Source organism: Daucus carota, chromosome 7, assembly GCF_001625215.2.
Source record: "Daucus carota subsp. sativus chromosome 7, DH1 v3.0, whole genome shotgun sequence".
Lineage (NCBI taxonomy): Eukaryota > Viridiplantae > Streptophyta > Magnoliopsida > Apiales > Apiaceae > Daucus > Daucus carota.
The window spans coordinates 26,660,368-26,788,823 of NC_030387.2; the positions used below are offsets into that span (position 1 = coordinate 26,660,368).

The 128,456-nt window shown below is 34.9% G+C and overlaps 15 protein-coding genes across 22 annotated transcripts; 7 read left to right on the forward strand and 8 right to left on the reverse strand.

Annotated features, from left to right (window-relative positions):
• Positions 1–6,485: 6,485 nt before the first annotated feature.
• Positions 6,486–8,478, reverse strand: LOC108195595 (S-adenosylmethionine synthase 2). The gene is made up of 2 exons (XM_017362575.2): positions 8,328–8,478; positions 6,486–7,796 (listed from the first exon to the last, which is right to left on the reverse strand). The coding sequence occupies exons 1-2, from the start codon at positions 8,428–8,430 to the stop codon at positions 6,622–6,624; spliced, it is 1,278 nt and encodes a 425-aa protein (XP_017218064.2). The 5' UTR covers positions 8,431–8,478; the 3' UTR covers positions 6,486–6,621.
• Positions 8,479–12,196: 3,718 nt separating this feature from the next.
• On the reverse strand, positions 12,197–19,672 carry LOC108193385 (chromo domain-containing protein LHP1). Its single transcript, XM_017360004.2, has 6 exons — positions 19,362–19,672; positions 19,201–19,226; positions 18,901–18,987; positions 17,655–18,779; positions 12,639–12,699; positions 12,197–12,533 (listed from the first exon to the last, which is right to left on the reverse strand). Exons 1-6 carry the CDS (start codon positions 19,584–19,586, stop codon positions 12,453–12,455), a joined length of 1,605 nt encoding a protein of 534 aa, XP_017215493.1. The 5' UTR covers positions 19,587–19,672; the 3' UTR covers positions 12,197–12,452.
• Positions 19,673–25,734: 6,062 nt separating this feature from the next.
• LOC135147946 (uncharacterized) lies at positions 25,735–26,364 on the forward strand. The gene is made up of 2 exons (XM_064082015.1): positions 25,735–25,867; positions 25,985–26,364. The coding sequence occupies exons 1-2, from the start codon at positions 25,735–25,737 to the stop codon at positions 26,362–26,364; spliced, it is 513 nt and encodes a 170-aa protein (XP_063938085.1).
• Positions 26,365–27,871: 1,507 nt separating this feature from the next.
• On the reverse strand, positions 27,872–33,092 carry LOC108196736 (RNA polymerase sigma factor sigB). The gene is made up of 7 exons (XM_017364157.2): positions 32,824–33,092; positions 31,697–31,941; positions 30,410–30,958; positions 29,156–29,386; positions 28,843–28,983; positions 28,544–28,744; positions 27,872–28,452 (listed from the first exon to the last, which is right to left on the reverse strand). The coding sequence occupies exons 1-7, from the start codon at positions 32,903–32,905 to the stop codon at positions 28,171–28,173; spliced, it is 1,731 nt and encodes a 576-aa protein (XP_017219646.1). The 5' UTR covers positions 32,906–33,092; the 3' UTR covers positions 27,872–28,170.
• Positions 33,093–44,202: 11,110 nt separating this feature from the next.
• LOC108193623 (glycine-rich protein A3) lies at positions 44,203–46,646 on the forward strand. 3 transcript variants are annotated; one of them, XM_017360360.2, is made up of 3 exons: positions 44,203–44,361; positions 45,435–45,769; positions 46,124–46,646. In XM_017360360.2, the coding sequence occupies exons 2-3, from the start codon at positions 45,466–45,468 to the stop codon at positions 46,342–46,344; spliced, it is 525 nt and encodes a 174-aa protein (XP_017215849.1). In that variant the 5' UTR covers positions 44,203–44,361; positions 45,435–45,465; the 3' UTR covers positions 46,345–46,646. The 3 variants fall into 3 exon arrangements, with proteins under 3 accessions (XP_017215849.1, XP_017215848.1, XP_063937414.1); XM_017360359.2 differs by having other exon boundaries at positions 44,269–44,431; XM_064081344.1 differs by lacking the exon at positions 44,203–44,361 and adding an exon at positions 44,456–44,510.
• Positions 46,647–47,135: 489 nt separating this feature from the next.
• On the reverse strand, positions 47,136–49,027 carry LOC108194069 (pentatricopeptide repeat-containing protein At4g38150). 4 transcript variants are annotated; one of them, XM_017360970.2, is made up of 2 exons: positions 48,873–49,027; positions 47,136–48,362 (listed from the first exon to the last, which is right to left on the reverse strand). In XM_017360970.2, exon 2 carries the CDS (start codon positions 48,301–48,303, stop codon positions 47,293–47,295), a length of 1,011 nt encoding a protein of 336 aa, XP_017216459.1. In that variant the 5' UTR covers positions 48,304–48,362; positions 48,873–49,027; the 3' UTR covers positions 47,136–47,292. The 4 variants fall into 4 exon arrangements, with proteins under 4 accessions (XP_017216459.1, XP_017216457.1, XP_017216458.1 ...); XM_017360968.2 differs by having other exon boundaries at positions 47,136–48,366; positions 48,873–49,026; XM_017360969.2 differs by having other exon boundaries at positions 47,136–48,376; positions 48,873–49,016.
• Positions 49,028–49,932: 905 nt separating this feature from the next.
• LOC108193737 (AUGMIN subunit 7) lies at positions 49,933–55,318 on the forward strand. Its single transcript, XM_017360546.2, has 9 exons — positions 49,933–50,181; positions 50,291–50,376; positions 51,013–51,074; positions 52,126–52,217; positions 52,330–52,455; positions 53,342–53,432; positions 53,532–53,639; positions 53,864–53,962; positions 54,952–55,318. Exons 1-9 carry the CDS (start codon positions 50,045–50,047, stop codon positions 55,147–55,149), a joined length of 999 nt encoding a protein of 332 aa, XP_017216035.1. The 5' UTR covers positions 49,933–50,044; the 3' UTR covers positions 55,150–55,318.
• A 1,987-nt stretch (positions 55,319–57,305) lies between these two features.
• On the forward strand, positions 57,306–62,345 carry LOC108193316 (pentatricopeptide repeat-containing protein At4g02750-like). Of its 2 annotated transcripts, XM_017359921.2 has the most exons (4): positions 57,306–59,780; positions 59,894–60,041; positions 60,954–61,075; positions 61,975–62,345. In XM_017359921.2, the coding sequence occupies exon 1, from the start codon at positions 57,570–57,572 to the stop codon at positions 59,529–59,531; it is 1,962 nt and encodes a 653-aa protein (XP_017215410.1). In that variant the 5' UTR covers positions 57,306–57,569; the 3' UTR covers positions 59,532–59,780; positions 59,894–60,041; positions 60,954–61,075; positions 61,975–62,345. The 2 variants fall into 2 exon arrangements, with proteins under 2 accessions (XP_017215410.1, XP_017215409.1); XM_017359920.2 differs by lacking the exon at positions 60,954–61,075.
• A 6,207-nt stretch (positions 62,346–68,552) lies between these two features.
• Positions 68,553–69,605, reverse strand: LOC108194815 (uncharacterized). Its single transcript, XM_017361751.1, has one exon. It carries the CDS (start codon positions 69,603–69,605, stop codon positions 68,553–68,555), a length of 1,053 nt encoding a protein of 350 aa, XP_017217240.1.
• Positions 69,606–72,169: 2,564 nt separating this feature from the next.
• LOC108195531 (transcription factor bHLH91) lies at positions 72,170–74,999 on the forward strand. Its single transcript, XM_017362503.2, has 5 exons — positions 72,170–72,322; positions 72,483–73,194; positions 73,672–74,085; positions 74,180–74,288; positions 74,715–74,999. Exons 2-4 carry the CDS (start codon positions 72,499–72,501, stop codon positions 74,282–74,284), a joined length of 1,215 nt encoding a protein of 404 aa, XP_017217992.1. The 5' UTR covers positions 72,170–72,322; positions 72,483–72,498; the 3' UTR covers positions 74,285–74,288; positions 74,715–74,999.
• Positions 75,000–75,841: 842 nt separating this feature from the next.
• On the forward strand, positions 75,842–80,253 carry LOC135147755 (uncharacterized). 2 transcript variants are annotated; one of them, XM_064081092.1, is made up of 11 exons: positions 75,846–77,958; positions 78,044–78,154; positions 78,264–78,296; positions 78,513–78,684; positions 78,764–78,942; positions 79,024–79,160; positions 79,288–79,383; positions 79,463–79,532; positions 79,620–79,697; positions 79,786–79,900; positions 79,970–80,253. In XM_064081092.1, the coding sequence occupies exons 1-11, from the start codon at positions 75,898–75,900 to the stop codon at positions 80,032–80,034; spliced, it is 3,117 nt and encodes a 1,038-aa protein (XP_063937162.1). In that variant the 5' UTR covers positions 75,846–75,897; the 3' UTR covers positions 80,035–80,253. The 2 variants fall into 2 exon arrangements, with proteins under 2 accessions (XP_063937163.1, XP_063937162.1); XM_064081093.1 differs by lacking the exons at positions 79,463–79,532; positions 79,620–79,697; positions 79,786–79,900; positions 79,970–80,253 and having other exon boundaries at positions 75,842–77,958; positions 79,024–79,191.
• A 1,773-nt stretch (positions 80,254–82,026) lies between these two features.
• Positions 82,027–94,795, reverse strand: LOC108196296 (protein transport protein SEC23 C-like). The gene is made up of 12 exons (XM_064081094.1): positions 93,950–94,795; positions 93,166–93,339; positions 91,901–92,062; positions 91,672–91,814; positions 90,699–90,774; positions 89,061–89,236; positions 88,886–88,967; positions 88,180–88,257; positions 86,292–86,453; positions 85,933–86,196; positions 83,270–83,374; positions 82,027–82,402 (listed from the first exon to the last, which is right to left on the reverse strand). The coding sequence occupies exons 1-12, from the start codon at positions 94,676–94,678 to the stop codon at positions 82,259–82,261; spliced, it is 2,295 nt and encodes a 764-aa protein (XP_063937164.1). The 5' UTR covers positions 94,679–94,795; the 3' UTR covers positions 82,027–82,258.
• Positions 94,796–101,909: 7,114 nt separating this feature from the next.
• Positions 101,910–109,905, forward strand: LOC108196392 (uncharacterized). Its single transcript, XM_017363660.2, has 10 exons — positions 101,910–102,198; positions 103,585–103,972; positions 104,785–104,985; positions 105,750–105,977; positions 106,200–106,266; positions 106,354–106,476; positions 106,560–106,651; positions 107,419–107,604; positions 107,683–107,819; positions 109,364–109,905. The coding sequence occupies exons 1-10, from the start codon at positions 102,083–102,085 to the stop codon at positions 109,599–109,601; spliced, it is 1,776 nt and encodes a 591-aa protein (XP_017219149.1). The 5' UTR covers positions 101,910–102,082; the 3' UTR covers positions 109,602–109,905.
• A 260-nt stretch (positions 109,906–110,165) lies between these two features.
• On the reverse strand, positions 110,166–112,707 carry LOC108194817 (uric acid degradation bifunctional protein TTL). The gene is made up of 5 exons (XM_017361753.2): positions 112,525–112,707; positions 111,869–111,966; positions 111,639–111,696; positions 111,443–111,544; positions 110,166–110,728 (listed from the first exon to the last, which is right to left on the reverse strand). Exons 1-5 carry the CDS (start codon positions 112,657–112,659, stop codon positions 110,582–110,584), a joined length of 540 nt encoding a protein of 179 aa, XP_017217242.1. The 5' UTR covers positions 112,660–112,707; the 3' UTR covers positions 110,166–110,581.
• Positions 112,708–117,831: 5,124 nt separating this feature from the next.
• LOC108195493 (ethylene-responsive transcription factor ERF021) lies at positions 117,832–119,069 on the reverse strand. Its single transcript, XM_017362455.2, has one exon. The coding sequence runs from the start codon at positions 118,773–118,775 to the stop codon at positions 118,128–118,130; it is 648 nt and encodes a 215-aa protein (XP_017217944.1). The 5' UTR covers positions 118,776–119,069; the 3' UTR covers positions 117,832–118,127.
• Positions 119,070–128,456: the final 9,387 nt, after the last annotated feature.

Here is a 128,456-nt window from a genome sequence, read left to right on the forward strand (position 1 = left end):
TGAATTCGACTCAAATTCAAAAATTCCAATAAAATATGTACTTCGTGTTCGAATTCGAATCGGGTTAGATCTCTGTAGCTACGCGTAGCTACATCTTTAAACAAAATATTGCCAAACATATTTTAATAAGGGAAGATCTCTTATAAAATACCGGTATTTAAGTTTAACTTCACTCTAAAATACTCTAATCCTTGAAATGCTTGAAAAACCACAGCCAACCAATGAAGCAACAAAGCCAAAATTTCTGTCCCTTGATGAGATCGAGTCGGTTAAGAAGATGAGCATGCATGGTCTGAAAACAAAGTGGACCAGAACCATGAAATTGAAATTAGAAACCAGGGAATCTCTAGTAATGTGATTGCCTGCCTTGATATTTGTGTGTTTTAGGAAGAAGGGGACACTCTCTTGTCACATTTAACCCCGTCTCCATCTCATTAACTCCATGCCAAGCTTCATCATAATTGTTTTTGTCTCCAAGTTCCCCGTTTCTTAAACCTGTGAAACTCACTAGGTCCCCTTGCTAGGTTTGTCAACATAGGCAACAGAGTTACACACATGTGTGTGCAGTGCTGCGATTTATCAATAATTCTTACATATATTTAAACCGAGATGATTGGTTGGTAACTATGCGGCTCTCCTCACTATCTATATCCTCAAAGTCAGAGGGACGGATGTCTATACAACCACTCGTCCAATGCTTCCAAGTTCCAACTGATAGATCCCAACAACCCGAACGAATTCAATCAATTTCATCGCAAGGCCAGGAATTTTTATAATTTATAGAATAATTAATGTAAATTATTTTTCGGCAATGCAATCGTTTAGATGTCAAGCTTTGTTACTTTTAGACGGTTTTAGTTATGAGCAATTTTCTATAACAAAGTTTAAATTTTCTATAGAAAAATGAGAGTGAGAAAGTGGTTCAAAACTTGGCATGTTCGTATTGATGCTACTCACTCCGTCCCATTTATTTCATACACTTTTTTTTTTTTATGTTCCACTCAATTATATACTCCTTCCGTCCCGGTTATTTTTATACAGTTTCCTCTTTTGGACGTCCCATCATTTCTATTTCCTAAAATAGCAACTTTTAATAATGTAAAACACTATTACACCAACTACTCCATTCATTTTGAAATATAGGTCGTTTGACTTTTTTGCACGTAATTTTAAGTCTTTTGACCGCATACTTAAAATTATTGTTTTTGAAATTTTTTTGTTTTGTATAATAATATCAATCATATATTTTTATTCAAAAAAAGAAAATTTCGAAAATAATGACTTTTAGCATGCGATCAAAGGACTTAAAAGTACGTGCAGAAAAGTCAAACGACTTATATTTCAAAACAGAGGGAGTACTTTCTTCTACTATTTTCATTTTATAATACTAATATAAACACTATTACACCCACTACTTTCCTCCACTATCACAAACAAATCTATAATTAAATACAAATGGGTCCCGCCACTTTACCCACTTTTCATCTAATTTTACTCAATTTTTACACTTTTTCTTGGTCTCCGTGTCTACACCAAATGTATACTATAACCTATCGAGACGGAGGGAGTACATTTCAAAACAAAAAATCCACCCACCCACTACATCCAACTACTTTTCCAAATCTATCTACTATATATTAATGAGTCCCACTATTTTACCTACTTTTCTTTCTCTTTCTCCTTACTTTACATTAATTTATATATTTTTCTTAGGGGCTGGTATTGCATCATGACTTTTAATGACAAATTTTGGGAGGATGATTTTAATGGATTTTACGAACTTTTAATGAGTCTTGTTGACTTCTTAAGATTTCAAAAAAAATTATGACTCCTAAAACAATGACTTTTAAAAATTTTAACAGACTTTTTTTTACAAATTCATGACTTTCAAATCCTTTAATAGACTTTTATTAAAATCATAAATAACCTCTTTGAAACCTTTTGGACCTTTTACTATACCCTTTATAAATAGCCTGCACATAATTGTGACAATTGTTAAGAACTAATAAACCTGTCTACTGGTATATGAAATGTTGATACAACAGAAGCCTTCCCGTTAAAGATATTTAAGTTGTACTATTAACACAATCTCCGTGTCCAATCCATATATATATATATATGCATTTCAGAGGGATCAAGATGGAGTAATAATTTAGTGCACGTGTATGCATGCATGTATATAATTGACACCTACTTTCATATTTATGTTCGTCGAAGTAAAAGCTAGCTTGTGAATTTGTACTGCTACTTTGATGCTTACCGATATCATGCTTTTACCAGATACCTGTATATATAAAAGTGAAACGATACTACTAGTGACTTTCAAAAATGAATTGTCAACTTCTCTACGTTAAACACCGAGTTTTGAACTAATTTCTCGTTCTCATTAAACACACAGCTCCCAGGATTATGCTAGGAACATTAGAGCAAGTCCAAGAGTGCCCTAAAATCATGTCCTAAATCAAAATTTAAGGCATTTGAAGTAAAATGGAGCTCCAACAATGTCCTAGTGGTGCCTCAAAACACTAGGACATCTAACAGATGCCTTATTTTTGAGGCACAATCATAGATGCCCTAAATCATTTTTATCAATAAAATATTGGCTTGATCACATTCCAACACACCTCTCTTCTCTTTCCTTTTCACTTCCCTCCAACAATAATTCAAATATGCTATTATTTAAATAATAAGGCACAATAATAAGGCATATTGTTGGAGTTGTTATATTAAAATGATGTCCTAAATCACTAGGACATCATTTTTTATTATATATATAAGAGCATCTCCAATAAGCTCTTTAAACAAGCTCTTAAATGAAAAAATAGAGAGCATTAACAAAATGGAAGCTCCAATAGACTCTTAGAGGCTCTTCAAAACCTTAAGAGTCTATTCTCTCTCCTCTCTTTTAAGAGTCTCTCACTCACTCTTAAGTTATATTTTATTATAAAGTAATACAAGCATCCACTTTCTCTTTCCACTCTAGTATTGTAGTCCTATTCATTTAATAATAAAATATTGTTTAAGAGTGGATGTAAAGAGTGTTGTTGGAGATGAATATACATTAAATTGTTAAGAGTGAATATTTTATATTATATTTGAGGAATGACTTAAGAGACTATTGGAGATGCTCTAAGGCACTTTTTAAGACATTGTTGGACTTGCTCTTATATCGATATCAAGGTGAGCCAACTATTTTCTGCCGCAACTACAACCGGCGAAATAAAGTCTTTTCCTAAAAATCGGAAAGAAATAGATTAAAAGATCCATATTGTCATGCTCATAAACGACAACGGTTTCCCTTTCTACTATTCAAGGCTGATCGGAATTGTCTACACAATTTTCTACCGATGTCGGTAAGAAATGTATAAAACGGGTACGACTTATCACGTAGCAGTGAAAAAAGCAAAATGGCGTTAACTTGGAGGACTATATTTTATTGAAACATTAAAATCCGTGCCGCATCTTATTCTCTAATATATATTATTGGCCGGGACGGAGGGTGTACATTTTTTTTTTTTTCTTTTAACAATGATGATTAATTAATATAAAAAGTTAGTCTTAAATGCCGAGAGTTAATTAGCATTCTTAAACACCAGGTAGTTAATTTTAAGAACCTGATCCACATCTGACATAAATTTACCAGAAGATCCTCTCTGTTCTTGAATATACACCCGATCAAAAGAATTGTCACGTACGGCTTCAAAACAGAATCATGGACCTTGATGTTTTTCTTCTGAAAAACTGTAGGAAGAAAACAAGCAGCTTCTCACATGGTCATTTAATGTTCGTTTTCTACTATTCAAATATGTGAGGAAGACTTTACAACAGTGGCCCCTCGTCATCTGCAGCAAAGCAGCATGTTCATTGTTCCCGTAATCGGCCTTCACTCGTGTTTTATCATATGATTTATGATTACCAAACAACTACTTGTAAAGTATACATATACATACTCACATTACTTGCACAGATACTACTCCCTCCCTCGGTCCCCTTTGCCTGTTTGCACGTATTTTGATACTCTTACAAAATATATTTTTATAATTTTTTTAATATTTTATTTTTTGAATAAAAATTTAAATATTAAACTTTTTTTCAGAAAAAATATTTGAAAAATATATAATAGAACTATATTTTGAATGACTGTGGAAAAACGTGCCAAAAACTAATGTAAAAAAATGAGAAGGACAGGGGGTATGTAATTAAAATTTTTTGACATGTTTGGTTAGTGATTATTGAAACAACCGAGAAAATTAGAACCTCGAGCTTATGTATGGTTGTTTAAATTGATAATTTTACTATATGAAATGAGGAACCTCATGTATTTAAATTAATAACTTTATTATGAGAAATGAGAATTTCGTAAATCATTCTGTTTACATCACTTAAAATAATTCATTTACATACCTCTCCTTCCCTCCCTCCCTCTGAACACCTCCTTAATGCCTGTTATGAAATTTATAGAGGGGGAGTTTAGGTTAGGGCTGAGCAATATCGAACCGAATCGTGAAAATTCGGTCTGGTTCGATTCCAAATTTTCAAAAATTCGATTTTTTCGGTTTTTCGGTCCGAACCGAATTAATTTCGGTTGTTGAGGATACATCACATGGACAAAGGTGCAAGGCTGCAGCAAATTAAAAGAAGACTCCAGAATGTTCAGATGCAGACAAGTTGCCACCCTGAGTTAGTTAGTTAGTTAATCTGTTACAAAACAGAATATGCTGAGCATGATTCTGTTAGTTGTTGAGCATGATTCTGTTACATTCTGTTAGTGTATGTGAACTGTGAGCTGTAGTATAAGAAGACTGAAAGTAGCAAAGTTAGAGTCTGTAATTTTCATTTCTTCTATTCTCTCTGCAAGTGTTGAAACAATGGTTTAGTAATTCTTGTGTTCTCTTTAGTTCATTCTGTAAATACATTGCAAGTTTAGTGTTCTATATACACAAAGTTTGCAGATCAATATTTGTATACTTGAAATGAAGGAGTTGGCGTTACAAATACAAGAGCATACTTGTACTGCATTACTCATATATTGGCACATTATAAAGACATTTGCAGAAGTAGATACAAAAGGAGATGGAAGGATTGACCAGGAAGAGTGGAAAGCTTACGTAGTAAAAAACCCCTCGTTGCTAAAGAACATGACTCTTCCGTATTTGATGTAAGTCATATTTCTCTTTGATATGATGTTGATTTGTCCACTTGTTGGTAAGGAACTTGCACTACCTTATTTGATGCAAATGTGATTGTTGAAATCTACATGAAGTTTCTTTAGCATTACAGTTTCAAAGAGAATGAAACTAGACTCGGTGTTTCTCAAGTCTGTTGCTGTTCTATTTTTGACTAGCATAGTTCCCTTGCATGAGCAAGGACTAATAATTTAATATCATATATAGAATATTATATAGTTCAGTTAAAACAATTTATTGTTTAATCTGATCTGAAAAGTGATGTTTACTATTTATCAGGTGTCTTGGTACTTTCAACAATAATTTGTTGTTCATTGAATAGTAAGAAACATGCATTTATTCAGCCAAAAAAAAAAACCCATGCATTTTGGTTTCATCATCCAAACTTCGTTAAATTTGTATATTGTCGAGGAATGGAAATACCTGCCTGCAGATAGTTTTCAACCCGAGGTTGTTAGTCCTGCTTTAATGTTAGATACTTGGTCCTTTACTCTGTAGATTGGAAGCTCAACTGCTGGTTAATTTTTAAGTAGGTTTCTGTTCACTCAACATTTGAATCTACATTTGCTGAGAAAATCATAGTGCACTACTTGCATTTGCATTTGCTTTATGCTTATTGCTTTGCTATCATTTCCAGGGACATCACTCTAGGCTTTCCTAGTTTTGTAATCAACACGAAAGCTGAGGAAACAGACTTGTGAAGCTGAATATGCTTTGATAGGTGGTATAGAACTGTGGCCTTTTTAGTTGTATAAAAGCATAGCAGTACTCTAGAAACAAGCAGAACAAGGGGATGCAGCGGGTTAGAAAGACTGGACAGAACAGTATATTGATGCATTGTATGCTTTCAAGTGTCTGATATTCGACAAATGAAGAATGGAAATCCTGTCAATTCTTTATATTCTTCTCCAACTGGTGGTTGATCAGGTGTACCCAGATACCCGTACTTGTATTGAAAAATCTTAGCCTTGTTGTAGGGCACCAAATAATGTGGCAATGTAAATAGCCTTGTAAGCACTGAACAATTTGGCATCATACATTAAATGAAATCAAAATTTGTGTTTAATATTGTTACTGTGTAAACACTTATTTCTGATGATAATCAGTGTTACTGGGGCCTCTCTCATTATCCAAAGGCTGGTTCAGTTTAATATGGGTAAATATAAAATTTTCTTAATATTCGTAATTTTTCAAAAGAGGACAGACTAATATTTTTAAAAAGATGAAGTATAAGTTAAAAAAAATCATCTTTACCCAAAATGTGAAAAGAAACTAAATCTACTTGCAAATATAACTTCAAGAAACAAGAAATTTTTAATAGCAGAGTCAAAGAGGAGGTGGAATATCTTGTGTATGGAACTAATCTTCTTTATTCCTCTAACTAGGACAGCTACATTTTGGAAAAGATATTCATTTGCAGACCTGTGATTCAAACTCAGGTTTTAGGCTTCAGCATCTTTACAGTCTCCCAAGTGAAATCAGGGTCGTCGCGGCCAAAATGTCCATAAGCAGCAGTTTTTTGGTACCTGAAGTTGCCTCCTCTTGTGAGGTCTAGATGGATAGCAATCATTCCAGGCCTGAAGTCGAAGGCTTCCTTGATTAGACCCAAAATTTCAGTGTCTGTGATCTTCCCTGTCTTGTAAGTGTCCACATACACCGACAGTGGTTCAGCGACACCAATTGCATAAGAAACTTGCACAATGCAGCGACGTGCAAGCCCTGAAGCTACCACACTCTTTGCAGCCTGCCTGACAATGTAGGCACCGCTCCTGTCCACCTTAGTAGGATCCTTACCAGAAAAAGCACCTCCACCATGAGCACCCCATCCACCATATGTGTCAATTATAATCTTGCGACCAGTGAGTCCTGCATCACCATGAGGACCACCAATGACAAATCGACCTGAGGGGTTAAGGTGGAAAATTGTCTTGTCATCAAGATACTTAGCAGGAATAACAGGCTTGATCACATGCTCTTTCAGATCAGCAGCAATCTTCTCATTTGTCACACCCTCGTCATGTTGAGTTGAGATGAGAACAGTGTGCACTCTGAGGGGGACCATGGCACCATTATCATTCTTGTACTCAACAGTCACTTGAGTCTTCCCATCTGGCCGGAGCCATGGGCAAGTTTTGTTCTTTCTCACCTCTGTAAGCTTGGCTCCTAGCTTAGTAGCAAGAACATGAGTCAGAGGCATCAACTCCTTTGTTTCATCAGTGGCATAGCCGAACATGTGCCCTTGGTCTCCAGCTCCAATTTCCTCAGGCTTCTTTGTCAGATGACCATGAACACCCTGGGCAATGTCAGGGCTCTGTTGCTCAATGTTGACAAGAACCTTACACTTATCAGCATCCAGGCCAACATCAGCTGATGTAAAACCAATATTCCTGCAAGTGTCTCGAATAATCTTCTCATAATCTACTTTCGCCTTTGTTGTGATTTCACCAAAGACCATGACCATGTTCGTCTTTGTACATGTTTCACAAGCAACTTTGCTCTCTGGATCTTGCTGGAGGCAAGCATCAAGAATGGCATCTGAAACCTGATCACATATCTTGTCGGGGTGACCTTCATTCACTGATTCTGAGGTAAATAGGAAGGTCTCCATGTCTGAGATGAAACAAGTAAATCAGAGCTCTACTTTTAACACCATTTAGTTCAAAAGGTTGTAGGAACTTTACAATGTAAAGAATCTAGGCCAAATGAGTAATTTTTGTTCCCTTCAGTTTCTCTGGCATTATAAACAATTTTCTGAACACGAGCACGATTGGATATCCCGTAGTTGAGGGTTCTGTTGTCTTATGTTCTGGGTTCGACTCTAACTCATCTCGAGAATTGTTGAGAACAGATATTCAATTGTAAGGCTATAAGCCATATTTGTCAAAAATTATGCTCATTTTCATAACTAAAATAATCAATATTATCAAAGATCTAATTATCCACAGTTAATATACTTAATGATTATAGCAACATGCATGCAACATACATAAGCAAGAATTATTGGTCTATATTCAGGAAGACTATTTCATAAAAACTGAAAATCAAGAAAATAAAATGCATGTAACAACATGAATATCAAACAATAGTAATAAGGGTTATTCTAATTCATCAATCAAAGATAAAATTGCAGAAGGTACGTACCGTTTGAGATCTGGAAAATAATTAAGCAGAGATGGAATGAAAAAAAGTAAGAAAGATTAGGAATGAAATGGACCAAGTGTATAGATATAAAAGATATGTACATGCAGAAACAAATGAGTGGATGATCCGTGGGACTCGCTCTGCTGCTCAATCTACTTCGTTTTTTTAACTACCCAATTTTAGCTCGTCTCTCTCTTTCTTCCCCGAAAACGTCATTTTAAAATCATTTTATAATTAACATGAATTACTAGTTTTGCAAAATAATTGCGTTGGTGGGTGCCTCAGATGATATGTTTTCGATTTATGATGTTTTCGGAGTGTTGGCAATTTTGAGATGTCACAAATACTATATTCTGGCAAAATATATAATAAATTTTTAATATTTCTTCATCCTATCATGTTTTTTAGTTTTCTTTCGTTACTTGACACGTATTTAAGGAAATATATAGTTTATGTTTTATATCTCATTTAAAAAAAATCTTTTCAGCATAAAAATTAAACACTAAACTTTCATTCCAACGTAAAGAACCAAAGGTGACTACTGAATATTTCAAATTATAATATATTTTTTTTAATTTGAATCGAATACATCTAAATATGATGTCATAAATAAATTTTTTTAGAAATATATCAGTTGAATGTATTAAATCTCTTTAAAGTAATAACGTTGGGACCAATGAAAAAAATTACTTTATCGAGTTTATTACTTTATTGAGAGTAAAAATAAACTATTTATATTATGTTGGGACTAGAAAAAAAAATATTACTTTAGTGAGGATATTACTTTATCAATTATTATTTAATCGAGGTTGAACTGTACAATCTTTGAAGGGATCTTTTAGTAAGAGAATGCCATTATACGGGTGATTCTTATAAGATAACGTGGCTGTTTAGGTTAACTTAAAAAAAGTGACTTCTTGCTAAAATTGAAGAAGTGGAGGAGAAGTGAGAAATAAATAAGTTAATAAAGTGTTTTGAAAAGAAGCAGAAGCTCCGAGAGAAAAGCTAGATTTCTCAGCTTTTAAACGCTTTTACTTATTTACACAAACGGGTCAAGAAAAACAGAAGTCAGAAACAACTCCTCCTTCTCGTAAACATACATGCACTATATCTAAAATAGGTTCATCAAGATTTGGCGCCAAAGCCATTTAAAGCCCTTCACATCCCTGATGGCCTGACCAGTGACGGAACCAGAGGGGGCTAGGAGATGCTAGAGCCCCCTGAACTCGAAAAAATAGTGTATATTTTTTTTCCAGCCCCCCTAAGTTATTGAGATGTCAATATAATTTTTTTTAGCCCCCGCTATATTATAAATATCATAGAAAGACTTGCTTTCCAAATTTCAAGGTATGATATTTTGATTGATTCTTGGATAAATTGTTATTCTTTAATCTTTTCGTATCTGCTGTGATTTTGTGTAAAAAAATTGTTGATTGAGGGTTCCGGATTTATCAAGAATTAGAGTTTACATTTGTTCTTTTGAATTATGATGGTCACTTACTTGTTTTTAAAAAACTTTGCACATAATTACATTACTCTTCTTATATGTTAAAATGTGCATGGATCCTCTTCTAGCAGCTTGTATAATCTTAAGAAATGCTCCTGCACTCTAGATAAAAAGTATCGATCTGAAATGTTTCCGAACACGATTCCTCTTCGACCTGTATCACCAGGGATCACGTTCGAGTTCGCTGACTTTGGCGATCCACCTTTAACTTAAGCGATATAACAAAGGAAGATAACTTGACACTATCTTGATTGAAATTGTTTTTAGAAACGTACTTTAGTAAAAGAAATAAGAAAAGAAAGGAGCTGGGAAGATGATACAGATGAAAGAAAAGACACACGAGACATGCCTTTTTACAAAAAAAAAATTTAGATCCCCTTATAAATACGTATTAGAGATCCTTACCATTTATTAAGTAACCTTAAAATTCATTTTTTGATTAACTTACTTCTCTATTTTCGGGTAAAATAAATATTTTAATCATGATATCATAAGGAGACTATATATTGCTAGTGAAAAATCACTAAAAGAGATCAAAATATCGAACCGCGAACCGGATTCGCGGGTCATCGTACCCGATTCATAAGAACTAGCATTTTACGTACCCGATTGTCCGTACCTAGTACCCGAATGACCCGAGAACAACACTGTTTGAACCCCCCCTAAGTCTAAGTCCTGGTTCCGCTACTGGGCCTGACTATCCTTACGAAGCTCAGATGTTTGTTAAGATCATTTCTAACTATCAGAACGATCAATTGCAGTCTAACGAAATATAGCTTGATCTTCTCAAGAGCAGGTCTTAGAGCAAGTCCGTGGATGAGTCCAAGTCCGCTGGCAAACTGACTTTTCTGTAAGCCAACTCATCAAAAGGTGGGTTGTTTAAAAACTGGACAATAACTCCAATGCACAACTCAATACCCAACTAACGTTACATTCAAACAGATTCAAACATGTGAGCAAGTAAGTGAAACATATATAAAATCAAAAAGTAATATGAATGGAGCAGAGTTGGCCAGCCCACCTTTCCGGGTCTGGCCAACTTAATAACATTCCTACAGTGATAGTGATACAAATGGAAAGAAGGCAGACCACTTTTGTCCACATCAGCAGATTCAGGCCCACGCTGGACCTGCTCTTATACACAATACAATTTGAATTAAAACTAATCATCAATTAATACAAATTAATCATACGTATGTCACGTTATTTGGAACAAAATTTGGGATATGTAATAGTACACTTTTTAAATGAAAGAATGATTATCATTCTCTATAGAGAAAAAATAAAAGGAGAATCTTGTGCTCGTTTGGTTGCCTCTCCAATACTCAGGAATTTCAACTTCCTAAGAAGTAGCTATAGATGAAGTTGTTTGGTTGACAAAAGTAAGGGAAGAGCAACTTCCATGGAAGTATGAATACCCTGATTTGTAGGAAGTTATTAACCCACCCCACCCTTGGTCATTGGAAATTCCCATGATTTTAAATTGCACTGTAACAACCAAACAATGCAATCAAACAAGCACTTAACTTCTAAGAGCATCTCCAGCAGTGTCTTAGTGTCTTCCTTATAAATATTATAAAATATTGAATCCTAGTGATTTAGGACAAGATTTTGTATTTCAACTCCAACAATGATCCTTATAATTCATTCTTTATTATTATTATAATAATAAATTTGGAAAGAGATTGATAAAAGATGGAAGGAAGAGAGAGAAAATAAGTCACAATAAGAGAGAGAAATGATTTTTTTATTATAGAAATCAAATAAGGCATGGCTAGTGGTGCCTTATTAATAAGGCATGGAAGGAGGATCCTAGTGATTTAAGGCACCTCTAAGACACTGCTGGAGCACTAATTTATGTCACATTCCTTATAATTGGACTTAGGACATGAAATAGGGAAGCTGCTGGAGTTGCTCTAATTTTCTTTTGAAGTGGCATTTAATATATATTCCTTAAAATTATAACCGATAATCTCGTATAACTAATCTCTTGGTCATACTCCTAACATGAATGCTTCGTAAATTCGATCCTTATCCAAGGCAGCAGCCGGGGGATGCGAGTGTTCAATACCCTAAATCAAGTATACTCTGTTAATCGTTAATCTGAAAATGAGCTAAATACGAATTGCTTTTCCTATCTTCTGCATACTACCACCTTATCCTCCCAACACTAGTATACCTTTCTTTACCTTCTCTCATCACCACTGTAAGTTACCGGCTTCAACAGTTTTAATCTAAAAGCTACGAAGCTAGAAACATCCAAGTTGAGAATAATCCCGATCATAAAACAGATCCAACACGTTACTACAAAAAACAATGAAGCAGTAGCTTACCATAATGCATATTATTGACCATACTCAAGTGAGAGAAAAATAAAAGATTGAGATTTGCTAATTATATACTAGAAAGGTAATGGATGAGTTTAAATTGCCAAAGTAAATATAAAACAGATACGGCTACTGCTACTTCAGACCAAAATACTAGAAAGTATTCTTGTGTGTTCTAGAACCCGAACTTTCCACTATGTACCACATGTCCTCAATAAGGATTCACTATCAACTACACTAAAGCCTCAAACTACAAGATACATCTGCATTAGAAAAACTATGTTGTAATGATTAGAGCACACTGTCTCCCCCAGGTCTGGGTGGTCCTGTTGTAGCGTTGTAGTTCAAGTGTTGCTCATAGTAGTTTATCAGCTGGCAAGAAAATACAAAGGTATTATTATGCAGATCTTAATATAAAATATACGTCAAAAATTTAGCAAAACAAAGAGAAAGGAACAGAAGTAGAAATTTAATCACCAGAAGAGGATTGTGGGCCTTCAGGTACTTGTTGTCCACCATAACCTCTTTTCCGTCGGACCTGAATGCCAAATAACATGAAAGCAGTATATTAAACTGACAAAGTTTCCCACTTAACAATAAAGAGCACAAGTCAAAATCCAAAAACTTATTGTGAAATACTCTAGAGGTTGCCACAGAGCTAATTACTTATTACGGCAAAGCCAAACGACATTCATAATTGTCCTATAGCCAACCAACTTCCATCACAATTCACGAGCCTATTCCAGAGCTTGAACTACTAAATTGAAGAGATCACAAACAATTGCTAATTTTGTTCTTAAACTATAGTTTATCCTCGATCAACCATTTGCAACCAACATCTTCAAACAAATTCATTACTAACTATTAGCTTTCTCCCAAACAGCTACCTGGTAGGCTATAACTTGTGTATCAGTGTATGCGACTAATAGTGAAGCACCAGACAATCTGATTAGTTAAAAGACTTAATTACACTTCGTAACCCTTTGATTTTAGCTAACTGCAATTAACACCTAAAACTTTAAGTATATACATTTTGCAACCCTTATTTATTAAACCCGCCACATTTAGCACCCTCTCCGTTATCTTTTGCTGTTAACGTTAAATAATACAGGGGCAAAATGGTCCAAAGGTATTTCAACGACTATGTATCAGTTTATACCTATATATCATGTTTGTATGTATCTCCTTCAACATGAAAAACAGCAGAAACTCTAAAATCTTGTTAGTTCATGTTCATTTTGCTAGATTTTACCAGCATAGATTGAAAGCAACTGAAAATATAATACAGGATAGGAAGTAGTCTTGCACGAGGTCCGGATGAAATTTGTGATGCTGGGTTTTAAATCTGTGACAACAGACCTTCTGGTTTTACTTGTGTATTGACAAGAGAAGATTAGCTACAAGAATGGAGAGTACTGAAACAGAAAATATTCTTGGACAGTTTTGCCCTTGAATTATTTAACGTTAACTCCAAAAGATCACGAAGAGGGTGCTAAATGTGGCAGGTTTAATAAATAAGGGTTGCAAAATGTATACTCTTAAACTTTTAGGTGTAAAGTGTAATTAGCTAAAACCAAAGGGGTGCGAATCACAATTAAGTCTAGTTAAAAAACAAATTTATAACAATAAACAAAAGAAACACAACAGACAAATCTGAGTAGTAAATTACAACAAAGTAATCAATGAATTGGAACTCAGTTGAGACTAATATTCATAATCATAACAAATATATTAATCTACTTTAATGTTCAGTTCAAACCTGTGCAAGGAAAAATTACTTCCTACCAAGAACTCAAAAATAACCACTTGGTAACAGAAGAAAAGAAAAAAACTTTTAACAAATTATCATGCACACCACTTAAAAAAAGTAGCCAACAGACATGCAGACACTAGTCTTCTAAATTAACATGTACGCTACATCAACTTGTCACTGTAACTAGCCTTAGCTTACTTAGTTCTGCAGTTGTGCAGAGATGCCTATCGTTATATCGCTGATATATGGAGAATTCAAAATTTTGAAAAGAGAAAGTTGAAACAAACCAAGACAATTCTGCTGTCTGGAATGTGCTATGTAACATACAAGCACCATGGCAGGTGCACTTTCAATGAAGAGCTTAATGCTCCTATGCACCACATACTCCTTAAGCCAAGTGAGAATACAAAGGATTATTAATATGAAATTATGAATACAGGCACATTTTTGTAATCACAGAATTTGACCATCTAATTACAAATATGCCTCTAAATTACACTATATTCTTCAGCAAGTTATATGCATATCCCTCGCTAATTATTATGTCATTCACTTTTTTTCATATCAGCCATCAAAGAGCTATATCAATATGTTTGAATACATTCTTATATTCTTGATGCATGGAACACTTGCAATGTCTCCCTCAATCCATTAGAAGAGATCTACTAAGTGGAAATTATCCATATTTTGATTTCCCTTCTCTTCAGCTTTCCTTGTTAAATAACTTATGCATTTATCTATTTAGTAAAAACTCTGTTGACAAACAAGTAGTGTTCAAGACCACTCAACCATCCTCGATGAACCATTTACTAATTTCACGCTGTGATCCAAAGTTCTTGAGCAATAAGAACTTGCTTAGCTAAGCTCGACTCAAGCTCATGACCCAATCACAAGCACGAATTTTGTTCAATTATCATGATAGGTCAGACTCGAAGTCGTCAATTTCATGGCCGGCCAGGTAAAACTTGACTTGCTCAACTAGAACTCATACTCTACTAATTTAGCAAGTGCGCTAAGGTTAAACAAGAAATACAGTTCTCTTAGGTTATTAGCTCGACCTGACTTGTAATCAAATACCAGAAACTTGAATCAAGTTATAGGTCTATGTGCAGATGCCAGTGAGCTTGTTCTCACACCCTCTAAGCGAATTGTGCTCTCCGAATTGTTTTCTACAATATTCATATTATCTTCATCTGAATTATAGCTCTACTTTGACTGATTCCAGCTCACCTATTTTCACATCCTCAAAGGTATTTTGTTCTCCATATAGGTTTTTAAATCAATATCATCTAAACCTAACAATTGTGTCTTGTTTCTAGTGTTTATGTTGTGTACTTTACTGTATCCCACTGCAAACGTCAAAGCCATACATGAAACAAGCTAAATGTATTTGTGTCAAGTGCTACTTCATATGCATAACTTAAAAACAAATACTACAAATATAATAATATTAGTAAATAGCTCGTACAAGACTTCTTGATCTCAAAACATAATATAGAATCTAAAATTATAATATATTCATTTCATATACTTCCATGTCATGTACCCGAAGCAACAAGCCAATACCAACAATTAATTTTTCGTGTAATTTTGTGTCATGCATATTCTTGTTTTATGTAAAAAATTTACTCCCTCCGTCTCTCAAGACATGACTATAGTCCGACTAAAATTTATGTGTTTTATATAATTAGAAAAAAAAATTTTTTTATATAATTGGAAAAAATAAAAATATATATACCTTTGAAAACTTAATCTAGTCTATTCTAAAACTAGATTAGTTTCGGGCGAATGCCCGATTATAATATACTTTTTTATTTAATTTCAATAGAAATATTTATATATATATTAATGGTGTGTGTTATATTTATATGTTATGATAAGTACATTATTAGAATATATCAAATTTATAACTTCAATCATTATTACTTGAATAACATAATTTAATCTTACATAATTAATTAAATAATTTGATCTATATATAATACTAATTTGAATATGTTAAATAAAACTAAGGAACATACATATAAATATAAGATACAAATAACATAGTATACCACAATTTAAATAATATTAATTAAAAAGTATTATTTTTATAAATATAAAAATAAATTAATGAGCACTTCTATAAAATATATTGATAAAGATACTCCCTCTGTCCCCCTCAAAAGTTTACATTGGGGACGGGGGCTCGTCACGCATTTAAGGCTCTCATAAAATATAGTTTGATAAATTATTTTAAACTTTTTTTCCTTCTGAATAAAAGTTTAATGTTTAAATTTTTATACAGAACAAAAAGATTTTTTAAAAAAAGTTGTAAACTTATACTTTATATACACCTTAAAATGCGTGCCAAACAGCTAAAAAAACTGTAAAGAAATGAGAGGCACAAAGGGAATAATAAAATGAAAAATGAAATGATGAGAGTTAGTGGAGTTTATAGAAAAGAATGGAGAATGGAGAGAGAGAGAATTAGTGGAGTTTATAGAGAAGGAAGAGAAGAATTATTTAGTTGAGTCTATAATAAATGAGGTGAGAGAATTAGCTGAACGGGAGAATGAATTAATTGAATAGGTACACAAAGACAATTCAATACTCCTAACCCAATCTATCCCACCCTTGACAATTCCATTAGTGATAAAGAGCATATAAGAGCATTAAACTATTAAAATAAATTATCAAAAAGTTGCATCTTGGATTCCAAAATGAACTATATCAAAATTTGTATAGAATATATCTAATAAGTAGTTCCTACATTTTATTATCATAATATATAACCAATGAACAAAGCTATATCAATGGCTTACCAACTTCTCTAACTCTTAGAGTTATAATAAGATTATCTAATTAGTCCATGTTCTGCAAGTAAGGTAATAATAAGTTTTTTATTTTTATTTTCTATAAGCAGTTAACTGAATTCATTGTATCTATAGATCTCTTCAAATTCTATTATTTTCTAGTTTTACATCCTCATATATCTTTTATGATATACACCAGCGACTTGCAGGCCTACATTCAACAAACTTACAAATTAAAATCCCTAATTCATGTGTGTGGGTATCATATACATGCATGTGTGGGTATTTATGTATACATGTGTGTGAGCAGGGGCATGTGTGTGTGTAAAGACGCACAAAAAACGATTCAAATAACACCAAATTAAACGTAACAATCTTACAATAATGTGTGATACTGCATTTCAGTTACAAATATAATGACGACACAAATTTGAGTCATTCAAGCAAATTTACGGGCATAACATACATTTGGTTATTTTTTAGGTTCATGCACACAATGATACCTACATCGAACTTGCATCAACATGTTCCGGTGAAAACTAAGTCTAGGATAAGAAAAGAATAATCTACTTATTAATGTAATGTACACTCAAATAATTTTGCCCAAATATATTTTAATACTTTTGAGCCTAATCTTAGAAGCCACTTCTAAATCTAACGTATCTTAAAAATGACTTGGAGAGCTAGCTTTCCCTAGCTTTATAATGTTTTTTTTTATGTTCCTTTGCAATAATACTTGTTACAAATAGAAAAACTTGAAAGATCAACCAACCTTTTGTCTCCTAATTTCTTAAAAGTTGGTGCTTCTTGTAGTATATATAATACTGTCAGAATGTCAGACATGTGTAGGTGCTTCATAGTATATTCAAGACTCATAATAATAATTCTTATTGCACAAGTCTAAGCAAAAGAAGAAATTACTACCAATGGAGTTAAATAACCAACCTCTTGGCCATAAAGGTCACTAAGATGCCCGGTACAGATTCAGAAGATGCAAAGCTTATAGGTTTTATGATCTCAGTGATAGAAGACCCATCTGTGATGTCATCAATCTTACTCTGGCAAGCCAGATCATTACTCCTGTAAACAGAATTTTGATCCCGATTCTGTGTAACTATACCACCAGCTCGGGTGTTTTTTGTTGTAAGGTCTGGTGCAGCATAATTTGTTACACATGGGGAATGTTCTTGGTTAAACCGTTTTACGGAAGAAGGTTTTCTTTTTCTACTCCCCAAGCGCCCACCAGCTTGCACTACAGCTTCCCCATTAACCATTTGTTGTCCAGCTTCAACGCTATCACCTTGATCTACTCCCTCCCCATCGACCATTTGAATTTCATTGCCACAGTCACCAGCTTGAATTATGCCCTCTCCATCAAACATTTGATGGCCATTTTCAATGCCACCAGCTTGAACTATTCTTTCCTCGTCAACCCCTTGGTGTCCATTTTCAGTGCCACCAGCTTGAACTATTCCTTCCTTGTCAACCCCTTGATGTCCATTTTCAAGGCCAACACCTTGAGCTACACCCTCTCCGTCAACCTTTTGCTGTCCATTTTTCAAGTCACTATCTTTGACTACTCCTCCGTCAACCTTTTGATGTCCATTCTGAAATGCACTAGCTTTAACCTGTCCCTCCCCCTCCAAGTTTTGATGTCTATTTGCAAAGCAAAATTCTTCTGATGCCTCTGAATCCAGAACATCTACAGGCAACCTGCTCGAGCCCTCACTGGGAAATGGTGCATCCCTCAAGTCACCACGGTTGGCATCCATTTCATGATGATTTTCTTTTTCTTCAACTTGTGGAGGAACGACAACAGATCCATTTTCATTTCCTTGCTCCACTGCTTCATTATTGTTAAGATCTTCTATTTTTGACTTGCCACCATCCTCATGATTCTGATCATCAAGAGAAGGAATAACATAGTTTCCTTCATCGAACTTAACATTCCCAGCATCTTGGGCCCTCGAAGTAGACGCAACATTACCCTGTGGCTTCTTCTTAGCTTGAGGGACCAGACCAGTGGACCTTCGCTTCCGCTTACGTGATCTATGTTTCCCCGACAGCAAGCTTCAACATAAATCAATCAATACACAAATTAGCGTGAGAACTCAAAACATCAACCAAAGTCAAACAACTACTAATCCAACTACACTTTTCTATAACAGCATAAACAGCACAGAAATAATACCTATCTTCAAATGCCTCAATAACATCATAACATGCTGCAAGATTATCATAGGGCTCCCAAGTATTTGCGGTCTCCGGCCACCCCCGCCTTCCACAAACAGCACAAATCATAGAATCAAAACCAAACACATTACCAAAACACCACCCCCAAATGAACCATCATTACCACCATTCTCAAAAAAATACAACCCACAATACACATAAAAAAGATCAACAATTCCACAATATGCAAAAACAACAAAACTCCACAAACACAAAAAGAACACATAACAAACCGAAAGATACATCATAGTACACATACCATTTGATCAAGTACTGAACTTGGCCCTTTAGATAACCAGCATTAGTGATTTCCACAGCCACATGACATCAAAGAACACAAAAATTAGTACTACAAGTTACAAAGCAAAACAAAAAAAAAACCACAAACAAAACCATTAAAAAAACACAAAAAGCAAGCACCTTTCGAACCCTCTTTCGACGAACAGATTCAATTTCATAAAACCCTTCAGCTAATTTAGGCCTCAACCCCTCTTCTTCTCCACCCTCTTGTTGTATCTTCAAATCAGCAAATTGATCACGACCCTTTTCAACTTCTCCACCCTTTTCAATGGACCGATCATCTCCGGCGTGTTCTGGTGACAATCCGTTTTGCTCCGGCGGTGCATCGGTGGAGTCGCCGTTCATTTTTGTGTAAAGAATTCTACTGTGTCTCTCTCCGAGGAGTAAATATTACTTTGAAGTTGATTACAACTCTTTTTATGTTGTTTTACACAAACTTGAACTCCTATTTTTCCTTATTAGCCCTTATTTATTTATTCACTTTTCAGATGCTTATTAAATATTTATCTTCTAGGACCTTCTATATTTTTTTATACTTTTTTCCTTTTGTGTAGCAACTATCTAAGGTTTTCATGGCAAAAAAGAAAAAATGTGCAAGGAATTGTCTTAATTAAATTACCAAGTACAAGTGTATTAGAAAGTATTGTACATGTCTATTTCATAAATATATATGTTATTCATGTGAATTTGTTCTTATAAATTGAATTATTACTAAAAATTCAAACATGATTTTTATGATTATATTTCAAATCTTATGTGAATCATTCAGGGATTGAAAGATGAATTAGTCATGTGCACGTTTTATGAACAAAATACCATGGATATAAAATTTTCAAATTAATTATAAGAAACACCTAATATTAAAAATCATATTTTAGTTGTATGAATTATTTATCAAGTCAATAATCTAGTATATATATGTGTGTGTATATTATTAAATTTATTTTAAATAAATAAAACATAAAATAATACAATTAAGTAATATAAAAAGACTCATATTAACTCTAAATTTTTGATTTGCGCGGTATTATTCACAATAAACACTCAATTTAGGTTTTTGTTATGCAGGGCTTTTTTAGAGCGGGGCGGGATGGAAGTCTTTTAACCTAAATTCTTTTTGTAGGTTTTTTAAGTCCGCCTTCAAAACCTAAGACCAGGGTTGGATGTTTTAACTCTAAATTTTTAATGTGCAACAAATAAATTTTGACCCTAAATTTTCAAGGTGTAGAAAGTACAGTGTCATCCCTTAAAAAAATTGCAAGCACGACATTCTCACACAATATATGGTACTAATATTGCACTGTTGTACAACAACTGCATTTTAAGGACACAATACATTGTTGTTAGTTTGCAAAAACCGGCAAAACAAAAGACACAGATAGAATGTGATCAGTCGAGTGTTGATAGTTGCGGTGGTAAATATTGTGGTGGCCATTCTGCACATGCACCATCCAGTAGCCGTCATAGAAATCCTTGTTAACAGTTCTTGGCGGCCATTATTTTGTTGGCCAGACCAAAATAAATGTTATATACATAGTCAGGCACAGTGTCTCCCACCCCCTATTAATTTTATTTCAATTTTGTTATGATCATGTCATAAAATAGGTTTTAGATATTCTCTGTTTCTTATTTAAATGTGAAACGACATTGGTGCTCTAATACATATACATAACAATGGTGCTGATACCGCTGAGAATTGAAGGTGATAGTGATGTCTGGACTCTCATATATAGTTAGCATTTTGAAGATGACAAAATTGTTGCTCCCAAGCACCACAATGGTGCTGATAATTGCTACAAGGTAGGTGAAATGGAGTTGTAGGCGGAGATGCTGTTTATAATCGAATGTAGTAGTGATGATCACGTTCATGCCCTTTAAGGAACCCTGCTTGATTGCAAACAAATCGAGATAGTATTCTGTCTAAGACCAAGCTAGGAAGAGCTAGCAGACTCTTGGAAGTTGATCGGAATTAGAGCATCCCTGAAGTGGTTGATGGAATACCTGGCTAAGAAGCTTTAGGACAGTACACAGAATACCACAAAGCTACACACAATCCTGCTGGAATGAGAAGGTGTATATGAGGTTACTCAATATGATGAGTACTAACATTAAGATCTTTTTTATTGAACTTTTGGTAGGTAAAGATGTTTTAATGGTGTACTTCTTCAGGATGAAGTATATAGAGATTTTATTTATGGACCTAATTTATGTACCGGGATGATTCAATCAACATAAAACAAACAATTGCTTGGAGTAGAGAGTCCTGTTAACAAATGGACGCAACTAATTAATGGAATCACAGTTACACGTCCTGAAGATTCAGATGTTTGGTATTAATATGGTACGACAACTTTTGTGATCGGGCAAAACTAACTAATAGCTGTATAATAAATATATTAATAAATTATATAACTAGTTAAGATAACATTAGCTTAGAGAGTTATTTAGCGATGGCGATGCTAAGGCTATTCTGGTTACGTGTGAGCCTCAACGTCAAGTTGATGAAAGAATAGTATGAACACAGGATATAGAGAATGGCATAATCATTTTGCTGGTAACTCGAGGAGTATTCAATCAGGTGGATGGAGCGCATTAGACTCAGAAACAAGGGTGTGACTCTTCCCATCACTTGTCCAATGTGTAATGCTGATATTGAACACTTTGTTACATCTTTTTTTCGATTGTCCTTCTGCAAGCAGTTACTGTAGTGACTTCTGCAATCAGCTCCTCACAGATTCTTTGTTGAAATTTAGAGCTCTGGATGGTGACAGCAACAATCTCCTGGAGGTAGGGCACGTGATTGAGCGGTGCAAATTGTTGTTACAGGAACTCCTTACTGTGTGTGTTAAGGAAGCAAGCAACCAGGTGGCACATAGCTTAGCTAGAATGCTGTTTTTTAAATTACTTCATTGTTTTCTCGTCTGCTCCTAACTATTTGGCAGAGATTGTATCCAATGATTTATCCCATTAATGAAAGTCCTTTTGCTTTCAAAAAAGAAGATAACATTAGCTTAAATATAATATTACAAATACCTAAGATCTCGAATTGAAATTATATTCAAAAGAATAAAATATATTTTAAATAAATTATTATCATTCCTAAATATACAAAATAAAATAAAAATACTATAATCATATGTCAGGTCGAAAAAAAATTAGAATAATCATATATTAAAACTAAAAAGGAAATAAATATTTTTTTATAACATTAAGAGAACCATAATATAAATGATTAATATATATTTAAAAATAACTATAATACATTAGGAATGAGATATGGGGTGGTCTCTTGCGAGTTCAATTTCATACTATTTTTTTAAAAAAAAAATCTCTAAACAAAAATTTGACGTTTAAATTTTTATCCAAAAAAATAATTAAAAAATAATATGGAAAAAGGACCTCAAAATCAATATACTTATATAAAGGAGAAGCGGGGGGCGTGTAGGTGGCGCCTCTCACATCGCTCCGTTCTATTTTTCTAATTTTCTGGAATTTTTGGGTTCTATTTTTCTAATTTTCTGGAATTTTTGGATGAAAAATATCAAAAAATTAGAACTACCTTTTTTAGTTTCAGGTATATTATAAGCAAATTTCAGAATCTGATTTTGTTATAGATTATTTATGGAATAAAGTAGCTTGAAAGTTTTAATCTGATTTTGTTTCAGATTATTTAATTATGGGAAAGACAGATTATTTATGGAATATAATAGCTTGAAAATTTTAATCTGATTTTGTTCAGATTATTTAATTATGAGAAAGAGTAGCAAACAAGTCTCTCTACACCTATAAATACCCGTATAGATCATAGGGTTTTGGATCATCTAAACACAACCTCCTCTCTCAATACCACAAACCTACCTGATAGTTCTCTTACTCGATTTTTAAAGGAGAAGCGAGCGGCGTGTAGGTGGCGCCTCTCACATCGCTCCGTTCTATTTTTCTAATTTTCTGAAATTTTTGAATGAAAAATATCAAAAATTAGAAATACCTTATTCTTGCTCGATTTTTAACTCGGAGGTGTCGTTCTTCTGCAACGATAAGTGAAGACTCTTTATACGATAAAGGTTGTTGCAAGCAAATGTAGTTATAGACCGTTATATTGGAGTCGACAAATCTAAACACGAGAAAAGAATATAGTCTTGACATGATATTGATGGTTGATGTCAATAAATTAACTATTAGTGATGTATGTTTGTTGGTTATTCTTTTATAATATTTGTTTTGTTCATCGGACATGTTTGTTGTTGTTAATTTTTATATCATTTACTTTGTATACATGAAAAAATTATTCATGCATTATCTGTTTACTCCGTTCAAGCAACTTTTAAGAGGGTAGTTATATTTAAGTTAGATGTTTTTGTGCACAATCAATCCAAAAAAATTGGAGGAAGGTGACTATGTAAGAACATGATTACTTTTCAAAAAAAATAAATAAATTAAGATTCGTCATGCTTTAAATTGTTAATTACGTGTATAAATTTATTTTTATTTTTTCACCATGAATTATAGTCCAATTTTGCAATTTTATATATTAGTATTGATATTACATTAAAATTTTTATAATATAAATTTATTTTATTCTACAAATCTTAACTTTGAAACATTAATATACTTTTTATAAACAGTCATAAAATTATTTTATTCTACAAATATTAATATTGAATTATTAATATAATTTTTATAAACCGCCGCAACGCGCGGCTTCTCGACTAGAAAACATAAACGAGTGAATATTATTTATAATATGATTATCTATTATTTATGGTATGATTTACTAAAATAGGGTCAGAGATATATATTTTTTTAAAGAGGGTCAGAGATATTCTTATTACTTTATTAATTAATTAATAGAGGTTTGAAGAAGTGTTGCAGAAGGGAACATGTACTCCCTTTCTTATCTTTGCCTAACTGAAACATATACTCTATTTCGGGGGGCGTGTAGGTGGCGCCTCTCACATCGCTCCGTTCTATTTTTCTAATTTTCTGGAATTTTTGGGTTCTATTTTTCTAATTTTCTGGAATTTTTGGATGAAAAATATCAAAAAATTAGAACTACCTTTTTTAGTTTCAGGTATATTATAAGCAAATTTCAGAATCTGATTTTGTTATAGATTATTTATGGAATAAAGTAGCTTGAAAGTTTTAATCTGATTTTGTTTCAGATTATTTAATTATGGGAAAGACAGATTATTTATGGAATATAATAGCTTGAAAATTTTAATCTGATTTTGTTCAGATTATTTAATTATGAGAAAGAGTAGCAAACAAGTCTCTCTACACCTATAAATACCCGTATAGATCATAGGGTTTTGGATCATCTAAACACAACTCCTCTCTCAATACCACAAACCTACCTGATAGTTCTCTTACTCGATTTTTAAAGGAGAAGCGAGCGGCGTGTAGGTGGCGCCTCTCACATCGCTCCGTTCTATTTTTCTAATTTTCTGAAATTTTTGAATGAAAAATATCAAAAATTAGAAATACCTTATTCTTGCTCGATTTTTAACTCGGAGGTGTCGTTCTTCTGCAACGATAAGTGAAGACTCTTTATACGATAAAGGTTGTTGCAAGCAAATGTAGTTATAGACCGTTATATTGGAGTCGACAAATCTAAACACGAGAAAAGAATATAGTCTTGACATGATATTGATGGTTGATGTCAATAAATTAACTATTAGTGATGTATGTTTGTTGGTTATTCTTTTATAATATTTGTTTTGTTCATCGGACATGTTTGTTGTTGTTAATTTTTATATCATTTACTTTGTATACATGAAAAAATTATTCATGCATTATCTGTTTGCTCCGTTCAAGCAACTTTTAAGAGGGTAGTTATATTTAAGTTAGATGTTTTTGTGCACAATCAATCCAAAAAAATTGGAGGAAGGTGACTATGTAAGAACATGATTACTTTTCAAAAAAAATAAATAAATTAAGATTCGTCATGCTTTAAATTGTTAATTACGTGTATAAATTTATTTTTATTTTTTCACCATGAATTATAGTCCAATTTTGCAATTTTATATATTAGTATTGATATTACATTAAAATTTTTATAATATAAATTTATTTTATTCTACAAATCTTAACTTTGAAACATTAATATACTTTTTATAAACAGTCATAAAATTATTTTATTCTACAAATATTAATATTGAATCATTAATATAATTTTTATAAACCGCCGCAACGCGCGGCTTCTCGACTAGAAAACATAAACGAGTGAATATTATTTATAATATGATTATCTATTATTTATGGTATGATTTACTAAAATAGGGTCAGAGATATATATTTTTTTAAAGAGGGTCAGAGATATTCTTATTACTTTATTAATTAATTAATAGAGGTTTGAAGAAGTGTTGCAGAAGGGAACATGTACTCCCTTTCTTATCTTTGCCTAACTGAAACATATACTCTATTTCGACGCGGCATAATCTTCGCAGTTATTCTAGGTTAGTTTGTATTGTAAATTTAAGATACATCAGGTACAATGCGAGAAACTAATCTCAAATGTTTCAGTATGAGATCGTTATTAGTATTATTAGTGATTTTGCTCTTCTTACTGCAACTCCAAAATCTTAATGCATCACGTTATTATTCTTCACCAATGCTATCGAATCCAGGTACATGCACTATGCACACGTATAATATAATGATCTTTAATATAATGATCTTGTTTTTGTACTTTTATTTGTGTTAATCTTAATTGAATCTATTTGCATGCATTGATGTCTTTTTAGCATGGAACGAGGAACAAGTTTTACACAAGGGATTTGTGGTAAAACATGAAACACAAATACAAGAAAAGGATGTGGCGATAGTTAAAAAACCCGGTGGTGGTGGAGGTCGCGGCGGTGGTGGAGGAGGAGGTCGCGGTGGTGGTGGCGGAGGTATTCGTGGTGGCCGTAGAGGTGTTGGTGGAGGAGGTCGCGGTGGTGGTGGCGGAGGTATTCGTGGTGGCCGTAGAGGTGTTGGTGGAGGAGGTCGCGGTGGTGCCGGTTTTGTTGCCGGAGGTGTAGCGGGTAGCCACCACCATAACCATAGCGATGCGAGTTGCCGCGTTCCTCATAATTATTACAAGTTATTGACAACCACGGTTGCCATATTTTATTTATTTTAGTGTAGTCTAGCCAGTTAATTATAGACCGAGATGTGCATAAACTTATCGAGTCTTTATGATTTTCAATTCATTTGTATTCTACCAGGAAAATATTGTGATTCGAACATCTTTTGGCCTAAGTGTAGCCGGAATCAGGATTACTTATAATATTAACGGACCGTTTGGTTAACGTCATAGCTTAATCGTTATATTTTTTCATTAAATATTTGAATAAATTTAACGACAGCATATTTGATATCACTTATATCCATTTGAGTGAGTCGAGTGAGATCTCAATCTACTTATATTACTGAACGATTTTTAAGATGAATTTGATAATTTATCCTTATTTTATATTAGTAAAGGTAAATGATGACTGAGTTAACAAATTTGACACTAATCAAATATCAACTGTAAAATAATAAAAATAACTTGATTGAAAATGAAATAAATTATTAAATTATATGAAGCTGTGTGACCTCAATATACCGAACTTCAATTGGAGTGCTCGAATTTAGGAACTAGAAAATCAGAAGGCTAGGAGAATATTCGTGAGCAATTTTCTAACTAAAAAAAATTGATATCTTTTATTGTTGTTGTAATTTCATGTAAATATTATTAAAGTACTCCAAATTCATACAAACCATGCATAGTTTAAGATATTTAAGATAATATTGAGGATCATATTTTTGTCAGCACAGACTTCTATTCAGTTTCAAATTGATCAGTCAGCCGAAGCTTCGCGGCAACTCCGCTTTACTTTTTGTTACACGGAAAATGATTGGTGCACATAATTGTGTACAAAAACATGTACATAATGACATATGGCGGATTTTAATTGGATGCCCCCCGCATTTACACCAACCACCCCAATTAAAACCCACCACATCACTTACCACATCATTATGTACAAATTTTCTGTACACAATTATGTGCACCTAGGCCCTAGCACTACTCATACACACACATGCACGCACCTGACACCAATGCCAAGATATATTTATATTAGCCAATTAATTGGGTTTTTTTACAATCCTTGCTTCTTTTTCTTTTTATTGAAAACTTTATTTAGTTGCAAGAGAGATTTGATGTTACTCATGGGTATCTGTACTATCTATTCTTTCTGTTCCTTGGTTATGTGTGTCTGCATAAATTTCTACTTGTAGCTAATTTTGATTCATTCGTCTGTTTTGTTAAGAATAAATCAATAATCAATGATATCAATCATGCCAAAAGTGAAATTACAAGCTTTTGGTAAAAGCCAACCTTTAAACCATAACAAATATTCAGGGACGGATCTAGGATTGTTTTCTCGGGGGATCTAGGTTTGGCATTCAGTGTATTCAAGACTTATTTGTTTCTGCACACAAGATTCTGCATAACAGACATCCTGCAGGTCAAGTATGCAATGTTTATTGATTTATCTTTTCTGGAGCAATATCTAATGAAATTATGCAACTGTTAAGATACGGATTAGCAAGCTAGAAGCTGGAAAAAAACAAGTCTTTTTTTGAGGAAAATAACAAGATTTCGCTAAAAGCAACCTTTAACCATAATTGAACTGTAACATGTTGGTTGAGCATTAAGGTTTCCATGTACAGAATTTGACAGTGCTCTAATTCAAATATTTTTTGTTTCTATACACAAGATTCTACAATTCTGTTGAAAGTTAAAAAAAAAATGTGTAGATATATATATAATCGTGTGTTTGTTTCCATTCTGTGATCTGAAATACAGCCATGGAAGCCTCCACGTCGAAGGTAGGTTATTGGGATTTGAGTGTTCCTCTAGTATGATTTTTGATATACACAAGATATGGGTGGGAATTCATGCAAGCTGATATTGGTGCAAACGTTTTGTTCTTCTCTTATTCTTCAACTTTCTAAACGCACACAACTCAATTTGTCGTATTCTTTCTCTGCTTACCCCCATAAGTTCGCCAATCTCTTGCAATGTCTTCATCCTCCCATCATCTAGTCCAAAACGACATATAACCACTTGTTTCTCTCGTGGCTTCAGTGAGTTCAGTACCTTCTCGAGGTCCTGTCTCATAGATTGCTTGATTAATAACTCTTCCGACGTTTCTGCTTCAGGGTCTGCAGTTATTTCCTAGTAAGGAAGGATGAAAGAAAACAAGTTTAGCTGATGAGATTGGAAAAAGAATATCGTTGCAGCACCAGTGAAAATAGTTGGGACGCACAGAAGGTTTAAGATTTAGGCTGAACCCGATGTTCTGGTCAAGAGATCGTGGAGCTTTAGGTACTAGCAAGACAGCAGACAGTCTCCTCATAGAGAGTCCAGTTGCCTCTGCAATTTCTTCATTACTAGCTTTTCTTCCATTTGCATTGTACAGATTCTTTCTGGCTTCCTTCACCTTAAAGGTTGCATCAACCATGTGGAACTGTTGAACAAAAAATAAGAATTTCAAAGGTCAAACTGTCAAAAGTATATCAATAGAGCAGATAACAAACTAACTCAGTGATTCTTGTAATGTCTTACAGGTAAACGTATAGTTCTAGATTGATCAGAGAGAAACTTTCGAACTGATTGTTTTATCCACCAGTGAGCATAGGTTGAGAATTTAAACCCCTTTGAAGCATCAAACTTCTCTGCTCCTCTTACAAGCCCTCGACAACCTTCCTAAAGGTTTTAAGCAGGTTACCACGGGGATCAAATTAGTAAGAGAGAAAGACAAAAGAAACCACTTCAACAATTAAGTTCACTGGAATTACTTCCAGACAAAAATCAACAATGTACTTTCCATTATATGGACGGAAAAACATAAATGTAAATTTTCATAACAGGTTGGTACCTGAACAAGATCTTGGAAATTCATTCCAGTTCCGACATACTTTTTGGCAATTGAAACAACAAGCCGCACATTACTCATGATCATTTTATCCTTGCAGAAGGTTCCATAGTTTATTTGTCTCCTCAAGGTAGTTTGATCCACACCAGCTGCAAGAGCCCACTGCATGAAACTAGGCTCACCCCCATAACGTTCACTAAGCTCCTTGTAAATTTTTTCCAATCTTAACAGAACCTGTAATATGCGGAAGATAGGAGGATTAACTGCTTATGCAAATATATGCATAATACTTTAACTGTCATGCTAAACTAATTGGAAAGACATGACATCATCTCGAAGTCTGTATAAAAATGCAAATCTCCGACATTTATTCCTGACTTCATGCTTATAAGGTCATATTTTGTGTTTCGTCTCTAGTATATCATTCTATGAAAATGATTGCATTAAAATGAGACGAATACTCTTTTGCAGAAACTAATAAAAATAATTTGGCACAAAACCAAAAGAATAAGTAAAGTTTTGTAGCCCTATCATTTTCAACTAAAATCCACTTGGAACTAGAACTAGACAAGCTTAAAAAATTCGGAACAAGTGCAGATTCCTTGAGAAAGCTAGGTAAATGGGAGAGCAGATTCCTTGAGAAAGCTAGGTAAATGGGAGAAAAGTGTAGTTAACTCTTTATTGAGTTAAATACATTGAGACTATCATAAAAATTGCATCCATCTATTTAACCCAAACAGTGGTTTAATCATATATTCTTCATCTTTTACTTCATCAAAATCATAACCATTTAAAACTCGTAAAAAATGAGAGAATTCTATTTAAATACCTATTTTAATTACAGAGGGTGTAAAATATGTTGAGAGCACCTGGCTTCCTATAATTGTGGAATCACTGTATAGCATAAATATGAATGTAACTTTATTGATGGTGTCTGTCTTCTTGTTAAAGAGATGAACCGGGTAAAGATTGTAAATTTGGAATTTTGCTGCAGAACAAGCTAAAGAAACCAGCTCGCCACCTATCTAGATTTATTATGGCAATTCAGGAATTGCATCTGAAAAAATAGTTGAAATTTGGTAAGCATTTAATTCCTGTTTTTTAATATTTTCATGTTAAAAGAAATAAGGAAATCTGGAGAGCACTATATGAAAACAGCATTATCAGATTGCGATGTTGGTGGATCAACCGTGATAACTGATAAGAAAAAGTTATTGTCTTGAACAATGTATCAAAGTTTAAGGAGTTGAGATAAACCTGAATTCCTTTTGACAACTCACGTTCTTCAGTTGCAGTGAGAAGTATGGAAGAAGTACTTGTTTGTCTTAAATACCGCAGTGGGTCAGAGTGGTCTATCTCTCGTGAACCACGCCTTTTTTGGCTACTGGAACCAGATTTTACAGAAACTACAGTGGCTGAAGTATTCTTAGCTGCTCTTGCTCGTCTGGCTTTCCGTTGTGGTTGACGCCTCGATCTCACAGCTATACTTTTTACAAGTTCTGCCTGCAGAAGTTCTGCTTCTTCAGCTGTTGGCTCCACGACATCAGATACACACTCCGATTGAGCTACTTCTGACTCTCCTACTACCATCGTGTCTACTGTCTGTCTTAATTGAGGCTGAGGCCTTTCAGCTAAGGCCTTTATATATGATGTTGTTGAGTTTATATGGTTAACCATCATCACTGCATCTTTAGCAGTCTTTGCAGCTTCCCTTGCTAGAGCAACTGCTTCCAAAGCTGCAGCAGCTATAACAGCCTCTTTACTTGTAAGAGAAGTTTTTGTAGGCAAAGATGCTCCAAAAGATGCCTGTTCATATGTATAGATATATCTTATCCAGTACTTAACCATATGACTGAAGAGAAAGAAACCAAAAATAAAACGACGGAGATATGACTACATCATATTGTATTCTGGCCAGAAAATATTATCACAGCAGATAGCTTTATACATCAAGTTAAATTTTGGGAATCTATTAATCTTATTACTACTGGCAGACGTCAAACAGATTCTGCTTGTTGAAAGAAACCGTGACCATTGTGATCTAGTTTCTGTTTAAAATTATATAAGCCAATCAGATTATGCATTAGGATATAAGAAAAAAGCTTTCTTCTTCCCCTGATACAATAAAGAAAGTGGTGCTACACACACTCACATGCACGCGCACACATGAATGAACTTCTTAAAGGACGAGGTTATATAATACAACCCATGTTAAAGAACTTTGAGGCAACAGAGTAAACAAATTGTATGGCTTTTGGAATAATAATTTATAGACTAATGACGATTTGCTAATTGCATCCAAATAATATACTGGCAGCACTGTTTGTAAAAGATAAGGATGTTCTTCACTCTTAACAAAAGTTCGTAGTCATGCAGAGAAGATGAATAAAGTGGAGCTCTAATACTATAATTTCAGGACAAAAGAGATATGGAACAAAGGGGGCCAAGGGTCAAAGCCCTCTGTTTCCCTTTTCCTCTTCCTATCCCCCTGACCGAATCCGACTGAAAACAAGTTCAAAAATATAAATGTACAGAATAACTGACCTCGAGGGCAGGGTCTATATCACTAACGTATGTCCATGGCCTGTTTGTGGCGGCAAAATCAGAATGGATTCCTAAAGAAGCTAAGTGTAGCTTTTCCAGATCGAGCACTGCAGTTGATGTCGACGGTGACCATGGTCTGTTAGCTGCAACTGGATTTGAATGAGCTTCTAAAGATGGTATATCAAGTACCGTTGTTACTGTTGCTGAGCACTGTGCTCGAAAGTAGAAAGGCTCTCTGTCTTTTACTGGAAAACCACACAGAAATAAACAAGCAAAAAGGTCAATTATGGCTCCGGTGACTTGTTTAGGTTCTCAATACAATTTCAGGTTGAACAAACTTAAGATGCAATCTAAAGCAGGTTATCTCCAGCTCTATTAAACTCTCTCTCCTTTACCATTTATTCTTAATTGATTTAAGAGGGAGGGAAAGCATCAAATATATAAACACCGTAGACAAGCAAATTCCAAGTAGCAATCTTTATTCGTAGCCCAGGCTTCTAAAAAGAACAAAAACTTCTAGTTTTCTATCTACTTCAAGAAAAGGTTGCTCACCAAAAATTTCAAATTTAACTCTTTAATACAGTTTTTGCTAAAAAGCATTATGGCACATCGTATATTTGAACTGATCAGAAGCCATTCTTATTCCCAGTGTTCTTATATCACATTCCAAATCTTCTTGATAAAACTCCCTTCCCCTCCATCAAAGGCCTAATTCATCCCGTTTATTCAAATTCAGATTTTTATTTAATTTAGTTATACCCTTCAAAGGCCCTGCCACACTACTTGAACCTTATTTATCATATAAAACTTTTAAAATCTAAATCGCTTAATATGTGAATAACTAATCCATTTGCATGAGCTCAATGATAAACCCAATCTAATTGACTAAACCAAAATCACCAAACTTTAATCTTGAATTTCACCAAACATTTACACTAACGACCAGTGTTCTAAAAACCGGAATCGGGATTAATTGGTGAAGAATGATCAACAATGCATTCATTTCAAAACTCAGATGATCATTCCTTAACCATAATATCTACAAACACTCACAAAAAATCCAGTTTCACCAAAAAACATGCAAACAGCAAAAAGATAAACATGCGGAAACATAAACTTAAACTTACAAGGTTGAGTGGAAGTTTGGTGAAGAAGGGGTCTCAAGTGAATGGAAAATGAACACTTGAACTGTGGCAGCAGACAAGACATGTTCCTGCTATCTACACATATAGGATTATACAAGGGACATTCATGTATACAAGTATGTCTGGTAAGAATGTATGGAATCAGACCTTTGGGAGAGATTATGGTACCATATGTAATATAGAAGATGGGGAGAAATGAGACAGATGGATGATCAAGTGATATATAAATATGGATAAGAGATAGACAGAGATCGAGAGGTTTACAACCAGCCAGGCCGCCTTTTTTTTATAGGCTTAATTATACATTGGACCTTAAAGTATGATCATGTGTACACATAAACCCTTAAAAAAAAAAAAATTATACACATCAACCCTTGATGTATTGAATGTGTACATTCAGGCCCTTGCCTCTTCAAAAACACAATTGACCAGGACATCACAGCTAGGGTAATCTCGGCAGAAGCTAAATTGAGGGTCCCAAATTTCCAGCCCCATAATATTAGTATACATATACAATTAACTTATATGTAATTAACTTTATTTTTTTTATTTAAAATTAGTTTATTTAATAAAAATATAAAATTAAATTAAAATATTTCAGTAGATTAGGCTTTAAAATATTTAAAATATAAAATATTTCAAGTTTCAAATTCATTTAAAATAGAATAAAATTTATGTGGTGTATATTTTTTTTATTAAAAAAGCCATACGTTGAAATATTTCAGTAGATTAGGCTTTTACAGACCTACCCAACCCAAATAAACACATAATATTTAAGCTCCGATAGGGTTTCAAGATTACAGTATGTTTTGTTATCCAAGTAATGATATTTGTACAATTATCGTCATAATATGTATATGCCAAATTTTACTCCCAAGATTACCTTCAACTATGATGTCCTGGTCAACCGATTTATTAATTTTTTGAAGAGGCAAGGGCCAAAATATACATATTCAATATATCAAGGGTTGATGTGTATGCTTTTTTTCTTCAAGGATTAATGTGTATACATGATCATACTTCAAGGGCAAATGTATAATTAAGCCTTTTTTATATGGCCAACTAAACCACAGTGGGGCTAGGTTTTTAGTCGGAATAACATTATTATTATTGCTTCAATTCATTACCTTCCCCTTTATACTCTCGTTTCGGTTAATTGAATACCGAATTCAAATTAAAATAAATCAATTTAATTAATCATAATTTAATATTATGATCTTTTATACATTTAAGATTTTAATATTTTGATTTTTTTTCCCATTTTTGTGTAGTGACTTTTCGCATGGTGCTTTGTTGAATATTTTTATTTTTTATTATTTTATTAAACCAATCTGTTAATAAGTACTGAAAATAATAATTAAGAAATTTTAGTTTCAAAAAAAAATTTGAGAAATTTTATTTGCGGGCTGAGCATGCTTCATATGATTTGGGCTTATTTGTTTAAGTTTTATGTCAAGGGCGGGAAGTCTGATTAGTTAGGAAATTCTGTTAGTCGGTTACTGATAGTTCAAACAGTTAGGGGAGAGTGCAGACTAGAGAATAGCTATTAATACTGAGTTGGAGAGTTCATTGTATTCATTCTGTTTTCTCTTGTGAAACAGTTCTGTTCTTCCTCATTTCTTGTACTTTTCTGTGATCAATTTACGTTTATCGTTACAAGTGGTATCAGAGCGGTTCAAAGCTCACCTGTCATGGCGTCGACTACGCGTTCTCGCATATCTGAGGATCAGTGGAAAGATTTGGATAGCAGGCTCAATGAGATCAGTTCATGTCATCGTTTGATCAAAGCTAGCAGTAATTCAATGGAGAATAAGTTGATAGGAAGAATTGATCAATTGGTCTCGTTAGTAACAAAATGTGATGCTAAAATTGAGTCATATACTGAGAAAATGGATGATCGAATCAAGAATCATATGAATGGATTTCTTAAGAACAAAGGGTTAGAGAGAGTGGTTTCAAGAGATGGAGAGATGTTTGTGGATAGATCACCACTGTTACCTAATCCGGGAGAGAGAATGGGGGGTGGAGGATCAAATCACAAAGATGGTGAAAAATCTGGATCAAATGACAGAGGAGTAAAGGATAAGGGAAGCAGAGGAGGGTTGCAGCAGCCCAAGATTGAACTTACTTCATTTCAGGGGGAGGATCCAAGAAATTGGATTAGGAAGTGTAACAAATTCTTCACTCTTAATTTGGTAAGTGATATTCACAGAATTGATTATGTAGAAATGTTTCTTGATGGTAAGGCTGAGGTTTGGTTTCAGAGTTTTAAGTTGGGGATGGGAAATGTTTCTTGGGATGATTTTTGTGAAGCAATTACTAAGAGATTTGGGAAAAAAGGGGGTATAGATGAACAAGAGGAATTTAATAAGTTGATTCAGGCAGGATCTGTACTGGAGTATGTGGAAAAGTTTGAAGAGCTTAAATCTGTACTGATCTGTAGAAATCCATAATTAGATGAAAAATATTTCATCTCAAGTTTCATATCTGGATTAAAAGCTGAGTTGAAACCAATGGTACGTTTAATGAAACCAAAGAGTCTGTTGGATGCAATTGAGGTGGCTCAATATCAAGAACAGACCATTGAAGTAATGGTGAGAAAGCATGAGGTCAAGAAGACTATTAGCAACATCAATGTAAAATGGAATTCCAGTGAAAAGAAGGGAAATGCAAAGTTGACAGAAGAAAAGAAGGAGGGGAGTATTAAAGATAATTTCAAGAAGATCTCACCTGAAGAGTTTCAGTACAGAAAGAATAATCACCTGTGTTACAAGTGTGGGGAAAAGTTTAGTCAAGGGCATCAATGCAAAAACCAGCAGTATACATTTATGCTGTTAGAATAGGGAGAGAAAGATGAATTGGAAGAAATGATAGAGGAAGGAGGAGAGGGTACTGTGGCAGAGGTATCATTGAATGCCTTGTCAGAAAAAATGGCAAGGAAAACTATCACTCTGGAGGGAACTATTCAAGGCAATAGAGTACAGATGTTAACTGATACAGGTAGTTCTCTTAGTTTTATTGACAGTACTGTAGTAACAAGAATTGGTTTACTGAAGCAGGATTGCAGTCCAGTTACTGTCAAATTAGCAGATGGGAGGACTGTAGTCAGTTCTTTTTATGTTCCTAGAGTGAAGTGGAGAATTCAACAATATGAATTTGAATTTGATTTGAGGGTCATAGATATTGCTGGTTGGGACATGATTATAGGAGTGGATTGGTTGGAGCAGTTCAGTCCTATAATGTTTGATTTTAAGAAGCTATATCTGAAGTTAAATGCAGATTCAGAAAATGGAGATCAGATGTTGTTAAATGGAAGGGTGGAGTCAGCAACCATACAATTAGTTAGAGGGAAAGAATTGCAAGTGATGAATAAGAAACTGGCTCAACAGGCATTAAGGGAGAATGTGTGTGTTGCAGAAAATATCAAGGAGTATCCTGGAAAAATCAATGAGATATTACAGCAGTTTTCAAGAGTTTTTGAAGTACCAGTGGGACTACCTCCTAACAGGAATGTGGATCATGAAATACCATTATTAGAAGGATCAGTTCCATTCAAGATGAAACCATACAGATATCCACATTCACAGAAGACAGAGATTGAAGCTCAAGTGCAGCAAATGTTAGAGAGTGGAACCATCAGACCAAGCAACAGTCCATTTGCTTCTCCTGTGATTTTGGTAAGGAAAAAAGATGATACTTGGAGATTTTGTGTAGATTGCAGACATTTGAATAAACTCACAATTAAGGATAAATTTCCTATCCCAAATATTGATGAGTTACTAGATGAATTGCTGGGGCAAAATTATTTTCTAAGCTTAACTTAAGATCAGGATACCATCAAATACTGGTGAAGCCCACAGACACATTCAAAACTGCATTTCAGACCCATCATGGGCATTTTGAATTTGTGGTTATGCCATTTGGTTTAACTAATGCTCCTGCAACATTTCAAGGATTAATGAATCAAGTTTTTAAGCACATGTTGAGGAAATTTGTATTGGTTTTCTTTGATGATATACTGGTTTATAGTGCTAATTTGGAAGATCATGAAAAGCATTTAGCAACAGTATTGGCATTGTTACAAGAAAACCAGTTATATGCTAAAATGTCAAAATGTAGCTTTGCAGTAGATTCAGTGGAGAATTTGGGTCATTTAATTTCTGGAAATGGAGTTAGTATGGACCCTGCAAAAATAGACAGTATTGTGAAGTGGCCTATTCCAGATTCAGTCAAAACATTGAGGGGGTTTTTGGGATTATCTGGATATTACAGAAGGTTTATTAAAGGTTATGGAATTCTCACCAGACCTTTGACTGATTTGTTAAAAAAAGATAATTTTCAGTGGGGGCAAGAAGCTACAGAAGCATTCCAGACATTAAAAACAAAGTTGTGTGAGGCTCCAGTATTGGCAATGCCAGATTTTGAAGTCCTTTTTGTAGTAGAAACAGATGCTTGTGCCACAGGGATGGGAGCTGTGCTGATGCAAAAAGGAAGGCCTATTTCCTATTTGAGTAAAGCTTTTAACAAGAAAAATAAAGGGTGTTCAGTTTATGAAAAAGAGTTACTGGCTTTAGTACTTGCTGTCACCAAATGGAGACATTATCTGGTGGGGCATCACTTTGTCATCAAAACTGATCATCAGTCATTAAAGTATCTACTGGAACAGCCTTTGCATATTTCTTTGCAATACAGGTGGTTATCAAAGATGCTTGGTATGGACTATGAAATACAATACAAAAGAGGGAGTGAGAACATAGCAGCAGATGCACTATCCAGAGTAATAAGTGATCAGTCTGCAGAAGTTAATGTAGCTGCAATTTCTGAGGTCCAGCCTGTGTGGCTACAGCAGTTGGGGGAAAGTTATGAAGGGGATGAAGAGTGCCAGCAGTTGATGTCAAAGTTAGTATTAGCACCTGATGACAATTCAGAGTATCAGTTTGTCCAAGGGATATTAAAGAGGAAAAACAAAATCTATTTGGGAAAGGGAGGCAGTGTCAGGAGTAAAGTCATTGAAGCCTTACATAATTCTGCCTTGGGTGGTCATTCAGGACAAACAGCATGTTTACAGCGTATACAAATGTTATTTTACTGGCCAAAGATGAAACAAGATGTGGTGGAATGGATTAAAAAATGTGAGATCTGTCAGAGATACAAAAATGAGCATCTCATGTCTCCTGGACTACTGCAGCCACTACAAATTCCAAATAGTACATGGAGACATATTTCTATGGATTTTGTAGAGAAACTTCCAATATCAGAAGGGGCAGATACAATATTAGTGGTGATTGATTGACTTTCAAAATATGGACATTTCATTCCATTAAGTCATCCTTTCACAGCTGAAATGGTAGCTTCTATATTTTTGGATAACATCTTTAAGCTGCATGGATTGCCAGACACAATAGTATGTGACAGAGATAAGATATTTACCAGTGTGTTTTGGAAATCTTTGTTTGAGAAGCTGGGGGTTACATTGAATTTTACATCTGCATACCACCCCCAGAGTGATGGTCAGACTGAACGTTTAAACCAATGTTTGGAGGCATATCTCAGGTGTTTTTCTGGTGACAGGCCTGCTAGTTGGAAGAAGTTGTTGAGTTTAGCTGAGTATTGGTACAATACAAGCTTCCATGCTAGTTTGGGCATTACTCCATATAAAGCATTATATGGAACAAAACCAGTTCCTTTGAATCTGGGAACACTACAAGACATGATTATTCCAGCAGCTCAAGATTTATTGGTGCAAAGGGAGAGTGTTATGAAGCAATTGCAGGAAAATTTAGTGAAAGCACAGCAAAGAATGAAGTACTATGCTGATCAAAAGAGAACAGAAAGAGCATTCAAGCAAGGTGATTGGGTATTTCTCAAGTTGCAACCTTATAGGCAACAATCTGTAGTGGGGAGAATCTCTTTCAAATTATCAGCTAGGTTCTTTGGACCATTTCAAGTGGAGGAGAAGATAGGAGAAGTCGCTTACAAATTAAAGTTACCACCTCACTCGAAGATTCATCCAGTATTTCATGTGTCATTACTCAAGAAGTTTGTGGGAAACACTCCTATTACAGTGGGAGATTTACCAGATTATGATAAAGAGGAGGTGCTGATATTAGAACCTGAGAAAGTGATGCAAAGAAGACAGGTTGAAAGGGGAGGGAAGGATGTTAAGCAATGGTTGATTAAATGGAAGAATTTGGACAGTTCGGAAGCATCATGGGAGGATTGTAGTTTCATAAGAGTTCAGTTTCCTCAGTTTCAAGCTTGAGGACAAGCTTGGTTTTAAGGAAGGGCAAATGTCAAGGGCGGGAAGTCTGATTAGTTAGGAAATTCTGTTAGTCAGTTACTGGTAGTTCAAACAGTTAGGGGAGAGTGCAGACTAGAGAATAGCTATTAATACTGAGTTGGAGAGATGGGAGAGTAACTTTGGAGTTCATTGTATTCATTCTGTTTTCTCTTGTGAAACAGTTCTGTTCTTCCTCATTTCTTGTACTTTTCTGTGATCAATTTACGTTTATCGTTACATTTTATAGTCCAAACTTAATTATAGTCCATAAACGGCCCATTAACTCATTTAATTTTAAAACAAAGTAACGGTGTATCATGACATTAATCGTTCCATTAATTTAGGTGTTTGGTAACAGTTGCCTCAGTGAGTTAAGTAGTTTCTTTCTCATTTTCTTCTTCACCGGTGTCTCAAGCGTTCTTGAGGATTGTGTCGACTATCAGGTATTCTTTGGTCTTTAATCTGCTGTATTGTTTATAGCTCATTTCTGATTACTGATTTAGTGATTGTTTTTTGACCTAGTGATGGAGTCATCTGGTTTGGTACTTGAGAAATTTGTGAAGTTTGTCACAGAGCACGATGTCTTATCCGATGATATGGTTAGTTTTGTGTCTCATTCCGTTGTCTTTAGATCGCTAAGTTCTCTTTTCCCATGTATCATACCCATTTTTGACATGCATTTTATTTCTAGCGTCTTTCACTTCGTTTTCGTTTGAAAAATGGTGATCATCTTGGTGAGAAAATTTGTTTAAAGTTCGGAAATGGTTATTGTCTGGAAGTGACCTATAATAAGTTTTTGGGGAAATTGCTTGGTGTTAAAACAATATATGATGATCTTGACAAATGGGATTGTATTTGTAAGAAATATGAAAATAAGGACATGAGTTAAATGTAGAGTCAGACCAACAGTGATTATAGTACTTGAAGATCTTCAAATTGGGCCAAGATATATTTGTTGGCTATATTTGCCAAGAAAATTTTCATGAAATGCTAGCAAGCTGTGTTCATCTAGGCCTAACTGCAAACTCTAGCCGCAGTCTACAGTCATTTACACGTGGGTGACGCCTCTCTTTTACAGTCATTTATTTTTACATACTCCTATTTTGCATTAAACCATTTGAGTGAAACATGCAAATAAATTAGCATATAAGAATGTGTGTACAGAACAATCTAAAACCAACACAATTCAAATATCCACCGCTTCAAAGTCTTATCTCTGGTCTCACATAACTCTCGTTCTCTCTGAAACTTTTCTCCTTTCTCCTTTCTCCTTCTTAGTTACTCTTCTTATTCTTCTAATAGACAAACAAGAAACTTTTTCATCATTTTTTTCTCATGGACAAACAAGAAACTTTTTCATCATTTTATTCTCATGGATAAACAAGAAACTTTTTCATCATTTTCAAGGAGAAGACAAATCAGTGGTGGTGGCGGCGGTGAGAGCTGATAGCGGGCGCGGTGGTGATGGTTTTGGTTGGAGAAGGAACAGTGGTGGTTGCGGGCGCAGTGATGATGGTTTCGGTTGGAGAAGGAGCGGTGATAGCGGGTGCGGTAGTGATGGTTTTGGTTGGAGAAAAAATCATTTCGGAAGTGCTTAGAAAGATTCAGTGTGTTTTCAACTTTTGCATCGTTCTCAAGGAAGCCGGAGCCAGAGTCAGAACCGAAGTCGCACCGTATAGTGCAATTGAGTCCTTGTATTAGACATTTGTAGAAGGAGACATTAAGCTGCGGGCATTCAACAGAAAAATGGGGGAGGGAACATTATTCAGATATGAAATATGATAGAACAAGGGTCGACAACAAAGAAGGAATGTACTTATACAAAGTTTGATCATGCAGTTTTTCTGTTAAGATCTCTCCGTTTAAAAAAAATTGAAAAAAAATAAAAATATGATCAAAGAGCTGTACAAAGGGTTTCACAAAGGTAAATCTAAGTTAGCAGTAGTCACTGAGCTTCAAGCCTTGTTTAGGGGTAAACCTCATTTGAGACAGAAAGTGAGAATTGAATGAAATGAATATATGGTAAGTCTCTATTACTTCATTAACTTTGAGTGATCAACTAGTTTTTCAAATTAAAGAAGAGTATTAGATTTTGAGGAAAAACAACAAACTCCGTAAAAAATTACATAATTTGAAAATGAAAATTTTGTTTTATGTGTTAGCATTTTAATATTGATCATTCTGATCAAGATGGACATGGCTTATTTATGTTGTGCAACGATAAATAATTACCATTGAAGAATTTTCCAATGGTAAATATTTATGTTGTTCAACGGTAAATATAATTTTCCAGATTAAAGTATATAAAAACATAAACACGAACTAGGTTTGTCGGTTGAAGAATATATGGAGTAATCTCGATATTATTCGCCACTATGTTGCAGTGTGCTAGCCTAGGAAGTATTGATCAAAAACAATATTATACATTTGTTAGTAGTGGTGAACTTAACACTAAAAATTCATTTGATAGCACCACTATAACAAAGAAACTTAAATGCACCTCTTGATATGAATCAACCAATCCCTATCAAAGTAATTTGTCAATGTAACAGAACATTTATGCATCAGGAGTGAAATCTGATATACATTTGAGTGGGAAAATAGAAATTTGGTATATAAAGTTCCATCTAGAACAAATGTTAGAATTGATTTTTGTCATACACTGAAAGCTCCACGTACATTCTATTATCTAACCAAAGATATATGAAACATCTTATTAATTATATTGCAAAACATCTTCAATTTGGTTTTTATGAGAAAAAAGAAAATGCGGCCAATCAAAATTGCACAAACCAAAAAAGAAGGAAGAACCGAATGACGAAGGATTTCAAAGAGTGAGACGCTAAGGAAGATGAGAAAATTCGAAATTATATTGTTATATGTAGTTTCGTTGTTGTTTAAGGGTGCTTTAGTTTATTTTATTACTTAATTTCATTATTATTCTAGAATGTTATTGCTATAAGTTTTTTCTTCGACATGTTTTTATTCCTTGAGATGTTACTATAGTTTAGTTTAGTTACAACAAGCCACTAGTATTCAGGTGAAAATCTTAGTGAAAAAACTTTTATATATGCTCTACCTTGTATGATAAAATCTGGGAGCTAACTACGTGATGTTAAAATATAGGGGCATTCTACTTGATTTTATTATCAAAAATTTCAATGAATTAAAATTCCCTGTTAGTCTAGGCTCCAGGCCTCCAGCCGTCGGGTGTTGACTCCAAGTGTCACTATTTAACGGCAAAAGACCTCTATCGTCATTTTGTGAAAAAATGGCCCTAACTGTCATTTCAAAGCGCAACTTCGTTTTGTGTTTTCAGTTGAAAACGCAACTTCAAGTCGTTTTTCCCTCACAAAAATCAAAATGCAACTTTAAGTCATGTTTTGAAGTGACAGCCGGGGTCTTTTTTTTCCAGAAAATGGCATTGAGACCCATTTGGCTTAAAATAATGGCTTTTTGAACCTTTTATTCCAGCGGTCCAGGTCATTTAAGTTATTGAGCACTCTGATGATATTAACGCTCATGGTACCACAGAAGTATTCATAATACACATACATTGACATTTTACTAAGACGAACATCCTTGTTAGTTTTATTTGCTGTTATGAACTTCCTTTCCAATTTATTTTTGTTTATTTCTTGTAATGACTCTTTACGTTGTATCTACCAATGCCCGCCTTAAAATTTGAATCATCATTCTCGGACAAAGAATCAATTACATGCGAGATTGGCATGCATTTGTGCTAATTCTCGCGTCCTCTGTATTCCACAACTCATACCTGGCTACCTAGATAATCTAGAGCCTACAATTCCCATATAATGCTTTCCAATTAGTCAAGAAAGCACACAACATACATTAAAGCAAATAGTTGAAAAAGATACCAATTTATATACAAATTGTTTGTTTCAGATAACAAGACTACATGATTTGAAGTTGCAAGAACTTGTTACAAGCTTAAAATGGTAGGTAAAAAGTATTTCCTCAACACATACAACCTTAAAACTCAAGAATGCTTCATCACTTGATTCATAGTGTACATAAACTTAGACTTTACAATTCTACAACATATATCATGACATTCATACTTATAAATCAAATTGGAAACATAATGATCTCCAGGATACCGTGGTCAATTTGAAAAGAGTGTCGTGATAAATAGTGTGACAATTAGTGTTACTTGAAAAGAATGTCACAATAAATATTCCCTCGTCCCTATTTAGTTATCCACTTTGTAAAAAATAATTGTCCACAAATAATTGTTTCATTTGCAATTTCAAAGCATTTTTTAACACATTTTTCCTAAGTTACCCCTAGATTCCATGTTTCAATATTTGACTTTACAATTACTCCCACCAATCTATGCAATAATTATGGGCAAATATGGAAACAAATTTTATGATTTAATACTCCTTAATATATGTGTTTTTTTTTTTGCAAAGGTCTAGTGTGTGCCCATGACACATGCTAAGCACTAAAATTTAGATGTTTTTGATTGATGTGTTTGTTGTAAATGCATGGGGTCCACCATTATTAAGGAGTGTAAGTCGATCAAAACAAGAGAAATTTATCAAATTTTGTGCTTAATGTGTGCCCATGGCATACTATAGGAAAACCGTTTTTCCAAGTGGACAAATAAAAAGAGACAGAGGGAGTATTAAGGAGCATTAGAATATAAAATTTGTTTCCATGTTTGCTTATGTATTGATAGGTGGGAATAATTGTAAGTCAAACATTGAAACTTGAAATCTAGAGATAAGTTACGAAAATATGTTAAAAAATGTTTTGAAATTTCAAATGACACGATTATTTAGGGACAATTTTTTTTATAAAGCGGACAACTAGATAGAAATGGAAGGATTATGTGTGTTTTTTACAAAATAAATAACTAAAAAAAAATTCTGTAAAAAAAAACTAAAAAGAGACGGATGGTGTAACAAAGTGTCGTGCGAGATATTATAACCGGCACCTTAAAGAACAATCCCATTCAGAAAAATCTCGATCTGCTCTTGGCGTGTTCAACCATTTTCAATTTTTAATTAGCACCATAAATATAAAATAAGAATCAATTCATTTTCTAAAAGACAAAAAGGGGAGAAAGGGAATAAAAGCATATATATTGTACATGCAGGGAAAAAGAAAAGAAATTTACATCAACGCGTAATCAAACGTGTTATCCATACATTACCCTTATATCTACACATCTTCCACCTATATATACCAAATCTTTGACTTCTCTACAGGTAATTTCTGTTGCTTCTATCCTAATTCACATACATAGCTCTCAAGAACATCTTTAAGTTTCGTATTTAGGTAAGCCTTGTCTTTGTTCATGATCTGTATGCATATGTTTTGTTTGTTGTTTGTGATCTTGAAAAGGGGTTAATTTTATGTGGGTAATTATTATTTTTAATGTATGTGCTAGTATTAATCTTTTTTGGATTGATGGTTAATGGATTTTGTGATGTTTGGTTGGGTGTTGTTAGGGCTTAATACATGCAAGAATTTTATTTTTAGCATGCCCATCTTTTGTGATCCTTGTTCTTGAATTGATGTGATATTTATGTGGTTTTGGCTATTGTATCTGTATGGGATTAAGTAATTTTTAATTTTATGAAGATGGTAGAGCGGATTGTATGTTATCCGTGTTTGTGCAGATTTCTTGATGATGATCATCATTAAGGAATAAACAAAAAAAGGAATACGATTTGCTTATGTTTCTCGAGAATTTTTGATCTTGTTTGTGCCCAAAAAGGGGAAGATGTCTTGTAGATTTGCTATGGAGAGAATTTTTATTGTGTCGATGACCAAATGATTAGATCACAAGAACTTCTTTATAACTTTATTAGGAGGAACTAGTACTTACAATTCTGATAAATGATGCATGTTGGATTTCTGACTGGTTTGATAATAACTCAGATTCATATGTTTTGATATTGTTTTTGCTATGATAATAATGAACCATCAAGTTTTTTTAAGTATTCGCCTCCTCTGTATCAATTGTAAAATTGTAGATGCACTCTGCAGAGTTCACCTTCTGTTTAATGAAAACGAAAAAGGGCATGATAGTTTACCTTCTGTTAAAGCACAGTATATGTTTTGGTTGCATATACTAGCTCTGTATGTAATGCTAATTGTAGGAATTTTAACAAACCTTAAAATGAGACGTGGATGATGGAACCACTTGCCTTCTTATCCAGTTTTTCTCGATGTGTGTGTTATAATACATATTTAATTGAAAGTTCTTATCCCTATTTGCTACTACTATCTTATCTGAAACCTGTATCTTCCTTTGCTCACTCCCTCTTATTTGCAGCTTTTTGTAGTTGAACCTTGCGTTTAGCAGAATGGATGGTGGAGATCATCATAACAATGACAAAGACAAAGACAAGGGTCTGATGTCATCTCTTGCTGGATATGCTGCTGGACACTACGGACAGCATGGACACTACCCTCCCGGGGCTTACCCTCCTCCTGGGGCATACCCTCATCAAGGATATCCTCCTCAGGGATATCCACCTGCTGGATATCCTCCACAAGGATACCCACCTGCTGGTTACCCTCCTTCAGGTGGATATCCACCACACGGATATCCTCCAGCTGGATATCCGCCAGCAGGTTATCCTGCTCCATCAGCTTCACATCATACAGGTAGATCTGCAACACTTTTGAAATTTCTATTATTCCGTAGTTGATTCTATAATTTTTTTAATAAGTGCTTGTTTGATTTTTATCAAGACAATATGATTATCTTACTTTTTGTTGTAAACCGCCATCTTCACCTCATTGATCAAGTTAAATTAAACTAAAGTAGTTCTGTATCGTTATCTTTCATTTTACAATTTAAGGGAACATATGTTTCATTTGCTAGATACCGACCCTATTAATTGAAGCATGAAAAAGGGGCCAAGGGAGTATGCTTCAATGTTCATTAGCATTTGTCATTATCTATTATTTTGTTCTTGTTTTAGCTAAATAAAAATATATCATTCTTGACTTTTTCAGGACACGGAATGGGCATGGGTGGAATGTTAGCCGGAGGGGCCGCTGCTGCGGCTGCTGCTTATGGAGCTCATCATCTGACACATGGCCATATGGGGCATCATGGATATTATGGACATCACGGAAAGTTCAAGCATGGCAAATTTAAGCATGGGAAGTTTGGAAAGCGCTGGAAGGGTGGCCATGGAATGTTTGGAAAACACAAGCATAAGTTTTTCAAGTGATCAATGCCTTTAAAGTATCTCCTGTTTCTGGAACCAGCTTTGACTTCACTTCTATTCTCAGTTCCTTTTCATTTCTTTGCATATTAGTATTGCAGGATGAGGATCTTATTACTTTTGCTATAATAACAGCTTCTGACTGGTGTTGCCTATGTATAAAGTCTATATAACAGCTATTGACTGGTGTGCTTCTGTGTAAAATCTAGTACTTACGATAACAGCTTCTGACTGGTATTTGTGTTGACTGGTATTTGTGTGTGTATGTGAATTGAGTTTAAATTGAAAGGTTATGTTTTACACCCCAATGTCATATTGATGTTGTTTATTGTGTCATTCTTGACCTTTTCGGGAAACAGAATTTGCATGGGTAAAGTATATAGAGTAGTACTCCCTCCGTCCCATTTTAGTTGTCACATTTGGTTTTGTGCCGGTCAAATTGACTAAAGTTTGACTGGAATTTATTAATATTATATCAATTGACAAAATAAAAAAAATATGTCAACGGAAATAACTTTTAATCTACTTTAAGATGTAATTTTCAGTGTTTTAAAATAATGAGTGAGTGACTTATAATATTTGGTCAAAACTTAGTCAATTTGACCAACAAAAATAGAATTGTGACAACTAAAATGGGACGGAGGGAGTATTTACTAAGAACATCACTGGAAGGTCAAGCATAGGAAATTTGGAAAGCGCTTGAATGGCTTCAACTTTGCTTCTTCTGATATGTTAATATATACATATTAAAAACTGAGTTCTAACAGAGTTATAGCACAAATAACATTATTAGATCAAAAGGCTAAATAACTGATATAATTGAAATTATGCACTCTATTCATTACAGTTCAGTTCCAAACGTTGATTCTTTTGCAGCCAAGAACACAACCTGAGTAAACACAAAAGATTTTGAAACTAGAACTAAACATCTTTTGTAAAAACTGTAAAGAAGTACTAGCATGACTTCCCAAGTATTGCATCCCACACCAACTGAGAGAATGGGCCTTTCTTGTCAAGATATTCTCGAACAGCTTTATCCTCAAAGAAGAAACTTTTCTCTTTCAGCATTCTAATCATATTTTGGGCTTCTTCCAGGCCTTTCTCCAGACAAAAGCAATCCACTAAGCCTGTGAAGGTAGCAAGATTAGGAGAATGGCCTGCCTCGAGCATCTCTACAGAAAACTGAAGGGCATCGTCCAAGTTCTTTGTTTTAATAAGACCCTGAATTAAGACGCCATAAGTAATTGCATTTGGTGTAATTCCATTCCCCTGCATTTTTCTAAATATGCGCTTAGCGTCATCCAGTTTGTGAGCCTTGCAGAAACCTTCAATGACGGCAGTGTATATTATGACTTCAGGAATGGTACCCTTCTCGTGCATCAAACTAAACAGTTTCATAGCTTCCTGGACCAGCCCATCCTGGCAGAGGCCGTGAAGCATTGAGACTGCATTGGGGATGAGGCCAGTCTCCTTCATTTTCTTAAAAATTTCATCCGCATCTTCCGGTTGGGACAACTCCATTGCTTGATCATTGTTATTGGTTTCAATTTTTGGAGGACTTGTGTTTTCTACTTTATCAAACCCCAGCTTAAATTTCTCAAGAAAATCTAGGTTAGCAGCTTGAGGTTTACTAGGTTGCTGAGGGCTTCTGCTATTGAATGCATTTCCAGCTTTATTAGAATCCATTCTTGTAGGCCCAGTGCCGCCACGGCCTTGGTTGAAAGTGCCTTGGTCAGCACCACCACGGCCTTGGTTGAAAGTTTTTCGCTGGTGATTGGGTTTTTCTGACCTCAAGGGCCTGTTAGGTATGGGATCTGGAGGCATTCTTCTGCCCTCTTGATTTGTGCTACTACTTCTAGCACCATCCTTACTGTAATTGGGTACAAAATCGCCACCGCGTGTGCTAAAGGAGCGTGCTAGAGAATCCAGGATGAAAGACCTTTTTCTAACTCTGAACATCATCATCACTGTCTCTTGACTGAATCACACACCTAGCTGAGAATTACTCCACGAGTAGGTGTTTTCTGTCTGGACAATACTACAGCAATGTCAACAAGGATAAACAAAACAAAACAAGAAACGCAAAGCAACATGAAACATAGGATAACAATGTACATTGCATAACAAAACTCAACGAAACAAAATTATAGCATTCAAACGCGAATGGGAAGCGGTATATCTTACATACTGTTAATTCTCCCAATTCCGCAACGCCTGCATCACTATTACAGATAGATATCATCCATAGTATAATAACATTTAATGGTAACAAGTAACAACAAGCACAAATAGGTCAATGGGGACTTCCAACAAACATGTGGTGCGCATTATTCAAACATTTGCTTCCCTTCCAACAAAAAACACCCATTTTTCAAAAGGACTCTAACCATCATTACTAATAGTATTAATCATCATCCAAACACAATAAGTTCAAAAATTGATCAACCCCTGAATTGAGCAAAATAGCTACGTGTTTATGCATATATATACACCAAAAGTCCAACACAAGCAAAATGGATATACGAAATAATTACCTGAGTCTTAGAGGGAGAGCTCTAAAGAGTGTAATTCACGGCGCCACCGTTGCAAAAACTATAATCTTTGCAGGGGTTTAGAAGGGGTTTGAGCCTTGTTGAACGCATAAAATAAAATGTAATCTATCAGTATAATTCAAATTATACTTGCAGAATAATCATGGATCTTTTTTATAGTGTGATATTTATATTTTTTATAATTTAAATTAAATTATTTTTTAATTTTTTATCATAAACTTAATATTGACTTAACTATTAACAGTGTTGTAAAAATCGGGAATTGGACTTAGTCGGTGAAGGCACCGTCCAGCGATTAATCGGATAATCGAGGATTAATCAGAGTGATTAATCGAATCATTAATCGTAATCAATTTAATATTATTTTTTAAATTATATATATATTATAATTTAATTATATATAGTATAAAATTTATAGTCATATAAAATCAAAAGATTAATGATTTTTTATAACACAAAACATGGTTTTATATACATATACAATTCCAGTCATCTCATATATAAACTTGAATTTGATTAAATCTGCGAAAGAAGATATTGCAAATTTGTGTAATTAAAGTTTAGGAGATAATATTGAAAGAGTGAAAGGTAATAAAAACAACTTTAATTTTTATGTTTTGTCAAATCAGTGCCTTTTATTTTATTTAAAATTGAATTTTAAATTTTAAAATTTTTTACTTTTTATTTTTAAATTTTTTAAATTAACTGATTTTGACCGACTTTTTCCGATTAATCCCGATTTTTGACCGATTAATCCCGACTTTTGACCGATTAATCCCTATTTTGACCGATTTTCAGAAAAAATGATTTTTTTCACCACTTAACGCTTAATTGGGACGGCGACCGACCAAACAACGATTAATCGGCGATTAATCCCGCTTAATCGCCGACTTTTAGAACACTGACTATTAATTATATACTTTCTCGTAATAAATTCATCACTTAAAAAAATATATTATAATAATAACTTATATACAGAATTTTAATCTGAATTTCGAATTTGGTACCAGAGAATTTTGTCACTCCAGCTGAAAACTGAACAGCAATACCAATACATACAGATACAGATCTATTCGAAAATAAAGTCTTTGAACCTCAGTTCTCCTTCAAGAAAAAGAAAAAAAATCTTGAGCTCGACAAATCTGTAATCTGCAATGGCGGCGAAGCAAATGGAGGAGATACAGAAGAAGTTGGGGACGAAATTGAATTATCCAAGGGCTAATGCTCCAGCTCAGTCTCTTCTCTTCGCCGGCATGGAGCGTTACGCTCTTCTCGAGTGGCTTTTCTTCAAGTTTCTCACTCGCTCTCTCTCTACAATTCTATATATCATCTCTCTCTCTCTCTCTCTCTCTCTCTCTCTCTCTCGATCTCATTTTGTTTGCTTGTTATTTGAATTCCAGGCTTTTAGGTGATAAGTCTCCGTTCTCGCAGCAGAATTTACAAGGCGATGGAATGGATCGTGATGAAGAAACCTCCCGTATTCAGTGTATTACTCTCTCTCTCTCTCTCTCTTTCTCCGTTTTACTTGTTTGATTTTGATGGCTGTGTAAGTGTCGACGAATATTTGTGATTGGGAACATGAAATTTAAATTCCAAATGAATTTCAAGTTCTTAAACAAGCAATCAAAAATTGTATAGATTTTGATTAGATTGGAAGTCATTTTGTATGCAATTATTCAAAAGTGGTTATGATTTAGGACCCGATTGAGTTAGTTTCCTTGTCATATACCTGGCCCATCTTGAAAACATAGTTAGTAGTATTACAAATATATATGATTCTACTGACATATGCATATGCAATTCTTTTGTTAGCCTAGTTTTATCATTTGAATGTATCAAGGAGTCATATTCAGTGTAAAAAGTTACATTGAGTCCTTGTATAGTTGTATGTATGAATGTAGATACAAACTTATGTATGAGTAATCAAAATTTTCAATTTGGTATATATTACATGATTGATTTAAAAGAAAGAAGCTTTTAAATGAAATAGCCTCGGACTCATAAATAACTCATTTTAGTGCTCTCTTAAATTCCTAGACATGTCATCTCTTCCAGCTTATGATGTATATTTTTCTACTAGTCTAAATATATATGATACAATGTGTACACCTTGACTTCGCAGATTTGGCCGAGATCGCAAAGTTTTTGGGTATCACCTCTACAGTAGATACAGAAGCAATTCAAGTGAGTTTTGTTTTCTCCTTAAAATGATGCAAGTTCCCATGTGTGGGAATTCTTGATATGTGAATTTGATCTGTCAAATTGTAGTCAAGTTTCATGAAATTGTCCCCATGCTTTTACCATTCCAAGTTCTTATTGCTTTTGTGTTCTAGACAGTGTCCTATTATGTCTTATGCATTTTTACTCCTATTTTTGGATACTCATGTATTATACTTACTCATAACTACTTGTGGTTCAACGAAAGGCTATCTCTATGACTTGGCATGTGGGCCTCTAGGATGAAGACTGAGATAAAATGTACACTGTAATAGGATCCACATCATTAAACTTACTGTGTACATGTTATTCGGAGTTCCTTTTTAATTAATATCAGTGATTGTGTTAGCTGCTTCTAATTCTTTAAATGTACATTTCTTGGTGTTCTGTAAGTACATATTATACGACATGTACAATATATATATTGATAAGCCTGACGTGTTTCCTATTTATCGTAAGTATGAACCATGTAGTTCTATAGTCTTCTGATATGCTTTTTCTTGCTCAGTTTCTTCCATATGGAAGCACTTGTAGCACAAATCCTCCCTCCAGAAAATGATATATAGTACTGTATTGGTCAGAGAACATGTGCCAGGAGTATCTTAAATAAATTTTTCGAACAGAGTGACTGTATATCGTTTCAGTTTTGGTGACCTAATATTGAAAATATTTCTCAGTTAATCCATAAGAAAGATCCCTGTGCTAAGAGCATAAGAGTTAACATATGTTCTGTATACCAAAAGTATTGGAGTGCCTCTATATTCTTTCGGTGTAAGTAATAGAACATTGTTAGTACCTTAACCCCATATGGTAGCCATCAATATAATGAGGTCACGTATAGTTATAAATTTGTTGATCGTGACTAATTTGTAGATATCTATTGTTCATAGTGTTTTAAACACGTTATTTCTGACCTATCTACTGAGTGTTTCATTACTCGTAGTCATAATACATAGTATGAATTCTTGTTTCTTGAATGATGACTATAACGTATTGGGATATGAAATTTATGTCACAGGGGCGAGGGAGCTACGAAGATCGTACAGAAATGCTTCGCCTTATAGTGGATCTTGTTGAGGCTAGCATATATGCTGATAATCCTGACTGGAGGTTGATAGAATTTATATGTTCAATGAGTTTGCTCTACTAGGATAGAATATTTAGTTATCTTTCGAAAAATTTTAGCTAGCGTACTCCTCATCAGATCCTTTTATTGCTGTAGTGTTGATGAACAGGTAGCAAAGGACATACAATTAATAGATTCTATTGCTGAAAAACAAGCTCAAATATTCTCAGAAGAGTGCAAGTTGTTTCCTGCAGATGTGCAGATCCAGTCAATATATCCATTGTAAGAACTCTTGTTTGCTTGCTTTCTATTCATGCAATGGTTATATATGTCGCCAATGTAGCTTATATTAAATCAGTTGTGTTCCTCAAGGAAGTAAGGGGTAAGACTTGATCATCTATCTTGGACTCTAGATAACTTTTCCCTTTCATACCTGTCCGAATCTTGCTGAGTTACAGGTAGCCCATGACTGAGATCGTAAAATAAACTATTCTAAGAAAATTATTTGACCAAGAGAAACTTCGTCAACTTTATAAGTTAAATTTTAGTATCTATATTTTTATGAAGACTAGCTTATATTCTGTGCGAGGCACGAGTTTTAATATATGTTATCTAATTATCTTTATTTTAATTTATAATTTTTCATAGATTTTCTGAAATAATTAGGTCTTAAAGATGTGTTCAAATTAGGAATGATTTTTAAATAATAGGTCTTGGATATGTGTTTAAATTACAATACTTATATGTGTTGTAGTTGGAATAGGTTGTCAAAATAATTGGGCCCATACATATGGATTTCAGAATAAGTACGAGTGTAGGACATGACGCCCAACGCCCGTAATATTAATTAAGTACTGAAGCCCAAATACCCGCCGACTACCAATCTCTTAATGTTTCGTCTTTAATAATATAGTATAGATTTGCCTTTACTTTCAATCTGAGACCAACTGTAGGTGTCGGTTTGTTGTTTCTTTGACATATAAATGGAACTCCTGCTCTACAATTTTTTTTCCTATGGTATAACTTTTTTAAGTGGTCTCCAGTTATAGCTAACTGACTGGTCTATGTTCTGAAAGTATAAACTTTTAATTCACAACTTCCGCAAAGATTACTATATCTTTGTACCAGATACAGTAACTTTCTTTCCATTACCGAAGTTTATTTGCAGGCCAGATATATCTGATCTGGAGAAACAATTATCAGATCAGTCCAATAGGCTTTCAAGCCTCCAAGAGATGGTTGATGACTTGGCATCCAAGGTAGATCTGCTAAGTGCAGTTACCTTTGGCATTAACTTGTATTTATATCCCTCAAGTTGATATTTGAAAATATGTTTTTTCTTGTATTTTTGCATCTAGCACGAATATAATCCTGAGGAGGATTATGTGGAGGTGGAATTGAAATTGCGGAAGCATTTGGAATCTTTTCTGGAAACTGCAAAATCCTTCAACGTCATTTACACCAAGGTATTGTTGTTTTCCTTGGTCATTTTAACCATGTAATGAAAATGAATTGATATATTCTAGACGTGGTTTCAAATTTTAGTTAGAAAGTTAAATCTTGTGTTCACATGTACCTTACATCTTGAAGTAATCACCTTCTGCTAGAGCCTAGATCAGTTAAAACCGTGTATTACTTTGTATTATATGCTATATGATCTGTAACAAGTTTAGATGTGTGTTATTCATAGGAAATTCGTCCATGGACACACATGATGGAGGTTCCACAATTGCATGGATTTGGACCAGCTGCCAATCGGCTCTTGGAGGCATACAAGATGCTTCTGAAGGTAGAAACTTTATATTGTATATATATGCTAATATGCTTTCTATGCTTAAATAGCCAGATACAGATAGTTTACAGGGATTTTTTTTTTTTTTTGAAACTTGAGTTCAAAAAATAAAAAGGATGTGAGTATAATGTCATATAAAACCTATCAGCATATGCTCTAATTTCTCAATTTCATAAAGATTTGTTAGAGACTTAGAGGGCAGATTCTAAGCTATAAACTCAGATTTGGTTGCCTGACCCTGATATGTTGAATGTCACTTCCACCAACCTGTTTCACATTACTAAAGACATTGTAGAATCAGTAACTCTCCTGTTTAATTCTACTTTTCAGATTCACTGATGTTTCATGTTTACATTTAAAATCAGATGCTGAATTACGCTATATGGTATATCATTATGTTATTATGTCGCACACTGTGTTTATATCTTATATATATGCTACATGTAGCCCACTGCCCAACTTAGTTAATACTTCATATGAGCTTGGTAAGGTTATATTTAAATTTTGAATACTTTCATCAGATATCTTCTATCACTTTATTTTTATGGGGGTGTTTGGTTCATGGTTAATGAGCTCGGTAAACGGGAATCGGAACCTTAATCCCATAACAAGTGTTTGGATTAGTTATTTGGTGCCATGGAATGGGAACCCCAATCCTTTTAGGTGGTTAAATCATACCCTTCCCACCCCTTGGGTTACCATATCATTCCCATTCCCATACCCTCCATTCCCATTCCTGATTCCCATTCCCAACCTCAATCCAAACATCCCCTATGTTTGTGCACAACTCATGTTGCTCTTAATTAATCTTTGCACACCTTGTGTTGAAATATGGCCCTTAAATAAAATGCAGTGAACAACATTATACTATTTGAGTTCTTTATATGCATCTGTTTATCAACAGTACTATGATAATCTATGAATATGGACCCACGTTCAATTTCTAAACTATTACCATCCTGTTTGTCGTACTCTGCATTTTACAGTTCCTAGGTAACTTGAGGAACCTTCGAGACTCCCATGCAGCTGTAGCAGTCGGAGCATCCGAGACAGTTGGCGGAGAGCCAACATCTGTAACAAGGATTATCTCGGAGTGTGAAGCTGCTTTGACATACTTGAATCGTGATCTCAGCATACTCTCGGCCTCCATTGCCCGGGAACAAGGAGAGGAAACCACATATTGATCACAACTGTTGTTTAGTCCTCAGTAGCGCCATCCAGGGATATTCAAATTTTTTTAATTGCAGACTTTTGGGTTGATTGTAGAATAATTAACAGTAAACTGTTATTTTTGGTTTGATTGTATGATTAGCATTTTTTAAAATTGAATGTGCTATATTAAATTTTATATTACCCTTTGGTGCAAATAACGGAATTAGCAAACAAAGAGAGGGAAAACATAATATCCATAGGACAGCTTACTATTTCATTTACAACTTGAGATTGATACAATCGGGAACAATGATCTTCTCCTAAAAACTGAAGTGAATTTGTATTGTATCTAAAAACTGTAAGCCACGTGGCAGTAGATTTAGATCAGGTGTAAAAGAAGAGATCATCAGCCATGTACTGATCTTCCCTCCTGGACTCTTTCTTCACCTCATCGTTGCGCTTGGATTCTGAGATTACCTCTACCCTCATCAACGGCTCGGATTGATCTCCTTTTGAACCCCTCACCAAATCAGACGGTTGGGAAGGCGCCACGTCAGCTGCATTACTTTGATCTAGCTTTCTCCGTATACTCACCGGACAGAAAATATCTTCTCCTTCAACGGCGAGAAATACGGCACTGTCACCGCCGTCGGGAACTTCCGACAAGCAGCGGACAGCTGATTCATCAGGGGACGAAGCCAGTAACGGACTCTCGCCGGCATTTTCGTCGCCACTTGCAATCGGAGACGGCGATTGACTTGACTCTCTGCCGACATTTTCATCTTCAGGATAATAAATCGGCGTCGGAGAAGGAACTGATTCCGGAGATTCAACCAGAGATGCAAAGGATTCAGAATCTGGCGATTGAGCCTGCGAAATCGACGAAACTCCGGTCGAATCAGACGGAGAAGGACTGAACACATGAGCTTCGCTGCTAAAAGCAATCTCCGGCGGCGGAATAACAACGACGTCGTCTAAACTTCCCAAAATAGAGATGACTACAATCCAGCGATTATGATAAACCTCTGTGACATTGATCTCGACTCCATTAACCGTCACACGACCTTCATTCTCTCCCAACACAATCGACTTATTCGGACTCATCGTCTCCATCACAGTCCCGATCGGAATCCTAGAAATCTCCGTTAATCTCATTCGCTTCTTAATCACATGATGACTGAAATCGTAACGGAATCCGTTACTAACAGAAAACAGACTCGCATCCGGAACAGCGAACACCGTAACGCCGTTAAGTCTCATCAACTCCCGGCGTTTGATCGCCATGGCAGTACCTACAACAGTGAAGCCTCTACGTTTCAAAGCCCTAATTGAATGATCAAGAAAGATCCGATCCACGTGCGCTTTGATCCTGGCCGCCGGATGCTTGATTCCAGAACAGGTGGAAGCAGAGTTGGGATCGAGAACACCGTCGATCCCGTGGACGGTGAGATGATCGTCCACGTAGAGATCAGGTTGTCGGATCTTGACGGAGAGGCTCCGTTTCTTGTCAACGGCGATGGTGACATCTCCGTTACTCTTCTTGAACAGAAACAAACAGTTTTCTCCGGAGAGCGTCCGGAGCTCGGAGTTATCAGCAATGGACGAGAGATGCTGGTACGAGAGCGGCGCGTTGAGAGTGTGGTAGAGCAAGAGCGGCAAGGAGGCGCGTGGCGGAGCGTGGAGATAGGTCTTGGCGGCGAGGAGGATGGCGAAGTCGGGAGGAGCGAGAACAGTGCCGGTGGCGTTGAAGGAGGGGGAAAGGAGAGCGGAAGCGAAGAGAGAGTAGCCTCGGGGAGAGAGGAAGTTGGAGGCGGCGGTGGCGGAGGAGGTGGAAGGGGAAGAGGGGAGGGAAGAGGAGGAAGCAGCCCAGGTGAGGAAGATGGAGATGAGGAGAATTGGGAAGGAGAAAGTGAAGAGGTTGAAGAATGTGTGTGAGTTGTGATTCAGAACATGGAGAAAGCTTCTCGCCATTTTTTTGCAATGGCTCTCCCTTGTTTGTCAACGAGATGATATATGTACGTGCTTGTGAATGATGGTGGTTCAAGCAGAAGGAGGTTGTTTATAACAGATTTTGGCGGGAATCTGGATGAGAGAGAGTGAGTGAGGTAGAGAGATGAGGTTCTATTTTATTTTATTTTAATAAAAATTGAGTTAATTATGTTTTATAATTTTCAGTTTTGACCCAGACACACGAGTACTTATATTTCTTCATAATAATTTGTAAAATTTCATAATTTCTTATATATTTTAGTTTCATAAAAATGAATTAAAATGTTGAATATGTATAAAATTCACGATATTATAAAACTTTATAATCGAGACAAACCGGTCTCTCCGATCTAACATGGCCAAAGAGCTGAAGTTGGCCTTTCTGCATGTCAGCATTTCAGGCAAGCCGAAGTATGTAGGCATTGAAAACAGGTCTAAATTGAACTAGCTCTGGACTCTATTCATGATTATTACGCACGTAAAACACAAGTATAATTTGGTGACAACATTTATTAGAAACTGCTCTACTATAAATTCATTATATTATTCCAACACAAAGATTACTAGTTATTTCAGATGCGGTGATATTGATTCTGCAGTTCAATTGTTTGATAAATTACCCCACAAGAATCTTGTCACTTGGAATTGTATGATTTCTGGGTATGTCAAGAATGGAAAGGTTTCTGAGGCTCGGAAGGTGTTTGATATAATGCCTCACAGAAATGTTGTTTCTTGGACTGCAATGTTAACTGGGTATGTGAGGTTTGGGGATTTAGAAGAGGCGCGTAGCTTGTTTGATGCTATTGGTAGCAAGAATGTTGTGTGCTGGAATGCAATGTTATCGGGGTATGTAAGGTGTGGGAGGATGAGAGAAGCTAGAGAACTTTTTGATGCAATGCCGGTAAAGGTAAAGAATTGCGTAACGTGGGCTACTATGATTGAAGGGTGTTTCTATGAAGGGGTTGTGAGTGAGGCTGAGGTTTTGTTTGATTGTGTTCCTGAGAGAAGTGTTTTGGTGTGTAATGCTATGTTGGCTGGTTATGCTGAAAAAGGCGATGTTGATGCTGCTTATGAGTTATTTATTAGGATGCCTAAATGTGATGTAGCGTCGTGGACGAGTGTGATAAAGTGTTTCCTGAAAAAAGGGGAATTGGGAAGAGCACGGGGATTGTTTGATGATATGCCTAAAAAGGATATTGTGGTTTGGACAGTTATGATAAGGGGTTATTTGGATAATAATCTCATTGTAGAGGCTCGTAGATTATTTGACGACATGCCTTGTCGAGACGTTGTTACGTGGAACTGTATGATCAGTGGTTATGTACAGAATGACATGTTGAGTGATGCTCTCGAGTTGTTCAGGGACATGCCAGTGCGAAATATAGTGTCATGGAATTCTATACTGCAAGGTTATGTGCAACAAAATGATATAGTTCGGGCACAAAATTTCTTTGAGAAGATGCCTCAAAAAGATAGAACTTCATGGAATACAATGATTTCTGGAGATCAAAGTGAGGGAGCTTTTGTTCTTTATGTCCTGATGTTGCGAACTGGACTTCAGCCTGATCAAGGGACACTATCCAGTATAATGTCTGCCTGTGGCACATTTGCAGTACATGGTTTTGGAAGAGCAGTACACTCTTCTATAGTTAAGATTGGATATGAAACTGATTCTATGGTCACAAGTACAATAATATCAATGTATTCAAAATGCGGTCTTATAAATGATAGCGTTTCAGTGTTTGAGAGAATGGTAAATATGGATACAGTAGCCTGGAATGCGATTATTGTGGCACACGCATATGCTGGCTCAGCTATTGAAGCCCTGAATCTCTTTTGTCTCATGATTCAGTATGGACTCAAGCCAGATAATGTCACATTCCTTGGTGTTTTGGTTGCTTGTTCTCATTCAGGTATGGTTAATGAGGGCTTGAAGTACTTTGTGTCTATGGATAGAGACTGGAAGCTGATCCCAAAGGCAGAACATATTGCTTGCATGATTGATCTTCTTGGAAGATCTGGATATCTGTTTGAAGCTTATGAGCTAGTCAAACAGATACCTGTTGATGTCCCAACATACACCTGGGAAATATTATTAAGTTCCTGTAGAGTTCATAACAATTATGCACTAGCTGAACGTGTAATGCAGAAGCTTTCTTTTCTGAAACGTCCAAATACAGGAACAGGTGTACTTTTGTCAAATATTTATGCTGCAAGAGGGATGTGGAACGATACAGAAAACGTCAGAATTTCAATGGAACATGCTGGAATAAAGAAAGAATTAGCCTGCAGTTGGATTGAAATGAAAGGTCAGATTTATCGTTTTGTGTACAGGGACAAGTCTCATCCACAAATGGAGAACATGAAGTATGAATTGGAGTCTCTTGCAGTAATCATGAAGGAACCTAGCCTAAAAATCCACTGAGGAAGGCTAAAATTATATCTCCTTTGATTTGCACGGGATTAACATTTAAAGAAAGTAGCAATTCATCTAGACAAAAACCAGGAATGAATTGTATTTGAAACTTCCTAGTGAAATTTCCTGGAATTGTTTAATATGATCTATGAAAGTAACAGGATTGGCATTTTTGGAGAACCTTGTTTTGCCAATTGATTCTTGAAGAGCCTTGAACTAAACATGCAACAGTGCAGCATGACCTGAAAGAAATTGAGGGTAAATTTCGATTTTCTAAAGGAACACAAGATCATGTTAATTGTTAAGGATCTCAACATCTGAAATTGGCATGGCTTCGGATGGCTAACTTGTTTTTTATTTTCTAAGTGCAGTATGAAGATTGTTCTAGCGGGTGCCTGCATGACTTAAATTTAAAATGGTTTTGCATAAGCATCATGCAGTTTGACTGAGCGCCTTCGTGAAGTTATGTATGGCCACACTACTACATAATGAAGTTCCAACTGTATATATGGAGCAAAGGTAAACAAAGAACAACTTGAATACTTTCTAACTTGTATTTAGTTGCATATTTGCATGTTTTTCAATTTACATTATGAGGTGCTAGTTTAGAGTTGCATGACATATGTACATTACAGTGTACATGGCCTACTACTGCAGTATGTTCGTTTGGTGTGGTTACCTGCTAGTCTTAGCCTAGCTGATATCCCTTGTCCTTAGTTACCAAAGGTCGAAGGTACAGGCTCGAGTGGAGACACATGTTTAATTTACTATGTAACGATAGTCGAGATTCAGTTGACAGAAATCAAAGATGAGGGTTCAAGTGTCAATTAAGTCAAACTTAAGCTTCAATAAGCAATTAATGCTTTGATAACAAATGATTAATAGTCTAAATAAAATATTATGTTTTTAAGAAAATAAAAAAAGAAGGAAGAAATTATTAATAAGGACTGCAAAGTCAGCTTACAGTCTCAATGTTTAGAAAGTGTGAATGTCTCTCTTTCTTTTCTATCATATATTTTGCTTTAGGTCTTACATGTAATTTACTCTATCTTTCATTGACTATATTGGCGTTAGTATTTAGTTCAAAAGATGTAACTATTTAGTTTAAAAGATGTAACTGGTTTATGCCTAAATTCACTAGTCATGCACCTGACATATTTTAAGTCACAAGTTGGTGCACACTGCAATAACAATGCCTCATCTCAACTCATGCCCATCTTGGCCCAGTGCAGTCTGTACAACCGCACTGTGCCTGGAATAATACCATATCCATGGGCCAGTTTTTTTTATAATAGTATGAACCATTGCAATTTTCTTTTATACTAAAAATCTGTATTTTCTTACTCAAGCTAATTTTTGTACCTCTTTTTCAGCTTTTTTTTTTATAAATAATACTTCTACCTTTTATTTTCTCTTCTAATAAAGCATCAGTTTCTTTTTGCTTGCACTGGGCCTACAAATTCTTGGGAGACAACTTAACTGAATCAAGATGCTATAGTTAATAACAAGGCTTAGCACCCAGAACATGTCTAGATATCTCCTTTGCAACCAAGGTTAGACCTGCAAACTTTGAAGTTGTACATTCTTTTATGTCATAAGATTGTCAGTATAGCATCTACATGGTGTATTCATCTGACTCACCGAACTATTATGTAAGATATAGTCCAGCTTGGCAACCTTATAAATTATGTGATATGCTGTATTTCCAGTAATGCCAAATACAAAAAGTCCGACTCGACTTCCTTGCCTCCTGTACATTAGTCAAACTCAGGTGCATGAGTGCAAATGAGCTAGGTAAGTAGGTTGAAATTTTCAACAAATTATCCGACAATGGCATTATTAATGAACATGTTAGGCAATCCCAGGACCTTCGGGACTAGTATTACTGGATTATTCTGAGCAGACTCCAGTTTAGGAAGAGAACATGATTAACAATTTTCAGTTATAGCAATTAACACGTTAAGCAAGTCCTTATGATCTGTTTTAAACAAACTAGGCTTCTACGTGAGATACTGAGAGGGGACAAGTTTGTACAGCCAAGTTATATATATTTAGCTTCTCACTCAACTAACTGTTTATATACTTGCAGCTGTATGCATTCTCTATTCCTTTTTCTTTTTCTTTTTTGAATAAGTATGCATACACTATTCTTAAATATGTTGTTTTAATATGTTTTATTCAAATACCATGGTTCTTAGGAAATGCTTGTTTGCAAGTAAATATCACCTTGTTATATGTTCATTTTACGCCATCCTCTATTCTTTTGACTTGTTTCATACATTCTAACAGAAGAAAATTCTTTTATACTTGGTTAATTCATGTACTTCTCTACATTCTTAGCATATGGAAATGCAAAGTATAACTACATGCATTGTCAGTATTTTCTTCCATTGACTGGCAAATCAAAGTGTCAAAGTCTTGTTCACAGTTTGGTTCTTTTAATTAATTTCAGGGCAATTATGGTTGTGAACTGCGGAGTATGAACCCCTTATAAAAATATTTCATGAAGAAAGCCAATCTCTTCAACAAAGTGTTTTGTGCACGGTGAACCTTATATCTACGAAGTAGTTGCTTTGGGTTCAGCTCTTTATATGTTTTCCTTGCACACATTAGTAGTAAGTAGTGGTTGCGAGTTTATCTCTCCCATCAGCATGTATTTACACGTGGACATGCCTAGGCTCTAGTTATGATCAATGTACTAAGGCTGTATTAATTTGGATGGAATGGAATGGGGGGAATGAAATGAAATTTGTACTATAAATTAGGGATGATCGGAGAAAATATCTATAATTTTCATTTCTTCAATCAGTCCATTTCAAACTATTTGAATTAGAATCTAACTCACATGTTTTGGAATGAATGCTCATTCCACTTCTTCATCATGTTTCTCTTCAATCTTTATCTTAAAAAATTTAGACTCACCCATATTTAGTCACTATTGTCTCATACTTTCTTCTTTCTTTGTTAAACTTCTTTATCATTTTTCATTCTATTCTTTCCTCATTCCATTCCCTCCAAGGGAGCATAAATGTTTTTGTAAAGCTCCTTCGGCTGATTAAACTCGTCAAGTGTCCGTCCTTCAAGGAATATGTAGCGGAAGTCTCTACAATCAATTAGTTCCTTCCATAGAAACGATGTAGTAAATTGTCCCTCATTCGCATATAAACCTTGCTTTACAGCTCATAGTGAGAGCTTAGTGTATCAAGTTCCAGTGTTTCACCGCTGATAAACAAAACTCGAAGCTCAGAATTATATAGTTTCGTTGTCCAATTTCAAAATTATGAAACCATATATAGTAACTCATTTGGTTTCCAAGGTAGTTGTAGTAGATAGGTTGCGTCGAAAGAAAGGAGTTCTTAATGTTTTGTTAGGCAATAGGCGTGTTAATTAACATAATCAGTTGGTGTGCGTGAGATATTAAGCAACCAATTTAAATTGGTTGTTTTATAAAACCTTGAGTTGTTGGCTGTTGGGAAACACGCCTTGCATTGTCCAACCTCCACAAGGGAAACCAACACAAAGAATACCTGAGAAGGAGAGAGGTTGCACTTGTTCAACCAACAATAATCCTTTATTTACTTGACGTTTTTTAGTTTGTTACTTTCCTCGTCTAGTTTTCACATAAGTTTCCTTTTTAAAATGAGTTTTTCAAATTTTAAATTAATGTATGTAGTAAAATGTGGTATTTTATATTCTTATTTAAGTGTTTTCCGGAATCATTCCTATCATTTGTTATTAATCTTTTATTTGTAGAATTATTTTATCATTACTATAAGATGACCCACTGAACCCTTGCAGAGAAGTTGATTGTTACTTTATCGACAGACTGAGTTCTCTGAGTGTCGGAGATGCTCCGTCCATCGAAACTCTTGCTTAAATTGGATAACAACTTTCATATGTGAATAATATCAAAACATTCCATCTATAAAGAATATGTATAAAAACAATACACTCCGATGAAGGAAATTTTCATAAGGTTTTGTAAAAAAAAAAAAAAAAACATCTATTATCACATCATTGTATTTATTAAAATTTGAAACTTGAAGGGTTAAATATCAAAGTGGTCACTGAAGAGAAGGTCATATATCATTTTGCCCAGTAATCTTATCGGGGTCTCATTTCAATCATTAAAGTCATAATAAATATCAATTAAGTACCTCCAAATTTCAGTTCAAGGAGTAAAAATATTATTTATAGAGTTTGACACATTATCTTTGAATACTACCACAACCAAGTAAAAGGTTATGACTTCTACTATTTGTGATAATATATTTAGATTTTTTAAATTCTATTTACTATTTATTTTTTATTATAGTAGTACATTTTTTTTGTTTTAATTAAAAATAAATACTAAATAAAATTGATAAAATCTGAATATATTGTCATAAATGCTAGAAGTCATAACCTTTTAATTGGTTGTGGTAGTATTTAAAAATAATATGTCAAACTCTCTAAATAATATTTTTACTCCATGAACTAAAATTTGGAGGTACTTGATTGATATTTATTGTGACTTTAATAACTGAAATGAGACCCGTTAAAATTAATGAACAAAGTGATATATGATCTTCACTTCAGTGACCACTTTGATATTTAACCCTAAACTTGATCACATAGCCTCTATCATCATCTCATATGTTTAACAAATTTTACAAATTTTATAATTTATATAACTTTACCAACTGTTTTAATCAACAATGTTAGAGATATTCTCGGACTCAAAAAACTTGTCAGGGTTAAACGATAAATTCAGCTATATATATAAGTTATAGCACTTTTGACCTTCCATGATTCTTTTCAACTAATCAAAATAAAGTATTCTTTGTTGTAAATCTTGTAATATACACAACAATATAAAGTATAAAGATGATAGAAGAAGTAGAGAGAAAGTAGTTGTATTTCAGAATATTTCAGAATATAAATCATTTCAACTGAACCACCTATTTATAGAGGTTGGTTGGTGAATCTTCCTGACTAAGCTTTACAATACTTCTAGGTTAAGTATTACAAATCTTCTCGACTAAGTATCGTAAGTCTTCCTCGATAAGCTATGCGAGTCTTCCTTAGTAAGTATCGTAAGTCTTCCTCGATAAGCTGTACGAGTCTTCCTTAGTAAGTTTCGCCAGACTTACTTGATAAGCTCTGCGAGTCTTCTTGACTAAGCTTTTGACAATCACTTATTATATTATTTTATAACACTCCCCCTTGATTGTCAAATGCGAGTTATCATAGAGATTGACTGTCTCGTTAAAACCTTGCAAGGAAAAACCCAGTGGGATAAAAACCTTGTCGAAGGAAAAAGAGTACAGTCTCCCCCTGAATAAAATCACTCACATTTTAACATTCTGATCTAGCAGACTCCTTAATCTTCGCATACCCATATTACTTCGTAACTTCTCAAATGTTGATGTTGGTAATGACTTTGTAAGTATATCTGCCAGGTTATCGCATGAACGAACTTGTTGCACATCAATATCACCATTTTCTTGAAGCTCATGAGTATAGAAGAACTTTGGCAATATGTGTTTTGTTCGGTCTCCTTTAATATATCCTTCCTTCAGTTGTTTAATGCATGCTGAGTTGTCCTCGAATAAAACTGTAGGGCTGTTTGAAATACTTGATAATCCACATGATTCTCTAATATGTTGAATGACAGACCTTAGCCAAATACATTCTCTACTTGCTTCATGAATTGCTAGTAACTTTGCGTGGTTTGATGAAGTTGCAGCCATAGTCTGCTTTGTAGATTTCCAAGAGATAGCAGTACCACAATATGTAAATAGGTAACCTGTTTGTGATCGCCCAAAGTGAGGATCTGACATGTATCCAGCATCTGCATATCCAACTAGCTGTGATCTTGAATTGTTGGGGAAGAATAGCCCAAGATCAATTGTTCCACGTAAATATCTAAATATATGTTTGATCCCATCCCAATGCCTTTTAGTTGGGTTAGAACTAAATCTTGCCAACAGGTTCACAGCAAACGCAATATCAGGTCTCGTATTATTCGCAAGATACATAAGAGCTCCAATTGCACTAAGGTAGGGAATTTCAGGTCTGAGTGCATCTTCATCCTGTTTTCTAGGACGGAAGGGATCTTTTTCAACCTCAAGAGAACGAACAACCATTGGCGTGGTTAGTGGATGAGCTTTGTCCATGTAGAACCGATCAAGAATCTTTCCAGTGTAGTTTGATTGATGAACAAATATGCCTGAGGATAAGTGTTTCACTTGTATACCTAAACAAAATTTTGTCTTTCCAAGATCTTTCATTTCAAACTCATTTTTCAAATAGTTAGTAGCATTAGTAATATCTTCAGAAGTACCAACAATATTCAAATCATCCACATATACAGCAATAATAACAAAACCAGTTTGTGAACGTTTAATGAAAACACAAGGACATACCTGGTTATTGACATATCCATCATTCAATAGGTATTCACTAAGCCTGTTGTACCACATACGACCAGACTGTCTCAAACCATATAATGATCGTTGTAATTTAACAGAATATAAATGACGAGGCTTAGTGTCCTCTATTCTTAATCCTTCAGGGATTTTCATATAAATATCACTATCAAGTGATCCATATAGGTATGCTGTTACAACATCCATCAGACGTGTTTCCAGTTTTTCCATACAAGCCATACCTATTAGAAAACGAAAAGTAACTCCATCCATTACAGGAGAGTATGTTTCCTGGTAATCAAATCCAGGCCTTTGAGAGAATCCCTGGGCCACTAGCCGGGCTTTATATCTCACAATTTCATTTCTCTCATTTCGTTTTCGTACAAATACCCATCTGTTCCCAACTGGAACTACACCATCTGGTGTTCGGACTGCAGGTCCAAATACATTTCTCTTGCGCAATGATTGCAATTCTTCCTGGATTGCAATTTTCCATTTTGGCCAATCATCTCTTTGTCGACATTCTTCCACACTTTGTGGTTCAGGATCGGAATTCATAATAACATCAAATGCCACGGAAAAAGCATACACATCATCAATTTCAGTACTTTCACGATCCAGTAATTTTCCGTTATGTACATAACTCATTGAGATCTCATAATTCTCAGGTACCTTTGCTTCTATGGAAGCATTTGCCACTTCTGGGGCATGTGCCACTTCTGGGGCAATTTCCTCTTCAGGAGGATTTGTTACAGCCGCTTCAGGGGCTTGAACCTCTTTAGGAGGTAATACCACTTCTGGGGTATTTTCTAAAACTTTTGCCTCTTCCGGGGCAACTCTAATCAATTTCCGTTTTCGTGGTACAATATCTTTTGCACCAATAGGTCTACCACGCTTTTGGCGTGGTTTTGATTCACCAATCAATTCCTCTGAAATTGATTTATTACCAGGAATTTCAATCCTGGCCGGAGCATTAACAGCAGGTATATATGATTTCACAATATTTCTAGAATCATTAAAAGCATCTGGCATTTGATTAGCAATATTTTGCATATGTATAATTCTTTGAACCTCAGATTCACATTGTTTGGTACGTGGATCAATAGCATTTAATCCTGAGGCATTCCATGATATTTCTGAGTTCAATTTATGCAAAACTTTATCTCCCCCTAATGTAGGGAACATAGATTCATCAAAATGACAATCAGCATACCGAGCAGTAAAAACATCACCAGTTAATGGTTCCAGATACCTTATAATAGATGGGGAATCAAAACCAACATATATACCGATTCTCCTTTGAGGTCCCATTTTAGTTCTTTGTGGTGGTGATATAGGAACATATACAGCACAACCAAAAACTTTTAAATGAGAGATATTGGGTACTTGACCGTGAACTAATTCTTGAGGGGATTGTTTATGATAAGCAGAAGGTCTTATCCTAATTATACTTGCAGCATGAAGTATTGCATGACCCCAAACAGATATAGGTAGCCTCGCTCTTAGTAGTAAGGGACGAGCAATAAGTTGAAGTCTTTTGATTAGGGATTCTGCTAAACCATTTTGTGTATGTACGTGAGCTACCGGGTGTTCGACTGAGATTCCTACTGACATACAATAATCATTAAAGGTAGCAGATGTAAATTCAGCAGCATTATCTAGTCGGATTGATTTAATGGGATGATCAGGAAATTGAGCTCGCAGTTTAATTATTTGGGAAAGTAATTTGGCAAAGGCTGTATTACGGGTTGCAAGTAGACATACATGGGACCATCTAGTTGACGCATCAATTAAAACCATAAAGTACCTAAATGGGCCAGAAGATGGATGAATAGGCCCACAAATGTCACCTTGAATTCTTTCTAAGAATTTTGGGGACTCAGTTTGAAGCTTAACAGGGGATGGTCGGACAATCAGTTTTCCTAAAGAACATGCTGAACAAGGAAGTTCATCTCTGGGTATAACTCTTTGATTTTTAAGAGGGTGTCCTATAGAGTTTTCGATAATACGGCGCATCATAGATATTCCTGGATGACCAAGCCTTTCGTGCCAGAGGGAAAGTAGTTTTGGGTCTGTAACTTTGGGGACGTTGACACTATGGGTTTCAATAACTCTTATTCTTGTAACATATAATCCTGAAGAAACTGAGTGAAACTTTTCTAAGACCCTTTTATTGTCAACGGTGTTTGAGGTGATGAGAAGATATTCTTTTTCATTCTCATTAGTAGTTTCAACGTGAAACCCATTAAGACGAATATCTTTAAAACTCAGTAGATTTCTAGTTGACTTGCTAGAGTATAGAGCATCTTGTATATGTATATGTGTCTTATTTGGTAGAATAAAACTAGCTTCCCCAAAACCCTCTATTATATTTGATGTACCCGATACCGTCCAGACATGTGAATTGGTTTTAGTCAATTGTGAGAAGTATTTCTGACTCTGTAAAATAGTGTGTGTGGTTGCGCTGTCAACAATGCATGTATCTTCCATCTCTATACATATATAAATAAAAAACATCTTCATTAAAAACACAACGAGTACATAGGATAACAACATAAAACAAATACATAAAAACGAGTACATGAAGGAAATACATAAAGTAAGACAATACATATGAAGGCTAGTCGTCTAAACCATAATAAAGGTTAGCACCAGTATCTATTTCATTTGAGGTCTTGTTGACTGGTTCCTTAACTAGATTATAATTAGCAAAGTTTGTTTCCACTCTCTTTCCAGTATTCTTTTTGAATGACTCGTAGAGATCAACAAGATGTTTGGGTGTACGACAAGTACGTTGCCAGTGTCCCTCAGTTCCGCACCTATGACATATGTCTCGTTTCTCTCCTTCTTGGGGTGCCTTTCCTTTATTTGGCACTTCACGTTGGCACTTGTTGTAACCATCACGTTGCCACTTCTGGTGGCCAGAGTTGTAACCATCTCGTTGCCACTTCAGGTGACCAGAATGATATTGATTGCGAAACCGACCACGGAAATTTCCACGTCCACGGTTTCGTCCATAACCTCGTCCTCCTCTATGCCCTTTCCCACGTTCATTCTTCAGGAATGACGTGTTGTGTACTTCAGGTAACTGGGCAGAGCCTGTGGGACGTATCTGATGGTTTTTCAATAGCAACTCATTATTCTTTTCAGCCACAAGAAGGAGAGATATCAGCTCACCATATTTCTGAAAATTCCGCTCCCTATATTGTTGAGCTAGGATCATAGTGTTGGGGTGAAAGGTTGAGAGGGTCTTTTCAATCATTTCAGCATTGGTAATATTTTCACCACATAAAATTAATTTTGAGCTTATCTTGAAAAGAGCTGAATTATATTCAGCTACAGATTTAAAATCCTGTAGCCTCAAATTAATCCAGTCATATCGGGCGGATGGCAAGTGAACAAGTTTCTGGTGATCAAATCTATCTTTAAGATTATTCCAAAGGGTGAGTGGATTTTTGATAGTGAGGTATTCAGATTTTAGGTCTTCGTGGATGTGATGTCTAAGAAAGATAATTGCTTTCGCATTTTGTTCAACGGTTGGGATTTTTTCTGGGTCAATAGTATCTTTTAGGCCATTAGCACTAAGGTGTAATTCCGCATCAAGGACCCATGATAGATAATTATTTCCAGAGACATCCAAGGCAACGAACTCTAATTTTGCAAGATTCGTCATTCTGAATTTTCAACATAAATGTTTAATATATGATATAATAATATAACATGCTGGTGAACAAATAATTAATCATGTGTCACATAATAAAATTTGTAGTGCATATATTACAATTAAGCGACATGAATCTTTAACTTTAAACAATAATATACACATGCTCAAAAACTATAATAATAAAGGAGATGTTAATAACAAAACGAGATATAGTTCGAACGTACCTTCTTCGTCAAAATAGATTTTGGATAATAACTTGCACACCTTTATTGAAACAAAGCTCGGGCAGAGACTCGTGCTGATAACGTGTTGTAAATCTTGTAATATACACAACGATATAAAGTATAAAGATGATAGAAGAAGTAGAGAGAAAGTAGTTGTATTTCAGAATATTTCAGAATAGAAATCATTTCAACTGAACCACCTATTTATAGAGGTTGGTTGGTGAATCTTCCTGACTAAGCTTTACAATACTTCTAGGTTAAGTATTACAAATCTTCTCGACTAAGTATCGTAAGTCTTCCTCGATAAGCTATGCGAGTCTTCCTTAGTAAGTATCGTAAGTCTTCCTCGATAAGCTGTACGAGTCTTCCTTAGTAAGTTTCGCCAGACTTACTTGATAAGCTCTGCGAGTCTTCTTGACTAAGCTTTTGACAATCACTTATTATATTATTTTATAACATTCTTTATTTAGTTATATTTTTGTTAGTTTCTTTAAAGGCACAGATGAACATTTCATTGATTTTACTCTGAAACAAAGAGAAATGAAATGCCGATTTAATGACATAACATGGGTATATAAATGGAGACACCAAATTTTCATGATATAAATAGTTTCTGTTTCTAAATAAATATTATTAAATTTAGACATTTCAGTTGGTGCCTCAAATCTCACACACATCAGCAGTAGTACATACATTTTTACATTATTCTCTTGGTTATTATCGTTGAAGTACACCTGTACTCTACATAGGCTAACTTGGACCATATAATATACTCCACTCTTAATAGTATTAACTAACCAAATGAAGATTGTATTATGTACTTATGCAATAGAACATGCTAAAAATTCCAGATGCATGTCTGCATAACTGCTTAGTTGCTATTGTTCTTACCCCCTAATACCAAAACCTCCATTTCTAAAGTATCGAAAAATTTCTCTAAAAAACAATAGTTTATTCTCTGTGATAAAAAAATAATACTAGAGCAAGTCCAATGGTGAGCTATATCTTGTTCTATATCTATATTATAGCTCAAAATCAAAAAATTTCAACTCCAATGGTGTGCTAAACTTGGTGCTAAAATAGCATATTGCTATAGTTGGTGCTATATTTAGCACAAACTATAGCAATAGCTATAATTGCCACCTCATCAAAAAGTAAAAAAGTGGTGGGAAATGAATAATAAATAGATTTATATCTCAACCTATTCAAGTACATGAATGCACATATATTCATTTGGCACAAGATATAGCACCAACCATTGGAGTTGTGATATTATTTTAGCACCAAAAACCACTTTTTGGTGCTATATAATAGCAATAGCTACACTTATTTTTAGCTCACCATTGGACTTGCTCTAAGAGTTGATGGCAAGGAGCCAAGGACAATCCCATCCCACAAGACACTGTCAAAGTACTAGAAGTGGTCACCATTCTATAACCAAAAACATATCTGCTAGGTACTTTATAGCTACCCTTTAATACAGAAAATCCCTGTTAGTGAAAAAGGAAAGAATCAAGAACCAAAAAGAGGGGCTCCATCTTCTCATTTGTTTTTGAGGTACATAAATTTAAAGAAACAGAAAAAAAATTAGTGCTTAGAAGTTGAGAATAATGGGTTATTAACATGTGTATGTAGAGATTAGAGTAACATATATATGTACTTTCAGGTAGGTTTTAAGCTGAGAACTTGAGTAGGAAAAATAAAAATAAAGTGCAGAGTGCTAGTGTACCATGTACTAGAGATTTCAAGTGTTATGCAGTGAAACATCTGCCATTCCCTTTTTCATATGGCAGTTTTGCCTCCACAAATGATGAACTAATTTGTGACCTCTGCACTTTTGGCCATATGTTTATTGCAATTTACAGTCTTGTCATTTAGGTACTTCTTAACCATGTTACTTGTCCACAGTACTCATTACATTTGTGTACATATAAATATGATTATTAGAACAATTTACAATCATTGTATTACTAAACCTCAATAATATATCCTAATTAGGCATTTTAGTGGATATATAATTGTATAACTATATATGAATTCTTTAATTTTTTTAAGAGAATATGGACTATTTGGGAAATAGAACAGTTTGGGGAGCAAGAAAGAATGAAAGGGTGAGGGACCAAAATAGTGGGACAATGAAATCAAGGTGCAGCAAAATACTTGTACAAAAAATCAGAAAAAAATACTCAAGATTTTAACTTGTGGTCCCCTCAGATAGGAATCTCAGTAACAAACTTCCCCTTTGTGCCACAAAAATAAAATCATGCTCTGTTATAATATCCTCAGACCTCAGCTTTCAGACCCCCCTACCCCTACCCCCCCCCCCCCCCCCCCCCCCCCCCACTCCCCACCACCCTTCCCTCCCTTTATATCCATTTCCACTAACCATTCTCTCTCACTTGTTGTATTCATTTTTCTGATATTTGAAAGGGAAGTTGTTCAATCTTTTTCAAGACTTTCAACATACAAACCAGCAAATATATCACCTTACAATATCAAAAGGTCAGTTTTTCAATCATTCTGCTTTAAATGCTACAATACCATTTTATATTTATTGCATTTTTTGTCTCTATACTCATCTATCATAAACTGTTTCTTGATCATGTACAAAGTACTAACTCCTTTTTACCACTTTTGTCTCTTTGTTTTTTAACTGCTGCAGATACATAAAAACAAACATGATTTTGAACTCAGACCACACTAATGAATGCTTTGATCCAACTTCTATTCAAGATCAAACACTTGGTCAACAAATTGTTGTCCCAAATTTTAGTCCTCCTTTAACATATACCCAACAAGATGGCTTGAGTTTTGAGTACCAGAACCAAATGGGCTTAGAGATTGATAACCAAATGATTCAAGAAACTGGTTTGGCTAATTGGGATGTCACACAAAATCAAGATATGAACTTTACTCAAGAGTCCCAAATGCTCAATAATTTTAGTACTCATAACCAAAGTTTCGTAAACTCTGATTCTTATTTCTTGACACAAACTACTCCATGCACTCAGGCTAATGATATGCTTAGCTTTTCATCGATTTCGTTCACTAATCCAAGCCAGAAGTTTGGTTTTTCTGGAGATGTTGGTAATGTGTCTGGTTCAAACATCTTGTTTGACCCAATGAGTCATTTGAACCTTCCTCCTCAGACTCCTTTGTTTAGGGAGCTGTTTCATCAGTCTTTTCCAGGAACAAAGAGTGAGGGCAATGGAGAATTTGATGATGGGGTTTTCGAGTTTGGCAGCGAAATGAAATTCTTGGCTAAAGGAAAGGAAGCTAAGACAACCAAACATTTGGGGACTGAGAGGCAAAGAAGGGTTGATTTGGGTGGCAAGTACACTATTTTGAAGAATTTGATTCCGAGTCCCACCAAGGTATGACTAGCTTTACTACTTTGCATTTGATGATCATTGGGGTCTTTTGATAATTTGCAAGTGATTTTATACATGTATATACTTTCTTTATAATTACATGTTTTCGGGCTTTTCTGCTAGAATGTTCTTGGTTTCTTACACTTCATGTTTGTTAGTTAATACAATAAATCTATGTTTCTGAATATCTGCACATTGTATTTCTTTTCTCCTTATTTCCATGTCTCTGGTCCTTATTGGTTGCTGTTTGTGTGTAAGAAAGATGATTGCTATTCATATATCTTGCATTTGTGAAACATTATGGTCTTTATCTGAGAATCGAGAAGTGATGCATGTGTTTTTGCATTCTGATTAACTACATTTGAAAATTCTATTTTGTTGATTAAAGCAATAATTCTGTGTTTCGGAAATTCTGCACATTAATTTATTTTGCCTGTGGATTTTGGGATTGGTGGTAAATATAATGTGTGCAACACAAAGGGTGATAGAGCTTCAATTGTGGCTGATGGAATTAATTACATTAAAGAACTTCAAAGAACAGTGAATGAGCTAAAAGTTATGGTGGAGAAAAAGAGGTACCATAGGGACAGATTGAGAAGGCACAAGATTGAAGATGAATCTGGGCTGGAAGTGGAGAGTGGCAAGCCTAATGGTGAAATGGGCCAGGCTTTTAATGGGCCATCACTTAGGAGTTCATGGCTTCAGAGGAAATCCAAGAACATTGAGGTTGATGTGAGGATTATTGATGATGAAGTTACTATTAAACTGGTTCAACAAAAGAGGATTAACAGTTTGCTGGTTGTGTCGAAAGTTCTGGATGAGCTTCAGTTGGATCTTCAGCATGTTGCTGGTGGACTCATTGGTGATTTTTACAGTTTTCTGTTCAATTCAAAGGTAGTCAATAACATATTAATGTAATTAACTTATGTTAGTTTTCTGTCGTGTTGATCTTTTACATGGATGATCAAGGGTTTCACCTTATTTTCAGATATATGAAGGTTCCTCAGCATATGCAAGTGCAATAGCTAACAAGCTCATTGATGTTGTGGACAGGCAGTATGCAGCTGCCTCTCAAACGAGTAGCAGCTACTAGATAGGTAAGAGCTTGTAACTCTGTATATATTCTTCCAGAGTCTAGACTGATTAAAGAACTATGCACTGTGCATGTGACATTCTGAATCAGTTCCTAATGTTGTATTCCAGACTGATTGAATACCAATGCATGTAACACATCCTAAATTAGTCACTAATCTTAATCTCTCTCTCTCTCTCTCTCTCTCTCTCTCACCCTCTCTCTCTCCCCCCCTCCCTCCCTCCCTCCCTCCCTCTCTCTCACATACACACACAAATGCACACATTTTGTATATGCTGCAAGTTTATATCATTCTTTTTCCTGAAAAATTACATTGATTTGCTTCTGAATCTTAGCTACCTTAATCACCTGTGAATATAAGTAAATATAAATACTACCGAATGTGGAAGGAAGATTGTTGTTCAACTAATCTTTTTGCATTTCTATGTAGGATGCAATGGAGGCTCTGTAACGGCGATTGATGCTCAGCTAGCTACTGATAGAGAGCCTACTGATAGAGAGTTGATAAAGTGAATAGAAATGTAAATCATTTTCTTTCTTAGGCATAACGATGAGATCGGATTATTATGTTGTTTTAATCTGGATGTGTTATGCATACATCAGGTCTAGTTACTTGAACTTGTGATCTTCAACAATGTTTTAAACCCTATAATCACTAGTCATTGTTTTCTCAACATTTTAACAGTACAGGCTGTGATCATAAATGTTATCAGTTTCCTAGCTATATATAAATCTATTTCAGTAGAAATCATATTACTCTAGTCCCATAAATTGTTTTTTCACAACATTAACCTTGGTATTCTCCGGATTTACATTTTTAAATCAGTCTTGTTGGACACATATTAAAATCTCATGATTTATACGGCATCTTCTTAAAATACATTCGGTTTGTAAGTATGTTACCTTGATATTAAAACTACATAACAGATTGTACATATGATTCTGCAGCTCATTTAGGATGAGGGTGGCTATTTGTGTGAGGGAGAGACCTTCCTTCAGTTGAAGAGATACTATGCATCATATTTTATTCATTTATATATTCTGGATATTCAAAATAAAAGAAATAGGAATATTCAATACAACTAATAACATCACTATCACTAAAAGGCCCCTGTCAAAAAACTTTGGTTATGTCAAGAACAATGCAGAGTTAGATTCAATTACACACTCAGATATACGTGGAGAAAGATAGAAACGAAGCTGAGTGTTCTTTTTGTTGGTAAAATATGTCAAGTTGGTCATAATTACGGGTGGATTAGAGATTTTTAATTTCCCGCAAATTTTATGTTAAAAGAACGTCAGCTTGTTTCAAGAGGACAACCCTTGCTAGATCCGCCCCTGAACTTAAAATATGCATGTGGTGCAATCCGCGCTCCTGTTTGTGTGAAAGATTCATATCGCATTCTTCTGCTCCAACCTGCAACCAGAAACACTATTTAACCTGTTGAGACAAAGTACTGAATCTTCGCAATGAGATAAAGGGAGGCATTAATTATATTATTGCCTTGTGTAGCTGCTTGGTTTCTTCGTCGAAAATTGATGCTTTCAGCTAGTTTTTACCTAGGAATCAACTAAAAACCATAATGTTCATCGCCAATTCGTAGATAAGTCCCATGCCACCCCTTACTATATCTTTCCTCTTCCTCATCATCCTCGAAAAACTTTTTGCATTTTTTTGCTCTTCAATGCCTAGCCCGCCAATACCATGTTCCATATCTACTCCCGAAAGATGCATAAAACATCTCTCCCTGACGAGCCCTGAATTTATCGTGCTTGATCAGTCACCTCAGTCTAGCATAACCTCAGCTAAAGGAACCACTTGGTCCAAGAAAGCCACTGAATTCTCAGCAGGTAGGAAGTCGTCAGAGCTGACTGAAGCAAGCCTCGCTGAGATTAACAGAAGGAATGCCGTGGTGGTTAAGTGTTCTGCTAGTAGTAGTCCTTATTACAAAGGGCTCACAGATTTTACTCTGGACATCAATAAAGATAAAGTTCCAGCAAATGGAATCCATCATGCAGGTTCTCCGTTTAGCACATCAGCAGAAAACACAACTTGGTCCAAGAAAGGGAAGATCTTGGTGCGAAAAAAAAGGTCAGAGTTATCTGAAGAAAGCCTTCATGAATTTAACAGAAGGAACGTAGTTTCAGAGGAGAGAAGAAATTCTACTTCTAGTAGCCCTTACTACAAAGGGCTCACAGACTTTACTCTAGATATTAAAAAAGAAAAAGTTCAGGTACTCGAAACTCATGAGGAAGCTTCACTGGAAGTAGGTGTCACCAACAGATGCAAGAAGGACAAAAACTCTCCAAGAAAGATCAGTGACTTGGCTGGAGAGAGCTTCAAGGAAACTAATAAAGAAGATGCAGTTATGGAGGAAGAGAGGTACGACTCTAGTATCCCTCGCTATAAAGGACTCACTGATTTCACTACAGATATTATCAAGGAAAAGGTGCCAAGAAGTGAATACGACGAGGCAAACTGCATAACCTCTGAGAAAAGCATTCTCCCGATAGACCAGCCATCACAATCTAGCATCACACCAGAATGCAGTACCGGATCAAAGGAAGTTGTCACACCTTGTACAGAAAAGAAAACCTTGGAACTAAGCAAAGAAAGTAATTATGAGTATATCAAGGGAAATACAGTTCTACAGGAGAAGGATCACGCTGTCAGCAGTCCTTACGATAAAGGGATCACTGACTTTACTCTAGATATCAATAAAGGAGGAATACCAGCAATTGAAATCCACGAGGCAACTTCTGCTCTCACTAAGTTTGATTGTCTCCCATCTGACAGATCCTCAGAGCTCAGCGGCTCAAGCAGAGTATCTATCTGGTCCAAGAAAGCCGCCAGATTCTTTACAAGAAAGAAGGGCCCGTCAGATTTGACAGAAGAAGGCCTTGAGGAATTTAACAGAAGGAACGCAATTCTAGAGGAGAAGAGATATTTTACTAGTAGTCCTTATTATAGAGGATTAACTGACTTTTCCATAGATATTAATAAGGAAAAAGTTCCAGTCATCGAGATCCATGAAAGAGCTTCCGTTACCTCAAGCACCAGATCAAGTTTCGTTGTCAGGATGCAACAACTGGGTACTTTCTGTTTTTTCTTCAAAAACAAGGAAAAGAAAGATTTATTCTCTTCTTCCTCATCATCAAAATCACGAATGTGGAAGGACATGGATTCAGGAAAAGAAGCTAAAAGCAGCTCAACCAAAAGAAACACTGGTCATTATTCATCTAATGAGGGGAAGCCATTGAGGGAGAGAGAGTTACAAACAGATGCACCACAGGAGTTATTAACAACATCATGCCTACAACCTCCGCAACCACCACAAGTGTCAGAGCCCGCACAAACCTCAGAATCAAAGAAGACAAAAGCAACAAAAAGTGACATTGAGGAAAAAGAGAAGCCACTACAAGTATCAAAGCCAGCACAAAGATCAGAATCAGAAAAGCCAAATCCAACCAAACAAAGGGACCGTGAAGAAAAAAGGATGCCACCACAAGTATCAGGGCTAGCACGAACATCAGAAACAGTAATGTCAAATGCAACAGAACAAAGTGATACTGAGGAGAAAAGGAAGCTGTTCACGTGGGCGGACCACTATCGGCCTGATACTTTATCAGATTTTATATGCAATCGAGATACAGCCATGGAGCTCAAGTCTGCAGTAAGATAACCCCCTGTTGTAAATTCTGATATTTCTCCTGATTTATAACAAGACCTGCAGATAAATAGCTATATTAAACTTGCAGGCAAATTCAGAACAATGTAGCCACTGCATATTTGAGGGAAAACCAGGGGTGGGAAAGCGAACCATGATATGGGCTTTGCTCCGCGAAGCCTTTGGAGCTGACAAAGTACAGGTACAAGGATGTATAGGTTATCTAGTACCCCGAATATCGTTATTGCGTACATATATGTTGCAGCAGAATTCTTCTGTACCTAATACGGTTTCTTTGCAATATTTTACAGTTAAGAGAAGAGTGTAAGGAGTTCGGCCTGAAGGTAATCTGAACTCTGAAGTTAACATATTTAGTGGTGAACAACATACACAGGGTTTTTAAAACAAAACTTCGATTCCAATGTATAGAACAGGACTGTAGAAATTATGTGAGGTCGCGATCACGAGGGGAAGTATATGTTTCAGTGATAATCTTTGATCTTGGATGTATATTTCACAATAAAATTGCTTCAGCACTGACAAAGATACACTTGATACAGGGAGAAGCAATTAAAAGTATCCAGGTAAATGTGACAAAATCCTCTCAACATGTAGAAGTGAATCTTTCTGAGCTTAAAGGGTATGAAAAGCACGTCATAGTTGAACTTATGGAAGAGAAAAGTTCCAAACTAGCCAACAATGTCTCGCCATGCACTTTCGCAGACTGCAAGGGTAATTTTCCCCCTGACATAATTTGTGTAGTTTCATCTGTAATTTCATAATTATGTGTGTGTGTGTGTGTTTTGTGCAGCTATTATTCTCTACGAAGCAGACAAACTATCGACAGATGCCCTATTATACATCAGATGGCTATTAGAAAGGTATAGAGGATGTAACAAGGTCTTCTTTTGCTGCAATGATGTCGCGAAGCTCCATCCAATTAAGCCGCTGTGCAGAGTGGTGAAGCTCCTCCCACCTTCTAACGAAGAGGTGACAACTATCTAACTCTCGTCTGTAGTAAGCTACGTAGCAACTTCTAATTAACATACTAAAAGTTCCTCCTATTTCCAGATTGTGGAAGTTCTGAAGTTCATAGCAAAGAAAGAAGGCATTGAACTCTCAGATAAGCTGGCCGAGAAATTTGCTGACAACTCCAAGAATAATCTGAGACAAGCCATACGTTCATTTGAAGCAACATGGAGATCTAAGTAATACATATTCAGAAATATGCTGCTTAACGTAATACTATATATGTGACATGTAGATTATATAACAGCAGTCACTTCACCCTTTTATCCTATCTAAATATACCGATTTCCACAACAAATTATGCAGCTCAGAGTTGAAGGAAGATCAAGATATATTGACCGGATGGGAAGATGCTATAGCTAAGATTGCCAGTGACATACTGAAAGAGCAAAGTCCGCAGCAGTAAGTTCTCTCAACGCGGACCTCCGTTTTAGGCTTATCTTCTATAGTATCTAACATGTCATACTTCTGTTCTCTACAGGCTCTATGCTATCCGTGGAGAACTCCAGAGGCTCGTAGATCACAATGTATCACCTACGTTTATTTTCGAGGCAAGGGTCATCTAGTCCTATAGTTAGATTATGAATTTATCCTTTAGGGATTTATTGTTTTCATGATCAATGAAATCTATGGTGCAGACTTTGGTGGGAGAACTAAAGAGACACTTGGAGGAGTCATTACAGCTGCAAATCGACAAAATCTACCAGGAATACAACGTACAATCGATCACCCTACCCTATTTTATCACATTTCATCAATTGCAGGGAGCTCTAACATATACTCTTATTGGGTTGTCCTCACTAGGGGGATGCTTATGGCATCCATCGTAATGGTTTTTCTCGCAACGAAGCTAAGGGAGTGGCTGATAAACACAATGAGGAATTTAGAAGGACTGTTCAGCACTTTATGAAAATTGAAGGTATGCGTAATTGTGAAAGTTCACCTTGATTGTATTCCATAGTTTATGTAATTTGAGTTCACTCCCCAGAGTTCATCGCGAAATTCATGAGTTGGTACAAGAACGTGGACGTGAGTTTGAAGCTCGGGACGTGAAGCAATCGGCCGGGATTAAAGTTAAAGAGAAGCAGCTGATCCTGGGGATTACAAGTTAGAATAAAATGGCAAATATGCAGTTGCCACCAAGTTATACTTGTACAAGTGATGCAATTCCATAGTTTTGGATTCAGTGAACTATGCAATATCTTTGTAAATTAGTGAAAGCAAGTTTTACTATGAGTGTTCGTGAATAATAGATATGCCCTTGCCAAAATCCATCCAGTTCAGTGTTCACACGTTGAACCTTAACACTATAACAGCCTCCATCACAACAGTTGTAACGAGTTTAAGCACCAAAAGATCGCACAAGTATACAATCTCTTCTTACTAATCAATTTACATGCAACAAAATTACATGTCACAAAATAGAAGTAGAGCCGGTCAAACGAGCGGTTCGAGCCGTGCCGTGCCACTTCAACAGCGGGCCGTGCTCATTCTGCCCGCACACAGAACGAGCCGTGCCGTGCCACTTCAACAGCGGCCCGTGCTCATTCTGCCCGCACACAGAGCCGGCTCTGCTAAAAAGACGGGCTGTGACGTACCGGGCTCGTGTTGGGAAAAAGGAAACCTTAACCAACAGATGGGTTGACAGCGGGTTGGGCCGTGCCACGCCTCCCTTCTTCTGACCCTTTTCCCGAAGCATAAGCCTTTGTCAAAGAAGGGAATGTGTAGTAATCACGACAAACACCAACCCACAAAACCTTCACAAACAGCAGCAAAGCAACAAGTGGAAAGTGGGTCATCAGTCCAAGCATACCCACGGGCCATATAATTAAAGACTATAATATCTGGTTCAGGAATTTTGTCAAACATGTGGTGAGCAATGAGCATTAGTCCATTGTAGGAAAAATGACCACAGATCTCACAAAAATTTGGGAGTGTAAGAAAAATGACCACATATCTCACAAAATCTGGGAGTACCGCCTAGAATAACAAAATTGTGAAAAATAACCTCAAATATCAGTTATTAACTAGTGTATTCAATTTGGGATGAAAACGCTAGATCATATTGCGTTTTGTTGTTTTAACCCCGACAAAACGCTACATTACATGATGTATTACATGATGTAGCGTTCTCTTTGAATCCTAACATAACGCTACATAAAATTACATAAAATTGCGTTATGTTTTTTTAACCCTAATAGAACGTCGGTAGACGATGTAGCATTTTTGATGTATGTCACAAACGCTACACAATGTAGCGTTAATATATGATATTCCAGACCATTTTTTCGGATCGTTGAGGCATTAATGATGGATATAGTGACGATAGGGACCAACACCACCACCGTAGAGGCATTAGGTTTCAAAGTACATACTTTTATCAACTTGGGCAAGATTAGAATATCATTTTGGAGATGGGTTTTGATGGTTCAACACGGGCCATAGGAGATGGATTCTGATGGTTCAGCACGTGTCGTGCGCCTTGTGCCGGTTCGGCATGCTGGGGTGGGTCGTGCCATGCCAGTTCGACATGGTGGGCCTTGTCGGGCCATACCACCCCAAAAGTTAAACCTGTAACCAGATTGTGTGTAGCTATGTCCCATGCCGGGTTGAGCTCAGGCCGGTTAGGTCCAGGTTTGACCGGCCGTGCCGAGCCAAACCGCCCAACTGGCGGGGCTCTAAGTAGAAGTATCCCTATATGTTCTGATTTATCTTGATACCGTCTAATGTTTATACTTAGTTATACCCTACACGATAACAGGACACCAGAAAGATGAAGTTACTTATAGCAGAAACAATTTATAACCTAACATAACATAACAAAGAAAAGTGAAGGAAAAATATTATGTCAAGTTCGCCTGCATCATGTCTGAGACTATTAGCGGACTGGAATTTTTAATGTCTGCCAAATCCCCTGAACAGGCACCCTGTACATGTTCACAGCTTTTCCGAAATTATATTATAATACCGACTGACAAAAAGAGAAGTGGAACAGTGGACAGAGATGGACGAAAATAAAGGGCATATACAAAACTGCAAAAGATATGTTCGAGAAAATTGAACTCCATATTACGTAATTTACCACTTATGCAATCAATTGTATTATTAAGCTTTTAAATAAGCATTACATGATTATGTGAAAAACTAAACAACATTAAGTGGAGTCATGTGCATCAAATTACTGTACACGAATTTTTAAAGAGTAGATATTACAAAATTGGAGGTCTTTTTGTATTCTAATTTACTGCTAACCTCTAATAATTGTTTAGGACAAAACCTATTGAACTGCCAACCGCTGAAGATGGTCCAAAAATACCTCAAAGCTGACATCATCAGTGAAGATGACATCTCCTCCATGAACAGGAGGGCCATCAGAGTTGTATGTCGCAGAAGGATTTAATTTTGCTAATAGAAAACGAGCCTGAACAATTTCACATAAAAATTGTATAAGTCCTTGAATCAGAGCATTTTATGTATATTATAGTTCTTATTTCAGATGTCTGCATCTCAGACATGCCAAAGGGTTACGTTAATAAGAATGAAGAAGTCACACATGAAAGCGCAAGGAAAAAGAGACCAGTATAAAAGGGAACATTTATAAAGAGATAATGCTTTAGTGGAATCTTCGCAATTCAGTAATATCCATATCCAAAATGACTATTACAGAATTTTATCTGCAAAGATTGTAAGCCTTTGAAGGTTTTTAAAATTGGCACTCATTTTGCCATACTTAATCCTTTAAAATTATACATGGACTCTTTCATGACAATTTTATGCTAATATTTCAGGGAGTCATAGTCTCACTGGCTTATGCATTATTAATTTCTAAGAAATGAACAAATAAGTGAGTGGAATTACTTCCATGAGATAACTGATGGACCGCATATAACACATATATAGAGTTAACGTGTCAATAGTCTGATTTCAATATGAAACAATCACAGCCTTAGTGATTGGCCCACTCATATAGACAGATGTAAGTTTTAGTTTATAAACATGTAGTTTACAAAAATTACAAGAATTGGAAAGCACTAAAGCAGCAGACTATTAAACACGCTCCATAGGATTTTCTAAAGTTTTTTAAAGATAAATTTAACACTACTAAATTACTGATGAAGTACAAAACTGACAAATCATGTATCCACTCCATGCAAAGTAATTCAGTTATAATTACTTCCATGACACAATAAAGGGAATAAAGAAAAACAGAAAAAATATGCAGCCTTCTACATTGACATCATTTTCATTTAGTCAACTCTTTATTTCCTAGAGTGGATATATTACTGACCTGAGAGCCATGCTGATCACAAACAACTAAACGCGGTACTGGAAATCTTTCTTTTACTATCGCAGCAGCATCATCTGTAGGAGCTCGCAGCAACTGGGCGAATGCCTGCAAGGCAAGTAGATTTGCGAGTGATTTCTAGGTCGATAAAACTTAATACACTTGGTATCATTGAGAGAACTTTAAAACCAAATATCAAGGGTTGAAAATATCCCGACTTCGTAATAAATAGTTATTTACAACCTTTTCAAAAAATTTACTTGCAATTGTAGTAATAAATAGTTGGATGAAACAAAGTTGAGAAAAATGGAACTAAAATGGACACTAAATGCTAATCTGGATTGCATGGGCAAGTAGCCTTTGTCATATCAACCCAAGACCAACAATGGAGTTAATATGACGTGGAGAATGAATATTTTGTGGTCCTCAATCTGGAATTATACACTAGTACTAGCTAATATTTAAAAATTATAGTTAAGCTAGTAGCATGCACAGCCATGATTTGTGTGACATAATTAGCCTGTAGGTACCATGCTGGATATTAACAAAATTAATGATTACATTTACCTCCAGACTAAACTCATATTGTAAAGGAATCAGCCGAAGTTAGCAAAGAGTATAGCATACAAATATTGTATACAAAATGAAGCCCTGAACAGTACAAGGTGTACAAATACACAACGCAGTATAAATGCACAGTTTTAGACATTAAGTAGGTCAAAGAAGAACGACTCCTGTGAAATTTAAAATTAGTGACTCGGATTTTTGAATGACGGGGCCTCTTACAAAAATTGAAAGTTTCTCTTAAATAACCAGGGGCAAGGACAAACACCTGATAAAAGTTTAGGAAAGCTTTGGCACGTCAATTAACTACCCAGAACAGAGTGGACCGCGGAAGTGGGAATCGGATAGAAGTTTTTTTCCACAGCATTTGCGGTCATGTGGTTCGTGCTGACTAGTGTACAATTCTATGTAATTCAAAAGGTGAGGACGGGTCTCAGACACTACTGTACTGTTTAAGCTTGATTTGAGATGAAAATATGAGATTACTTATTTAGTGATTCTCTCACGCTCATATTTTTTCATCCTCACCTAGACTCCACAGGAATTTCCTATCTGATCCACGGAATCTATCCCTGTTCCTCGTTCTATACCTGCTACATAAACTAATTAAATTTACTATCACAGAATTGCACAATTTACTTGAAGACTGAAAAACTTAAGTGGTAGAGTTTCCAGCATTAACAATTATGTCACTTTTCTTCATCCTTGTTGCACTCATTTTTACCCTTGTCTAAATATACTCTCAATCTACTACCATACCATATACAATGCACGGCTTGAACTGAGGAAAAATAGAACTATATTTCACATTATTCTAGATTATTATTGCTTGTAAGCCACTCTCACAGAACCAAAATGGTCAAGGCTTGAAGGCAAGCAAAGGCTCTAACTAACTGCCTTGATACTAGGTGTCCAACAGGCGCATCAATGCTTTACACAGACAGAATCTTATTATTTTGCTCCTGGTACACAATCATAAAATACAATTATTCACCTGTATGGCTATATCGCTGATTCGCTGTCTAAAAGGTCACACACACACATACATATATATAGTAAGAAATATTTGCGAGTATAGAAAAAAATAAAAGCACCCTGACAAAAAAGCAAAAAAAAAAAAAATTGAAGGATTTATTTTGTAATGACCAAATGTAGATCAAAATATTTATAAAAAGAATATTATTCGTGAAACCAGAAACAAAATTTTGTAATTTAATTTATATAAAATCTGAATAAATATTTGTGAGTTCAAAAGAAAACGAGAGGTAAGAAAAGAATAAAAAATATTAGAAGACATTAAAAGAAAAAAAAGGATACCCAGAACCTAAACCCCTCACCTACACCTAAAGCTGTAAACGAACCGAACTGTTTGGTAAGTTCGCTCGGTTCGGTTCGTGTTCGTGTTCGAGTTCGGTAAGCTCGTCCGGTAAGCTTACCGAACACGAGTTCGAACAACATTTTCTGTCCGATAAGCTTAACGAACCGAACCGAACTTTTAGGGTGCTCGGTTCGTATTCGGTTCGTTAAGCTCGTGTTCGGTTCAAGTTCGAGAAGTTCGTGTTCGTTCGACAATAAATAAAAATATTTATAATATTATATTTAAATATAATATATAATAACCTAAATATTATTTAAAAATATACATTGTTCGCGAACTGTTCGTGTTAGGTTTGGTTCGACATGTTCGCGAACTGTTCGTGTTCGGTTCGGTTCGTTACCGAACCGAGTTCGGACATGAAATTTTGTTCGATAATATTTAAAAATATACATTGTTCGCGAACTGTTCGTGTTAGGTTTGGTTCGACATGTTCGCGAACTGTTCGTGTTCGGTTCGTTACCGAACCGAGTTCGGACATGAAATTTTGTTCGATAAAATTATCGAACATTGTTCGGTTCGTTAAGATTTTGTTCGAGTTCGATAAGAGTTCGTCCGAGTTCGGTTCGTTTACAGCTCTACCTACACCTAACCACTAAATCCAGGGTGTAGTGAATGCCTTCCCCAATTTTAGCATCTTATCAGCTATGCGGCACCTTCACTATACACAAAACTCATATGCTAAGAAAATCGGTCAAAAGTATGTGTATTAGTCAATATTTATTACCTCATGTTCTGGCTGGGTATGATAGCCAGCTTTTCTCCACTGAGCAATAGTAGAACCATGGAATACTACAACTGTAAAATAAGAATCTAATAGAAGAATCCTTTCGGCGGAAATTGAAGCCACGTCTAGAAGTGCTGCTTCTGGAGCACTTTGGAAAGAGTAGGAGATTAGTGAAGGTTGAATCATCACAACTGAGTTCGCAACATTTTCCCTGTTCAAGATCATTCTAAAATATGCTGTCTCATCTGGGCTGTTGTTGAAGACCTGGATATAGTATGAAAGTATTTAATTGTTTTTATCGTTGGCTAGGCTTGATACTACAGGAAAATAAAAGATGTTACATGTAAATTAAATTATACCTGAACAAACTGGGAACGACGTAAATGGAAAATGAACTGCGGAACTATCGAAAATCTTGTTGATAAGCTAAAAGAAGAAGGACTATCCTTTTGGTAATCCCCAAACCTAGAACACATGTGTATTAACGATTTATCCAGCCATCTTATAGGATCAAACTCAGCCTGCACATCAATAGTAACACCTGGTTATTATTAAGATGTACAAGTATTACAAAATAAAAAGAAATGCCATACCAAAATTGTTAAGACACTTTTTCAGAAGTCTGCTTCTTGAAAAAAAAACTTTATACAACACACAAGTATAAATCGATGTTTGTCGTTTAAAGATACAGATAGACTTATGCATGGCGTACACAAAGAGACAAATGTTACGGCAGCCTATTCAAACAGATTTTAATCTCAAAGTTTAAAACATATCTAACAATTAAGTACTCATGTCAAATGTCTCAATGCATCGTCAACAGAACAATACAGAAACAAGTGCAAGATATATAGTATAGAAGTATCTAGAAGATATACTAGCATTTCTATTTCCAAAAGTCAACTTGTCTCAAGTCATAAAATTTGTACTACTGAAACTTGTAAAAAATTCACGCCAGCAACGTTTGTCACTAATAATACTTTATACATTAAACTATAAATAATTGTCCAGCAACGTTTGTCACTAATAATACTTTATACATTAAACTATAAATAATTGTATTAAATAAAATCATTTAAAGAGACGCCAACTTTGATATCACCTGGATATGGAATATAGACAACTTGAAAAAGTATGTAATCCACTTTTAAATAGGAGGACCATATATCATATTAGATCTAAAAAAATATAACAAATAATAAAACAAAATTCAACAATCGGAGGCTGTTTCACATAAAAACAGAGGCAAGATCAAGCTAGCTAGACTGAAAGCAGAGCGAGTAAAATTATTAAAAGAGAAAAAAAAAGAAGTAAGCAACGTCATTTGCATGCATATACTCGATGTTATTTTCATAAAGTTAAACAAAATAAGATCGTAAGAATTTAAAATGGCGCAAGAAATATATGGCTCACAAGTTTATATGCCATTTGTCCAAAATTTTGCCTATCTATATCACTAAATGTTAATTCTTTGAACTTCAAAAAGTTGGCAATTGTTTGTTCTTTGTTGCTTACTCATATGAAAAAATTCGACCTTAATTCACCAACTTGGATTTTGTTATGGTAGTAATTTTCTCTTCAATCTCTCAAAGATATGTAACATAGGAACTCCACAATAGGTTGGTCGAAACGTCATATCTTTATCGATCATGATCTCAAGTCCTATAAATGGTAGTCTCGTAGATGGTATCTGTTTTGGTACTGCATTAATGGAGTTCTATTTATATGACTCATGACTCAGGGAAGTGATATGATTGGACAAACAAAAATGATATATGGTGAATCAAGGACATTTCTTACAAAACAGACAAGTTAGTGAAGAGAGCAAGAAATTAGCAATTCGCAAGTTTTACGTCTCTATGCTTTAAATGGTCTAGAACATACAAAATGTTTGTGGTGCTGCTTAAAAATAGGTTTCTTATCATATAGTCGGCAATAGGGGTGGCAGGGGAATGACAGCTTATCCTAGCATTTCTAATCTTCATTTTCAGATGTATGTGAAACATTATAGCATTTATTATCTGTTGAACCTAATGAAAAAATAGGACTTGTGATAAAGAATGAAACTGGATAACTTAATTTTGACTATATTGAAGAAATAGGGTCAAGGACTGAAGCAGCAAAGTATCAAACACCAGCAATAAATAGGGTTAAGGTTATACTTTTTTTTCAAAATATCAGAACATGATGAGCTTTCGCATAAATTCACATAGCACAAAGAGATGTTCAATAAAAAGTTTCTCCTACCTCAGTTTCCATTTTAAAAGAAACTTGGCGTGCAGTGACTACAGCAGCTGCTTCTTGGTCAAATCCAGCAATCAGATCCTACAATATACAAATCAATCTACATTTTGTCACTAAAGACTATGAAAATTCAATTAGTAACTTGAAACAGTAGGACTCACAAATAAAAACCAAGTTGTAACTAGGGAGTCATGGGAGTACTCTATTTAAAAATAGATATTGGCAGATCCATAAATTATTAATTGCACAAACCAGGTAACAATTATTACCTAAGAACATACAAGTTGGCATTGAGCATCACCCATTTTAGTTCCATATTAGAGAAAATAGAAGTTAATAATATCTGCACAAACCTATTCAATTTATTTTATTAAATTTAAATGAGAGAGTGTGCAAGCAGCCTGAATTTGAATTTTGAGGGATTAACTGAAAGAAAAGGGGGAAACTGTTGTTTCAGTATATTAATTACATATATATATATATATACACACACACACACGTGTTATGCCTGCATGCGTGTGACATACAGAAAAAACAGTAATGCCAAGAAGCAACAAAGAGTAAAGATGTTCACGTCAAAGGAACTCATCCCAGTGTGTGTCATCAACACACATTAAAGAAAAAGGCACATACTGTATTTATTTATCTGTAATAACATGACTACATATGTATATATACTATAAACTTTAAACAGTGTAGACAAGCTTGCCTGTATGCTTCCAGGTCCAGCAACCCATCTTCTGGAAAGAGTGGTAGCACGAAGTCTCATTTGTCCACTACTATGTTGATAACTGAGGGATATATTTGTTAAATGTATGAGATCTGCAAGTCAGCTGATTTATATAAAAAAAAAAAATTACCAACATAAGCTTAAGAACTCTTACTAAGTCAAAAATTGAAAATAAAATTGGTTGTTCGCTGACTGAGTAATAGCATCTGGGCTTTCCTTCTTCACAATCTCAAACATTAAACACAAAGAAGTGGACTTATCAAGGCCACACATCTTCCATGCCGTAGTATTCCCCTGACCGATAACTGTTTCGGAGCATAGAGGACCTTTCTGCACAGAAAAGTAATAAACATCATACCGGATCCAACATACAGCATGGGTCCTTAAGATGCATTGGGATTATTATAGGGAAATTAATAGACAAAGTACAGAAAGTATGTTTATTTTTCCTGCTTCCACATTATTTTTCTCACCACATTTTATAAATATATTTAATGTATATTATAGTTAATATCAACTTACATTGACCCGTGAATTTGTGTAAATTATTTAGGAATAATAAAGGATTTTTGTATGATTTGTTTTTTTTTACTTACTCATCAGATAAGGTTGTCTTAAATTATCTTTACTTACTGATGAGGTATATCTTCATATTGTTTTCCTTATTATTCCTAGATGATTCTTGCTTTTCAATTTTGGCATGTATCAAATAAACTTGTAATTACAAAATACTGAGCAAAACATTACAGAGGCAAAGGGAGCGAGAAATATTTAAAATTTTGTGAACATAAGGATTTTATGAATGAGCGGACGATGAAATATTTAGGATAGTTTACATGGATTATAATAGATTAAGCAGCGAGGAAGTAAATGCCAAGAGATTAACAAGTAGGAGGTTAGAATATATAACAAAAGAAAAATCTGCAAGGAATTGTGAAAGCTGAGGTAGTAAATGTGGTGTGATGGGGAGAGCAGGAACAATTGATGTTAGGGCAGAAATCCTCTTGCTAGAGAACATCACAAAACACTATATATTGATTCTTAAAATAGTCCCTTCAGGTTGCTAAAACCTGGGATATAGCATTCGGTACGCATTTCAAGGCTCCTATATAGTATTGTTTCATTAATTATTTTAATCTTTTTACCTTCTGGACAAAAATTTAATGTTCAAACTTTTATTCAGAAAAAAGAAAATTTCAACAATAGGTTATGGAACTATATTTTATGCACGTCATAAAATGCTGTCAAGCAATGAAAAAAAAACTGTTAACAAATGGAAGGGACGGAGGGAGTTAATACAAATGTTATTATCAATAATAATAGATAGCTCAACCTATTCTGGAGTATTTTAAGTAATCAGACTTTCAAAGGGTATGATGCTTAACCCATATTAATTCTTTGGGCTGTTTCCCCACTTGCCTGCATCATGATGTCCCAAACATACAAAACTCCAGGATAACATAAGGTAGCGATAAACATAGATGGACTTTGCTTAAGTTGAACAGGACGAAAAAGAAAAGACAAGCACATAAAATCAAAATATTGCTCAGGAAACTGTATTAGTTCATGTAGGATCAGATTGAGTTCATCATTCGAATAATCCACTTGTATTGCCTTTAAAAGCATATTAATTTCCCAAAGTCCTTGAGGCTTATCCTTTGGAGGAGATCTCCATGCTTTTTACAAATTCTCTTAAATCTTTTGACATCAAACTTTGATCTCACCTTCCACAAAACTTAATTATCTTTCAATAATTTCTTTTTAAGAAATATTTTGCTTTGCGTCAACTGACCTTCTCAAGTGATGCACAGGGGCCAATAATGCCTTGAACTTTGATATCCTTAGAGCAGTTCACCTCAAAAATTCCGCTGCAATGTTTTAAAGTCAGTAAACATCAGATAGAGCATCAGGGTAAAGCAAATATTGCAGTTCAAAATGCCAAAGAGGTTTGCGCCATTCTAATTACATACAGTTGAATTTCCAGGAATACTAGCCTAAACATTTTATTGCATGGTAATTTTTGTTTTTGAGTTATAGAGTATGCAGATTAATGTTGGCATCCAACTAGGTTTGCTACTAATCATAAGCAGATTTTTGTATAAACATGACCTACTATGCACAGGACATTACGTAAGCGAGGTTTTTACGGCATGACTAGCATAAACAAGAGGCTTTTTCGACTGACAATCATACAAACAAACAATTTCTGGCCAATAAGTTTACATAAGATTGGAGTTTGGAGGCAAACAAAAAGGTAATTCCGAACAAGGAGTTAAGAAAAACAGTACAATTCTCAATCATCGCCTAAAAGGACAGGGATTCAAGAGGCATTCAGTCATGAATAATGATACCTCAGTGTAGATATAGTCCCTCTTCCAAAATAAATGTTCCACTTTAAATCTTGATAGTTCGGTAAATTCATTCTCAAAGTACATTACAGTTACTCGTTTAGTATAATGCCTCTCAAAAAAAAAAAAGTACCATTGTTGCAGTTTTATCTACATAGTCTATACTCATCATCTCATGAGTATCAATTGATTAATAAAATTATTGTAAGCATTCCAATCCATGAGATGAGTCAATTTCTTGTAAAATACTGTATAGGTTAAAGATGGACAACAAATGAAGTATTCTACAGACTTTATGAAAACGGCAAAAAGGAGAGCTACCATTAGTATGTTTAATCCACAAAAGTTAAACATATATAGACAATGATCTAGCCACTTGCTAGGCAACAAAGACAACTATTTTATCTGAAAGCTTACTTCGACGCAAGACCTAGATCCAGGTCTCCAGATTGAAAAACATGTTTCAAAGAGTCCTTAAATACAGCATGGCCAAAGCTTTCTGCAAGCACAACTAACCCACCAGACTTTTCAACAGCTACTTTAAGTTCAGCAACCCCGACCTAAAAAAGTAGTGAACATGCGAATAAGTTTCTTCTCTTGATAAATATTCTTACATAGCACTGAGCTTTACTGGCTATGACATTACCTGGTCAAGAGCACAAGCAAATACATCAAGGACATGCCCTTGATGTATGAGCTGCTTTGAAAGTCCTTCATAGAACTTCACCGCTTTATGATAATAAGGAGCAGAATCTTTATCAAGGTCCTTGTGAGAACGTATAGGTTCAGATAAACTCCTTGAAACTATCTGCAGATACAAAAAACAAGGACTCAGTCAAAACATTGAAAATTGAACATTTAGTAACCAAGCAATATGTGACTCAACTAGCACATCAGTTCAGCATGAGTAAGTTTATTCTTTTTCTTACCTTCCCCATTTTGTAGTTCTGTAAAGGCTTAAAGTTGACTATAATTGTTATATAGATACAAATTACTGATAAGTGAGAGCTGACTACTAACCTTATATACATTCTTTTGTTATAAATTCCAACATCCTTCACATTTTAAAGTGTGACATATTATTTTCAGCTGAAAATGTAAATGAGAAACCAAGTCTTTCAAATGCCCAAAGATTGAGTTTCTGTCAAGAATTTAATTTGACTACGTTTAGGGGAGCTAATAGGAAAAGCATCCTAGATAAATGAACTCAGGCATACAACAAAATAATCTAATATAACGACCTCATGTGTTAAACACCAAAAGAGCTTAATAGTGGACGTAAGCAGATTGTTTATATCACCTGAGATATATCAATATTTTTCTTTAGCTTCTCATATGTTAGCTTTTTAGCTTCATTTTCTAAATCTCTATACTATAATATACAAGTAGCTCAGAAATTTTTGTTCCCTTGCTAAATCAAAAATTAATCTTAAAATGAAGGGTTAAGATCCAAAAATCTAAGTATCTAACTGAAAGTCTGAAACTGATTACCCAATGATTCAAGGTCCTTGACCTTTACTACCATTGTGTGGTAATCACATATAAGTCCAAAGAGGTGATTACATCCATCATAGGTTGGTCTAGTCAATGAGGTTTGGTAACAATAGTAAAGGGTCATCATATGTTGCACACGGAGATAGCTTAAAACAGAGTACCACAACTCCAGTTGCACAAAAGTATTAAATCCTATGATAATCCAGATTATTGCGTAATTCATGTTAAAGTATACTTACCAAATAATATGTTATGTTATGTTAGCAAAAAATAATAATGTGTTGAACTTCTAAGAAAAGAATTACATTCCTTCACATATGTTGCAGAAGATTTGACTGGAAATTATAAAGTGATAAGCTGACTTTGCCAACAGTTGAGTATTGTTCTACATAAACAGCCAGTAGATATTAGACTTACAGTGCCTGGTCCTTCTGTTGTTGGTCCACCCAAAAATGCCATGATTCTAGCCCCAGTGCCTGGAACACACACTCCCAGTAGATGAGCAGCAATACTCAACGCAGTCCCAGTGCACCTAGCTGCGCGTTGATCTGCTGGCACGGGCCAGGGATCTTTTTGAAGCTCCTCTAACACCTTGGACACAAATATGAGTATAGTGAACATGGTGACGCAACTTTAACTCAAAGGAGAATCTTATTATAAAAAGCTTGACAAATTTAGTGAATGTGCAGGCTAATCTAATTCCCATCATAATATTATAAACCCCATATAGTTTAAACATTACAAATCAAATATAAGATATTAAGTAGACCACATTCAACACCATGCTAAAAAGGACTAGCTTCAAAAACAATACTAGAGAATCGAGTGCCAAATTCCCAGCATAAGCATCTTAAAGGTACGAAATAAACACAGTTTAAAATCGCAATTTTTGTGTATAATAATAACAATGATCCATTCATTATACTACAAACCTTAGCTTTAAAACAAGTGGCCATGTTGTAAATTACATAACATACTTATCACGACAATATGAACCAAATTCGGCGTAATCTGACACTCAGATGCAAGTCCTCTAGTTCCCATCAAATAATATAGCAAAAACAGAAGCAAGGTTCTAGCACTGCAAATTGAAGGTATAATATCACGACTGACAATGTTTAATACCATGCTACAATAACCATGACAGTTAAAGCCAAACAACACTAACAACAATTCCACTTTCCAAAGAACAGCAAAATACCGCGTTGAGAGAAAATTCACAATCCGACGCACGCAACAAGAACCTCGCAATACTCTCCTGCGAGAGCCCGTCCCTAACCCCCGCAATAACCCCCGTAGGCTTCGGCTTCTTAGCAAAAAACCCCATCTGCTCCAAAACCTGATCTTTACTAATTTCCTTCCCCCCCTTAAAACAATAGACTTTCGGGATCATCCCAAACCCCAATTCATGCACACTCACATAACTCCCAAACGTAATCAACCCGACAAGCGAATTCTCGGGAATCATCCCCACCGCCCTCGTCAACGCACTCTTCAAAAACCCAATTTCCTCCTCAATCACACACGTATCAATCACAAACAAAAACACATTACTCCCCATCGGAGCCTGCCCCGCCTCCCCCGACTGATACTCAATCGTAGTGTACTGCGGAAACAGCTCGGCCGGGAGATTATCATCACTAATAGAATGATAATGAGGCGGGAAGTGATTGCGATGCAGACAAAACGAGCAGATCCAGATCTTGGTCGAATAATCAACAATCGAAAAGGGGTTGAGCACGGATCTGCAGTTGCGGCAACGGAGAGGAGAGTAGGGGAGGAGAGGTGGCGCAGAGGGGAGGGGTTTGAGAGGAGTGTAGATGGCGGAGACGGGGATGATGCATTGTGCTGATTCTTGTTTCGTGCCGGGGATTACGTTCCAGGGCATGCGTACTCCGTCCTGGGACTCCAGCTCCAAGAATTCTGTCATGCTCACTGGCTTTGATCACTGATTTAGTGTGTGTTTTTGGTGGAGTGTGTGTTTCTGAGGCGGAGAGCTTGATGATGATGATCGATCATCAATTAGTTCTAGTTTGTTCTTTTCTTGTTTTTTATGTTTATGTTTTATTCATAATAACTATTACATTAATTTAGTATGTACAGTAATATAAATAATTAAACTGTAGGAAACATTTATGCCATCGGATAATTAAAAAATTATGCCGTTTGTTTCCTTTTCGTTACAACCAATTAGGATCGTATTGGATTAACACATCTAAAATTTTAATTATGTTATAAAATAATATATTAAGTGATTGTCAAAAGTTTAGTACTCGCAAAGCTTATCAAGTATGACGAAACTTACTAAGGAAGACTCACCAAGCTTATTAAGGAAGTCTGGCAAAACTTACTAAGAAAGACTCGCATAGCTTCTTGAGGAAGACTTGCGATACTTACTCGAGAAGATTTGTAATACTTAACCTAGAAGTATTGTAAAGCTTACTTAAGAAGATTCATCAACCAACCTCTATAAATAGCTGGTTGAGCTGAAATGAATTCGATTATGAAATATTCTGAAATACAACTACTTTCTCTCTCCATCTCCTATTCTCTTTATACTTTCTACGATAGTTTCCTTTTCTATCGTTGTGTAGTTTAATAGTATATATTACAAGATTTATAACACGTTATCAGCACGAGACTCTGCCAAACTGAGATAAGTCAAAGAAGGACTCTGTCAAACTGAGATAAGCCAAACAAGGTACATCATAAACAGGTACAATCTAACCAACTCTAAAAATTGCTACTTTCACAGAAATAAGGTATGATCTATCTCTACTCATTTTACAATTATTCTTATCGTTATTGCTTATAAATTTACTATTACTAGATTTGTTAATGGCGGCAATGCCGTTAAACTTTTTAGTTATATCATACTGTATAGATATTAAATTGTTTGTGTATTAACTTGAAATATGGATATGTCATGTTTTAAATATTTGTTTTACATTTAGAATGACGAACCTTGTAAAATTAGAGTTTGTTGCCTTGGATGTTTCCGAGAATAATTATATGTCTTGGTTCCTTGATGTGATATTACACCTTGGTGCTAAAAGCCTAAAAGAAACTATTAACTTAGAAAATAATCCCCGCTATTTAACAAAATGCCAAACCAATTATCTTTCTTAGACATCATATCCATGAAGGCCTAAAATCTGAATATCTCACTATCAGAAATCCCCTTACCCTTTGGAATAATCTCAAGGATAGATTTGATCACCAGAAACCTATTCACTTACCATCTGCCCATTCTGACTGGTTGATTTGAGGTTACAAGATTTCAAATATGTAGCTGAATATAATTCTGCTCTTTACAAGATAAGCTCAAAATTAATTTTGTATGGTGAAAATATTATTGATGCTGAAATAATTGAAAAGACCCTATCGACTTTTCACCCAATTACTATGATTCTAGCACAACGATATAGAGAGCGGAGTTTTAAAAAATATGGCACGCTGGTATCTTTCCTTCTTGTGGCTGAAAAGAATGAGTTGCTATTGAAAAACCATTGGATACGTCCCATAGGCTCTGCCCAGTTACCTGAAGTACATAACACATCATTCCTGAAGAATGAACGTGGGAAAGGGCATAGAGGAGGACGAGGTTATGGACTGAACCGTGGACGTGGAAATTTCCGTAGTCGGTTTTGAAATATATATAATTCTGGCCACCTGAAGTGGCAACGTGATGGTTACAACTTAGGCCACTAAAAATGGCAACGCGAAGGGCCAAAAGAAAGGCACCCCAAGAAGGAGAGAACCGAGGCATATGTCATTGGTGCGGATCTGAAGGTCATTGGCAATGAACCTATCGCACACCTAACATCTTGTTGATCTCTATGAGTTATCCAAAAGGAATAATGGAAAGAGAGTAGAAACAGGCTTTGCTAATTATAATCTAGTTGATGAACCAATTAATAAGGTCTCAAATGAAATAGATACTGGTGCTAACCTGTATTATGGTTGAGACGACTAGAGTTCATATGTATTGTCTTGCTTTACTTATTTCCTTTATGTTTTACTTATTTTCTTTATCTGCTTGTTTCATGTTGTTGTTTAATATACTCAGTGCGTTTTTAAGAGATGTTTCTCATTTATCTATGTATAGAGATGGAAGATATATGCATTATTGATGGCACAACCACACACACTATTTTACAAAGTTAGAAATACTTTCACAGTTGACTAATAAAACCAACTTCCATGTCTGAACGGTATCGGGTACATCATATATAATAGAGGTTCTTGGGAAACTAGTTTTATTCTGCCAAATAAGATGCACATGCACATATAAGATGCTCTATACTCTAGAAAGGCAACTAGAAACTTACTGAGGTTTACGGATACTTGTTTGTAATAGGGTTTCACGTTGAAACTACTAATGATAATGAAAAAAAAAATATCTTCTCATCACCTCAAACACAATTGACAGTAGAAAGGTCCCAGAAAAATTTCACTCAATTTCTTCAGGATTATATGTTACAAGAATAAGTGTTATTATAGTGTCAACATTCCCAAAGTCACAAACCCAAAACTACTTTTCCCTTGGCACGAAAAGCTTGATCATCTAGGAATATCTATGATGCGTCGTATTATTGAAGATTCTATAGGACATCCTTTTAAAACTTAAAAGGTAATACCCCAAGATGAACTTTCTTGTTCAGTATGTTTCTTAAGAAAATTGATTTTCTGATCATGCCCGGTTAAGCTTCAAACTGAATCCCTGAAATTCTTAAAAAGAATTCAAGGTGACATTTGTGGTCCTATTCATCCATCTTCTGGCACATTTAGGTACTTTATGGTTTTAATTGATGCGTCAACTCGATGATCCCATATATGCCTTTACCAATTTACTTGCCAAAATAATTAATAGAGTAAAGAGCTATGTGACCTACAATTATTTAGTATCTTGTCAAATAGTACTTCATTAATAAAATAAAATTGAATCATATGATTTTCATAGACAATCTTTTGGTTAACTGGTTATTAAAAGGATTTTAGAGATACTAGTGGGGGACTTTTGATAATTGAAAAATGTGCCCTTATTGCATTGTCACAAAGAACTACACTGAGGGCACAATTAGTATATATGTTGGTTTTGATTCTCCGTTTAATATAAGGTATCTAGAACCATTAACTAATGATATTTTTACTGCTCGGTATGCTGATTGTCATTTTAGTGAATCAATATTCCCTAAATCAGGGGGAGAAAATATTTTGCATAAATTATGTGATATCATTGAATGCATCAGTTTTGAATTTTATTGATCTACGTACTAATAATATGGATCAAAACTTCAAAGCGGTATTCATATGCAAAATATTGATAATCAAATGCCGAATTCTTTTAGTGATTTTTAGAAATATTATCGCACATACATGCTATTGATGCTCTAGTAAGGATTGAAATCCTGATTTATAAAGCAATTCTTGAAGAATTGGTTAGAGTATAATAAGCACGCTGGAAGCGTGGGAAATCTATTCGTACATATGATATTGTACTGTGAAATTACAAATTGATTGTACTTGCCCCAGAAGCGGCAAGCTTTTTGATATATACCCTAAAAGCGGTATTACCTCTTGTAGAGGTTATTGTATTAAGCAACGGAAATTAATTAGACTTGCCAAGAAGTGGTATTGCCTCCTGAAGAGGTTCAAGCCCCTGAAGTGGCTGTAAAAAATCCTCATGAAGAGAAAATTGCCCCAGAAGTGGCACATGCCCCAGAAGTGGCAAATGCCCCAGAAGTGGCAAATGCTTTCATAGAAGCAAAGGTACCTGAAAGTTATGAGATCTCAATGAGTTATGTACATAAAGGGAAACTATTGGATCGTGAGAGTACTAAGATTATTGATGTGTATGTTTTTTTGTGATATGTGATATTATTATAAACTCCGATCCTAAACCACAAAGTGTGGAGAAGTGTCGACAATGAGATGATTGGATCGTGGGAGCATTGAGATTGATGATATGTATTATGAACTCCGATCCTGAACCACAAAGTGTGGAAGAGTGTCGACAATGATATGATTGGCCAAAATGAAAAATTGCAATCCAGGAAGAATTGCAATCCTTGCGCAAGGGAAATGTATATGGGCCTATAGTTTAAACACCAGCTGGTGGAGTCCCTGTTGGGAATAGATGAGTATTTGTACGAAAATGAAATGAGAGAAATTAAATTGTGAGATATAAAGCTTGGCTGATAGCCCAAGGATTCTCTCAGAAACCTGGATTTGATTATTAGGAAACATACTCTCCTATAAAGGATAGAGTTACTTTTGTTTCTTGATGGGTATAATTTTAATCACCAGGAAATATACTCTCCTGTAATGGATTGAGTTACTTTTCATTTTCAAATGAGTATGGCTTTGGAAACACGTCTGATGGACGTTGTGATAACATACTTTTATGGATCACTTGATAGTGATATTTTTATAAAAATCCCTGAGGGATTAGAGATAGAGGACACTAAACCTCGACATTTATATTATGTTATATCCCAACGATCATTGTATGGTTTGAAACAATTTGGTCGTATGTGGTAAAACAGGCTTAGTAAATAATTATTGAAATGATGAATATGTTAATAACGAGGTATGTCCTTGCATTTTTATTCAACGTTCACCAACTATTTTTGTTATTATTGTTGTATATGTGGATGATTTGAATATTGTTGGTACTTTTGAAGATATTACTAATGCTATTAACCATTTGATAAATGAGTTTTGAAATGAAAGATCTTCGAAAGACAAGATTTTGTTTAGGTATACAGGTGGAGCTCTTATCTTCACGAATATATGTTCATCAATCAAACTACACTGAAAAGGTCCTTGATCGGTTATACATGGACAAAGCTCATCCACTAACCACGCCAATGGTTGTTCGATCACTCGAAGTTGAAAAGGATCCACTAACCACGCCAATGGTTGTCCGCGTAAAAAAACGCGGATAGACACAGTGTCCGCGCTTAAAAACCGCGGATACTAAAAAATATTTTCTTTCACCACAGCCGTTGGATCATCGATCCAACGGCTGTGGCACCATGTGTCAAATAAACGTTCCCTGACAACCACATGTCAGAGAACAGGACCCATTAATGTATAATGCATCTATATTATATGCATGTGAATATTTTAAGACAAACAAAAATGTTGAGAAAAATATGATTGCTAAATGCATTGACAATGTATTTTATATAAAATTATAAAATATTATAATAAGCATGATTGGTGTTGATCCTCTTTACCACATTGCAAGCAATAATGTCTCATATATCACTTCCGGGAAATATGATCTCAAATATCACTTTGTAGTGTTACATCGTGTTTGTATTTTCTTAAAATGCAAGGCGATTTAGTAATTTTTTTACACGCCACACGATTTAGCGTTTATCCCCAAACCCATAAAAAACATTAAAACCCCAAAAAAAAAAAATTTAACGTTAGATATTGTAACCTTGAGCTTAACGAGTCGAGTTCGAGTCGATTACGAATCGAACACTAATAATACTTGACTAGAGTTTTTTAATGAATAAAATTTGTTGTTCAAGCTCGATAACAAACCGAGCTGAATTGATAGAATATGATTTCATTCTCATATTTAATTATATTTTGCACTGATTTGGAAATTTATTTTATATGCTTTCATGTTTTATCGTAGGGAATAAAGAATTTCAAGTTGAGAGTGATATGAAGAAAAATAGTTATTTTGGAGTCAAATTCTATAAAATTTAAATAAAATGAAAACAATGTTCAATCTTTTTTCTTATTATAATGACGGTCATTGAAATTGAAAAAATATGTTTTTATTCGCTAATGTAAGTATTATTAGCGGGTTAATCCTGTGATATTATGCATGTATCATAACGGACTCCCTCTGTTCCATCTAGATTTTTATATTGAAATCAGGCACAAGTTGCAGTAAAATATATAAATTAGTGTAAATAAGTAAGAAAAATGGGTAAGTGATGAGATCTCAAATATTTAATTAATAGATTGAGAAAAGTGGAGTGAAGGATTGTGGGAGGTCAGTTTTTATATTATAAAAGTCTATAAAAAATTGTGGAATGTAAAAAAATAAGAGACACGTTCTGATAAAAAATGTCTAAAGAAATGAATGGGACAAATATCGTATGTTATATGACCTCTGTGCTTGCAAATCTTTTAAGAAAACCTCAAATGTTAAAAGAAAACAAAAAATATTGAGCTGAATGGATACGAACTCATAATTGTTTGCAACGGTTGTTGAAGTGATAATTACCTATTTACACTATGATGGAATACGACAATATCGTTTCGAGGATAAAATAGTTCGGAATAATCATTTCACTCAAACGACAAAATTTTATGATGAACAAAATTTAAGTTGTTGAATACTATGTAAACATATGTATCCAAAATATAGATGGCTGCTGGAATTCTCCCTTGACTGCCCACACATCTTCTTTTGTATATAATATAAAAATGAAATGTAACTAAAATATAGATCGTGATTATTCATATTTAATAATATTTAATATCAGAATATACATCAGACATCAGTTACAATTCGTCGTTTTGAGTATTTTTCTGTATGAAAATGGATGGACAAATATCGTATATTATATGACCTCTGTGCTTGCAAATCTTTTAAGAAAACCTCAAATGTTAAAAGAAAACAAACAAATATTAAGCTGAATGGATACAAACTCATAATTATTTGCAACGGTTGTTGAAGTGATAATTATTAATTTACACTATGATGGAATACGACTATATCTTTTTGAGGATAAAGTAGTTCGGAGTAATCTATTCACTCAAACGACAAAATTTTATGATGAACAAATTTTAATTTGTCGAAGAACTATGTATACATATTTATCCAAAATATAGATGACTGTTAGAATTCTCCCATGACTGCCCACACATCTTCTTTTTGTATATAATATAAAAATGAAATGTAACTAAAATATAGATCGTGATTATTCAAATTTAATAATATTTAATATCAGAATATACATCAGACATCAATTATAATTCGTCGTTTTGAGTATTTTTCTATATGATATATACAAAATTCAATATTCATATTTAATAATTATATTAATATTATAAATAAATAGATAATTATAATAATAATAATAATAATTCATAATAAATAAATTTTGATAGATAATCCAAATTCTATTGAAATTCTTAATAGCGGTTATTGGTTTGTTCTTTTTTCCTTTCCCTTTCAAAATAGGAAACAATTTAGTGATTAGAAAAAGCTCCTGTTCATTACCAAAAGTAAAGTTTATTAGCAATCGGCGATGGGGGATATATAGATTCCGAGCGAGAAAGAAAGGGAGGAGAAGAGATGAGAAACAGCAACAATACGAGTGTTCCAGTGAGCGAAATGTACTGGTCACTTGTGGCTAAAGCCGATAAGAAGTTCTCTAAAATTAGGGATTTGCCTTATTACGAACGCAACAGGTCCATTTCTACCACTATTTACTCTATCACTTTTGTGTTTGATATATCATTCAACTTGTTATCTGATCTCTACTTGACTATTTGTGTTTTCAATTTATTAGTTTCTGTAAGCAAGTGATTACTGGCCAATTGCTATGGTTTATTCGGTTGTTAAGCTGGATTAGTGAGTATATGATTTTGGTGAATATTTTATTTGTGAATTTTAATCTTTATCTGTATTTTGGGATTATATTGTAAAACTTATGTGGTGAATTATATTATATTTCGTGATAATCAGAGGTTTGTAGGGTAAGATAGTTTAAAGCGGAACTTATTTCCTCTCTAAACACACAGAGAGACATACAAGGACGGATAACCGAACCGGATTTTTTTCAAAAAAAAAAAAACGCTGTATATATTATCATTAAAGCTAAAAGCCATGTTTTATCAAAGTTGCTGCTAATCAAAGTGAATCATTTTTTTTAGTGACAATACATGTAATAAAACAATATAAATTCTCCTTAATTTTTGTTCAGGATACCAGTAAGATATATTTGAACTTGGCAAATTGCATTATCATTCAACTGCAATGCAAAATGCAGGACATATTTAGGTATTACAATGTCGATTATATTAACCAGCAGTAACTATTTCAGAGTTTAGTTGACGGCTGCAATTTATGACTCTGTGATACAATATAACTCACAGGCTAAACTCTAAAGAGTAGACCCGGCATTTCGTGTTGTGTCCTGTACTTGAAACCCAAACACGAACACGACATGAAATTACACAAAATTTTGTTATCCGAAAATACACGACACGTTACAAAGAAATAGACGACACGAAAGGTACATGAAATGAAATGTAGACGAAATATATATATTTTTTCATTTTTATTGACCAATTTGAAATTACAAGAATCAAATTAATATGTTTCGTTATTTCGTATACATTTAATTTCATTTTTAATGACTAAGTTGATACAAATTTTCAAATTGGTAATCAAATTGAGTCAATTTTGAAATGAGTGACTAACGTGATATATTTGAACCAAAAGAATGATGACTTTGATATTTATCCCTATTTAAATATTGATGATTAATTAATTTATACATATGAATTGATATTATATCTTTTTTAATTTATGAAATTCTACGATAAATATCAAATTATTTATATAAATATTGTTATTAAAATTTATTAACTTATATTATAAATTATTATTATTTTAATTAATTAGTTATGTCGTGGATTCGTTTAGTGACATGTACACAAAAGGGTGAACCAAAACATGACATTGAATCAGTAATTTTACACTGGTTCAAAATGCTTCATTTGTGTATATAAAAGCGGTGACAGTTATACCTGTTAATAAACTTTGAATTCATGTTTGTGGGGATGTTTTAGGTACGATACATACTTTTCTAAGGTGTTCAAGGCCTATACACAGCTGTGGAAGTTTCAGCAAGAGAATCGGCAGAAGCTGGTGGAAGCAGGGCTTAAGAGATGGGAGATTGGGGACATTGCATCAAGGATTGGGCAGTTATACTTTGGGCAGTATATGAGGACAAGTGATCGTAGTTATTTGTCAGAGTCATATATATTTTATGAAGCAGTGTTGACTAGGGAGTATTTTCGGGATGGATTTTCTCAGGATCTGAATCTTGCTATAAAGCAATTGAGATTCCTTGCTAGGTTTTTGACAGTGTGTTTGGTGATGAGCAGACGAGAAATGGTTTTCCAGTTGGTTAATCAACTGAAAATGTTGCTTGATGAGTGCAAAAGAATCTTTCAGGTCTTTTCATTGCAAACCCTTTTTCCAAAGAATATGTTGCGGTGTCATCTTTTCTGGCTATATTTAGTCCTGATCTAACTGTCACGATTATTCCAAAATGTTTTGTCCATCATAAACATTTTGCTTCATGGTCTCAAGTTGGCGATTGAATTATGGATATAGAGGAACCTAATCGTTAGCATAAGTTTAGCAGTAAATTAAAGATGTGGAAGCATCTTGCATGGTTATGGGTGTCCTGTCATTTGAAATTGCTCCATTTTATTTATTTAAAGTGTCATAGGAGGACTACAAATTGGTTGCTGTACACTGAGTCTGTTTTCCATAACCTCTAGCGAGGACCAAAAACATTAGTGAAGTGGTTTTGGTTTCTGTAATGTTGTAAGTCGTGCTGTTTAGTATTTACCATTAAACTTCGAAGAAATCCTTACTCTGGAGCAATAATTTACTTAAAGAGTAATATAAAGGTCACCTTGAAGTAAAGTATTGAAATTGTAAATACTTAGTTGCACAACTTAATACTTTTTTGGAGAGACCCACTATTTATCTTTCCTCTTCTTAAAGTGCAGCATTGAGGTATTATAGTATTAGAAGTAAATTACTCAATGATTTGACATGAACATGTGCCTGAGACTATTAATCTAAATGAAAAGATCCTCCGTGGTCTGATGCTTTACACACGAAATGTTCCAGTTCCATATATGTTGTAATGCCAGTTTACCTTTATGTATTAAATATATATGTGGTAAGATGTTATTTGTTATGAATCCTGTTTTGTCAAGTATGGATTAAAATTTGGTTGATATTGTTTCCAGGAAACTGACTTTAGAGAATGGAAGGTGGTTGTTCAGGAGATAGGTAAATTTCTGAAGGCTGATACCGGTTTAATGAATTTCAGACCTTTGAGATACAGTCTTGTACTAGATCGTCACCCTGATTATATACCTCATATTGCTGATGCCAAGAGAAAGCTCAAACTTAGAGAAGCAATACTATGCAGCTACCATCCTAATGAGGTTTATACGTCTTTTCATCGTAGTTTTTGGGTTTTGTTAACAAGTATGTACTAACCGATATTATATTATAAAGTCTAATCAATGCCCAAATTGTATATTCTCTGTTATGTTTATATGTGTATCATACATCCCAGTTTTAAAATATTTTAACTATATCGAGGTGGTTAGATACATGTGATTGTAATGATGGAGCCAATGTAGCACATAAAGTCGGATATGTTTCTAAATTATAGCAATAATATCTTAATTGTAAGGTCACTCACAAACGTCATCAGGAGTAATGGATGGAATTTTTGAATAATGACTAGGCAGTGTATACTGGCTTGTGCATGCACAACCAAGACCTTTTAATCTTGTTATATGAAATACTTAAATCTTACTACACTAAGTACAGACATTATTTTAATTAGCACTTAAATATACAAAAATATTAAATTCATTGCCGTGTCCTACCATTTAAACTTGACTTCAGAAATTATAGAGTACAATACTTTTATTGAGTTAGTTATTGGAAATTCGTATCAACCTTGAAGTTCAAAAAGAAGCTGGTTATTTTTGAGGACTTGATAAGCAGCAATATAATTCTGAAATCCCAAATGGGTCTTTTTTTAGAACGAAGGTTGTTTGTGTAGTATCCTATTTTATTTTATGGATGACACTTTTAGAGAACTTGATATCATTATAGCAGGAGTAGAGCATGAATTGGTAAACTCAAATTGCTTCTTCACTGTTATATCTATTTATTTACTTAGTTTTTTGATCAGATCAAATTTTCAGAGCTCACGCTTGATACTTTCAGAATGCTTCAATGTCTGGAGTGGGAACCCAGTGGCTCATTTTACCAGTCAACTGGTGCTGCATCCGGCACTGTTCACAAGGGAGCCTCTGGCCCTAGTCGCATAAACTACACACAGGATATAGCTGATCCTACTTTGCCTGCTAACCCACGCAAAGCCATGCTCTATCGTCCATCTGCTACACATTTTATTGCAGTGAGTATATTTCATTGAAGCGGAGGTTTTTCAGAGGAAAGGCTTGTTAAAATTGGGGTGTAGTAATTTATGATATATATATATATGCTGATTCCATTATATCTTCAATTCCAGCTTATTTAGGCTGTAGAAATTACTTTTGTATGTATTATGGGACCCTGAGACTACAATTAAAGGTAAGCCATTAGGCATAATGTTACTTCTCTCTGCTTTTTATTGCAGGTGCTGGCAACTTTGTGTGAGGAGCTTCCTCCTGACGGAGTTCTATTAGTTTATGTATCTGCTTCAGGTGCTGCAGCTCTTTCTTATGTCTTCGCCATGGTCTTTCGACTTGCACATATATTTAGCTAACTCATAATGATTTGAGTTGCTTTAGGAAGTATTGGACATTTAGGTAATGCTGACAACAATATCTTGAACTCGGAGCTTGGTTATATGCAGCTTGAAGAGGCTAGTACTCCTACTGGCTGCTTGCAAATCGGTGCTCGAGGCGATGGAGGTACATATTTCTGTCACTCATAATTTAATATAATCGATTGTGTTCCAATTTGGAAGATGCCTTACATATGTTTTTCTCACCAGGTTTAAATTGCATATATCCTTGTGACTTCATTCCATTTACAAGAAGGCCACTATTTTTGATTATTGACAGTAGTATGAGTGAATCATTCAAGGCAAGTCTTCTTACTGATTTTTGCCTAATATATATTAGAAATATATACAGTAGAACACTGATAAATGAATAACCTTGATAGATATTTTTAGCATATTTTTGACTTCAAACTTAATATAGACAATGTATTTTTAACCTCGATAAATGAATAAAATTCTGGGGTCCTGAGGGTATTCAATTTCATGCACTGATGTTTAACTATATATGTATTATCTCAGCATCATCAATCTTTTCGGTGATGTATTTATATATATATCCTTGCCATAGTTTCTTAATGTAATAATTGTATGCGATGAGTTGAATAGTAAATTAATATGGGTTTAATGAGTAAAAATTCTTGAAATATTTAATAAGCAATATATTATGTTTTGCAATTGTCTTTCCTAAAAGTTTGAATATCTATTAACCTGATGGGTGAAATTGATTTCTGTAATCCATCCTATGTGCTCATGGGGTTCTCTGACATTCTGGCCCTTAAGTTGTGGAAGAACATTAGATGTTATTAAGCAAATGATAACTTCACAGACAAACATAATATAAAGTAAATGACAGGCTTTGATTAAGTAATGGTGTAGGACTGCTCAAGAAAAGGTATGTATCAAGAGCAAACATGTAATGATCATATAATCAAAGTAATTATCAACCAGGATTAATTTATATCCAAATAAATCAATGTATCTGGTTAATAAATTTAATACTCCTTGATCCCATCACTGGTATGAAAAAAGTTTGCTATTTGAATTTCCCATCTCTATGTAAATGCAACAGGCCATAAGTGGAACAGAAAAAGGAGAGCGTATTGCGATGCTTCTGTCTCCAACCTTTTCGTCTCCTACACCTGGACTTTTAGATTCTATTCCTCAGCCAAGTGGAAGCATGTTTACCAGTTTCCTCACAGCTCCTTTGCAGGCTTTTCTTATGTTGATTGGAATTTCAGGCTCTGATATTGAAATGGTAAATGTTAATTCACACACACACACACACACACACACACACATCTTCTTATAAACTGACCGGGAAGAACTTTTTCAGGATTTGTATAACAAAGGGGACAAGCTGTTGTCCTCCTTATTGGATCATTGGGGATCAGTGTTGATAACTTCAGAGGGTCTTGATCTTGTTTGGGTGCAAGTATTGAGTGATCCATTCCTCAGACGCTTGCTATTACGGTATAGTATTATTTCAACTACCTTCATCGCATGTTAGTTTCGATATAAATTATTTCATAACCACCCTCTTATCTTGGTAAGTTAGAATCTGAATGTGGAATTGCTATTAAAAGTACGCCCATGTGGAGAGAGGTAATTGTAAGTTGAAAAAGCATTGTCCACTTCTTTCACATCAAGTACTTTATATTAAGATGGGTAATTATGTGATTATAAACGTTAAGCAGTGCATCGCTAAGCTCTTCTAGTCAAGGAGAGAACCAGGGGTATAGAGGTGTGAAATCTCTAACAACAGTTCTGAATACTGAAGTAATTTAAAGTTTTAGGGGAGTAGGGGTCCATACCACAGACATTGTAATTTATATATCATATATATATATAAACTGAAGGTAGGTTGATGAGGTTTTAAGGAGACCATGTCCCCCCCACCCCCACCCCACACACACACAAATACTCCTTGATTCTGGCATGTTTCAAGTGGTACCTCATTCTATAGGATTCTATAGGAGGTGCAGAGAGAACCGAATTTAGAGGAAATGGTATGAAATTTGTGCTGTTTTGTGGCTATTAATTGCAAATTACAGTCCTTCATCCATTTCGTTCCTACTAATTTTCAAGTAGAATTTAAACCCACCAATTTGTGGATAAATGCCCATTCTCCTTTCTACTCATTTTTTGTCACTCTTCCTTCTCTCTTCTTTCTCTTCAAGTGAAATTTTGTTAACTGTCTTCATTCATTTCTACCTCATTCTGTTCCTCCCAAAAACGGACCATATTTTTTGTCGGCACAGAATGGAGTCGCGTGCTATTTTGTTAAAGATGCCTTATTATAAAGGACTTTGGCTTAATGGTAACTCGTCTTTTATGGATGGAAGTGGCTTAAAGGCTGGCAAAGAAAAGGGCACTAACAAGAGGATCCATACAAGTATCCTTAAGTTATTGTCCTCTACTTCTGTACCATATAGAACGGGCATTGAGATACTACTCTATCATTGCCACAAGGGACTCTTTCTTGTGTAATCCATAGATATCAATGGTTTGATTGGTTTAAATTTTACCCCTGCGGTGCGAATGTTTAGTATCAATTAATGATATATGTCAATGACATTTTTGTGCTAGATTTGTATATCGTGTCAGTTGTACAAATGAAACTTTTTTTGAGAGAGAGTAGCCGTCGCAATTAGGATTGTCAACACTCAACACCTCAGATAGGAAAATAACGAACATAAAAAAGATTCTCTGCAGATTTATATTCCCAAATTGGGTGTGGTTCTTGCTTAGTTGAGGTGCTAACTTTACCGATAATGACTAATGAGGTCAGGAACACGCATGTTCTTAAATCCTCTCTTTTTGATGTGCCAACTCAGCTAATAATGAGAGAGAACATACATCTGAGGCTTGTATGTATTAACTATTAACTTCTAACAATGAGGTTTGTTATTTTATATAATATGTTAGCCAACTGTTCTTCATTTTTTTATGTATATGATGGATGATATATTGATGACAGAAGTCATAAATTTATAATTAATTTTATAAATTTTCAGGTTTATGTTTTGTCAGACTGTTCTCACATTACATGCTCATACTTTTAACAAGAAAGAATATCTTCCTCAATGTTTGCCTTGCCTCCCAAAGGCTGTTTCCCCAGTGACTGCAGCATCTCAAACAGCACTGCTCCAAATAGCAAGCGTCTTTGGCGCCTCCAATAGATTCATCTTCTCGGAAGGAATTACGATTCACGGAGATGCACAAACAGCGATTGATGAGCCTATATCAACTTAGAGAAGAGGCTAGGAACATCTCAGAAAATGTAAATTGTGTGAGAGTCTATCTTCCCTGTCTATGTTTTCAGTTTTATGCTTTGATATCCTATGATTTTTGGCTCTTACGTAACTTCTGCATGTGACAATAGTCCTGGGCTATTTTGTAACATGTCTTATAGTTATAGTGGCCATAATAATCTTTTGAGGATTGTATGTTTGATTTGTTTGGTTCAAACTTCGACGGACCCTCTTGATCTGTTCAAGTTTATAGGTTGTTGCTTGGTTGATGTTAGTGACTATAGAAGAAACTTTGCAGCTGCCCATTTTCCCATATACATCTTATAAGTTCTTCCCATGATTCAATGTTGCAATCTTTTACTGCATTTAAATAAATAACAGCTCTATCAAATCTTTACTGCATTTAATAAATAACAGCTCTACTAATCCGTAACTACAAAATGTAACCCTTCTCTAGAAGTCGTATTTCCTTTGAGCGAAAAGATTAGAGAACTAGAGTATAAGTTTGTTCTGAAAATGGATAAAAAGGACAAAGGAGGCTAAACCTTCAGACTAAGGCTTGAGACCGGTGCAAGTGAGCTTGACTCGACTCGTTTTTAAATAGAGCTTGAGATTGAACAAAATTTAGTTAGTCATCTAAGTTGAGCTAGCAGGATTTGAGTCTGGAATATGGAGATTTGACCTCGTCATAAGATATACTCCTCAAATGTTCCGGTTAACGAAAAGGGGTCAAGTATGTACCTGATGTATGCAACTATTTTTTTGGAATCTCACAAAAATTTACATGCATTGTAATTTACTAATTTGTAACATTCAGCCTGATTACAGACTCCTAACTTTCGAGTTTCTGTCCACAGCGTAGATTTACATAAATGTTTGCTGCTTTTTATTTGTTACGATTGGCATGATTTCGAGATTCACATTTTTTATTTGTTGACATTTTTGTAGCACCACCACATAATTAAGTAATTAGGTGCAGTGTCAAGTCTCTGGTCCGGACGTATCTATAGCAGTTGAAGCAACAATATGAGGAAGTGAATAGAGCTTCTTAAGTCGAAGTTCGGTTATTTTCATTTGCTCCTGCGCAGCAATCTCGAACTCAACAATAGGCCTGTTGGGGTAACGTCTCTGCATCCAAAACAACATCACATCAGGTTGTGAAACACAAGAAATCAATGAAATCCAGACTTGTGCTTCAGCTGCTAGGCTAGGCCCGAAGGAAAATCGACTCAATTCGACCAATCCAATCCGAAATTTTCGATTTTTTAGTTATTTGGTCCAGTAATTAGAAAAACGAGTTCGGTTTTCACTTTCAAACTAACTGGAATAATCAAATCATTAAAACATAAATATATATCATAAATAATACTTTCATAATTTAGTTTAGATATTTAATTGGCGTTCATTATTGTAGTTGGCAGTTTGCTTTTCCCGTTTGAAAACTATTCTCCATTTTTATTCCCATACTTATTTATTACTACTAATATAATCAATAATTTTTTTTAATTAAATAAGCTTTTTGTATAACAAACAACAATGATAACACCTATAATTATTTATAGCGGTGAGAGTTACACAAATATCAAGTTTACTTTTTATCTAAGTGTTTTATTAAAAGACAATAAACGTAACACTTAAAATTATTGTAGGAAAACATAATTTTTCGAAAACATTTTAATATTAAACCCAACTGAACCAAATCAATCGGTTAAGTCCATTTGGGTTTGGATCGGTTTCTAACTTTCTATAGCATTTGGTTTGGGTTCGGTTCTAGATTTTCAAAATTGAAAATTTCGATTGCGGTTTAGACCTCAAACCATTCTCGGCCCTAACTAGGACTACCTTGAGCTCAGCAAGTATTTCAGGCGTACTCCTTCCCGTTGCGCATATTATAAAAATGAATCCAAACTTCTGCTTGTAACGATTGTTCCATTCATGTAGTTCCTGTATGCATGCACAGCGTTTTATAGATCTTACAAGTTACAATCAAACTCAAGAGAGAGGTTACAAATGCATTCCAGTCTCCAGGATACATTACCTGTGAGATCGTATCTGTTGTGGTGGCTAGAGCAGTCGACTGCTCCCCCTTGCTCCACCTACAGACGCAACCAAACAAATTATAAATCCGTCTCCTCATACATTTCAAACACTAGGGGACCTTACTTTTTATCATCAGAATTGTCCTAACTAGTTCATCTAAAATGGTATCAGAGGAATATCCCGACAACAAGATCTTATATATGTTATCCAACGGTAAAAAATCTTAACTGAGCGCAGGTAGGGTGAGTTCTCTGATAAGTAGAAGATGGGGATTGCCCAATCAGGAGATTAGAGCCAAAAGCTTCAAGCCAACCAGTTACACCAACCTGTGAATTACAATCACAATAAGGAACCTTCAAGCAAAATTGGCCGTTTTGCTAACCTTATTTCATTTTCAGAAATAAGAAATAAGGGCATATTTCTGGAGAAAAGTAAGTCTTTATTTTTTTGTTAAATAACAAATATAAAACATCTTCTTGACATTTATATCCAAAAAAATTATAAAAATATGTATGTTAGAAAAATAAGTCCTTAAATTTTATTAAAAATAAGTGCCCAAACACGCCCTAAAATTTAATGCATGAAGCAAATATTCATGGTGATCATTTAGTATATACTCCCTCCGTTCCAAAATACATGTCACTTTGACTTTTTTCATGTAATTTAAGATGCAAAAATAATATACTATTACATATTATTTTTCAAAATTTCTTTTTCTGAATAAAAATTTAACATCTATATTTTTATTCTAAAAAGGAAATTTTGAAAAATAATATGTAGGAGTATATTATTTTTGCATCTCAAATTATGTGAAAAAAGTCAAAGTGACATGTATTTTGGGACAGAGGGAGTATAGCCATGCCCATGCATATAGAGCAAAAGACCTTGTTAAACCAGATGAGCCGAGCAGCTTCGACAGCTTCTTCACAACTAAGCAATCCCAGTGCTGCCATTTCTTTCGCAAATTCACGACTTCCACAGCATGCCAGAAACTCCTCCTCCCCAAACGAAGTCGCCATTTTTCTTGGCTAATATATTAAAACCCAATGTAGCATGCACACAAGGACTTGAGGTCTGAGCCTCTGAGGACTATATAACATGAGGGATGAGGTGCAATCGTTTATCCACAACTGTTTTTTCGAAAATACTGATTCCTCCACAAGGCGGCTGTGAGATTATTGCATTTTTCGCCATGCTTGTCTATTCGGTCTTGGAGATGCTTCAAAGGAAGAAATGTACAAGGGGACAATAGGATGCTGGTGTCCATTTTTTTTCCTTAAGGAGGAAGGATCCATTTTCTTGTTTGTGAAAATCTTTGGGATCCATTTTTCTTTTTGTCTTCAACGAAAAAAGCAACTACTTGAGCCATTTAACAAAGAAATTCATCTATGTCTATATATGTTTATAAACTTATAAACTTCTTTGATCCACCACTGTTAAGTTTTGTTTGAGAGTGTGGTGCTACTAGAAATAGTGTTCTAATATTAATCAGTTTGGTAATTTTTTTGATATTTATATATTTTGAGTTATTATAATATAAAAATTAATGTTTTTGATGAAATTTGATGATGAATTTTCATAATGCTTTCGCAGAATGTTGGAAATCAGTATTTTTCAAAATTACGGGACCTCTTTTTTCGCAACATAGCTTTTAAACTAAAAACGGTTGTACTCGTTTTTAAGCAAAAGGTTGTTCTTGCCATCCATATTTGCAATGTCAAACAAAGTCTGAGCATCTCCGGCAACTTCCCTATATGGTGTCCTAGGCTATTAATATAAGGAATATGACATAAAACACAACTCCAACAGAGTCCTAGTCATCCTTTAAAAAGTTCTCCAACAGAGTCCTAGTCATCCTTTAAAAAGTTAGGATGCCCACTTCATTACTCATTTTTAAGGATTGTACTTTAAAAACTTAGGATGCCCACTTCATTACTCATTCATTCCTCATACTATATTTTGAAAAATAAAATATTCACTTCTCTCCTTTGTCTCTCCTACTTGCAAGTTGAATATAATATTATAATAATAATAGGGAATAGAAATAGGTAATGTTGTTGGAGTTCTCATTCAATAAAATGTAATAATCCCTTAAAAAATAAATATTTTATTATATATTTAGGGAACATGTTAAGACTCCTCTGGAGATGATGTTGTCACAATATTAAACAAAGTCTTAGATTGTTTTGGATAATCTTGAAATTAAATTACCAAGAGAATAATCTTGTTGGCTTGGCCTTGTAAGATCGATTCGTGATCCGGCTCATGCAATAACATGATATTATCCATGATTATATATCATATAAAACCTAAAATACTCAAGTTGGGGGATATATACAGGTGCATTCAACCTATATATATGTTCAATTTTTTTTAAATTTGTGTTTAGCATAAAATAGTCTGACCCGAGTTTGAATCCAAATTAAATAACCTGACAAAAAATGTTTATTTTGCTAATTTCTTTCAAGCATAATGACTTCTAAATATTAGATGTATAAAAAGTAAAATCGACCTTCAAAAAATAAATCGCCTAACATAGGAGGACATTTACTACTAGTCTACTGTCATCCAAGCCGGTATCACATAAAACGAGGTCACTGAAGCACAATGGCACCTCCAATTAATAACAATTACAAAATGACATATCCTGCCTTCTTGAGAGTCCTGGAGAAGATCTTCCAGCTGTTTTTACCATGTTAATGATTCTACACGACCGATTTTAACAGTTGCATTGCTGCATTGATAACAATCCGATTCATGCAATCTAGTATCCTCATCCCAGATTAATTAATCCCCTGTATATAATCTTCAAAATAATAATTATATAATTTTTTAAATTATAATATATAAAATATGATTGAGAACAGTCACTCTAACATCATCCTATAGTCATGTCAGGAAATGATACTTTAGAAGTTAGTAGTATTTTTAATAATAAAATATATATTTGCTCTTTTTCACGCTCTTTTCCTCTTTTTCGAATGTTTCTTTTTCTACGGAATCGATTTTAATGTAATATTAATAATAATAACAACAATAATAATCATAATAATCGACTAGAATACAAATAATAATTATTTTTTGAGTTGTGAATTAATATAATGAACTAATTTTATTATTAATTAGTTGTATATTTCATAAATCCGCCAAAATAGCACCGGAAAATTCTGTGTGTCATCTTTATAGTTATAATATTTTTATAATAATATTGATACAATTACATTTTTACGCTCATGTGCTATCCATATATTTTTAAGTTTTATAATAATCTTACCTAAATCTAGAAAAATGTCAAAAACACAATACTGCAAAGAAGAGTAAAAAAGATAGTGATGGCAATTACACCACAATGACAATATAAAGAATATTCATACATAAATGTATAAATAAGATATATTTCATGTTCTTTAATAATTTAAAGTACAATGAATATCATTCATAAATTTCTAAACCATCAAGATATAAACCTTTAGTTTAATCCCTTGAAAATTCCTTTTTATTATAATTATTTAAATTTTGATTGTTCATAATTTTGGAAGATAATTTGACCGCCTAAATACATTTTTAGAAATTATAATACATTTTTACTTGTAAATATTTACAAACTTAATAAACTTCTTTCATGATTCATAATAATCTTGGAGACTAAAATAAAACTAACAAAATGATAAGAGATTTCATGTTAATATACATATTTTTAATTCAAGATCCATAATTACTTGTAAAGGTTCTTTTTATGTCATATATAATAAGAAAGCATATTGTTGAAGAACAAATGGCATAAAATATTAGTTAAAATAAGATAATACCCCTTTAGGCTTTAGATACTTTTATTAGCAATTAATTTTTTGTCTTTCTTGACTGTGATAATTATTCTTACGATGAAAGAGGCTCAAGATAAGTATAACAGATTACTTAAAACATGCTATAATGATACAATAAATGACTGTGTTTCATTAAACTTGTCACGAGTACAATATATTTTGGCTTCTTTTTTAAAGTTTGGTTAATACAACTATACATGAATATTGAAGTGCTTCAATAGGCAATATATGATGTAATTTTGACGTTTTTATTTAAGTTTGGTTAATATGGAGTATCTATATCACATCATATATTGCTTGTTAAAGCACTTCAATATCGATTTATAGTTTTTAAAAATATCGTAACCCAGCGAAAATGGATACATTGAAATATTTTTATGTCGGGTTATACATTTGAATTATGTAACGGTAGTAGTGTAGAGCTGTAATTCAAGTCGTACTGCTCGCCAACTCGTCCGACTCGAACTTGTTTAACTGGACCCGACTCGATTTGTTAAATGAATTGAATTTGGGCAAAGGTTACGGATCGTTTAATTAAACGATCCGACTCCTGAAATTAAACGAGCTCAAACCAACTCTCGTGAAATTAAACAAGTTGAGTATAAAGCTAAACGAGTCAGCTCGACTCGACTCGTGATATTAAACGAGTTGGGTCTTAGCAAAGATTTAGGTTCAATTAGCATAAACAAGTCAGCTCGGCTCGACTCAATTGAACTTGACTCGAATTAGGTTCGGTTCGAAACTCGGTTTGCTTGACTCGAATTACACCCCAAGTATCCGAGTGGAGAGCGTACTGTGTTGCAGTATTATTACTCCTGTCAGGCTCTGTAGCAAAATTGATAAGCAAGCATTAGAATCCAAATTCCAACCGAACACAAATGCAAACTAAAGTGCCCACAAAACAAACAAGCAAGCAGTACAAACACAATCCAAAAGAAATGCAGACAAAAATGAAATATCGAAGAAGAACGATAAAATACAATGGATTTCCCTGGCAAGAACCTGATCAGCCTTGAATGTAAGTTTAGGGTTTTTCTTTGCTCACCTGCTTTATCATGAGAAGCACCCCCCACGAGCATGCCAGTTCACAATAGTCACATGTTATCACAACAGTTGCCCACACACGATCGACTTATTCTAATACTCTCTTTGACTTTCTTAAACTTTTATTTTACTTAGATTTTGTTTTGCGAGAAATTCAAACCGCTTAGTACGGTCTGCACATCATAGTGCAAATTTTAATATTGCTCTTGTATCAAGAGAATAATATTCAAGTGATAGTCAAATATTACAAAACCTTTCTTATAGGAGTATATGCAACTCTGAAGCGGTGATGGAACCGGGATTTCGAAACAGCTCTAATTTAGGATGTTGATCGAGGTTAAAATTATAAGTATTTTCTTGATTTTCAACTAGAAGTCTAGACTTTCTGATATTAAACCAGAAAATTCAATGAGAATCACAGTCTTGGTTAGGCCTCACTAGTTGGGCGTCTCTGTGGAAGATAAAAGTGAAAAAAAATTAATAATTTGTCGTGAAATCGGGAAATAAGATGTGCGACAATATTATCCGTACTATCGTGTCGCAAGACATCTCACAATCTTAACAAAAGTGAAACGGATTAATAATTGGTTGCATAATGATGCAAAATCTATCGATAGTATCACCATAATAACAAGAAGAATCCACAAAATGAGACTTAAATGACATGTAAGGAAAAGAAAATTAAAAAAACACAGTTCGCAATGTGTGATAGGCAGAGGAGGCTGATTCACCATCTGAAATGTGTTTAGCACGCGTAAATCCAACAGAAGGCCGAGTCTGTGAAGGATGTGAAGTCGAAGAATGTAGTTTTATATAGAAAACGCGCAGCAATGTAACTAGAAGCAACAGCTAAGATTCAAGAACGGTGGAACTAAGACAGAAATGAGTTAATTAGATGTGCAAAGTACTGACAGAGGATGAAAAAAACATATGCAGTTCATGCTTCTTCTTACCAATGTGTTTGCTGTTTATTTGTAGCTATATATGGACTCATTTCTATGTACGCGATTTTGTTGGCTAGTTTCTCGAATGCTGCAACTCTGCATTGAGCAATGTGGAATTTTTTGAAGGTTTCTAGACTATGGGAATATAGCATGAAACATGTGTTGAGACATAACATCATGTCTCCACATTTTATTGCTGTCCATAAACATATATTATTAGGCAATCAGTGATGTCATTTTATCCTCTTTTCACTTTCAGATGGATAAATTTAGATATTCGATTCATCCACGAATGAAAAAGGAGACATTTGACGCGGAATATAATATAAATAAAATGATTCTTCATCTGATATATAAATGGTTACAGTGGAAAGGGGAAGAAGAATTGAAGTACAGTACAGTATCTTTAAGCAAGCTTATTTGCTTTTAAGAAGTTACAACCAACTTGAATCACACCATGTGAATGAAAAAAGAGGACATCAAAATGAAATGTGAAAAAAACAGACCTTTCATCAGTGTCAGACAATCTGTTAAGGATCATTAGACGAACAAACGTGACGGATATTATGGTGTTATTGATTAATCCTTGATTAATCAATCTCCATTATTGCAATCATCTGAAAATATATCTGTAGATTGAACTCCTTATAGTTAATAACTTTGATGTTCTGTTAATTAGTCCCAGAGGGAATCATCTGGTATCTCTTCCCATGCATCTATCTCCATGTCATTGCAAAAGTACGTGCGCTGATCATCTAACATTAGGCCATCATTAAACCTGTTCCACATTTTCGGAGAATCCAGAGGGGACTCATTGATTGCTTGGATTTGGCTAGGGGACAGTCCTACCGTGACAGGAAGGCGATAGCTGGAACTTGAGCTGCCTCCACATTCCGGCTCCTCAGTGGACCTCTTTAACCGCATTGCAGATTCTTGAGCAGCCAGACGTATATCATCTGCACTTGAGCTAGCTGGCCTTGGTAGATAATCCATCAGCTCTGGGAAATTAAGGCGCGCCTCGCGTCCTCTAAAGTGCAATGCAGCTGCATCATAGGCCGCAGCTGCCATCTCAGGAGTCTCGAAACTGCCTAGCCATATTCTTGTCTTGGTGCCAGGTTCACGGATTTCTGACACCCATTTTCCCCATTTTCTCTTGCGAACACCGCGGTAAGCTGAGCTTGTACCGCCATTGTGGTTGTTGTGATCTCCCATAGTGTTTGGAAAAAAAACTAAAATAATACTACAAGTGAGTAATATGCATGTAAAAGATTCTGGGAAATAGAGTGATATCCAGCTAGCTATATATAGAAGTTTTGAAATCATAAACTATTCGGAAAAAGTTTGAATGACAAGTGTTTGCTTTGTAAGCTAAAGGGCAGCTTCCAAGTAGTTTCGAACTTAGATTTTTGTGGAACAGAAGAAACAAAACAATGTTTTAATATTATGATCCTCTGCGGTGGCAATATTCTGGGCTGGGGTTTCTATTTTCTTTAGGCTCAGTTGCTTTCTTGTATTTCTTGAGTGTTGGCTTCAGATTATGTCACTGAAAAACATAGAAAAGTTTAAAAAAATATGTACTTGGAAATGGAGAGAGAACAAGAGTTGGTAAGTGAGTATGTCTTCTGTTTAGGACGCGCTTTGGACCATGTTTGCACACTTTGATCCAAATGGGACATCCTATGTTCTTATTTCTTAAATTGACCCCTTTTGACTTCTTTGGTTACAGATTTCTGGTTGGTTGCTTTTACTTTTTGCATAGTCCACTATATTTTTCTCCGACTTAGTATTAAACATATAATCAAAGTCTTATTTGCATAGGAAATTATGTTTGTGAAATGTTTAGTATATTTACCAATAACACAATATAAAGAATATAGTTGCTAATCCATATATATAAACTTATGAACATATGTAAATAATTTTTTGAAAACTTTTTGGATACAATATATTTATTATTCTCTATATTTAATATAATATAATTTAGAAGGTCTTTGTTTCATAATTAACAAGACGGATAAGAAAAGTAATCCTTATCAAGCATGTTAGTATGTGTTTAAATTAAATATTTAATATTTTATTAAACAGTAACCACGCCATGAAATTTCATACCTTTCTTATTTTTATTAACTTTATATTTATATGTTACCTATTATTAGTGATTCTCATTTATTTTAACGATTTAAATGCATCTTTAAACAACATATCACAATGTTATTTACTTATAATATATATATATATATATATATATATAATTTGTAGTTAATTTTTAATTTTTTATAAGGATTTAAATTATAATTTTTATTCATAATAAATATTTTGAATATATAGCCAGACTCTCGATCCAAATATAAACATGGAAGTACGATAATTTTGCCCCAAATGATATTATAAATCACGCTAAACTATTAAGTTTGACTAATAACTTGGGGGAAGATTGAGAATGGTTTTACATCTACTTCACATTTTAGTTCCCACAAGTCCATGAAATAAGTGATTTTCCAGCTAATAAACATGAAATCAAATTTACGTGAGCAAATTAGTCAGAGGTGACAAACACAGACAACAGTGCCCAAATGATTTTAATTTAAGTCCACCAAACTAATATTATAGAAACTTGCGGTATTTTTATTTTTAGTCTAGTTTTAAGTCAATTAGATATTTATTATAAATAATAATAATACTTGAAATGAATTTAATAATGAATTCTAATTAAAGATGCATGGTAAATTTTATCATGTATGAAGATTCTATTTCTAATTTTATTCTTTCTTTAACATTTATTTCTAAAATTTTCAATGTGATTTAATATAGATTAAGTTTGTTTTAAGTTTCATGATTTTGTTCTTAGTAAAATATTTTTTTTTATCATATATGAAGTGTTATAAAAACTTTTTAATATATTGAAGGTTTTTTTTAAGAAAAGTAACATATAACTTATTATAAATTAAGGTGAGAGTAGAATATCGTGGCGCCTCGGAGGACGAAACAAACTAAAATATATTTCAATAAATTTAACATTACAACATAACTGTTTAACTTATATTAAAAGTCTTATATCATAAGTGTCTAAAAGTTCTGAATACAAGTTTAATACGAATGCATGTTGAAATATTTCTTTCGATCACATAATACTTGTAGTAAAATTCTACTTGCAAATCCAACAAAGTTTAATACTTCAGTCCATCACATTTTTACCCTTACTTGAAAATCCTTTTCCAGAATTTTTTCATGTAGAATTAGTGAAATAAAAAGGGATGAACTTATAAATCTCATTAAGCATACAACGCACGGTTCAATCGAATTTTGTTCACAAATCTTAATGATCAAAATCAATATTTCATCCAGAGTCATCAAATTAGTTCTCAGATTAAAAATGAGTATGAGTGTTCAACCACATTCACGAGTACACAAGTGGGTACAATATATATTTAGCACAACGTTCAATTCTAAACTAAATCTTGAATCTAATAACTTCGTTCCTTAAAATATTCACGATTTCATTTAGGCTATTTTCATAAATATCCAAATCAAAAAGAATTTTTGCAAAAATAATACTCCCTCCGTTTCTTTATTCTTTTCCTATTTGGGATGTCGGTACTGTTCATAATATGAGACAAATTACTAATTTACATTTAATCTATAAAACTAAATATAGTCATGAGTGATCTTGTTAGATTCGTATTCACGAGTACTTTAATACGGTGAAGTTTTTATATTTAATGCTACTACGAAATAAAAGATATTAACGATTGAAAGTGTGTGTTGGCAAACGTGAAAAGTACAAACAAGAAAAGTATTCAGAGACGGAGGGAGTATCATTTTCGTAGAACAAATTGTAAAAATACTAGCGTTCAATTAATATTTTTGCAGAATTACGATTTTGCGTATGCAACCAAATCTGCGACTACGAGCAACCATACATACTTGCAACTACATATGTAATTTTAAAAAAAATTGCTAAAATTATATTAAGTTGCATAATAAGTTGCAACTAATTGCAAAGTCAAAAAAATATATACTCTTGCGGGGCCAAAACAAAATCAACAAATATTGCGATCAAAGCATTCGCAGCAACTAAAATTTCCTAAAAATATGAAGCATAACAAGAAACAAAAGCACATCGTGAGTACATAAAACTTCTACTCCGGCCTTTACTTACATGGACTCATCTTGTATGTGTCCACCATCTTTCTCCACTCATCTTTCTCATCTATTTATCATTTTTTGGAATCAATTTGATTTCCCCAAGATCTGAAAACATAATCAAAAAAATTGTCTCATCAATTGAAGTTTGAGAGAGCTGGCAATGAAAAAGATGAAACAGAGAGAAAGGAGAAAAGAGCGAGGAGAGAGAGGGAGATGGTGTGAGGAGATATGGAGGCAGAATATAGAGGGAGGAGAGTGACAGAGAGTGAGCAAGACATGGAAGAATGAGAAAGACAGGCAGCCATAACATAATATGCAAATAAGTTTTTGAGATTTAAAAAAGAAAGTAAATATACAATTTTTGAGAGAATATTGTATTATTACAATTAAAATATTATAAAGAGGTATATTTGATAAATACCCATTTTATTTTATTATTATTTTTTTTTTGAAACAAACCCATTTTATTTTATTATTATTAATTCACGCTTAAGCATGGCGCCTGAGTGCCAAGGGATTCACAAGAGATGCATGTCTTGCTAAGATCAACAAGTTCTTATTAATCATAGTTTTGGCTCTTACTTTATATTCCCTGTTTTCCTTTTCTCTTGCCAATGTGAGTTATGAGTTCTCCTTTTTATATACAAGATGCATATATCCTGCGTTGATTACATATTAAAACAAACTTCCCTTCAATGTCTATATAAACCCAACTTAGCTTTAGTTTCTACTTAAAAAATTTATAACTTTCTCTTAGCTTCAATATTATAGACAATTGAATTTTGTTTTAAAGTTTTAATATAAAAAGAAATAGATAAATTTTGCACAATGAAGTAGGACAATTCTATTTATCCCACATCGAGAAGGTTTTGAAGGAATCTCTTTTTCAAGTGCTATTGTTGCTCTACTGTTAATGCTCTTGCAACAGATTCGGGAGACTATGCATGTTCTGCAATTAAAATTATACTTTTATAACTAATATTCTATGAAAAACATTATGTAATTAAAAATATTAAAATTCATATATGTTTTGCAAGCATGACATTGCAAAATATAAGTTGTGCAAGACGTGTCTATCTTGCAAATCGTACATTTTTTAGATATTATGAAACAACGCTATTTATGACATGCTTTGTAAAATAATAAATATTGTAATATATTGATTGTATAACTTGCATTATCTCTCGGAATCCTAAAAATATCATTCTCTCAGAATTTATACGTGTGTATATGTCATGCACCCACATATCAGGACAGATGGACAAGTATATGCAAGAAGGGGTAAAAGGGTCCAGACAGAGAACAGTGGAGGGCAGGATGGTCTTTGCAACTAGAGGGTATAAAAGGGAGAAAGAAGGGGATTAGGGTTTCATCTGATTATTGTGATAGCTGCAATTGAGTGGAGAGCGTGGACCTCTCGAAAGTCCATACCTATCTTCTATTATTCTGTCTCAGTTACTTAGTAGTTTTCCGTTGAAATTGTGGAGTTGAGGTTTAGTTCAGTGCTGGGACAGTGATTTTCCGTTTATTATCAGTAGTATTATAGTTGTTCCATCACAAGTGGTATCAGAGCCCTAATCCTATGGGACCTCCGACGGCGGCGCAACGTTTTGAGCAGTTGGAAGCCAAAGCGGCTGAGATGGAACAAATGATGGCGGCGATGGTCTCTCAAGCCGTCGAGGCCGCGATGCAGTCGATGAAACACTCGTTGACTGAGATTTTGTTGGAGGGTCAGTCAGCGGCGGCCCAAAAACAGGGAGATGACATGGATGCCCTCGCGATGCGGTTGGAGGGTCGTGTTAATCGTGCTCGAGAGCATCAGGAGCAGTTTATCAACTTGATTCGCAGAGATCAACTGAAGTTTCAGTCAGAGATCAGATCTGCGTTAGTAGGGCTTCACCTTCCTCCAGATCCACCGGTTGAGACCCCTGAATCTACTCACCAGGCCATGGGTTCAGCGTCGATTGGCGGTTCGGGTGGCCACGGGAGTGTGGGTGGTGTACTGGGTGCAGTGGGCACTTTTGGAGGTGGAGGGTCCGGAGGACCGGGTAATTGGCGTTACCGTAAACTGGATATGCCTGTTTTTGAAGGGCGTGACCCGGGTGGATGGATTCTCCGGGTGGAACGTTATTTTCGGTTTTACAAGTTATCGGAGGCAGAAATGTTGGATTCAGTTGTCGTAGCCCTCGAAGGGGATGCTCTTCGCTGGTATCAATGGGAGCAGAAGAGGCGGCCTATTAGGGTTTGGGCGGATTTTAAGACTTTTGTACTACGCCAGTTTCGGCCAGCCCATGGGGGGTCACTGTACGAACAGTGGTTGGCCACCACTCAGACCACATCTGTACAGGAGTATAAACGCCAGTTTATTGAGACGGCGGCTCCTCTTGACCACATATCGGAGCAGATCCTCTTGGGTTAGTTTCTGAATGGCCTCAAGGAAGAGATTCGGGTGGAAGTTCGCCTTCTAAACCCTATGAATTTGGAACAGGCCATGGAGTTAGCGGGGCGTGTTGAGGATCGTAATAGGGTTAGTTCACCAAACAAAACACCACTGGGAAATGTTAAGCCAAATCTGTCAGGGGGGAGTCATAAGGGGAGCATTGCTTGCTCGATATCTTCCCTTGCCCAGCCTAGTACCCTCACTCAACCCCGAAGTTGGAGTTCATCTTACTCGGAGTCTCAGGCGTCCACATACTCACCAAAAACAACAGGCTCTGTTGGTTCTATGAAAACTCAGGAATTTCGTAGGCTTACGGACAAGGAACTCTTAGAAAAGAAGGCGAAGGGGATTTGTTTCCACTGTGATGATAAGTGGACTCAAGGGCACCGCTGTAGACGAAAGGAACTCAGTGTCATTCTGATTGATGACGAGGAGGAGGATGGAGTCGATGGGGCTAGCACAGATCCTCCCTCGTCTCCGACGGAGGAACTCACTACAGAGATATCTCTAAATTCAGTGATTGGGATTTCTAATCCAAAAACAATAAAATTGAGGGGTCAAATTGATGATAGAGCAGTAATTGTAATGGTGGATCCGGGTGCCACCCATAATTTCTTATCATTACGGTTAGTTCACGAACTGGGGATATCGATTGATAATTCAGGCTCGTTTGGCGTTTGTTTGGGTAATGGGGACTACATCAAAGGCAAGGGGGTTTGCTGTCAAGTTAGTTTACAGTTGGATGGTAAGGTCGTGGTTTGTGATGATTTTTTACCACTAGACTTGGGTTCTGCCGATGTAATTTTGGGGATTCAGTGGCTCGAAACAATAGGTCCAGTTACTACTAATTGGAAGTCTCAAGTAATGTAGTTTGACATGGGGGGCAGCAAGATTCAGTTGGTTGGCGATCCTACTCTAGTGTGCTCACAAGTGTCTATGAAGGCAATGCTGAAAAGTTTGAGGAAATCTGGTGGGGGTTATTGGGTGGAATATAGTAGACTGGAGGCCACTGAGAACTCGACTCCGGAGGCCATGGAACCACTGTTGCACCGGTTCAAGGGGGTGTTTGCTGAGCCGCAGGGTTTACCTCCACAACGGGGGCACGAACATGCCATTAACCTGAAGCATGGCAGTGAACCAGTAGGGGTTAGGCCTTATCGTTACCCCCACAGCCAGAAAATATATATATATATATATATATATATATATATATATATATATATATATATATATATATATATATATAGTACTACTCCAATAGAAACCTCCTTATCCTAGAAACTAAAAACCAAACTGAAATATCACTAAATCCTAAAGCAAATACCACTAAATTCTTAAACAACCCCATCTCCATCTTCATCTTCACCAACCCCACCTTCATCTTCACCAACCCCATCTCCACCGCCACCACCTCCGTCGTCGCCTCCTTCATAACCACTACCACCTCTATGCCGCCCGCCCCCTCCATAACCACCACCTCCATCTCCACCTCCACCTCCATTATTTCTCTAACAACACAACCTCCACCTCCATCTTCACTAGCCCCATCTTAATCGTTGTTTTAACCTCCTTCAGCCCCGTTCATACTTCTTTCTCCACCTCGACTCAACTTCAAACGCGAAGCCGCCACTATTCCGGCAACGCTCCAACCCCCTACTTCAAGCCGCCCAAACCTCCGCTACAATCATCTTTCCTTCATCTCCACCTTCACCTCCACCATCTCCACCACTATCACCATCATCTGAATCGAAAACGTGAACAGATCTGGAGATTCTAAGCTGGAACATATCTGGAGATTAAGTTTTCACTAATTCGTTCAACACAGATCACTAAATCCTAAAGAGAATATCACTAAATTGTACTGAGAATATCACTAACTTGTATTGGTTTCTAGTTTTTATTTTAAAATTGGTTTCTATTTGATCATGAGCCTATATATATATATATATATATATATATATATATATATATATATATATATATATATATATATATATATATATATATATATATATATATAGGGAGATGCTCAAATACAAACCATTATTAGCCTAAAAACCTAAAAACTAGTTTTAAAGTGATCAAATATCTCCTTGTACATTTCAAAACTTACATTATGCACCCCCTAGTTTTGTCATCAACTTTTCAAAACTTACACTTTCCACCCAAATGTCACGTCAGCAATGGTACCCCGCCCAACCGCCAAGTCAGCTGCCACGTCAGCACTGGAGTCCATCCAGGCTGCCAAGTCAGCACCGAAGCCCACCAGGCTGCCATTTTAACATGACATCAGTGCCATGTCAGTAGTCATGCCACGTCAGCACTGGGCCTGCTGCCACGTCAGTAGTGGATCTCCTAAAAAATAAAAAAAATAAAAATAAAAATATGAAGTGAAGTGCAGTTAGCAATTATGGAGTGCTCATAGTCAAATTGGAGTGTACTTGGTGGTTCTTAGGGTAATTTGGTTTGTATTGGAGTAATACGCTGTATATGTATGTATGTATGTATGTATTATTAATTAATCAATTAATTATATTGTTACACAAGTACCATAGATCAGCATGGCATCACCCTGTCTACATATATCTACAATAAAATTCAGATCAGGTTTGAAGCCAAGTAAAAAAGTTGAACTCAATAGTCCCAGCAAATAAACCACCAGACAAGAAAATAAAACTTGCATCAGGCTCATATTTTCCAGTTCTATGACCAGGCCACCAGGGTCATTCCATGATAATATTATAAAAATCACATAATGCCTAAATGCAATATGCGCAGTATGAGCATTAACAATGAAATACTTGCAGTTAGCTCTTTATTTATCCCACTAAGCAAATTAAAATGTCAACTTCCACTGAATTATGATGCTACTATAGTATTAGCATGAACATCAATGGTGATGAGAAGCACATATTTAAACAAATGATGATGCCTCTAATTAACAAGTTCTGGACACAGCTGTATCCTGCAAAGCTTATTTTTGGTCATCTCCTTAGCTGGATATCAATTCTACTTCCACCATTTTTTATCACGCTATAACAAGGAAATGTACCTTGTTAACATCATTCGCTTTCTGCTGCTATTTTTTATTTTTATCATTAGAAATATGACAAGATATTTTGTGCATCTTATCGGTCTGCACCTACTAATTATAAGAGTTTAGGTTACTCATCAGTTGTCATGAACGACTGTTTTATAAGTCTGACCCGATAATTCCTGGTCATCCTCCAGTCACCGTTGATCGTCTAGTAGCATCCGATAGACGATACTAATTTAAAAAATATATAATTAATTTAATATATTTAGTTTAAATATATATAAATTATTTGACTGGTTAAAAATCAAAAGGGACATGCGGAAGGAGTAATTTTCATACGTAATTTCATATCATAAACATATAATATAAATTCACCCACAATTTTCGTGTAAGTTTGTTGTGTTGTGTAAAAGACTAGTCTAATTTTTGAAACGCATAGTGGGAGGGATATGGACATATGGTAGTATGAGGAATGAATTTTAAGTCTAATATTTCATTACTATTTAAATAATAATATATATATATATATTTATTAAAATTAAATCAATGACGTAAGACTAAACTAATATCTAAATTGATTTAAATTAATTATATTAAACATATTTCTTTAGCAATCAATCAAACGAAAAATATCTCATTCGATTTTCAGTTTCAATCTCATATAATTTCACGAACTATACTACCCCTAAAAAAATAAAAATTGTTTTAGATAACATAAAATTTTAATATTAAATAAAAGTAAACTTAGTAGTTAGCAAGGAACTATGGAAAATAATAGCAAAGTTTATGATATTAACTAAACTATACTCTTTATGTTTTAAGATATTTAAATTTAAATTTTTCACATGTGATTTGAGATAAAGATAATATATTTTTATATATTAATTTTCAAAATTATTTTTTGAAGAAAATTTTATGTTAACAAATTCATTACAAGAAATTGTTGAAAATTTTCATATATCTAGGATTTTTTCACATATACCCACATCAAAAAGAATTTTTGCAAAAATGCTATCATTTTTTAAAACAAATTATAAAAATTATCTTTCAAAAAAATTCAAAAATCCGGTGGTTTTTTTATAACCATATGTGCAACTACAGTAGTAGCAGTCCGCAACCACAAATGTAATTTTGAAAAATTCTCTTGAAAATTATATTTAATTCCAAAATAAGTTGCAAGTAGTTACGAACGACGAAAAAGAGTCCTCATGCGCGGCTAGTATCAATATCACAAAATCAACTAAAATCAATTAAAAACAATCACAATCCTTCACCACTAACTCTAGCTCCATCTGCTACGACAATTCCACCATCTCCATCAACTCTAGCGCCGTCAACATCTCCGCCCAACCGCTCCAAAATCTCGCAAATCGAGGACTAA

Excerpts from the sequence above, each read along its gene's own strand:
- LOC108195531 (XM_017362503.2), top strand. The coding sequence starts at position 72,499 with ATGATTTTGAACTCAGACCACACTAATGAATGCTTTGATCCAACTTCT. Across the intron at positions 73,195-73,671 it reads TGATTCCGAGTCCCACCAAG|GGTGATAGAGCTTCAATTGT; the intron begins GTATGACTAGCT and ends TGCAACACAAAG. Across the intron at positions 74,086-74,179 it reads GTTTTCTGTTCAATTCAAAG|ATATATGAAGGTTCCTCAGC; the intron begins GTAGTCAATAAC and ends CCTTATTTTCAG.
- LOC135147946 (XM_064082015.1), top strand. The coding sequence starts at position 25,735 with ATGCGAGAAACTAATCTCAAATGTTTCAGTATGAGATCGTTATTAGTA. Across the intron at positions 25,868-25,984 it reads ACCAATGCTATCGAATCCAG|CATGGAACGAGGAACAAGTT; the intron begins GTACATGCACTA and ends ATGTCTTTTTAG.
- LOC108194815 (XM_017361751.1), bottom strand. The coding sequence starts at position 69,605 with ATGACGAATCTTGCAAAATTAGAGTTCGTTGCCTTGGATGTCTCTGGA.
- LOC108194069 (XM_017360970.2), bottom strand. The coding sequence starts at position 48,303 with ATGATGATGTTCAGAGTTAGAAAAAGGTCTTTCATCCTGGATTCTCTA.
- LOC135147755 (XM_064081092.1), top strand. The coding sequence starts at position 75,898 with ATGCCACCCCTTACTATATCTTTCCTCTTCCTCATCATCCTCGAAAAA. Across the intron at positions 78,297-78,512 it reads GTAAGGAGTTCGGCCTGAAG|GGAGAAGCAATTAAAAGTAT; the intron begins GTAATCTGAACT and ends CACTTGATACAG. Across the intron at positions 78,943-79,023 it reads TCCCACCTTCTAACGAAGAG|ATTGTGGAAGTTCTGAAGTT; the intron begins GTGACAACTATC and ends TCCTATTTCCAG.
- LOC108196296 (XM_064081094.1), bottom strand. The coding sequence starts at position 94,678 with ATGACAGAATTCTTGGAGCTGGAGTCCCAGGACGGAGTACGCATGCCC. Across the intron at positions 91,815-91,900 it reads TTGCTTGTGCTCTTGACCAG|GTCGGGGTTGCTGAACTTAA; the intron begins GTAATGTCATAG and ends CTACTTTTTTAG. Across the intron at positions 88,968-89,060 it reads TATTTTCAATTTTTGACTTA|TTATCAACATAGTAGTGGAC; the intron begins GTAAGAGTTCTT and ends TATATCCCTCAG.
- LOC108193316 (XM_017359921.2), top strand. The coding sequence starts at position 57,570 with ATGATTATTACGCACGTAAAACACAAGTATAATTTGGTGACAACATTT.
- LOC108196736 (XM_017364157.2), bottom strand. The coding sequence starts at position 32,905 with ATGTCTTGTCTGCTGCCACAGTTCAAGTGTTCATTTTCCATTCACTTG. Across the intron at positions 31,942-32,823 it reads CCAAACTTCCACTCAACCTT|TAAAAGACAGAGAGCCTTTC; the intron begins GTAAGTTTAAGT and ends GTGGTTTTCCAG. Across the intron at positions 28,984-29,155 it reads ATTTCCAAGATCTTGTTCAG|GAAGGTTGTCGAGGGCTTGT; the intron begins GTACCAACCTGT and ends TAAAACCTTTAG.
- LOC108195595 (XM_017362575.2), bottom strand. The coding sequence starts at position 8,430 with ATGTACATATCTTTTATATCTATACACTTGGTCCATTTCATTCCTAAT. Across the intron at positions 7,797-8,327 it reads TATTTTCCAGATCTCAAACG|ACATGGAGACCTTCCTATTT; the intron begins GTACGTACCTTC and ends GTTTCATCTCAG.
- LOC108196392 (XM_017363660.2), top strand. The coding sequence starts at position 102,083 with ATGAGAAACAGCAACAATACGAGTGTTCCAGTGAGCGAAATGTACTGG. Across the intron at positions 103,973-104,784 it reads AGTGCAAAAGAATCTTTCAG|GAAACTGACTTTAGAGAATG; the intron begins GTCTTTTCATTG and ends TATTGTTTCCAG. Across the intron at positions 107,605-107,682 it reads CAGGCTCTGATATTGAAATG|GATTTGTATAACAAAGGGGA; the intron begins GTAAATGTTAAT and ends GAACTTTTTCAG.
- LOC108195493 (XM_017362455.2), bottom strand. The coding sequence starts at position 118,775 with ATGATTTCAAAACTTCTATATATAGCTAGCTGGATATCACTCTATTTC.
- LOC108193385 (XM_017360004.2), bottom strand. The coding sequence starts at position 19,586 with ATGAACGGCGACTCCACCGATGCACCGCCGGAGCAAAACGGATTGTCA. Across the intron at positions 19,227-19,361 it reads GTCGAAAGAGGGTTCGAAAG|GGCCAAGTTCAGTACTTGAT; the intron begins GTGCTTGCTTTT and ends GGTTATCTAAAG. Across the intron at positions 18,988-19,200 it reads GTTCAGTACTTGATCAAATG|GCGGGGGTGGCCGGAGACCG; the intron begins GTATGTGTACTA and ends TGTTTGTGGAAG.
- LOC108193623 (XM_017360360.2), top strand. The coding sequence starts at position 45,466 with ATGGATGGTGGAGATCATCATAACAATGACAAAGACAAAGACAAGGGT. Across the intron at positions 45,770-46,123 it reads ATCAGCTTCACATCATACAG|GACACGGAATGGGCATGGGT; the intron begins GTAGATCTGCAA and ends TGACTTTTTCAG.
- LOC108193737 (XM_017360546.2), top strand. The coding sequence starts at position 50,045 with ATGGCGGCGAAGCAAATGGAGGAGATACAGAAGAAGTTGGGGACGAAA. Across the intron at positions 51,075-52,125 it reads TAGATACAGAAGCAATTCAA|GGGCGAGGGAGCTACGAAGA; the intron begins GTGAGTTTTGTT and ends TTTATGTCACAG. Across the intron at positions 53,640-53,863 it reads TCAACGTCATTTACACCAAG|GAAATTCGTCCATGGACACA; the intron begins GTATTGTTGTTT and ends TGTTATTCATAG.
- LOC108194817 (XM_017361753.2), bottom strand. The coding sequence starts at position 112,659 with ATGGCGACTTCGTTTGGGGAGGAGGAGTTTCTGGCATGCTGTGGAAGT. Across the intron at positions 111,967-112,524 it reads GGCTCATCTGGTTTAACAAG|GTTGGTGTAACTGGTTGGCT; the intron begins GTCTTTTGCTCT and ends TGTAATTCACAG. Across the intron at positions 111,697-111,868 it reads ACTCACCCTACCTGCGCTCA|GTGGAGCAAGGGGGAGCAGT; the intron begins GTTAAGATTTTT and ends TTGCGTCTGTAG.